Source organism: Mchenga conophoros, linkage group LG11 (genome assembly GCF_057382185.1).
Source record: "Mchenga conophoros isolate Kocher_MC1m ecotype Shallow Benthic linkage group LG11, M_conophoros_male_GT1.1, whole genome shotgun sequence".
NCBI lineage: Eukaryota > Metazoa > Chordata > Actinopteri > Cichliformes > Cichlidae > Mchenga > Mchenga conophoros.
This window is the reverse complement of record NC_140536.1, coordinates 30407890-30533203: the sequence shown is the minus strand read 5'-3', so window position 1 is coordinate 30533203 and position 125314 is coordinate 30407890. Positions and strand designations below refer to the sequence as shown.

Below are 125314 nucleotides of genomic sequence, written 5' to 3'. Positions count from 1 at the left end.
TGTACTACTTTTACTGACAATTAATAATAGTCTGCAAAACAGCTACTGCACTGCTGTTGGGTTAATCTGTGAAACATATACTCAGACAGCTAGTGAGTGTTTGATAGGTCAAAGAGTTGTAAAAGTGTATGAGGAAGTTTAAAATTTAGCATAATATAGCAGAAAAAAATACACTTAACCACAAGCAATTACTCTTATACAATGAAATATGCAAAATACAAATACAACACACTGCAATAAATACTAATCTAGTAAGACGTGTAACCTTTTAAAAGTAATCAAAAAATATTCATTTAGGTTCACCAAATGTCATGCACTCCTCTGTTGCTTCATCAGTGTATATTGAGGCATTTCTGTTATTTTGTCTATTCATTTCTCTGTGTGAGTATTGCCTCATCTGCAGCAACTCAGAGGGAGGAGTAATCGAAGATAGAGAGCAAGTATAAGCAGCAACAGATAGAGATCAATTTAGAATAACGTCTGTCAGCTAAAAGAAACATGAGTGGGGGTAAGATGATTTACTTTAAATATAAAATGTATTAGCATTGAATGCTGATATGAATTCCTGCTAAAGTTATTTAGATGAGCATGCATGCCTGTTATCATTTCTGATTACAACATAAATTAAGTTAAACAAATTCAAAATTTCAGCTTGCATAAAGTACTTGACATAATCTAGTAGCATATTGGAAGTAAGGGTTGCATAGTGGATATATATATATATATATATATATATATATATATATATATACACACACACACACACACACACACACACACACACACACACACACACACACTCACTACCGATCAAAAGTTGTAGAACACCCCAATTTTTCCAGTTATTTATTGCGGTTCAGTTCAGATCAAGCTTGAAGTGGTACATAGCTAAATGGTTGACTGCCATGGGTTAAAAAAAGGTAAGGTTACCTAAAACTGAGAAGTAATGTATATTTTAAAATTACACAAAAAGACCTGTTTCAGCAAACACAAAATGAGTTAACAATTTAAAGCTGTTCTGCAGGAATGGAGGTTGTCATGCCTTGAAAGCTGGTACTACTAATTCCTACAGGTGTTCCAACTTTTTTGGAGTACTTACAACCCCCTTTGTCTGCATAAAAGCAGTGTTGGAACACACTGTGGTACCATAACCTCGTGAACATCAGTTGAACAATATTGTACTGCAGAAAGTAGTGTGTTGCTACAAAAATTGTGGAAAAAAAGGCAATTAGCAACGGAAGAGTGACTGACCCTTGTAACACTTAAAAATGTAGGTCTTTCCTACAAAGAAATTGCAAAGAAAGTCTAGGTGTCAGTGAGTACTTTTTCTTTCACCATCAAAAGGCACTCAGAAACTGGGGAAACTCTGACAGGAAGAGGTTTGGCACAGAGAGTTAACAGCTTGCGTGATAAACAGCTCACACAGCAACAGCTTTAAGCACAGCTTAATATTAGTCTCAGTTTTAACTTTAAGGAGAATACTTCCAGCTGCAGATTTGACAGGATGAATTGCAGCAAGAAAGCCATTGCAAAGATGTCAGAATAAGACAAAGAGGCTTGGCCATGAAACACTACCACTGGACTACTGAATACTGGAAGAAGGTATTATGGACTGATGAATCAAAATTCGAAATCTTTATTCATCACGCAGGATCTTTGTACGCCGTCAAGAAGGCGAAGTGGTGGTTCCACAGTGTGTGGCATTAATGTCAAACATGGAGGAGGAAGTGTGAAGGTCTGGGTGTTTTGCTGGATTGAGGGTCAGTGACTTGTACAGAGTGAGAGGCACCCTGAACAAAAATGGCTACCACAACATTCTCCATCACCATGCAATACCCTCTGGTATGTGCCTAGTTGGTCAGGGGTTCATCCTACAGCAAGATAATGACCCAAAACATAAGTCCAAACTAACTACCTCAGGAAAAAAGAACAAGATGGTAAGCTTGGAAACATGGAGTCGCCAGCACAGTCTCCAGACCATCGAGCCGGTTTGGGATGAACTGGACAGAACAGTGAAAGCAAACTAACCTACAAGTGCCACATGTTTATGGGAAATTCTTTAACAGATATGGGAAGAACTTTCTGAAGAATATTTGATTTCTATTGTAGAAAGAATGCCACGGGTGTGTTCAGCTGTTATATTTGCCAAAGGTGGCTGCTTTGATGAGTCAAAGGTTTAGAAAACATTTTGGTCTATAAATTGATTCCATTATCTGTTTGTTTGTTTTTAACTCCAATTGCTTATTTGTACTATGCTTTCATTTCAGAATGCAATTAGAAATTAAAGTGCATAATTTTTAATAAAAAACTGAAAAAATTGGAGTGTTCTAAAACTTTTGAAGGTATCTATCTATCTATCTATATATATATATATATATATATATATCGCTATATATATAGCGATATATATACAGTGGGGCAAAAAAGTATTTAGTTAGCCACCGATTGTGCAAGTTGCCCCACCTAAAATGATGACAGAGGTCAGTAATTTGCACCAGAGGTACACTTCAACTGTGAGAGACAGAATGTGAAAAAAAAATCCATGAATCCACATGGTAGGATTTGTAAAGAATTTATTCGTAAATCAGGGTGGAAAATAAGTATTTGGTCAATAACAAAAATACAACTCAATACTTTGTAACATAACCTTTGTTGGCAACAACATAGGTCAAACGTTTACTATAGGTCTTTACCAGGTTTGCACACACAGTAGCTGGTATTTTGGCCCATTCCTCCATGCAGATCTTCTCGAGAGCAGTGATGTTTTGGGGCTGTCGCCGAGCAACACGGACTTTCAACTCCCGCCACAGATTTTCTATGGGGTTGAGGTCTGGAGACTGGCTAGGCCACTCCAGGACTTTCAAATGCTTCTTACGGAGCCACTCCTTTGTTACCCGGGCGGTGTGTTTTGGATCATTGTCATGTTGGAAGACCCAGCCTCGTTTCATCTTCAAAGTTCTCACTGATGGAAGGAGGTTTTGGCTCAAACTCTCACGATACATGGCCCCATTCATTCTGTCCTTAACACGGATCAGTCGTCCTGTCCCCTTGGCAGAAAAACAGCCCCATAGCATGATGTTTCCACCCCCATGCTTCACAGTAGGTATGGTGTTCTTGGGATGCAACTCAGTATTCTTCTTCCTCCAAACACGACGAGTTGAGTTTATACCAAAAAGTTCTACTTTGGTTTCATCTGACCACATGACATTCTCCCAATCCTCTGCTGTATCATCCATGTGCTCTCTGGCAAACTTCAGACGGGCCTGGACATGCACTGGCTTCAGCAGCGGAACACGTCTGGCACTGCGGGATTTGATTCCCTGCCGTTGTAGTGTGTTACTGATGGTGACCTTTGTTACTTTGGTCCCAGCTCTCTGCAGGTCATTCACCAGGTCCCCCCGTGTGGTTCTGGGATCTTTGCTCACCGTTCTCATGATCATTTTGACCCCACGGGATGAGATCTTGCGTGGAGCCCCAGATCGAGGGAGATTATCAGTGGTCTTGTATGTCTTCCATTTTCTGATGATTGCTCCCACAGTTGATTTTTTCACACCAAGCTGCTTGCCTATTGTAGATTCACTCTTCCCAGTCTGGTGCAGGTCTACAATACTTTTCCTGGTGTCCTTCGAAAGCTCTTTGGTCTTGGCCATGGCGGAGTTTGGAGTCTGACTGTTTGGGGCTGTGGACAGGTGTCTTTTATACAGATGATGAGTTCAAACAGGTGCCATTCATACAGGTAACGAGTGGGGGACAGAAAAGCTTCTTACAGAAGATGTTACAGGTCTGTGAGAGCCAGAGATTTTCCTTGTTTGAGGTGACCAAATACTTATTTTCCACCCTAATTTACGAATAAATTCTTTACAAATCCTACCATGTGAATTCATGGATTTTTTTTTCACATTCTGTCTCTCACAGTTGAAGTGTACCTCTGGTGCAAATTACTGACCTCTGTCATCATTTTAAGTGGGGGAACTTGCACAATCGGTGGCTGACTAAATACTTTTTTGCCCCACTGTATAGTGCACGTAATCAAATATTATTTTTTGTTCTTTTGCCCTATTTTTCTGTGTATGATGTATAATGTGTTAAATAATAATCTTTCTTAAAATACTTTCCTTCTTGTTTTCAGGTAACATCAGTTTCAATGCAACTCAGTCACCTGAACAAGATGCAGCTTCCAGACACATACAAACAGCCTCTATTGTCATCTACTGTATGATAGTTATAGCTGGAACTTTGGGCAATGCTCTGGTTATCTATGTGACGGGCTTCAAAATGAAGAAAACAGTTGACTCAGTTTGGTTTCTCAACCTGGCCATAGCTGACTTCCTCTTCACAGGCTTCCTGATTTTCTCGATCATTTCTCTCTCTCAGAGTCACCAGTGGCCTTTTGGACAATTCATGTGCAAGCTCAACAGTTTTTTGAGTTTAGTCAACATGTTTGCCAGTGTCTTCATTTTAACAGCCATGAGTTTGGATCGTTGTTTGTCCATCTGGGTGGTGGTGTGGGCACACAACAAGCGCACAGTCTGCAAAGCTCAGCTCATATGTGTTGGTATCTGGGTGATTGCTGCGGTCTGCAGCACTCCTTATGCAACTTTTCGCACTGTTGTGGAATACAATGGGGTATATTACTGTGGTTATTCTATGACACATGAACAGCAATGGAGTCTCCACATTTTTCGCTTTCTTATGGGCTTTGTGATCCCATTCCTGGTCATATTTGTGTCTTATGTGGCCATAGGCATACGTGCAATGCGCATGTCAAGAACAAGGAGACGCAGATCTCGCCGAATCATTTTCTCCATCATTTTTGCATTCTTCATCTGTTGGTTGCCCTTCCATGTTTGCAATTTTATAGAATTAAAGGCTGTGACTAACCCTAAAACCTTGCCCATTGTTAGAATCGTGGGTTCTCTGACTTTGAGTCTGGCTTTTCTGAACAGCTGCTTGAACCCCATCCTTTATGTTTTCATGTGTGAAGAATTCATGAAGAAGCTTCAGCAGTCTGTATGTTTTGTACTCGAAAGTGCTCTGGCAGAGGACCATTTATCGTTTATGTCCACTCGCTCTGTGTCATCAACCTTTTCAAGGATTTCCCAAAAGTCAGAAGCTGCTGCAACTTTGGAGAAGATCGACCCAGCTGCTTTTGAATCCTGCACAGAAAGCAAAGTAGTCATCACTGAGGAGACACCAAACCCCGAATAAAAACTTACCGTTGGCAATGTAAATTTGAATTAATTTTTTAATGTAAAATTTAATCTCAGGATGAATCAGATTGTAAATTTGTGCAAAAAAATCTAAAATGTTTTGTTGTTTTGTTTTTGTGACCCCTACTGTTTTCTTTAGATTTTTCTAACTATTCCAGGGGAAATCTCACTATGCTCCATGCAGTAGTAAGAAAACTAAACTAGCCATTATAATAGAAAACCTATGAAGCTTTGAATTGTGGTATTTAATTTGTTAAAAATGAATTATGTAATCCATACAGTCATATTAACATTTTTGATTGAAGAACAGCTTTATATTTGTGTATATGAGTTTCTAATGCTCTAGATTATTTCATGTTTTTTAATATCAGCATCCACTGAACGGGGTATTAATTATGCACATAATTAACCAGAATAATTGTCTCATTTCTTTAAAAATTCGTAATAAACCATACCTTACAGATTTTATATTGTTATCAATCTCAAAACCCACAGTAGCCATTTGTTGTCTTATCTCTGTGTTCTGTAGCAATTTAAAATTAAATGGTCCAAAGTCGTCTTCATCACAGTGTAGCAGAGGTGGGACCAAGTCACTGTTTTGCAAGTCTCAAGTAAGTCTCAAGTCTTTATCCTCAAGTCTCAAGTCAAGTCTCAAGTAATGTCAGGCAAGTCAGAGTCGAGTCTTAAGTCACTGGTGTAAAAGTCAGAGTAAAGTCACAAGTCTGAAACTTTGAATTTCAAGTCCTTTAGAGTCCTAAAAAAAACAAAAAAAGAATGTTGCAGTTATATGCTAAATGTAAATATTAGAACATGTAATTTTTAAATCTGTATTTTTCTCAACACATGACGAAATAGTGAACTTGGAAAATATACACAAATTGTGAAATTGCACCTCTATAAAATGCAGCTCAATTAAACTTAGCTCCAAGAATAATTTTCACCGACAGTTCTGAGATAAGCTGCATGTTAGTCTTGGATGCGCTTGTAGGACGGGCTTTAAAATCGGATGACAAAAATATCATACACATTAAAAAAAACTGTATCACCAATGTAGCCTGGACAACATTTGCTAGTTAGATGAAGTCAGCTATCTCATCGTAGCAAAAGAGAAGGACCACCTACTGTTCTTTATGCAACTTCAACTGTCGGAGAAAATTGGAAGTTGTTCCATCTCTGTCTGTGATTCTCTTCTTGCATGTTTTGCATATTGCATTTCGGTTTTTTGTTGACTACTTCATAGTTTATGTACCTGAAAAAAATAACTCCTTGCAGCATTTTTGAGGGTTTTTTTTTTTCCTTTTCTTTTTTTAAAAAATCTGGTTAATTTGATTGGCTGTGCTACAGCTCACGCACACATACGTACAGAGTGTGGTTTGAATAAATGATGCACACTTTCTATATAATATGCGTGTTAAATTTTATATTTGGGGTGAAATATCAAGTCTTTTCAAGTAAACCGGATCAAGTCCAATTCGAGTCCCAGGTCATTGGTGTAAAAGTCCAAGTCAAGTCACAAGTCTTAGAACATTTTTTCAAGTCAAGTCTAAAGTCATAAAATTAATGACTAGAGTCTGGCTCGAGTCCAAGTCATGTGACTCGAGTCCACACCTCTGCAGTGTAGCATGGGGCATTTCTTTGTTGTAACATAAAAGCACCACTGATCCACTGCTCTGACAGGAAGTTGCCCAACAGAGATAAGTTTTCAGATATAACTTTGTCATAGATATTTTTAACAATTTGAGAATGTTCTTCTTCACTCGCATATTTATACTGTGTTAAACCTCCATTATTATTGTCATTAATTATACTATAAATTTGTTTTGGACATTGATTCTGATTCTAATTTCTGTTAAGATATTGCCATTGCTCAAGGATATCTCCAAAAAGGAGTTTGTAGTATATAGCTTTCCCTTTCAATTAGCCCCACAGGGCCTTGTTCTTGTTTGTTTTCCTGCTCACACAAGCACTACACACATTTTTGATAAAAGAGATTTTCAATTCAAAGGTCAGGCACACTGTTCACCTTTTTGTTACCTCACGATTTGTTCCCCATATCAGTTTAACGCATAATTTATTGAGAACCACCTGATACATTGTGGGTTTTGACAGTGTCCACTTTCTGTCACGGCAGGCAGGAGTGAAGAACCCAAATGCAGACTCATACACGGAAGCGAAACTTAAAGTCAAAAAGCAGCTTTATTGCTGGCACTAGTAAACACAGAACTGAACTAAACAATACTACGAACAGAACACATAACACATATATGACGGGACGGCGCGACACTGAGCAGACTAAACTAGACACCATATACAGAGGGTAACAGGGGAAAGAGGTAGCAGCAGTTAATTACACATGACAAAAGCTAAACTGAATGTGATGACTGAATGGTAAATGGTAAATGGCCTGCATTTGTACAGCGCTTTTCTAGTCCCTAAGGACCCCAAAGTGCTTCACACTACATTCAGTCATTCACCCATTCACACACACATTCACACACTGGCAATGGCAAGCTACATTGTAGCCACAGCTGCCCTGGGGCGCACTGACAGAGGCGTAGATACAGACTGAAGACTACCAAAGAAAAACAGGAAGCACACAGAGACGCAGACAGACCTAACAGAGGAGGAATCGCAAAAGCAAACCAAGACTAGAAATACAGAATCAAAACCCAAGACACTAACAATGACACATAATAACAAAACCGAGGATAAATAATAATACAAAACCGAAAACACTGGGTCACCGACCCAGGATCGTGACACTTTCCACTAATCCAAATTCCCAGGACTTTCATTTCATCTTTAACCTCCATCCATATTATGGGTATCTTTACTGAGTAAGATGCTCTAACCTGGACATAACCTAGCTAAATAACATAGGGTGCTATTCTCATTACAAATAAGAATAGCACCTAACTTTACAAAATTAACATTTCTATTCTCCTAACAAAACGGTAATGAAAACCTGAAACTTTATATTCTGCCCTCACTCCTACACTGGATACAGTTATGCAGATAGATAAACTCCTCGACAACTGACAGGTGTATTGTCCCTTTTATTGACGCTGCCTTCAATTATCAACAGAGTGAAACTACAAACAGAAGAAATAAGCAATATTCAGTCTATATATTCACACGATAATGCAAATCAGTTGACTAAACTAGCTAACATTGGAAAGAAAGTCAATCTGAATACAGTACACCTTAGGGCTGCACGATTTTGCATAAAATGAGAATCACGATTTTTTGGCTTAGAATTGAGATCACGATTCTCTTTTCCAGTATAAATATTTATTGCACTTATTAACTGCACATCAACTTCGTAACAGTTGAGACTGAACATAAAAACAATAAATAAACATAAAAACAACAAATGTCTCACGTTTTGTTGTTGCTGCAAAATGTTGTACTGCTTGAAATTCCGTCTCCACCGTTGCTCGACACTGCGTGTATAGAGCAGGTAGTGCAACAATAGAAAAATAGTTGCGGGACGGCACTGTGTAGCGTTTGTCTAGGGTGTTGATCATTTTCCTAAATCCCTCGTTTTGCACAGTGTTGATGGGAGCCATATCTTTGGTCAGGTGATAAGTGATAGCCTCCGTAATTTCTTTGTGCCTGCGGGAGTTCAACAGGTATAGGGAAGCGCTGTATAAGGTTCCCGTTATTGATGTTTGGTTGGTTGACCGGGACGGATTTTCTCCTGTCACTTTCTCGTCATCCCTGACGTGCTCTCCGTTGTTTTTTCCCTGCTAATTTTAGCATCACACGGCACAGCTTCTGTATCACGTGGTATAAGGCTCTGCCCATGTCATTTGTTGAGCAGGAAGAGTGAGCGCTTGTTTTCATGCAGAGTACGTCCTGGATCAAAATGCGGTACAATCGTCGTCGTCGTCTTTTTTTTTTTTTTAATCGTTGTCATTTGGAAATGAGATCGCACATAAGTATGAATCGAGATCGCGATTTTCTAACGATTAATCGTGCAGCCCTAGTACACCTTTAACCATAAAAGTGCATAAATAATAGCAAATATAGTTGCATTAACTCTTGTTCAACTTAAATACTCACAAGCGATGCTTTCTGTAAAACAACGAAGAGGATGGATGCAGATGTTTATCCGAACAACATGCTGAGTCAGTCTTTTCTCAAAGTGTGCTGCATTACTAACGCTACAGCTAATAACAAACAAATCTTGGCATGAAAGAACTGTAGTGACTCTTGCTGGTGGGAAGAAGAACTACACCAGCACACTTTACATTTTATAACTATTTTACTGCACTATTTAATGTATGACCTTGTCTGGGGTACTTCTTCGTATGCTAAAGTAGGCTGTCCTAATTTGTGGTAAGTAAACATTAGCTTTTGTGTTCTCATTCTGAAAGGATACTTTTTCCTCTCGGTCACTGCATTAAGTCTCAAGTTGGGGCATGTGTTCTGTGTCTTTATTGTTCTCTTGTGTCTCTGTATCCTCTTCATGTTGGTTGCTCTAGTATCACTGTTCCACTCTCTGGATTGAACTCTGACGCCTCTGTCCACCATGGCTGTTTAAAATGTTCCCCCTGTTCTGTCGGAGGTCCTCTGATTCCTCTCTATTCATCCTCATCCTCTGAACTGTGCTCTTGTGTTCCTGTTGTTTTTCTGTTTTTGCTTTCTCAGTTCTGCATGTCAGTTGAATTTTTCCACTGGCAAGAAGTCACACGACTGCAGGAGGTTCCTGTGGACAACCCTGATATGCCCCTTGACATTCTCTGGCTTGATTTCATATACTGGGCTATCCTTATGTTTCCTGTGTGTCACCCAAAACACCTAGCCCTCCCAGAATGATCTCAATTTCCCTGGTCCTCTATCTTCTCACTGAAATTTCAGACCAGTAATCTGCACTATGGGTATAGCTCCGTACCAAGTGTTTTGCTGCCATAGAAAATTTTCCCTGATCAACTTTCCTTATAGGCTGTTGCTGAGGCCAGTTTGTAACCATTCTTCATGCAAGCCTTCCACTTCTCAGTATAGTCTTGATGGGAAGGGCTTTGGGCTTTAGCTGTGAGACCAAAAACCATCTGAATAGGGAGTCTGGTGTTTCGCCAAAACAAGAGGAAGTAAGCAGTAACTTGTAAGCACCAACAGTAAGCAACCTGGCCTCACTGCGCATACAGTTATAAGCATGGACCGCCTTTACCACAGATGCTTTCCAATCTGCTTTTGCTCCATCTGCAAGGTTGCAAAGCATGGCCAGCAGTATTCTACTAAATCTTTCTACCTGGCCATTTCCCCAGGGGTGGTATAGTGTGGTTCTGGATCTCTTAACTCAACTGTATTCTTACAGCTTGGCAAAGAGTTTGTTTACAAACTCTCTTTCCTGGTCCTGATGGAGCCGTATTGGAAACCAAAATTCAAGATGAAATCTCCAAATATTTTTTCTACAGCTGTTTTGGCACTTTTATTTCTGCAGGGGTTAGTCTGAGCAAATTACGTAAAGTGGTCCATTGCCACGAGGATATATTCATACCCTCCCTTACATTTCTCTAGATGCAATTAAAAAAAAGAAAATGAAGGTTTTCGATTGCCCTAGTCAAAGTCTGGACTTAGATACGATCGAGATTTTTCGGCTCAGTCAGTCATGCTCAGAAATACTTATAGTTCTTGGTGTCAAGGACTTCACAGCCAGTTATTACTTTTTTACACAGGACTAGGTTGGTTTATTTGGTTTATTTCCCCCTTAAAAATTAAAATCATAAAAAATGATTTCCTCACATTGTCTTTATGTAATATTAAAATTTATTTAACGATCTGAAATATGTGTGGCAAATGTGCAAATGTTAAGACATCAAAAATACTTTTTAACAGCACTGAAGATGATCAATCACAGATCCTACTTAAGGTGTGGGTGGGCAGTCATTCATCGCTGGAATGTTGATTTACATAGTTAGTGAAACCCTGGCTCTTAAAGTCAGTTGTCTTCTCAGGTGTCCTCCGAGTAATCTCCCAGTAATCTTCCGTGTGTGCAGGTTGCGGCTCCCCTCGTTGTCGCATCCTGGAGTGTAACGGTGTGTTCACACCGAACGCAATAGACGCGAACAGAGCGTCAGGTTTACATGTAAAGTCAATGGAAAAGCGCGATGACCCGCGATTGCGGCTAACGCGAAAATTCGGAAGCAGATTTGCGTCGCGAAAACGCCTGAAACGCGCGTCAGTCTACCGCGTTTGGAGCGTTTGACTCGCGAAAAAAAACATGCGCGTGAGTTTTTGTGTTGCATTTTGTGCATACGCGCGTTACACGTCTACCGCTCGAGTTGGAAAGATCTGAACTCCAGCGTCAAATCGCGCCGCGACAACCAATCAGGAGCCTGGTGACGTGGCTGTGACCTAGGTCAAAAGGGCAGATCCAGCCAAAGCCCTTCATTCTTCAATGGAAGGAAGGCTAATCAACGCCATAGCAAACAACCCGGAGCTGTACGACACCAGCTGCTTTCTGTACCGAGACAGGAATATAAAGGACCGAGCTTGGAGGAAGATATGTAAAGAGATCGGGCAACCTGGTAAGTTCATTCATTTCTCTTTTGAAAGTTTTCACTGACCCGGGGAAGCCGCAAAAAAGCTAGCAAGCCACCGCTATTTTCCCACTGACGTACAAATACCGTTCTGCTTTTATGCATGTTGTCATATAGGAATATATTTTGTTTATTAATAAACAGCACACAGTGGTCCCGCTGTTCATCCGTCACTGCTTCGCTTTTTCGCTGATTTTCTTTTTCTTTTCTTTTTTTTTGCAGCATTGCATTCTGCAGCCTGATTGACAAATCTCCTTCGTGTCGTGTCTCCTGCGCTTGCCAAATTTATCATGTTTGGTTTTGATAACCATCACGTCCAATAGAAAAAACAGCACAAAAATACCCATAACTATGACCCTCATTTGGAAATAGACATCCTGCACCGCGAGGGAAAAAGGCGCACGAAAGTGGCAGGCAGATGAAGACAAACCGCGGCATAATAATACTTTTACGTTTTGCAATCTACAAAGGTTTGCACTTTGAGAATCAATTGTGAGAACTGTGACCAATGTTCATGTGTGTGGGGAAAACAGTGTATAAAGTGCGTGGCGAGGGGCTAGTTATTCTGAGAACCCCTGCTGCAATAAATGAGGGACCACTGTACATACTTTCTCTGATTATATTCAACCTGTTAACATTTAATACTGTATTGATAGAGCCAACTGATTCTGCAGCAGAGCATCCCCTGTTGCTTCTCCTGGCTGCCCAGTCCCTGAGCTCCTGCTGCTGCACCCACAGGTATGTAGAGCAAGCACTGATACCTTTTTAGTCGGTGGGATTGCCTTGTGATCACCTTTACTAAATATCTACAACCAATCTGATTATATCCTGTTTTTGTTTTGTTTTTTTCAATGTTGAAATTAAAATCTAGTAGCAGCCTTCTCATTTCTTTGTGTTTTGTGCTGTTTTACAGGCCCACAGGGGAGGACGGCTCCGAGGCAGATGAGGGACGGGTCCCAGGACGGTCCATCGGCGGTGGAGCTGGCCATCCTGGTGTCCCTGAAGAGATCACACCAGTCTTCAATGGAGCATTTCCTCCTCAGCCTTGTTCCTGCTCTGGAGAGCAGCTGGTCCTTTTTATTCCTGTCTCTCTGTAAATTCTTATATTTTATATATTTATGTTTAATGTTTTTCTGTTTGAGAATTTTAATATTATTTCAAATAAATTTTTATAATGACTAATGTCTCAGTTCTACTACACAGAAAATGTTGGCACACGACTTGACACATGTAGAATTTATTTCATATTATATTAATGACAGAATATACCAATACAGTGGGATGCAAAAGTTTGGGCAACCTTGTTAATAGACATTATTTTCCTGTATAAATCGTTGATTGTTACAATAAAAAAAGTCAGTTAAATATATCATACAGGAGACACACAGTGATATTTGAAAAGTGAAAAGAAGGTTACTGGATTTACAGAAAGTGTGCAATAATTGTTTAAACAAAATCGAGCAGGTGCATAAATTTGGGCACCACAAAAAAAGAAATGAAATAAATATTTAGTGTATATCAATGTGTGTGTCTCCTATATGATATATGGGTGCCTTTGTCTGGACGTGCTTCCCATCCAGAGCTCCACAGCAGAGAGGAAAGTTCCAGCGCTCCTGGAATCCCTCTGTGATGGACCGCCAGTCTCCAGGTGAAGGCACAGCCATGAAGTCGTCCACTAGACAGTCCCAGATGGCCGTCGCTACCTGGGGGATGATCTGGCTCACCGTGGACACACCAACTCTGTAACTGAACGCTTGGTCGTGAAGGAGTCCCCGGTGACAAGGAACCTGGACAAAATTGTTCAAAATTAGTATTATGTGTACTGCAGTTACAAAATACATTATTCAAATTCCAAAATACTTTTGTGATGTCAGATTTAAATCACAAAACTTAAATCTTACATAAAACATTTTGTAATTACAAGGATAAAACAGTTGTGTTTTGTTTGTTTAACTTTAACATATCATAATTTGATTGGTAGCAACTTTTGCCACTACAGTGTGCCAATCACGCATAATTCCTAAACATGTCAATCAGGTAGGAATGAAGTTAGACATTAATAGAAATAAAGAGTTGTGTGTTGACATGTAACCCTTTCCTTGCTTAAATCATTAATATTTTTGAAAAATTAATCTGTGATAAGACATATCTTATCAAGATAGAACCATGTAACTAAAGATGAACCAAACTGTTCAGTTTTATATAACTCTGTTTTAATAAAGGATGGTGACCCCTGTTATAGTCTGACAGCTGCAGGGATTATATACAAATATTCAACTATCCCAGAATTAAACCAGGTCTAAATAAAAAAAGGAGTGAGTATCACTACAAAGATTAACCTACAGTGGTCCTAATACCAGTTTGATATCAGCAAACACCGAGAGCATACGTATGACACCACAGCCATGCTATCAATGCAAACACTGATAACAGCATAAATTGAATTAAATCAGGACTTGATGAGACCTTTCGAGTATCACTAGAAATATTATAAACAGTCGTCTCCGTACCACAGTTTGCTATCAGTAAACACCAACGGCATTCATTGATAGCATAGCACATCCATGTTAGCAGTCTATAAACGATAGTTTAGCATATTAGCACAGGTATCAATAAAGGATTACCGTATTAAACACTTTTACTAACCTCAGGCAGACGGACAGGCGCTCTGCAGGTGGGATTGAGCGCCTGTAGTTGGTGTCTAGGCGAGCGATTCTTGGACAAACGCGGGACAGCAGGTCCTCAAACTGGGCGAGGGGAAGACGGCGATATCGCTGAAGTCGGCCGTCATCCAGGCGCAGCTCCTGGAGCAAGTGTTGAAACTCACCAAACTGCTCACGCGTCTGGAGGACCTGATGGACCCAGGTACGGCGAGGACGTCCTTAACGCTGCTGCTCTGCTCTCCACAGTAAATAGAGAAGGGAGACTCTCTCTTCAAACGCTAGCTCAACAGCTGACAAAGATACCGGTCTGGCACAACTTCCTCCCACATCCCTCCCACATTTCCGGTTCACGCGCGTCAAAGTATGCAATTTTGAGGCGCGATGGATTTTTCTTGGACACGCGTTGAGGTGCGAATGTGCACGCGTCAAATTAGGGCCGTTTGGGGCGTTTTCGTTCGCGTCTATCGCGTTCGGGGTGAACACACCGTAAGAGAGCGTGTAAGAGAGGAAGGTGCTGGGGAATAGAATTGTGATGTCATTGTTACACTTCTGGGAGTTGCAGTAGGGATCAATGTTTGTCAATGTTGTCAGTTTATTGGAGATTATGTATCGGAATTTCAGGAGCAGGACCATGCCTCCAAACACGCTCCTTCCGGCTGTCATCTATATAGGTTCCCCCAGTTCTGCAAGCTGATCATTCTCGTTTACGTGCCCCACCCTCCCTCCCTCCTTGTTCTCTATTCTTTAACTTCTTCGCTTCTATTTAGTACATGGAGATCTGCCAGGCCCGGGAGACATCGCCAGTCCCCTTCGAGGCCTTCCCCAAACTGCAGCTTAATTCATGTCAAAGCCATTCACCTTTACCTACTAAAACGCTGTCAAACCTAAAATGAGGACGTGGGCCCAGCTAGTGAATTGTAGTTTCATAGTTAAGTGAAACATTTATTCTTTCAGGTTTAAAGTTGATAGTGAATTTGATGTTGTAAAGTATATTTCAAGTGTGCTGCAGAGGTTCACATGACGTTATGGACTTTGGTCACAAGGTGCCAGAATTCAGAAAGGTGAGGGTTAAGCCGGAAAGATTTTAATACATTACATTGCCAAAAGTATTCTCTGTAAACCCCTAACTCGAGTGACATCGCATTCTTCAAACTATAAGGTTTAATATGAAGCAGGTCCACCCTACAAATCTTCAGGGAAAGCTATCCACAAGGTTTAGGAGTGTGTTTATGGGAAGTTTTGGCCATTCTTCCAGAAGCAGATTTATTAGGATGAGAAATCCTGGCTCACACCAAACTTTACACTTGCTGCAATGCAATCAGACAAGTAGCATTTACCTGGGAACCACCAAACCCAGATTTGTCAGTGGAATTTCCAAATGGAGAGGTGTGATTGGTCACTCCAGAGAACAAGTTGTCATGGTCCTTGTGCCTCGCTGGTCGACTCTCCATTAGGCAACATAGTTGTTTCTGTTTTTTACTCTCTCCCTCCTTCCTCTCCCGCTCTCGCTCTCTGTCTTTCGCCGCAGCGATGCTCATTACGGGCTCCCGCTGCTGGCCCACACACCTGCTCTCATCACCACACCGGTCGCTGATCCCAGCTGATTGCTATTTAAGATGGCGGATCTGCGCTAGTCTTCGCTGAATCGTTGAGCTATCGGCGTCAGTCAAACCTGCAAATCTGAACCTGTGTATCTGTGCGTGTTGTGACTATCCTGCTAACCGGACCTTTTGTGTGTGTAGATCTTTTCTGGAACCTGATTATGGACTACGAGAGGAGTGGCAGTGGAGAAGGAGTTGGAGTTTTGTACAGAAGGTGTGGAGCACCTCTTCCCAACCTGTTTCCCCACAGACCCCTTTCCCCTGCACATTGTGTATATTCACTTGGTGTTGTGTTCACTGTAAATAAATGCACTATCTTTCACCTAAGGAAAACCTGGCCTGTGTGTGAGTCCCTTTAAGAAACCTTATCACAAGTCTTCACTGCTTTAGAATCTAGTGCCAGCCTACTTTACCGCACTGCATCTAATGCTGTCCATTGTGCTCGGTGATCTAAGGCCTGGAAGTAGCTGCTCAGCCATGGAAATTCCATGGAGCTCTCTATGTGCTGTTTTTGAGCTCATCTGGAGCCCATGTGAAGTTTCAACGTCTGCAGCAACTGATTCTGCAGAAAGTGACTTCTACACACCAATTGCCTCAGCATACACTGACCCCACTGTGTGATTTTCCGTTGCCTACAACTTTATGGCTGAGTTGCTGTTGTCCCTTAAACTTTATTATAATACCACAAACAGCTGACTCTGGAATGTTTAGTAATGAGGAAATTTCATGACTGAACTTGTTAGTAGTTTGTAGCATTCTAGTCTGGTACCACACTGGAATTCCCTGAGCTCCTGAAAGCTACACTTTCTTTCACAAATGTTTGCTGAAGCAGTCTGCATGGCTACCTGCTTGATTATATACACTGTTGACATGAAAGTGATCGAAACACCTAAATTCAATGATTTGGATGGGTGAGTGAATACTTTTAGAGAAATAGCATTGATGCATCTTGTCTGTTTCACTTCCACCTTTCTATGAAGCTGTTTGCATTTATCTTGGGTGAAGCTTGAGATGCATAGAGAATAATGATGTCATAATGCTGTGTAAAGTTCTTGGTAAATGTGTATTTGCTTAGGTGAACACTTTTAAGGAGTCACCCGTCCATATTTAACAAGATGATCTATGTTGTGTATTTATTTATTTATCTAATTATTGACCTGTTGGTGCTTTTGTCCTATACTTGCTTAATGCCTATAGGCCACCATCAAAGGCAGGCAGAGGCTTGGAGCCCAATGCCAGACTTTGACATTTAACAATAGTTATCTTAGCTAGTACCTTAGTATGTCTTGCTAGGCACACCAAAGTCTGTTGTTACTGAGTCAGGTGCACCAAACTGGGGGTCAGAGTGGGAAAAGCAGCAGTTGACTGCACTGCCTTGACTTGTTAGTACACATGACTGTTTAAGTTGATCAGTCAGAGACTTCGCACGTTCACACCTCTAATTTCACACCTCTAAAAGGTGTTTCCAGCAATGTTTCCAGGAAAACATTAATAAAATATATGTAACTACAAATAATTTCTCAGTGAAATATGATAACACTCTTAGTGAAATAAATACTGCTCTTCCAAGATTTGTTCAACCTTTCAGTTTAATCATGGAAATATTAAATAATATCCAGCAAATATATCACTCAGCCTTTCCTGCTGCATGAGCATATTCTGAGATGTTTCTCTTCTCTTTTGCATAAACTGAGAGGGAGGAGTAATGGCAGCAAATAAAAGCAGTAAAAGACAGAGACGAGTGTAGATTAAAGACCGACTCTCTCAGCTAAAAGGAACATGGGGTCTGGTGAGAAACTTTCGACATACATTAGCATTTCTTTTAAACTATGTCAGCTAAAAGATAATATGAACTTTTGATAAACTGAATAAAGTGATTTTTGTTTTAGGTAACATTAGTTCGGCTGCAAATCCATCACATGGACTGGAATCAGCTTTGAGACACATACAAACAGCCTCCATTCTCATCTACTGTGTGATATTTATAGTTGGAACTTTGGGCAATGCTCTGGTTATCTATGTGACGGGGTTAAAAATGAAGAAAACAGTCGAGACAGTTTGGTTTCTCAACCTGGCCATAGCTGACTTCCTCTTCACGGCCTTCCTGATTTTCTCGATCATTTCTCTCTCTCAGAGTCACCGATGGCCTTTTGGACAATTCATGTGCAAGCTCAACAACTTTGTCACTTTAGTCAACATGTTTGCCAGCATTTTTACTCTGACAGCTATGAGTGCTGATCGTTGTTTGTCCATCTGGGTGGTGGTGTGGGCACACAACAAGCGCACAGTCTGCAAAGCTCGGCTCATATGTGTTGGTATCTGGGTGACTGCTGCGATCTGCAGCACTCCTTATGCCACTTTTCGCACTGTTGTGGAATACAATGGGGCACATTCCTGTGGTTATTCTATGACACATGAACAGAAATGGAGTCTCCACATTTTTCGCTTTCTTATGGGCTTTGTGATCCCATTCCTGGTCATATTTGTGTCTTATGTGGCCATAGGCATACGTGCAATGCGCATGTCAAGAACAAGGAGACGCAGATCTCGCCGAATCATTTTCTCCATCATTTTTGCATTCTTCATCTGCTGGTTGCCCTTCCATGTTTGCAGTTTTATAGAAATAAAGGCTGTGACTAACCCAGACCTCAGGAACATTGTTAGAATCATGGGTCCTCTGACTGTGAGTCTGGCTTTTCTGAACAGCTGCCTGAACCCCATCCTTTATGTTTTCATGTGTGAAGAATTCATGAAGAAGCTTCGGCAGTCCGTATGTTTTGTACTTGAGAGTGCTCTGGCAGAGGACCACATGTCGTTCTTGTCCACTCGCTCCATGTCAACCTTTTCAAATACTGCCCAAAAGTCAGAAGCTGCTGCAACTTCAAAGAGGACTGACACGGCTGATTTGAAATCCTTCACAGAAAGCAAAGTGATCGTCACTCAGGAGACACCGAGCACTGAATAAGATTTCAACATCAGGTAATTTCAACTGAAAAAAAAAACTTTTTTAATTGTTCGTGTCAAATTGACTGACACAGTGCACTCATGCATAGATATTAAAAAGTGTGTGTTAAATTGTTACTTTGTTATAAATTGTTCTTACTGTTGCAGGGAGTATCTCGCTGTGCTCCCTCCAAGTGTAAGAAAGAAATGTTACGACTTTTCTGATTAGTCACAGTAACAGAAACCCTTTGTGGCTTTGCTTCAGCTTAAAGTTGTGATTATTGATTTACTGATTAAAACAACCAATGTTACATGAAATGTGTTTTTTAAGGGTTTTCAAGATTACATTTGGTAAGATTTCTATTTGTGTACATAACTTTTTCATCTTCGAGCTTGTTAAACCATGTTTATTAGTATCTGCATCTATTACACTGTCAGAGACTCAACATTTATTGGTCTCTATGTATTTTTAACCTGTGAATAAAAACATGCCGATTAAATGCTTTTGTCTGTCTTCATGACAAACCTGACATACACACTGCTTCACCGCTGATCTAACAGGATGTCACAGTGTTCTATATTTGACTTGGAACACACTATGTAAATAACTATGAAGTGCAGGAAATGAACCACAGATTCACTCAGCTAGTTCTAGGTATCTTGCTGCACGCATATACTGTACAGGCCTTTCTCACTCTGGGACTCAATATCAGAGCAGTAGTAATTACACTATTCACTCTAAATGTTCTTACTAAAAAAGTTGCTAAAAGTTTGCCTTTCATGAGGAAAGATATTGAACTGTAAAAGCCATAGTAAATATCAGTAATGTTTGGTTTTCACTAAGGATTTCCAGAGGTAAGCAAGGTTATTTGCCAAGTCAGCATCATCAAAACTTTCTATGATTTATATCCAGTAGATTCTGCAGAACTGTAAAATTATACAATATATTGCTATATATTATACTGATATATTTATCACTTTGCCTACACTACACTGCACTTAACATACATTTCTGAACTGGTCTTCATCATTCGTGTCCTTTCTTCTACTAGCTGCAATTCTAGCAGTATAAAAGGAAGTAAGAAGAAGGAGTGTAAAAACATTTTATATATGTTATAAATCACTCACATCAATCATACACACATTCCTGTGACAATGCAATGCACAGTTCTTCAGTGGTTTTAATGAGGTGTGGCTTTTGATGGATCTTTCAGTCCAGTCCTTGTGTAATTCAGCATTCCTCAGCTATTTTTCCCTGTTTCCCTACCTTAAAAGTGGCTTCTTGACAGCCACCTTGATGAGCCTTCATCATGAGCAGTAGCTGGATCAGCTGAAGGGCCAGATGCATGTCTAATGTTTTGTGTCAATTAAATGCTTGTTTTTTCTCCTAACTCTTAAGGACATGACTTTCAGATACTTTTTGTAGTACTGAAAGAGAGTACTACACTATTTGACTGCAAATAGTCTGTAGGCCTGCTACTTCTTTTCCGGTTCCTCATTTTTTAAGCACACAAAAATGCAATTTTATGAATGTCAAACTGTGTCATCATTGACATTTTTTCACAGAGCCAACAAAAGAAATGAAAACAAATTATGTTTTTGTGAGTCTGCTAATAACAAATTGCAAACTGAAAGGAACAATTTAAAATGAGTCCGTTGCTAAGTTGTCTGTTATGTGTTGACACAACACTCATTCATTCCTTGAGCTAGATGCATTTTTATACTTATCATATCTTACTTACTATCTTACTATCTTACTCATATGTCAGTGTTAAATGGCTTTAAAAAATCCTCTGAAAATGATCAGCTACAAGGACTGAACTGTAAGTGAATGAAAAAGCAGCTGATGTCAAAAGGAAAACCTTCAGGAAGGCTGAAGAACTATTGCTCAAGATCCCTTGATCAACTGCAAAACATTACAAGAAAGTCAGATTCCTTGGAAGAGAAATACAAGAAGCACTTCAAGAACACACCCTTCCACCAACGCAGTTCACTCTCTGGGCAGCATTTACTTTTAAGGAAATAGTGCTGTAATTTTTAAATATTTGTTTTTGTTTTGTTCTTTTTAAACATAGCCTACTTTACAAAGTTTGTAGCGGAGTAAAAGAAAAGAATAGAAGTTTGATCTTAATTGACCTTGACAAAAAAGTCAAAAGTCCAGTAAAACGTGAGATTTAGTACATTATCTCCATCTAAAACCAACAATTAGACTTTGTCCTCTGTCTGAGTCTGAGACCACTACACCAAGCACCAATTATCTAATCTTTACAAGTCCTGCTATGATCAAGGGGACATCCTGGGCTTTCTATTGTTACTATGGAGGCATGTGACACACGACACAGGAGCTCTAGTTTTACACTCCAACTTTATTCACCTCCAAACATGAACTGAGCATATTGTGCCCAAACACAGCAGAACCCTTCCTCCCAGCTTGGGTGTGAGTGGAACCCTCTAGTGGGTTGTCACACATGCCCCCTCCAAACACCCAAACAACAGTCCACTAGTCCAGGACCCGGGGCTTAATCGTCCAGAATGGCTGAAACAGGAAGTCCAAGAACTGGCTGTGGGTTCACCAGGCCGGGAAAGACAGGCCAAACCCTCCGCCGGCTACACAAGTGCCAGCGGGCACGGAGCAATCTAAGAAGGAGGGTCAGAGTCCAATGTTCCGGCAGCAGGTGGGCGGCCGCGGCGGGGGCCCAGGCCGGCACCACAGGAGCATCCTGCAGAACGTGTGCAGGCTGAACACTGAAACTACCTCCTGCCAGCCCCCAAAATCCAAAACAAAATAATTGGGACCTGGTGCAATAACCCGAAACAGGCCGTCATAAAGCAAACGCAAAGGGGGTTGATGGGCGTCATGCCAAACAAAAACAAAAGGAGAAGATTCCAACAAAAACATCTGGTATTGGTGCACGAGACCAGGGACAGAAAAGGGGGCTCCAGGGGGGCGGAGAGAGACAGCACCGAGACATCAAAACATGGGTGGGGGCTCTCAGGCAAAAATTCCCCGGGGACGCGGAGGGGTTGCCCAAGGACCAGTTCAGCGGGAGAAACCCCGAGGTCCTCCTTAACCGTGCTGTACAACCCCAACAAAACCCAAGGCAGACGGTCGACCCAGTTACCACTCGTTAAGGAAGCACGGAGTGCGACCTTGAGCGACCGGTGAAACCGCTCGCACATCCCGTTAGCCTGCAGGTGGTATACCATGCCATGGACCTTGACCCCCGGGCCGTCAGCCATGGCGGACCAAAGTTCCAACATGAACTGAGGGCCTCTGTCCGAGGTAATGTCAGCGGGGGGACCAAAACAAGAAACCCACATGGACACGAACGCTCTGGCCACCACCTCAGCTGTTGTGAAAGCCAGGGGAACCACCTCCGGCCACCTGGTGGTGCAATCCACCACAGTCAAAAGGTGTGTGAAACCCTGCGACTATGGGAGCAGTCCGACCAAATCGGAGTGCACATGTTCGAAACGCCTACCAGGAATGCGGAAAGGTTTCAGGGGCGCCTGAGTGTGCCTGTGGACCTTCGAGCATTGGCATGGAACGCATGTAGCAGCCCAACTCTTTACCGCTTTCCGCAGGCCCAGCCAAACAAACTTGTCACTGACCAGCTTGACCAAAGCGCGGACGCCCGGGTGAGAGAGAGCATGTATGGAGTCGAAAACACGACAGCGCCACAAAAGAGGAACAATGGGGTGCAGGCGACCTGTAGACACATCGCACAGCAAACGCGGACCACCATCCCACACTGGCATGTCTTCCAGCATGGGGACAGTCTGCGAGGACCGAAGGGCGAGGACGTCCCGGTCGGCACTCTGGTCTGCAACCATGGCGGCGTAGTCGACACCGACATACACTGGCGAGATCAGCGCGCGGGACAGGCAATCAGCGACCTGGTTGGATTTATCAGCCACGTGCCGAATGTCCATGGTAAACTCTGATATTGCCAAAAACTACCACTGCTGGCGCGCGCTTCAAGGATCAGAAACCTTGGACATGGCAAAAGTCAGAGGCTTATGGTCAACATATGCGGTAAAATTGTGGCCCTCGAGGAAAAATCGAAAATGTTGCGTCGCGAGATGCAGAGCCAGTAACTCTCTGTCAAAAACACTGTACTTGCGCTCCGTATCACGGAGCGTGCTACTGAAAAAGGCAAGGGGCTGCCAGATGCTGGAGACGCGTTGTTCCAACACGGCGCCCACTGCTACATCCGAAGCATCGGTGGTCAATGCGATCTCCGCTGACAGGAACGGGAACAAACTCAAAAACACATGCAAATTCCAAAACACAACGGAAGTGCTCCAGGACGCTAGGGGCAGTGTTGAGCTCGATTTGCAAAATAAACGGCAAGTTTGTCTGTATGGGACGGTCTAGTCTCCGTCGCACTTCCCAGGTTGCCTAGCAACCATGATACTAACCGCTGGAAACGTGTCATACAACTTGGTTTGACAGAAATGAGGGAGAAAATATTTTGTTCATTTGTTTGTTTGTTTGTTTCTACAAGAGCTTTGTGTGATTTGATAAGTATCTGAGGCTGAGACCACAGGACAGTAAAACATGATTTTTGGGCTTCATTTCTGTACTGAACAGTTATTTCAAGATTAGTTAGTAAATAAGAATTAGCTCATGTTGTTCATGAGACTAAAGTCATATCACTTTGGTAATGTAAATATAATATGGCCAATATTATAGTTATTATATTAATCATTATTAGCTATTACAGCAGTGAACATGAACTCTGTGTCAAATACTGAGCTTCAGTACAGATTCAAGTTGCAGTTATTTATATGTCTTATCACCTTAAATCTTCACTCAAAGACAAGTATCTTTGACAGTGCATATATAGGTGTATCATATATAAGAGACAAATGTTGTTCCTTCAGTATGTTGGCATTTCTAAATTTGGCTCAATGCTTACATATATGTGTAAAAAGCAAATGTACGAGCTGTGATAACTGTTTCTGATAGAATGAAGAGTAGACTGATGTATTAAATATCAGTCTACTATTGGGTGAGAAAATCAGACCATGTCATCACTGCTTTAAGTCATACAGAATAGATATCAGAGCCTTAAACAGGCTGGCTTCTGCTAAATGGGTCAAACTGGGCAGAAAGTATACAAACACATAACATCCTTATAGAATATGATGTAACACTATAGATCAACTTACCTCAGAATATATAAAGCATATAAACAATTACAGCAATATGATGCAACAAACACAGCAGTGCTACTAATCCAAAATACTCAAAGCTTCATAGAACTGAAACAAAGATTTATTTTTAGCTCCATTCTGCTGCTGATACATACTTTAGGTTTCTGAATATTAAACTTGTTGCTGCCTTTCATAGTGTGTAACTTGAAGGCCCTGAGTACTTTCTCCCACACTGAAAACACTGGAATGATAAAATGATTTGAACATTACCTAATAAGACTGATTCAGCACAGACAGTTAGTTATGTTAAACTTTTCTAGCAGTCCTTCACAAACAGGGAACAGTCTGTCTATTCTCTCCATCTGTCAGCTGCTGCTGGCTCTTCCTCCTCCTCTTCCTCACACACTGCTGAGTTTGTCCTGGTGGATCATCAGGGGTGCAAAGCCTCACAGATGATGTGCAGCAGTGGGTCCCTCAGTCTGTCCTCACTCTGGACATTTGCAGTTGTCACACATGGAAATCAAATGTGTGATAAGCTGCAGGATTCAAACACAAGTGTGACTTATAAACACATGTTCATACTTTTATTCCACAATCAGAGAGAAAGAAACAGAGAGCGAGTGCAGGACAGACAGACAGGTGAAAGTCTCAGGTGTACACACTGCTACAAAACAGCACAAAAGAAGGAGGATTTAGTGTTTGTGTTATTACGAAACAAGAGGAGTTCCCAGATGGTACAGTGAACACACGTGTGACTCCTGTGATTAAAGCATCTTTCTTTCAGCTTCACGAGTGAACCGTCAGCTCGTTCAAACACACGTTAAAGTCCGTTTGGCTCGACACCACCGAACAGAGGCAGCAATATAACATAGCTAACATTAACAGTGCAGTGGATCCTGCTTGTGCCGTGATATTCAGGACTGCAAACCGAGCAACATCACTGACTTTCAGCTTGTTGTGTTTGTGGATATATGACTGACTTTAATTATCCACAAAATCATCACAATCTCTGTAAGATTAAGGTCGACTATATATATTTTTTTTTAAAGTAAAGGCTTTAAAACCAAGTTAATTCTGAAAGTACAGACATTGCTAATGTCACATAACTTTCCCAACATGTGGCCAACAATAATGGTTTAATGTTCTTCATTAAAAAAATATTTGCGCATAAATAAGTGACATAATATTCAGTACTTACTTCTGAAAGTTTACTCTTCCTCCGCTCCGCTTCCACCGTTTTTTTTTTGGCAAAATTATCCACACTACCGCCGCGCTATGAAATCTGGGATATGTTGGGCCATGAAGGCTACACCGACCCATCCTTAAAATTCAGGGAAATTAAGGACGCATTTGAGGGCCGCATGTAGAGCAGCCTTTGAATTGGGAAAGCCTTCTCTTGTCGCTGTGACGTAATCGGCCTTAAAATGCGGCCTCTAAGGCTGCAAACCCCAAATCCGGTCATTGGTACTTCCTGGCTTGTGTAGTTACTAGGTAACAAAAGCTCAACACTGCCCCTAGCATCCTGGAGCACTTCCGTTGTGTTTTGGATTTTGCAAGTGTTTTGGAGTTTGTACGTGTTTTGGAGTTTGCATGTGTTTTTGAGTTTGCAAGTGTTTTGGATTTTGCAAGTGTTTTGGAGTTTGTACGTGTTTTTGAGTTTGCAAGTGTTTTGGATTTTGCAAGTGTTTTGGAGTTTGTACGTGTTTTTGAGTTTGCAAGTGTTTTGGATTTTGCAAGTGTTTTGGAGTTTGTACGTGTTTTGGATTTTGCATGTGTTTTTTAGTTTGCAAGTGTTTTGGAGTTTGCATGTGTTTTGGAATTTGCATGTGTTTTGGAGTTTGCAAGTGTTTTGGAGTTTGTACGTGCTTTGTCTCTAGGGGCCACCGTATAGGCCACAGTATAGCAACTTGAAATGCTCCCAAAAATGGCTCCACAGCATGTAAAAATATAATATAAGCTCTGGCGGACTTGGTTCTATGGTAGGTCTTAAAGGGTTAAAGCGTGGAAGTACTGACCTTATTTTGAGTTTGATTCCATAAAAAGTGACAAAAACATTAGCATCCGCTGTACACTGCATGGGAAGAAAACTTTGTACAGCAAAAAAAAAAAACTAAATTTCCAAGCCAGCACAGAGTACGCTACCACGGAATGGGAAATTCACAGAGAAACCCCCAAATCCTTCCAGTGACCGCTGTGGCAAACATCCGCCTGCGCCACTTCTGCTATACAGGTGAAAATAAAGCAACAGGACGGCTAAATCTTTAATTTTATTTATTTTCTACTGTGTTTTACTTGCATCTATTTGAAAATAGGTTTAAATGTTAAACAAATTTCTTCCAGTCAGAGAATGTTGCATATAATTTAATTTATGATTGATGCATAAAATTAAAAGATTAAAACTAATAAAACTAGTTTTATAAAGAGACTTTTTCATTTGATTACACTTTACAAATACTTTTGGCAATAAAGCGTATCAAAATCTTTGTGGCTTCACCATCAACTTTCTCAATTTTCAAGTCCATAGCTTCATGTGAGCCTCTACAGCACAGTTGTAAAATATTTTACAACATCAAATTCACAACCAACTTTAAACCAAACATCATGAGAGAATAAATATTTCACTTAACTAGGAAAGTACATTTTAAAACAAAGTTGTGTTTTTGCCACATGGATTCATATGCATCTTCTTTAATACAGGATTGCAGTGGATTCCACTCTGTTTCCCAATTAACCAGTACAAGGTTGTCACTGCAGTGTGTCATAAGACACTTATAGTATGTCCTATAACAATACAAGAAATGTTCCATAAACCTTCTCTCGTTTGTTTTCTTCAGTCCATCATGCCTGTGAATTTATGTCCAAATTGTAAATTTGCATAAAAAATTGTTTAGTTTTGTTCACACCTCATCGTCGGTGTGATTTGTTTTAACCGTAACCCTATTTTATATGGTTTTATTTGTTAAAGATTAACAAACTATGAGCATTAACTTGGACATTACACTTCACTTTTTCTAATGTGCCATTAGACAACCCCTCACTACCTTCAATAGACTGTTCTGCCTCTATTCAGTCCTGATCCATGCATGTCAGCATGTACTACCTGCAAAATGGGATTAACCAAATTATCACTTATAGCTAATCTACAAACACATGCAGAATATGCAGCACATTCATGAGTACTTCCATACAGAATCAATATTTTACTGGATGTTACTATTTGTACTGACAGTTAATAGTGGCAGCCTCACAGAGTGCTGGGGTTTGGTGCTTTGATAAACTGAGTGAAACTTTGATTATTGCACCTGATTACATGCTCTCAGAAATTAGGCAGCATATCAGTTTTTTAGACCCTTCACTTCAGTCAAGTCTCAGAAACTTAGGTGTTATATTTGACAGTTCAATGTCTCTTGAGAAACACTGTAAACAACTTGTCCGGAACTGTTTTTATCATCTAAGAAACATTTCTAAACTCAGGCTACTGGTGTCAAAGGCAGAACTTGGGATGATTATTCATGCTTTTATCTCTTCTCGTTTGGATTATTTTAACGGTCTTTTTACGTGTCTCAACAAATCAGCTCTGGATCGCCTTCAGTCTGTACAGAATGCAGCGGCAAGACTTTTAACTGCTACAAACACACATTACTCCAGTTTTGGCTTCTCTTCATTGGTTGCCTGTAAATTTTAGGGTTCATTTTAAAATTTTAGTTGTAACTTTTAGAGCTCTGCACGGTGAAGCTCCCCAGTATATCTCTGACCTGTTGAAACCTCATGCTTCATTCCGAGCACTTAGGTCTTCAAGTCAGAGGCTACTGGTGGTCCCACATACTAGGTTTAAAACACGTGGGGATCGGGCTTTTCAGGCACTGGCACCTAGGCTGTGGAACTCTCTGCCGTTGTCTTTACGCTGTCTAGACTCTACTGACTCCTTTAAAAAGCAGCTGAAGACATTTTTATACAAACGGGCTTTTAATTCATTTTAACTTGTATGTCTAATCTTATTTGTAAAGCACTTTGTGATTTTTATCTATGAAATGTGCTATATAAATAAATTTTACTTACTTTTTACAAGTGCAGGTTTGTGGTGTTTCACGTCCACCTGATAAGTAAGTGAGTAGGAAAGTGTCTCTAAGGAGGTGTGAAGCCTGGGTACTTTCCAGCAGAAGAAAAATGTATTCAACAATAAATAATTGCTAAGGGAAATACATAACCTAAGTGGAACTACAATAAAGACTACTCCTCTAACACAGGAGATAATGGGACACATTACTGTGTATATTCACACATGAACAAAAATGGAGTCTCCACATTTTTCGCTTTCTTATGGGCTTTGTGGTCCCATTCCTGGTCATATTTGTGTATTATGTGGCCATAGGCATACGTACAATGCACATATGGAGCGCCAGGACTGCCATAATGAATTAATTAAATACACCATTAAATAATTAATTAAATGTGGCAATAATTAATTAAAATTGGAATTAATTAATTAAATAAATAGTTATGACACATGTAATTAATTAATTATTGGCACATTCAATTAATGATTTATGTATTTCACATTTTAATTAATTATTGACACAATTAATTAATTATTGACACATTTAATTAATTATTGACACATTTAATTAATTATTTAATGATATATTTATTTATTTCATTTTGGCAGTCCTGGCGCCTGGCTCTCATCATGAAATAATTTTATCTGTCAGCCTCACCCATCAAACTCAGGGGGAGGGGTTAACGCTGCCCATGCAGCTTCTCTAACATTTGATTGGTTGCCGTGCAAAGTAAGTCAAAACAGGTCGATCCTAGATAATCGATTGCTTGTGTGGACTTGGGGCAGCCAGGTATCCCAGAATGCAGATCAAATCACAAGCAGCAATGGTGGTGGTGTAGTTTTAAAATACCCCGTTTTTCTGTCACCAGCTACACTTTTAACAGTGTTTTAGCCGCGAATGTCGCGACGTATGTCTGGTCAGGTTGTCAACATAGAACATGTTTGCAAAAGTGCTCAGATGTTTTCAGAGATTTCACTAGCTCTGCTAACAATTAGCATGCAGAGTGCACCGAGGGGGTTACGTTAACCGGTTTGTTTACATATTCCACTCTCCGTGTTCCACATGTTGCATTCGCAGATTCTCATTTTCACCGAACGATCGTCTCTTTCCGCCTGGTCTTGTGTCTCTGTGCTTCTGTAACATAAAGAACGAGCTGACATTTTTCTCACGAAACCAGCGATCAGCTCAACAGACCCTCAGTTTACCTGCATGCATCCTCCTCCTCATCTGTCAGCTGTTTAACACCTGCTGCTAATTCAAGAAACACGCCTACGTTACCTGGTGATAGTCACAGTTTAACTGGGCAGCCGGTGCTCGATATAAAGCAATGTCAGCGCATTTTTCTGCACAAGATAAGTAAATATAGTGTTTTCCCCGAGCGCAGAGCTGCTGGAGCTCGTTTCCTTACAGAGCACTTTATAGGCGAACCAGCTTCATCAGAAACCTCAGCTGAGTTTTAGCTCTCAGTGGTTAAACGCTGGACTTCATTCACTCAGGTTCTGTCTGTCGGGTCACGTTTACTTCGCTGTTTTATTTACAACTGAGCAAATCGGTTTGGCTGAGGTTAAAGTTACGTTTCATAACTGCATAGTTTTACTGAAGTTTAATGGTTCACTGGCACACGTGTTAGACTGAACTATCATCTAAATATCATCTGTTTTTTAATAGTTATTCAACTGTATTCTAAGCACCAGCTGTCTGTTAGAATGTGATTTTTTTCTCTCTCTGTTGGCAGAGGTATAAAAATGCGCAGGAAAATCTGATGTGCATGGCAAACTTCACTGACGATATTTAGGGAGGAATAAACACACATCAAACATAAATGAACCATTTGCCTGTCTCCATAATTGAGAGCATTTTCTCTTCTTATGTCAACACTCTCTCTCTCTTTTTTTTTTTTTTCTTTTTCGGTCATGTTATGTTTACCTGTCAAAGGCTTGTTACAAACTATGAAACACATCGTGCAGACTTCTGGATGTTAGAAGAAAACTAATACTGCTCATGAAGGAGACTAAAGGCAGGAAGGTGTCCTTTAAAACTAAACATGTTAATAGGACCTCCCCTATTTATATCATAGTTTATGATATAGCACGTGTATTTCAGTAATAGCCTGCTGATTTCAGTGTAGTGGTGAACAGTCACACAGCTCACATAGGGGTTATCTGTGATACTCCTTAACTATAATTTATCCAAGTTAACTTCAGTTAACCATTCAGACGGTTCTTTTGCAATGACAAACATAAACACCCATGCTGCCGGTAGGTTTCCTCAGTGCCAGCTGTTAACATTATAGCTGCTTATGCAGTAACCATGGTAACCACGGACTCTGAGCGGCTGGATCGACGGAGGTCAGACAAAAATTTTACATGTATGATCTTAAAACAGGACACAGCCACTATACGTGCTGGCCTCATATCAAATGTGAAGGCAGACTGAATCTATGTTTGACGTTTGTTTATATCTAATCTTCCTTTTCAAACATTTAAACAGCAGCGAGTCTGCAGCTGAGGGAATACAAACTCAAATTGTCGGAACAGGTTTGCTCGTTTCTTGGATTCATTTGGTGATTTATTAAATCTATAACTGTTATTCTAATCTGCTGCTGAGTCTCTTACACTTTTCTTTATGCTGTATATTTTCACGTCTCTGGAATAGTTGGAAGTTAGATAGTCAGCTGGGAAACTCTGTGTTAACTCATGGAGCTGAGGATATCGTGGATATGCTGACCTCGCTGCGTGGTGTACAGAGCGAGGTCAGCATGATTAATATTCACAATAAAAATATTAGCCGAACATTGAGAAGTCTGTATGTGTTTCATAGTGTCGAACAACCTTTGTACAGTTAAAGCCAGCAGTTACTACATGACGGAAACACCAACGTTATCTCTTTTATGCGTTTCTACACAGGTCACGCTGATTACTAAACAAAAACCCAAAGATCAGATGTTAAACAGATTTATTTGCTCTCTCTCCTCCTTAAACATGTTTTTAATGTTAGTTATAATTCAGAATTGGCGACTGAAACACGTAGGACACATAAGAACATCAGGAAATAAAACACCGATAAATATAACCTCAGTAAAAGAAGTCAGCGGGGGTTACTACAGCTGTGTACCGGGGCCTGCGCTTTGTCGGTGGGATTGCTTGCGAGGCGAGCGGGTCTATCCCATGAGTTCCAGGCGCCAGGACTGCCAAAATGAAATAAATAAATATATCATTAAATAATTAATTAAATGTGTCAATAATTAATTAAATGTGTCAATAATTAATTAAAATGTGAAATACATAAATAATTAATTGAATGTGCCAATAATTAATTAATTAAATGTGTCATAACTATTTATTTAATTAATTAATTTCAATTTTAATTAATTATTGCCACATTTAATTAATTATTTAATGGTGTATTTAATTAATTCATTATGGCAGTCCTGGCACTCCATATTTTTCACGTCCACCTGATAAGTAAGCGAGTAGGAAAGTGTCTCTAAGGAGGTGTGAAGCCTGGGTACTTTCCAGCAGAAGAAAAATGTATTCAACAATAAATAATTGCTAAGGGAAATACATAACCTAAGTGGAACTACAATAAAGACTACTCCTCTAACACAGGAGATAATGGGACACATTACTGTGTATATTCACACATGAACAAAAATGGAGTCTCCACATTTTTCGCTTTCTTATGGGCTTTGTGGTCCCATTCCTGGTCATATTTGTGTATTATGTGGCCATAGGCATACATTCAATGCACATGTCAAAAACAAGAAAACAAGGATCTCACCGAATCATTTCACTCCATCACTCCCATCATTTTTGCATTCTTCATCTGCTGGTTGCCCTTCCATTTTGCAGTTTTATAGAGATAAAACCCTTTGTGGTTTTGCTTCAGCTTAAAGTTGTGATTATTGATTTACTGATTAAAACAACCAATGTTACATGAAATGTGTTTTTTAAGGGTTTTCAAGATTACATTTGGTAAGATTTCTATTTATGTACATAACTTTTTCATCTTCGAGCTTGTTAAACCATGTTTATTAGTATCTGCATCTATTACACTGTCAGAGACTCAACATTTTTTGATCTCTATGTATTTTTAACCTGTGAATAAAAACATGCCGATCAAATGCTTTTGTCTGTCTTCATGACAAACCTGACGTACACACTGCTTCACCGCTGATCTAACAGGATGTCACAGTGTTCTATCCACAGGTTTCTGTAAGAGCGTACGTAGGCTGCCATGACAGACCACTACTTCCGTTGTCCGGTTTTATACTTCCGGTTACTCAAAGCGAGACCCAGCGTTCAGTCGTTGCTAACAACAAAATCAGTTACTTTGTGCGGTAATAAGTGGCTTTACCTGTTCGAAGATGAGCTCGGGTTCAACGTGTGCTGTCGTCGGCTGCCACAATAATTCAAGAAAACTGAAAAACGCATTAGAAACATTTTGCCTTGAGCATCAACAACTTAGAAAGGCCTGTCCGTGCCCACCGCCCTACGCACTGCACTCTATGCCGCGGAAGGAGGATCGGAAACTAGCGTGGCGGGCAGCTTTAAGACTCAAACACCCTCCAAAGAGAGTTTATGTTTGCTCCTTTCATTTTATCGATAAAAAGCCCACAGAGCTACACCCCGACCCGGAGCTTTATCTGGGCTATGACCGACCCCCACCGAAGAAAAGAAGAAAGCTCACTCGGACCACTTTGAGTGTGACAGCTTCCAGTAATACGAACAAAAACACAGAATCTGTACCCGGTAAGTGAAAGTGTAAATGTGGTTTGCCACCATTTCGCATTTTAATCACGCAATTCTTTACTTTTACTAAATAATAGCCTATGGTGAATGGCGTTAGTATCAGCACTAGCTGGTTATTAGTAGAGATGGACCGATCCGATATTACGTATCGGTATCGGTCCGATACTGACCTAAATTACTGGATCGGATATCGGAGAAAAATAAAAAATGTAATCCGATCCATTAAATATCACGAAAGCACCTCACAAAACTTGCAACACGCCGTAACTCACCTCAGAACGTTAGCACGTCGGAGCAGTATGCATCACGTGATAGAGCGGCTGTGGCATGCGGGACCTGTCGGTGGTCTGGATAGCATTTGGAGCTTCGCTAGCAACCCGGCATTTCATCTCCGACAAAGTTATCCCGAGAGAAGTAAAGCAAGTGTGTAAGTCCATCTCTGAATGTTTGTAAAGCATTCCTGCGTTAAGCTTAACAAGCGATATATGGAGCGACTGCCTCTCCTGCTGCTACTTCAATCATGAAACTGCTTAACGATCAGCTGATCGGCTTTTCTGTCGCGAGTCCATGTCTCTAGTTTGCTTTTGGCCCACTTTGCACCAGAAAGAGGAAACCAGCGGCTGAACAGCAGCAGCACGTTTAAGCTTGATAAGCTGTTGTTAGAATGTATTTAATATTACTTTCTACACCAGGATCTTTTTCTACGTAGCTGACAGCTGGTAACTGTGCAGGGGCGGATCTAGCAAAGTTTAGCCAGGGGGGCCGATAGGGCATTAACAGGGAAAAGGGGGCACAAAGACATACTTTTCTTTCTTATTCTCATTTAAAATGTCTAGCTTTTAATAAATAATTATCTGACACCCAAAGTTTTAATTTGATGCAAAATGAATAGAAGTCCATTACTGTATATAGTAACTATTAAGTCTAATATATATACCCTAGTAAGCTATAGTACTTTTTCCTTTGGGAAGGTACCATCTGTGCAGTCTGCAATTCTGTTGAAGAAAGATGTTGAATCTATTTAATATTTCTTGAAAAATAATTGATTTCTGTGCATTTTTTTTCACACTGCATCAAATTAAGGTTGATTACGTCGATTAAGCATCATGAGGTGGAGCGTGAGGGGTGGTTCCCTATTTTTTATTTATTTATTTTTGTTGTTGCTGGGAGTTGGAACCCTATTAGTTAGGTTGCTTAATATTTATGCTAAGTACTCTTTAAAATACCAGAATAGGGAGGATGGTGTAGGTTTAAGTTTATTAGATTGATCAGTATTGCTGAACTATGAAATTTTTTTTTTGCATACAGGTATAACAGAATAGCTTTAGTGTAGTTGTTGTTTTAAACTTGAGTATGAACTTATACAAAATGCAGCAAGATATTTAAAAAACAGTTTTATCGATTAAAAAACACTATATCGGATTCATATCGGTATCGGCAGATATCCAAATTTATGATATCGGTATCGGACATAAAAAAGTGGTATCGTGCCATCTCTAGTTATTAGCAGCAAAGTCTCAATTTTAACGAAAGTTTATAATAATAATAATAATGCCAAAAGATTAGCTCCAAGGGCTGTAAAAGTCTTAGGTTTGTGTTTATAAAGAACATGTTTTTTCAAGTCGAGAAAACTCAAGTAAAAACGTTAAAGGCAACCTTTGCAAAAATACCAACAGTTGTGACTTTTTTTAGAATGTAAAATAAAATCTAATCACAGTAATTGAATAAAATTGTGACAAATTTTTAGGGGACTTAGGAACATTTTATGTTGACATTTATGATTTTGCATTTGTGTGAAAAAATGTAGAATGAGCTAAGTGACACTTTACAGTTTCTCTTATGCTAACAGTTTGACTGTACATCTGATCATATTTTTGTCTTATTCAGACTCCACAGTGTTACGTTCAGTGGAATTAGACCAGGCCAGCATCTCCACACAACCCCCTGAGCCACATCTGCACTCAGTCCACACACAGTGGGAGGATCCTTCGCAACAAGACCATCAATACTGCAATAGGTCTCGCAGAAAAGATGTGCAGGATAAGATGACTCAGTGTGATGAAGTTGCATATTTCATTCTTCAAAATGATGCAGACGCTTTGCTGTACACTGGGATAGCCTTAGAAACATTTAACACACTTGTGTCGACACTGGAAGGATATGACAACAATGAATTTACAATGCCTGTCCGAGATCAAGTCCTCATGACACTTATGAAATTAAAGAGTAACCGTGTAATAGGTGACCTAAGCCGCCAGCTTCATATATCACAAAGCATGGCCAGCAAGATCATCACACACTGGTTAGACAAGCTGGAGGAAGTTCTCCGACCATTAATTCCATGGCTGCCAAAAGAAACTATTCAAGCAACTATGCCTGAAGCCTTCAAGAAGAACTTTCCAAATACTACATGCATTATAGACTGCAGTGAGACCCTTTTACAGAAACCCAGAAATCTGGGCTCAAGAGGGGAATCATACAGCCATTATTATTCACACAACACAGTCAAATATTTGGTTGCTGTTGCACCATGTGGACTAATCATGTTTGTGTCTGCGGCATATGGCGGCCGATGTAGTGACAAATTTATCACAATGGACTCTGGAATATTAACATATCTATAACCTGGTGATGAAGTCATGGCAGATAGAGGTTTTACAATTAAAGACTTACTCTTTGAGAGAAAAGTTAGATTAGTAATACCCGCTTTCACAAAAAAACGTAGACAGCTAACTGAGGAACAGGTAACATACACACGTCGGATTGCAAATGTAAGAATCCATGTTGAAAGAGCAATCAGACGCTTGAAAGTCTACAAAATACTTTCACAAATTGTTCCTATAAGCATGGCTCCTAAAGTAGACAAGATACTGAGAATATGTGCTGCTCTAGTGAACTTAAGAGAGGATCTCATTCGTGATACACAATAATTGTGTATGTTATGAACAATTGTGGACTCGGGGATATTAAGATGGTTACTCAGGACATAATGTAATTATGTAAATGTAGTGTAATGTAATTATTTTAAAATTTGATGTACATATATGTAGAGAGTAAATAATTCCAGGTCTCACGTTTTTATCTTGTGTTCTAGAAGAAAGGTTATGTGATACAGTGTGTGTGTGTGTGTGTGCGTATGCGTGTATGTATGTATATATATATAAATAAAACAATTGCAATCAATCAATTGAACAATTATTACTTTTTTATTCAACCACAATGTGATAAATTTCTTAAATGAAAAAAAAAAAGTTTTTCTCAAATCTACAATAATTAGTTGTGCATTCTTGACATTTTTTTGTGTTGGAAGATTACAGAAATACAGAACTATTCACAACATTTAATGTTGTCAGTTTGTCATTCATTTCCCACCATATGTTACAACTACGTACATTTTAGTTGTATTGAAATATTTAACAGATTTCATATTGAATGTCTCCTTTCATTCACAAGACAGAGACCAAACTCTGCAGACATGTTGGTGTCTGACTGTCCCATTTATAGTTGTAACATGTATTAAACCTTGCCCATTATCTTCAAGTATCTCTCATTTAACTGAAACCGTCCTGCTGCATACTCCTCTACAAGTCGAGGTAAGAAATATGAGAAGTAAAACCCTCTCAAGTGTTTTACTTGTTCCTTTACAAATGCTTCATCATATTGCACTGTAAATGAAACATGCTCAGTAGGTGTCCAGATCACAAGTGTGGCAGTCTTGAGCCCTGTGCAAAACATTGTAAGTTGCACTTGCATGTAATAGCCTCTGCTGCCAGTTTTCTGCAGCTGCAGTTCCTCATCTACCAGTTTGATATCGCTGCATTTCTGGGTAAGCTGCTCCGTGAGTGAAGGATAAGTCTGCACAGGACATTTTATTTCTAGAAGCACATCTGAGTCAATGACCCCGTCAGGACTCGCAGAGAGCCATGGCTCCTGGATGCTGATAACACTACCCATGTGAAGGATGTTCATAATAATAATAATGGATTGGATTTATATAGCACTTTTCAAGGCACCCAAAGCACTTTACAATACCACTATTCATTTACTCTCACATTCACACACTGGTGGAGGCAAGCTACAGTTGTAGCCACAGCTGCCCTGGGGCAGACTGACAGAAGCGAGGCTGCCATATCGCGCCATCGCCCCCTCTGGCCAACACCAGTAGGCAAGTAGGGTAAAGTGTCTTGCCCAGGGACACAACGACCAGGACAGAGAGCCCAGGGATCAAACCGGCGACCTTCCGGTTACAGATGCGATTCCCAACCCCCTGAGCCGACTGGCTCATACCCTGTTCTTTCAGCTGAAGACAAGCTCTAACTTCATTTTCTTTACCATAGTTTGTTTCATAATTAAGGGAAGGGTACATGTGCTCAGATAAAAATTTGTCATTTTTTGTGGTGGCACGTACTGGAACTTTTTTTAGCAGAGCTTGCTGTAAGTCTGATTTTCCTGCAGTTGTGCCACAAATCAGATGCACTTTGCTCTTTTGTTTCTTCTTGTAATTGTTCTGCTTGCTCTTCAGAAACTTGAATGTATGCCTGGTAGAATGCCCTGCATGGATTACAGCTTAGTTTGTAACTGTGTGCTTGGTGTGGCTGAAAAAATTGCTCATCAACTTTACTGTTGCGGTGAGGACCTGCAGATGGCGAGGCATTGTAACACTTTCCAATCAATGTATTCTTGAGGAGGAAAAGTGGCTTCACTGGTGCTTTGCTAACACTGTCAATAAAGTCTTGATGTGTAAGGTGATATGGTGTGTTAGGGAAAGATTGTGTCACTGCAGTCCGGGAGTTCACATCGTACTGCTGCTCTGCCCTGTGATGTCTGAAGTTTATCTGGCTTAGACGGTTAGGTTCAAGGTTCTTTGCTGTCCCTGCATTCCACCTGCGCTGCTCGTCTGTACACGCAAGCCCTGTCTTTCCACTGATCGCAGCATTCTGCACCTGTAACAAACATTAATATTTTTTTCTCACTGTCAATACTCAAGATTTAACATAATGAGGAAGTTTACACTAACAAAAGCAGTACACGGTCGGTGTCCTGCATGTTATAGATATGACCCTGGGTCAATACACCTGAATCATATCCAAAACAGATATAAACACTGGCAAAGTCACCCATATTATCCATTTCATATTAATAGTCAGTTACTTTTTGATGCAGAAATATACATCCACAGTCTAATTTTTTTCAAAGTAGTGTGTGTGTACAAATATACATATATATAAACAAACATGTATTATACTACCCTGTGTCACTTCTTATAACTATAGTTTTTCTTGTCTTGTAAATTTGACCTTAATGTTCAGTCTTTTATTTTTTTAATATTTTATCTTCATGTGATTGTACAGCATACAGCCCACACAAAGTTAACGAGTGGCTTTCACATGTAAACAGTGCTCCACGTAATACTTGGCTAGATGGCAGTAGCGTGACTCCTTAATCACAGCCTTTGACCAGTCCAGTGTTTCTGTTTCAGTGATTTAAACATTGTGATATCCAGATAAGTGATATACCTTCCACAGAATAGCAGCCGCATGACTACATGATCTCCCTAATCCGGCGATACAGGAACAGCCGACTGTCTCCACTACTCCACTTTCTCTTAGCATTACCCATGCTAAGTGTTTCGCTTGATTAATACTCTGGCTTGGCTCTACAGCTGCTTTAAGAAAAATAAAGTCGCCTTGTTTGTTGAGCAGTACTTTATCAATTTTGTTGCTGTGCAGGTAATTATACGCCTCGGTGCTCTTGTAATTACGTAATTCCTCGCCATCAACGCCTTCGGAAAATACAAGGTAATTAATAATGTCAATGTAGCTAACATCGGGCTATAGTTTCATGTCATCTACCCACTCCGTGAGAAGTGACGGGTGAGGCACTGCAACTGAACTGTCCTCGCTGCTTTTTAAAACATCTCTACTGTGTATCCACCTTCAATGTGTTGCCATTTACTCCAGGTAAAAGAAACTGCAGTGAGAGAAATCTTTATCAACAGTGAAGGTGTAACCCCGCAACTGTCAACAACAGCGCAAGCGGAAGTAAAAAAAAACGGCTTCCGCTATGAATTGGGGTAATGGCGCGAAATCAGAAATACTGTGGATATCTGACTTGGAACACACTAAGTAAATCAGACTACACACAAACTACAAAACATCTCTTTTAAAAGCAAATAGGAAAATAGATAACGGAAAAATCTCCTCAGCATATTGAAATGCAGCAAATGAACCACAGAGTCCCTCAGCTAGTTCTAGCTATCTTGCTGCAAACATATACTGTGCATGCCTTTCTAACTCTGGGACTTGTTGTTGTTTCAGTATCACAACAGCCAGCAGAGTACCTACTACACTATTCACCCTATAACTGAAAACTAAAAAGATTTAAATATTTTTTGCTAAAAGCATTTGCCTTTCATGAGGATGATATTAAGAACAGACATAGATAGAAGGACTAACTGCCTCACATGTCCATGCTTTAGGAATCCGAGAACAGAAAGAAAGCATCTTCCTACTGTCAGGGGATGATGTGGAGGAAGGACAGACATCAGAACATAAGATTTTAGGCATTATAATATCTGGAAGGCAAATTATTCAGACGAATTTACACACAAACACAGACATACACACACACACACACACACACACTCGTCTTGTTTGCTATCCTTGTGGGGATATCCCATTAAAATAATGCTTCCCCTAGCCGCTTACTCTAACCCTAACCATCAAAAATTAATACTAACCCTTACCCCAAACCTAACCAGAACCCAACTGTAACCCTGACACTAAAACCACATTTTGACTGTCAAAAATGCCTTCAACTTCATGAGGACATGGATTTTGGTCCCCACGAGGGCTCTTGGTCCCACCAGTATAATAAATTTCAGATTTTGGTCCCCATCAAGATAGTAAGAACCCGTACACACAAACACACACACCAGCTTAGAGTTTGATTTCATGTCAGAGCTCAAGTCAAGGCTGCCCACAACAACCAAACAGGTAGTATTGATGGGAATTCCGGCACTAAAAAGAGCTGGCTCTTTCCGCACCCAACCGGCTCTTCAGGTTGTTTTGTTGCTTTAATTTATTTATTATCAACAACAATATAAAATTATGCACAAAGGAAATTACTAATGTAAAAAAAAATGTGGTTTTATTTATACATGTTTATATATAAATATATACGGTGGCCTCCAGAGACAAAGCACGTACAAACGCCAAAACACGCACAAACTCCAAAAAGCACGTACAAGCTCCGAAGCATGTCCAAACTCCAAAACACATTGCTAGCGTTAACTGAACTTCCAAAACAGAGCTACCTAGATCACTTAAATTACACAATTGTTTGTGTATTTATACACAAGCACTCATATATATTCAGATAACTTTTAAAAAAAGAGTTCATTTACCTGTTACTCCCACACACCAAATCCGGTCGTTGGTACTTCCTGGCTTGTGTAGCCACTAGGTAGCAAAAGCTCAACACTGTCCCTAGCATCCTTGAGCACTTCTGTCGTGTTTTGGAGTTTCTACGTGTTTTGGAGGTTTCACATGCTTCGAAGTTTGTACGTGTTTTGGAGTTTGTACATGCTTTGTCTCTAGGGGCCACCGTAAATATACTTTTGTTTATTCACTCCACATAAAATGTAATAAATAAATCATATAATACAAAGACCAACTATTTACATTTCAACTTTTAAGTATTTAAATTTTCAGCGTTTTCTTTTTAAACAAATTTAAAGTGAAACAACACAAAACACTGCAAACCACAACACAATTAAATATAAATTAAAACGTGCAAAACAAAAAGAAGATGCACATTCTCTGTCATATGGGCCTGCATGAGTAAACTTTCTGAATCCTCTATCATCGGCAACTGAAAATAGTTGTGCATGATTACTATACCTTTCTAATGTGACGTTGTTGTCCCCAGCTCTCATTCTTTGTCTTTCCCTCCCGCTCTCTTCCTGTGCTACTGCGAGTGTAACTACCGCCCCTCCCCCCTCTGCCCATAGCAAGCACAAGGCTCGCATGCGGAGTGAAGCGGGAAAAAAGTGCACGAGAGAGGGTGAGAGAAAGAAAAAACATGTCGTTCACTTCAAAGAGTCGGCTCTAACAGCCGTTTTGTTCGCAATCGACACATCACTAACAGGTAGTCCTCTGATTACATGCAACAGAAAACAGGTTACCCGGTTTTACAAAATAATAAAAAATCTGCACGACCCAGAGGGAGATGGTTATTTCTGAAGGTACCATTAAAACTGGTAACATTTTTCAATGAGAACTTTCCTAATCAGAATGTAACAAGGCTGCAAATCATTGATCTCTATGTCATTTTAGTAACTCTCCTGTCTTGATATGATCGGCCCTACAATTCAGAACCAATTCAGATCAGGGGCTGCTAGGCTTGATCTCTTTTCTTTTATGTTCTCAGCAAGCCCGCGCTACCTTCAACTTAATGCATTTTTGACACTTATATACACCATCAGTGTAATTTTTTTTAAAACCATAAACATATGTTTTTGTTTGCTTAAGCCATCTTAAGCCTTAAGTTAACCATGAGCCTTAGCTTGCACAAAATGGCAGATGTAACAATGATACAAATTACTAAGCTGGTTTTTATTATGGTCTTTGGGTCCAGTGTTTTGAGTTTCATCTGATTTCATCATTTCCTCGTTTGTTTCTTTATATTTATATTCCCAGATTTCGGTTTCCTATCCATCCTGTATTGTCCCTATGAATTCTTGTCTCCCTTATGTTCCCGTGTCTGGTCTGTTGCCATTTTTGTGTTGTATATAATATCCCTTTGTATCAAGTTAGTTGTAATTTCTCTGTGGTTATCCCTTTGTTCTTGATATCCTCATTTTTCACTCCATGTTTAGTGTTTATAAACTTAAAATAGTATTCCTAGTTTCAGTGATTCTGGGTTATGTACTAGTTTAAGTTGTTTGTATTCTGTCCCTTGTTTTAGTCATCGAGCTTTGCCTCTGTTCCCCAGGTGTTTCTTTTCCCCTCATTATCTTGTGACTATGTATTGTCTGAGTCTCCCTCTGTTCATTGTTTGCTCCTAACAAAGAAAAAAACATGATTATATATTTCCCACCTCTTCATCCATGAGTACTTCCATACAGCATTGATATTTATCAGATGTTTCTGTTTGTATTGACATTTCATTGTAGCAGCCTCACCGTGTGCTGCTGACGAAGCCTCTAAAGAAAGTTAACTGGTAAGCAATTAGTGTTGATTTGTTGTTTTTCATGTATATCTTCTAAGTCAGAGACTGACAAAGAGTCTCTGAGAAGGTGTGGAAGTGGGCACTTTCCAGGAAAAGAAAATGTACATAGACACGAGGGGTGATTCTAGGATCAGAGTTTTGGGGGTGCTGAGCACCCAGAGAGCTGCCCAGCCAGGCAAGGTAAACTTTAGTCGTCATAATGAGACTTCTTCCCCGTCTCTGTCAGTCCCTGCATCCTTAAATGTCTCCAGTTGTCCCGAGTTCCCTCTGACTGTCTCCTTGGTGTATTTAAACCCCTGTTCCTCCCTGTCCTCATCGTCTGTTGTCTTCATCTCCATTATCAGTCATCATAATTGTACCCTCTCTGTGCAAGTCTGCAAATTTCTTTGTTAAATCATGAGATTCTTAAATTCATCAAGTCTCTCTGTGCCCGGGTCCTCGTCACAAAACATGACATCACTGTTTTGTACATTTTAACACAATTGAATCCCCACATTTGTGAAAGAAAAGCAAAACACTTTTTTGAAAAGTTTGTAACAAAACCATCAAATCTGATAAAGGTTATTTAAATGCTGCCAAAGAAGAATGGATTTGAATTTTAAAAAATACACATCCTAACATTAATTACTGCGGGAAAATAATGAATGATGCTCACAGTGAGTAAAAAGTAAACTTCAGTGCATTTTTTGGACAGATTCACTTTTAAAGTGTATGTATAATATAATACAGATACATAAAAATACACTCCAAAAATAGAAGAGTCCTTGAAATGTACAAAATATTATTACAAAATTAGAAAAATTGAGACACCTTGGCCTCTGGTACAATGTATACAATGTATGAAAAGATCTTTACTGCAGATACTACTATGGCTCTGCAGATTTGTTCTTTTCTTTTATCCTATGTCGCCTCACCTTGAGGTTGGTAAATCTGTCTATCACATTTTGGTGTTCTGTCTGCTCAAGCATTTCTCAACTGACATCACAGCCAGGTGCTGGAGTTTGCTTTGACCCATGGTCCTTCTCAGCCAGGTATGGAGCTGACTCAAGACACTAAAAGACCTTTCACAGCTACAGCTGCTAGCTGGGTTTGTTAGGGCAACCTGAATAACAGTTTTCAGTGTGGGGACGATCTGATTATCCAGAAGATTGTACAATGTTAACATATCTGGGATGGCACCAGCCTCATTCTTGAGCTTCAAAAAGTTTTTGGCAACCGTGACTTCCTCTGACTAAAGCTCAATATGGTAATGCAGTGCCAGGGCTGACAACCCAGTTTGTTTTGCAGATTCTGTACAGCAGCTTTAATATAGGGAGAACACAACTTCCAGATTGTACGAGTAAAATTAGTTTAACAGTTTCTGTTTTGCCTGTGTCCTGAATTCGAAAATGTTGAGCAACAGAACAAACCAACAGAGGCCCAGGAGAGTGCAATCAGACAAGGAGTTTATTAAACACACGCAGGAGGAGAAGTATACAGCACCACACCAGCAAAACGTCTCCTGCTAAGAATACACGTGGAAGTGTTTTATAACATCAGGGTTCACGCCCCTTCTCGCTTCGATTACAGATCAGATACATCGATTTGCAGTAAATGGTACATCTTAAATGGCTAAAAACAGACACCAAAGTTCCCTTTTCTATAACACCTTCCATACATGGCAATAAATTTCAAGCCTACATGGTCCCTGAGGGCTTGTCCTCTTCTTGACGGGTCTTCTGTCATCTGTTACCAAGTAGACTAAAATGCAGTCAGAAGCTAAATGAGTTTCAGGCCTTTGGCCTGGCAGGTTTTTGGATTATATGTGTTTGTAAGCGTGTATGTGTCTATCCTTCTATGCTCCAAGTCACCCACAATATATCGACTGAGACATCGCGCTTATCGAAGCTTGAAACCTTCAATAGACTGAGACTGAGCATCAACTCTGAATAAAGCACAGACATGCAATGTGTGTATAAACTGACTAGGGCTGCACCTGTAAGAAAAAGGTTAATAGCAGTAAGTTTCATAAACATCTTTAAGATAAGATAAGATAACCTTTATTAGTCCCACACGTGGGAAATTTGTTTTGTCACAGCAGGAAGTGGACAGTGCAAAAGTTATGAGGCAAAAATTAGAATACAATAAGAATAAATACAGTACACAACTGTACAGAATAGAATAAAATAAAATACTATATACAGTAGAATAAAATAAAATAAATATACAATAAGATAAAAATAGAATACAAATACAAATACTATATACAACTGAGTAAAAATACAACGATGACAGAAAGGTTTTAATGCAATATCAATGCTGTAAGGTATATTATTAATGCAATGTTAATAATGCAGGTTATATTGTTGCAGTAAAATAATTTCTGTATCTCCACACCTGTTAGTACTCCCTGTCTGTTTTCTTACCTTGTTCTTCCTGATCTTGTACTTTCTCCTCATGTTCTCCTCTTTCCTCTCTCCCTCTTTGGACTGACAATCATACACAAATAGATTGTGTTAGCGCCATTTATAGTTATTACATGTTTTATTTTGAAAAGCCTGAAAAGGATATGGTGCTTTTGTTGTGAAAGTTTTGTGAGAAATAAAGTAAGCGAATGGCGGAGCGACACGATGGTTTTACCGTCGTTGTTGCACAAACCGACGCGTAAAACAGCCTCTTGTCCATCCAGACTCTTATTTTAGATATAAGAGAAATAGAGAACTCCAAGAAGAAACAAAGATAGCCACTACATTAAGTAAAACCATCATGCTCCCGAGCAAGACGACTGCATCGCTATGAGATCGTGCAAAGTTTGATACAGCAAGTCAGTTAAGTGCACAGAGCTGTATGCATGAAGAATCTAAGAAAAGAAGAAATAAGCTTTCATGGATAAAGTTTTGGACTATGATATGCTGCTAAGCTACAAGTCGTGTAAAAACTGAACAATTGCGATTCTCAACTTCTTACAAATAAGTCAGTGACAGTGTTTTTGGTCTTAAGAAGATGACACTAACTACGAAAGCCTCAGCTTTGTGTCATAGACCATTTTGTTTCATGAACACTTGTTGAATAAGAAGTTGTGTAAAAGGGGCAGAGATGGCAGATAAAGACCCGCAAGGTTGCAGGCCCAGGGCACAGAGCTGCAGTAGCGGGACTGGCCACAAGAGGGCGCAAAAGTACACCGAAAGAGGTTTGGAAGAACAGCTCGGCAGGCACATAAACGCAAGAAGGTCCGAGCTGTCACAATTAACTTCAAAAATGAATAAAATTAGTGGACTGATGAAAGAGAATGAAAGCCTTGACATTGTTGATGAACATTTAAGTAACTTTTCAAAGCTGCATGAAGAATTCTTACGGGCAAATGATGATGTACTGTCACTGTTGCCAGAAGATGAAAGGAATGTGGACCAGATGCTCTGGTTCAATCCAAAAAAGGAGCAGTTCAGTGCGTTTATGACTGAAGTTGAGAAATGGATCATCGTAACAAGACATCAGCATCAAGACGACGTGAGCCCAGATGACAGCGTGTCAGTGACTGCTAGACTAATTGCAAAGAAATCAGGTACCAGCGTTGGAAGAAGCTCAGTCAGTAGCCGCTCATCAAGATCGTCCAGAGCTTCTTCGGTATCATCTGTACGGCAGAAAGAAGAAGCAGAGCGCGCTGCTCTGCTCGCACGAGCCGCATCCTTGAAACAGAGACAAGCCTTGGACATTGAAGAATGTAAGTTAAAAGCAAGAAGAGAACAGCTTGAGATCGAGACAGCTATTGCTGCTTCTACAGCCAAAATAAAAGTGTTAGAGGACTGTGAATATGACAGCTGTAAAAATGATGTGGAACAGTGTGAATCGGCTGTTAAGCACTTCAGCTTCCAAGAGCCAAAGGTACAAGGTGAACATGATGGGCATTCAAAGGTAAACAGTCACAGTGTAAAACAAGAAGATGACTTGCACCAAACTGATGCCAGTGTTATTCCAATGAATCTATGTGAAGTCATGTTGAAACAAAATGATATCACTGAGATGTTAGTCAAACAACATAGACTGTCACATTTGCCTCAAAGAGACATTCCCATTTTTAGTGGTGATCCACTTGAGTTCATACCATTTACAAGAGCCTTTGACCATACAATTCATGACAAAACTGACAGTGACAGTGACAGGTTATATTACCTTGAACAGTTCACCAGAGGTGAGCCCAGAGATTTGGTAAGAAGTTGTCAGCACATGAATCCTCAACAAGGCTACAGTGAGGCAAGGAAGTTGCTGTTTTGTCATTATGGTAATGAACTGAGAATTGCAACTGCCTACATGAACAGAGCATTCAATTGGCCACAAATCAAAACAGATGATGCAAAGGCTCTTCATAGCTATTCACTGTTTCTCACTGGTTGTAACAATGCAATGCAAGACATCAGTCAACTGCAAGAGATGGAGATCCCCACGAACCTCAGAGTTATTGTCTCTAAACTGCCATACAAAATGAGAGAAATGTGGAGAGTCTCTGCTTTTGACATTCAAGAAACAAGTGGAAGGAGAGCAAAGTTCTCAGATCTGGTTAGATTCATAAACAGACAAGCAAAAATAGCTGCAGATCCTTTGTATGGTGACATTAAGGATGCTGAAGACAAAGCAAAGTCATCTGCAAATGTGAGAATGACTAGATCATCCAGGCAAAGGGGAAGCACATTTGCTACAAGTGTAACACAAGCTGCAAATGAAAGGTCACCTGAAATTAATAAAAGTGCTTCTTGTCACACTAGCAATGCCTTCCAGAAACCATGCATATACTGTGAAAAACTCCATACACTGGCAGAATGTCAAAAGGTCAGAAACCAGCCTTACAAAGAAAGACTAGAGTTCCTTAAAGCAAAGGGTCTGTGCTTTGCATGTCTGACACAAGGTCATCTGAGTAAGGACTGTAAGAAAAGATTGTGTGAGTACTGCTCTAAGAGACATCCAAGTATGCTTCATTGGACAAAGGAGGAGGACAGTAAGGCAGACGATTGCATCCAGAGAAATGTCTCAGACATTCCCACAACAAGTGATGAAACACACACTTCAGGCAGAATTTGTGGAGCCACGGGGGCCGGAAAAGGCATTCATGTGTTATCGATCGTTCCTGTGTGGGTTAAGTTGAAGAAAGGCAATAAGTTGATTGAGACTTATGCATTCATGGACAATGGGAGCCAAGCCACGTTTTGTTCAGAAAAACTGATGAGACAACTGGGTGTAGAAGGTAAGAAGACAAAATTCATGCTTCGCACAATGGGACAAGAAAAGATGGTGACAAGTTACCACCTGTCAGGATTAGAAGTGTGTGGTTTAAATGAGAACACCTATATAGATCTTCCTGACATTTACACTCATGCAGACATTCCAGTGTCTAGAGAGAACATCCCTACACAGGATGACTTAAAAAGGTGGCCACATCTTCGGCAAATCAAGTTCCCACATTCAGACGCAGACATTGGACTTTTGATAGGATGTGATGTGCACAAGGCTATGGAACCATGGGAGATTATTCATAGTAACGATAACGGTCCATATGCTGTTCGAACAGTCCTGGGTTGGGTTATCAATGGCCCTCTCAAGAGAGATTCTTGCTCTACTCCTTCTGACAGAGAGCTGAGTGTTTCAGTAAATCGCATCTCTGTCACTAATGTTGAGAATCTTTTGATGCAACAGCTCAACTATGATTTTCCAGAGAAAGCTTCTGAGGAAAAACAGGAAATGTCACGAGAAGACATCATGTTTATGGATTCTGTCAATGGCACAGCTGAAAGGATTAATGGTCATTATAGCATAGGTCTTCCTTTGAGAAACAAAGCTGTCAAAATGCCAAACAACCGCAGTGCAGTAATGCAGAGGGCAGAGAATCTGAAAAGAAAATTAATCAGAAACACAGAGTTTCACAAGGAGTATCAGAGCTTCATGTCTGACTTGCTGAATAAAGGCTACGCAGTTCAGGTACCAAACACAAAGACTACCCCTGAAAATGAGAGAGTTTGGTACATACCACACCATGGGGTGTACCACCCTCAGAAAAGAAAACTCCGTGTAGTTTTTGACTGTGCAGCATCCTTTCAAGGGAAATCACTGAACGAAGAACTCTTGCAAGGGCCAGACCTAACGAACACACTGATTGGGGTACTAACAAGGTTTAGGTGGGATCACATTGCCTTGATGTCAGACATAGAAGCTATGTATCACCAGGTGCGAGTACCTCCAGAGGACAGTGATCTTTTGCGTTTTCTCTGGTGGCCAAATGGGAACTTGAATGAACCTCTGCAAGAATACAAAATGATGGTGCACTTGTTTGGGGCAACATCCTCCCCAAGCTGTGCAAACTATGCACTAAAAAAGGCAGCAGAAGATGCTAAAGAAAAAATGCCACTAGCAGCAGTTAATGCTGTTCTGAACAATTTTTATGTAGATGATTGTCTTCTGTCAGTTTCAGATGAAACAGAGGCATGTACTATGGTCAGGGACCTGACTGCATTGTGTGAGAGTGGAGGATTTCACTTAACAAAGTGGATGAGCAACAGCAGAGTTGTCCTTGCTTCCATTCCTGAAAAGGAAAGAGCAAAAGAGATGAAAGATTTGGATTTGAGACATAATGCACTACCAGATGAAAGAGTCCTAGGAGTGAACTGGTGCACAGAGACAGATGTATTCAAGATCAGGATAACTGAAAAATCTGTGCCAAAGACTAGGCGAGGCATCCTCTCATTTGTAAGTGCAATATATGACCCATTGGGCTTTTTGTCTCCTGTCATTCTGACAGCAAAAATCATCCTGCGAGAGCTATGTGGCAGGAAGATTTCATGGGATGAGGAAATCCCAGCTGAACTGGCTCAAAGGTCACAAGTTTGGCATTCAGAGCTTTCAAAACTTCATGGCTTTACCGTCAACAGGTGTTTGAAACCTGCTGGATTTGGAGTGGTCATATCTACACAATTGCACCACTTCGCTGATGCCAGTGAGAGAGGTTACGGAGTCGTTACTTACCTCCGTATCACAAACCAGAAAAGAGAAACTCACTGCTCATTCATTATGGGCAAGTCCAGAGTGTCTCCTCTGAAGCAGATAACAATTCCACGTCTGGAGTTGACAGCAGCTGCAGTTGCTGTAAAAATGGACAAGCTCATGAGAAAGGAGCTGCAAATGCCACAAGAAGAATCTGTGTTTTGGTCTGACAGTAGCACTGTTTTAAAGTACATTTCCAGCGAGAACATCAGATTTAAGACATTTGTAGCAAATAGAGTGTCACTTATTAGAGACAACACAAAACCAAGTCAGTGGATGTATGTAAACTCTGAATTAAACCCTGCTGACCACGCTTCAAGAGGAATGAACACAGAGACATTCATGAAGTGTTCAAACTGGATTGCTGGGCCAGAGTTTTTGACAAAAGATAAGAAAAACTGGCCAATTCCACCGGACATTAAAGAAATACCAAAAAATGATGTCGAAGTCAAAGAGGTGATGAGTGTGGATGTTACAAAATTACATGAAAATCCAGTGAACAAACTGATCTCTCACTATTCAGACTGGTACCGTCTAAAAAAGGCAGTTTCCTGGATACTTACGTTCAAGCAGCTGCTTGGCAGGTTAAGTGCGCATCGGAAGCTTCTCACGTCACAAGCAAGTGGCTGTGACAGCAGTAAAAGGAAATCTGAAAGGGTTGCAGGTCAAATGCAGCAGTTCAAAACATGTATTAAGGGATCTTCACTTACCACTGCAGATGTTGCAAAGGGAGAAACTGAGATTGTTAAGTTTTGTCAAAATCAAAGCTTCGCAGAAGAAATTGCAAGTCTTCAAAAAGGTGACAAGCTTAAAAGGAGCAGTCACATTGTGAAGCTGGATCCTTTTGTCCAGGATGGAGTTTTAAGGGTTGGCGGTAGGTTGCATGAGTCTGCACTACCAGCCGATGTTAAGCATCAAGTGATTCTCCCTAAAAGTCATCATGTTTCTACTTTGATTCTGAGACACATTCACCAAGAAACAGGCCATGGAGGAAGGAATTACATATTATCCAGGCTGAGAGAAAGATTCTGGATTCCACAGGCAGATTCAGCAATAAGAAAGATCCTGTCAAAGTGTGTAACATGTAGAAGGACATCTGCGAAACCTGGTGAACAAAGAATGGCAAACTTGCCACAAGATCGCCTGATTCCTGACAAACCTCCATTCACAAATGTGGGCGTAGACTATTTTGGACCTTTTGAGGTCAAGCATGGGCGCAGCAGAGTTAAGCGATATGGTGTATTGTTTACATGTCTTGCTGTTAGAGCAATACACATAGAAGTTGCCCACTCACTTGAGACTGATTCTTGCATAAATGCATTCAGGAGGTTTATTGCAAGACGAGGTCAAGTGTCTGTCATGAGATCAGACAATGGCACTAACCTTGTGGGTGCAGAAAGGGAAATGCGTGAAGCAATCAAGGGATGGAATCATTCAAAAATCTCAGAAATGCTCATGCAAAAGGGCATCACCTGGATATTTAACCCCCCAGCAGGGTCACATTTTGGAGGAATCTGGGAGAGACAAATTCGCTCAGTTAGAAGAATTCTTAACCAGATCCTAAAGCAGCAACCTCTGGATGATGAATGCTTGCGGACATTGCTATGTGAAGTTGAAGCAATTGTCAACGGCAGGCCAATAACAAGAGCGTCTAATGACCCCAATGATTTAGACGCACTTACACCTAATCATCTACTTCTTCTTAAAGGGCAGCCAGTACTGCCACCTGGATTGTTTCAAAGAGAGGACTTGTATGCAAAAAAAAAGGTGGAGACAGGTGCAGTACCTGTCAGACATTTTTTGGAAGCGTTGGACTAAAGAGTATTTGCCGCTTCTACAAGAAAGACAGAAGTGGTTAGTGACTAGGAGAAATCTGAGACCAGGAGATGTTGTTCTCATAGTTGATGACAGTGCACCAAGAAGTTCCTGGTTAATGGGAAAGGTTGAGAGAACAGTTCCAGACTCACATGGACTTGTCAGACGTGTGTTTGTCAAAACCAAAACTAGCGTTTTGGAGAGGCCTATCGACAAGTTATGTTTGTTGCTTGAAATGGAGGCAACAGTTTGAATATCAGCCTCATGTGTAACAGATATATGTTCAACACATATGACTTATGTTTCATATAATGTTTGGTTAAGCCAGTTAGATTATGAGTGTTGATATTAAATGACGCTTTATTGCGTTAATATGTAATTGTTATGCCTTAGCAGTAACAATTAGGGGCCGGAATGTTAGCGCCATTTATAGTTATTACATGTTTTATTTTGAAAAGCCTGAAAAGGATATGGTGCTTTTGTTGTGAAAGTTTTGTGAGAAATAAAGTAAGCGAATGGCGGAGCGACACGATGGTTTTACCGTCGTTGTTGCACAAACCGACGCGTAAAACAGCCTCTTGTCCATCCAGACTCTTATTTTAGATATAAGAGAAATAGAGAACTCCAAGAAGAAACAAAGATAGCCACTACAGATTGTATTCAATTAGATTTTAAAAAAAAATATCAAGATCACTAATAAAAAAGTCCTCTCTCACTGTACTTTCAACCAAAAGGCAAATAACCAAAGCACATGTACAACTAATAAAGGATATAAATATTGAAACACTGATCCAACATTATCCTTTATTGACGGATCATTTGATCTTACACTTTTACCTGAATGTTGCTCCTGTTTTTGAAAAAACTCCCTCATATCCAATATGAACCTGGCTGTCTCTCTGTACACACACACACACACACACACACACACAACAGGAGTTATAAGGTTAATGCGCATCCAGTCAGTTAGCTAGTTAGTACCTTGGGTTCAATATCGGCACATATGATAAAATAACCAGTTTCTCTCATTATATTTCAAACAAGACAGTGGTAACAGCAGCAGGCTACGGATAATGTTAAGTTTTAGATTTTAAATAGGCTGTATACATTTCAATGGGGCGATCGTGGCTCAAGAGTTGGGAGTTCGCCTTGTAATCGGAAGGTTGCCGGTTCGAGCCCCGGCTCGGACAGTCTCAGTCGTTGTGTCCTTGGGCAAGACACTTCACCCGTTGCCTACTGGTGGTGGTCAGAGGGCCCGGTGGCGCCAGTGTCCGGCAGCCTCGCCTCTGTCAGTGCGCCCCAGGGCTACAATGTAGCTTGCCATCACTAGTGTGTGAATGTGAATGGGTGGATGACTGGATATGTAAAGCGCTTTGGGGTCCTTAGGGACTAGTAAAGCGCTATATAAATACAGGCCATTTACCAAAAGGACGGTCAAATATCACTGAATTTACTACAGAGTAGGATGGATTGTAGGGTAGCAAACATAGTCGGGAAACACGTTTTCAACACAGCAGGTTACCTGGTGTAATGTTTTTCAGCTAAAAACAAACATGGTCTGACTCCTACCTAAGTATATAAAGAGTAACTGAAGGTTAAATGCAGCTAATATGTCCTGTTTTAAGCCAGGCATAAGTGCCTGGCTTAAAACTATACTTTTGTTGTTAAAATGTTCCATCTCAATTAAGTACTGTATGCTTTTTATATTTTTAGTAGTGTGTCACACAAACAGCAAATATTGTCAAAAAAAGTAAGAAATCTTTGGGGGTGCTGAAGCTGAAGCACCCCCAAAAATGGGCTAAAATTGCCCCCGATAAACACAAATAATATTCTTTATTTTTACTACTTTCTACATTGTAAATACATACTGAAGGCTTCAAATATATGAGGCAAGATATATGAAATTATGTAGCAAAGAAAAAACAGATAAAGAGCTCTAAATATGTTTTATATTTTAGATTCCTCAAAGCAGCCTCCCTTTGCTTTGTTGACAGCGCTGCAAACCCTTGACTTTCTCTCAATGAGCTTCATGATGTAGTCACCTGAAATGGTTTTCACTTCACAGGTGTATCTTGTCAGGTTTCATTTGTGGAATCTTTCGCCTTCTTAATGCAGTCGGGACCATCAGTTGTGAGAATAAAGAAAAGCAAGTAAATGAGAAGGTGTGTCCAAACTTTTGACTGGTAGTGTATAACATGTTTATTATTCCCAGCATCCATTTCACAGCCGAAGACTGAACATTTATTGATCTTTATGCATTTTTAAAGCTGTGAATAAAAACATGCCACATTTGTCCGTCTGCATTACACACCTGACTTACACCCTGTTGATCCAACAGAATATCACAACGCTATATACTATAGACTTGTTCCATTTGCACAATGGAACACACTATGTAAATCTGACTACATCACATCACTTTGAAATTAAAAGCAAAAAGGAAAATAACTCCTTGAAAAATGTCCCTCACCACATTAACTCCTTAGCATTATTTGTAGGTTATTAAAGTATGGAGAGCAGGAAATGAGTCCCTCAGCTGGTTCTAGTTATCTTGCTTCTTGCTTCATATGCAGTAAGAAACATGGGTTTAAATAGCTCTAAATAACATTATCATCATATTTGCCTTCAGATCAATCTACTGATCTTAAGGTAGAGGTCAAGGATCAAATGTCATGTGATATATTGATAGATTTTCATTTCATCTCAGACAGTACTGTCACAAAGCTCCCTGCTTGTCAGTTATGTGCATGTAGCCTTTACATTACTGCCATCTTGTGGCTGACAGCTGCACTTTCAATCTGCAGCTCTTTTTTTTAAGGCCGTGCCACAATGGCTGGAGCTGGGTGAGCGGAGAGGACAGCAGCTTCTGGTAGTTTGTGCATGCACATTGTGGATAAACAGCTGACCCTTGATGGTAACTGACAGGCAAGCTGGCTCTGCTTTCACTGCTCTGACACCAGCTGGAAATTGTGCTTCGTGTGGAAATACAGTTAGCATTAATAAGTAAAAAAAAATGTAATTCATGTACCATTTAACAGATGAGTTTTCTCTTGCTAACCACGATTGCCAACATTTTAGATGTAGAGAAGATGGAGCGTGAAAAAGTTTCTAAAGCTTCTACTACATTAACAAGGAAAGGGGTGATGATGAAGAAGAGGGATCGACAGCTTGGAGCATGTTCAGTCTGTTAAAACAGACACAGAGAAGACTCAGCAGAAGTTTCAGATTAGCCTGTTGAGCCTTTTATCATTTTGTTAAAATCATTTTTAATATGCTTTTTGAAAAATCATGATGTAGGTCTGTGTTTATGAGCTCATTAACCTTTTTTTCCAGAGGTAAGTGACCTTAAACAGAAAGGCCACTACAAGCATATGATTTATAAAGTATGCTTGATGTCAATCACAATATAAAGTATTTTTTACTTTTGATATTTTATGCACAGTTTTCCAGTACAACAGTTATTACTGCTTCTTGTTTTTTGGTTGGGTTTTTGTTGTTGTTTTTTTGAGGAATAGTTTGAAAAATGTATCCATCCCATTGTCAGTTTCAGCTAATACTAAATAATTTTTGGTAATATAGTTGATGTTTATTTAACTATAGAAGTCATAATATTTTACAAGTATTCAGCTAGGAATAAGTGCAGAATGGCGAAGATGTCCATGTAGAGTGCAGACAGGCAGCGTAAATGTTTTGTTTCTGCATATATAGACAATGTACACCACACTTGTAAGAGTCATAGTTTCTAAGTTAAAGCACTTTTTTTGGTCAGTTTTTAACCAATAAATCATTAAACTGACGTTGAAGATCTTGGTGGCTGTAAGCCAATTTCAGTGGATTACATACTGACAGAATGATGGCATGCACGCAGCACAGATTTGGCAGGTCCCGGTTCAGGTAGCCCAATTTAGTCTCACATTCAATGTGATGTTACTAAAGACAAAAACTACAATAACTCCTGGACCTGGGATATAGAGTATGTTTGGGGAGTGTGATTGTGTGTACAGTGTCTGTTTCTGTCTGTCTCCACGTCGGGTGAGTGCTGAATGTTTGCTTATGTGTAGGGGGTGGGAATGCACGTTTGTGCCTGTGTGTGCCTGTTTGTCTGTGTCTATATGTCAGGTCAGGTCTTAGACTCCACCTCTCTGGGAACATCTCCAGCTCTTCGAGGTATGGAGACCTATCTCCCCTCACCACACTCCCTGCCGGTGGCTGATGCCCTCAGACGTCGGTGGTTCTTGGTGTCTGGGGCTGGGAGCTCATGTATGTACCGGCTCACTCCTGTTGGCGGCTTGGCGGGGCCTGGTGCCTGTGGCCCGGCTGGGCCCCTTCTGGGGGTGGGGCACCCTCAGGCCTCTGGGCCTGGGGCTCGGTCCTCTCTGGCACAGCTGGCTGCCAGGCTGCCATGCTTGCTTCTTTTTTCCCCATTTGTATTTCAAATGCCTAAACACTGTTTTTTTTTTTACCAAACACATTTCCAGTTTTCCAGTTTCCAGTTTTTTGTGTGTTTCCACACTGGCTGCCAGCAGAGCCCACGGACATGTCACTGCAACCCCTTCTGGCCTCTGCTCTGTGGCTGCTGGGTGACCCCTCGTCTGGGGCTTTCCTCAGCTCTTCCCAGGAGGGTGGCACAGTTGCCCCTTTGGTGGTCCTCCTTGGGTCCTCATACTCTGGGTCCTCTGGATGTCTGGAGTTTTGATCTCCTCCATACCTGCTTCATGCCCTGGGGGACGGGGCTATGGCTCCCCACACTCCCTAGCAGATCGTTACATGGAGAAACCTTTTGAATACAAGCGTGCTGATCCACACAGGTGTACACACAGGTGTTCACAGACACAAACTACACCTTTCTTGGCAAAGCACATTGTGCGCTCTCTATCTTGCGTGGTGCACAATAACATTTAATATTTAGTATCTATTGTTAAAAACAGGGCATAATGACTGGATTTCTTGCTGTAGTGTCGAAAAGGACACTAGTTTGTTTTACAATCACTTATATCATAGTGATACACATGTAAGGACATGGCAGGCCTCTAGTACAAGTGTCAAATGCAGTGTATTAGCACCAGGAGCTAAAGAAAAATCTTGATAAATTATGCACTTTTCAGGAAACTAGGATATCAGGAAACTATAGAATAGATTAGAATAGAATAAACCTTTATTATCCCATGAATGAGAAATTTGGGTGTTACACAGCTCTTATAGCAAGAGGAATATAGACATAAAGTGGTCCTATAAACATAAGCAACCGAAGTTCTTATGCCTAAATAAAATTGTACAGAGATATGTATAAAATTTATATTCATAAAGTTATATTCATATTTACCAGTTACTTTACACAGCAATCTTACTTCACCACCATCTGCAGCTTTACCCAAAGCAAACACAAGCTCTTATAGCAAACATGAAGTTAACATAGAGTGGTGTGCACATGTCAAAATCTTGGCAGAGTACCCACTCTCTTTTACAGTGCTGCCACCTTGTGAGCAAAGTCTAAAACTTCAGGTGAACTTCTACAGTACACTTGAAATGTACATTAAAACATCAAATTCAGTTCAGATCAAGTACATTTTCAGGGTAAACAACAATACAACACAAAGCTCTGTTTATCAGTAATGTCATTACCACAAATTATATACATTTATGTATCAGAGTACAGGACTGGTTTATGTGTGGTTTATCCCCAACTCCCATTCAGGCCATCTTTGATCCCTACTGCAACTCCCAGAAGTGTAACAGTGTCATCATACTTCTAAAGCTGTCCTCCTCAGCACACGTATACTGTGCTTCATCTGTTTGTCTACTCTTATCCAACAGCAGCATCCACTGAACCAAATGTGTGGTCACTGGCTGGAGCTGGACTGAACAAACCTGTGACTTTATTTCCAAAGTTAAATTTGCATAAATATTTGCACAGTTTTGCCTACACAAATGTAAAAAAACAACAACCCCAAAACCAAAAAAACCAACACTTCTACATAACCAGAATATCTCCCAGAGAAAAATGGGAGGGGGGGCATCATTTTCCATTAGACTCATTAATTGTGCGTCCTAGCAAGCCCTCGCTATGTAAAACAAACTGATGCACCCCTGCTCAGTCCTGATCCATCATCAGTGTGTCCTACCTGCAACACTGGATTAACCACACTATTGCTTATAACGTGCAATGTGCAAACAAATACAAAATCTCCAACACATGCATGCAAGAAGGAATACTGTGCTTTATGGCACAGCTAAGGAGGAGCCTAACAAAAACACGTGGTTACATATTTACCATCTCTCAATGTATGTTATATGTATGATAAACAGCACACTAAAAACACTATAAACAGCTGTCTTGGTTTGTTGTTTTTCATATCCAGTGTCTGTGAGGATTTTTGAAAGTGGGCAAAGTGTACCACACTGTGCTGAAGCTTTGGGTTATAATTATTGATTTCTTGACTACAACAATCAATGTGACAAATAATGTGATTTAAAAAAAAAAAACTTTTAGGTTTTTAGCTGATAATTTTTTTTATTTGCAAATGTAACTTTTCATCCTCAAGCTTTTTAAACCATGTTTATTAGTACTGGAATCCACTACACTGCCTTTATACAGATTTTAACCTGTGAATAAAACATGCTGATTAAGTGCCCCTTGGGCTCACTGCAAGACCCCTCCCATGCAGCTGAGCCTGATGCTTTTCCCAGCAATTGGTAGGTCACCAGGTAATTTTGCCTAGCCCTAAAAAAAATTATAATTGTCTTTGAGTTTCTATCCTAGGGCTGCCTCAAGGGGGGGTCCGGGTTTCCCATTTCAAGTGACGTTACACAACTCCAATTTTCCATTTCATCATTTTAGTATGGTCACTGCTGGGACCAATTTGCAATTGGAACTCATACCAAAGCCTGTTGCCCAAGGGAAATACAGCTCCTGTGGCTTACAACTAATGTGCAAACGAATCTGTAGCATCTGTACTACATCACAGTTAACGGGGATCCTAACATTGAAACAAAAATGCACAATTACCTTTGGGTTACTTTTGTCAAATGTGTTCATCTGAAGAACGCATTCTTCAGAACAACATGCATTCTGGTAATGCTGTACTTTAAAGTTTGTTAGCTCTGAAGTACCTGCCATCAGGCAAGGCAGTAAAATGCTGCCCTTGAGGATCTGCCTGGGGCTACAGACAGCTGTCAGGTCCTGGGGGACTGTCATTGCTGTGCTTTAAAGTTTGTCAGCCCTCAAGGACCTGTCAGTGGTCTGGTGCCCCAAGCATTTGCCTGCCTCGCCTGATGGTGAGCAGTGTGTCTGATGGCAGCCTCTAGCCCACACATCAAATATAGGCTATTAACATCAACAGCTCAAAGAGAAGAGTAATCAAGACATGCATCATCTTGTTATAATATGGAATGGTAACTTTAAATTGTGTACATGAGCAAATTTCAGCAAATTACATACACATTTAGTAACTACTACACAGCAACCATCCTCATTCTCCATTAATCTCTAGTTTGACACAAAGCAAACACAAAGCAAGCACAAACCCAACCTACAACAAAGGTAAAACTAAAACAATACCTGTCAACATCTTCGTGGAGTAATCACTGCCTTTTACAATTTTGCCACCTTCTGGTCAAAGTCCATAATTTCAGGTGAACCCCTACAGCACTCTGGAAATGTACCTCACAACAATCAATTCACTGCCAACCTTAAAGCAAACAGAATAAATCTTTCACATTACTCAGAAATTAAACTATAAAATTATGTGTTTGCCCTCTGGATGCTTATGCATCTTCTTTATTGCAGGATGGCAGTTGATACAGACTATTGTAAGTCACTTATAGTGTCCCATAACAATACACCTTCTTTGTTTTCTTCAGTCCACTGTGGGATCCTGGAAGAATATGATCACCCCTACAATGAAGAGTCAATTCAGATAAAGTATATTTTCAGGTTTAGCAACAACACCAGACGAATTAAAGCTCTCTGAAAATGCGAGCCCTTGTCTGAATGTATTTACTACCCACCAGCTACCTGTCCATCTTCTTTATTGCAGAATGGGAGTATTTTATGTACGGTTTATTACCACATCTTTATTCAGGCCATGACTGTGTGTCACTTGTTTGCCTGCTGTCGTCTATCAGTATTTTCTCTGGTATTTCCTCATCAGTGGATGAGGCTAGACTAAACTGCAGGTACATTTACATGAACATTTGCACAGATTTGCTTACACAAATGAAATGCTAAAAATAATCATAATAAAATAAATAAATGTAAAAAAAACATAATATGCCATCAGACTCTTCCCACTTCATTCTTGGTCCTGTGATGGAATTTTCTGTTAATAAAGTCTGCAACATGATCAGCTGTGGCCCAGCTTTTTGAATTATTGCATGCAGGAGAGCTGACACAAATCAAACATCACAGTTCTACAGTCACGACAGCTCTGTCTTTGGGACATTGCAGCTCGTCTTTTATACCTTCACACACACAACTCCTGTACCTTAGAGTTTCTTTCCCACCCGCGTTGCTGCTGGGCAGAGAGCCACTCCCAGTATCTTTCTCTAAGAAGCACCTGGCGCTGGCCTCCCTGGGAATTTTCATATAGTCAGCAGATAACATAGTTGAGCATGCTACACCATGTCATATTGACCTTCAAATAAAGGCTATGCAAAACTCTATGGTGAATTTCAAACCACCTAAATCCGAATGTTAGAATAAACTAGAATTTTTCTTCATCACAGTCCCAGCAAGCCAATCCATGCTGATCCATAAGTGAGTCCTACCTGCAAAACTGGATAAACGAAACTATTGCTTATCACTAATGTGCAAACACATGTAAAATCTGCAGCAAATGCATGCAAGAAGGATTACTCTACTTTAGAGCACAGCTAATAGGGATCCTATAAAAGACAAAAACACATGATTACAAGTTTCACACCTTCCACAGAGCATTGATATTTCACCTGATGCTTCTATCTGTTTTGATATCTTGTGTTGAAATCCTCAAAGAGTTACTAAATGAAAATGTAACATAGACACAATGCACTGCAATAAATGCTACTCTTTTAAGGTTTGTCCAACCTTTTTAGTGTAATTAGAAAAATGGGTAGAGGTGTGGTGGAGAAACATAAAGGTGTTTCTGTTCTCTGGTGCATAATCTGAGGGGGAGGAGTAACAAGAGCAAATAAAAGCAGCAAAAGATCAAGTTCAACATTGAATAAACACAGACTCTCTCAGCTAAAAGGAACATGGGGAATGGTGAGATCGTTTAAACACATATTAGCATTTCTTTTAAATGTCATCAGGTGAAAGGTGATATGATTTCACGAACTTTTTTGTTTTGTTTTTAGGTAACATCAGTTCAGCTGCATATCAATCCTCTGGGCTGGAGGCAGCTTCCAGACACATACAAACAGCCTCTATTGTCATCTACTGTGTGATATTTATAGTTGGCACTCTGGGCAATGGTTTGGTTATCTACGTGACAGGCTTCAAAATGCAGAAAACAGTGGAGACAGTTTGGTTTCTCAACCTGGCCATAGCTGACTTTCTCTTCACAGCCTTCCTGATTTTCTCGATCATTTCTCTCTCTCAGAGTCACCGATGGCCTTTTGGACAATTCATGTGCAAGCTCAACACCTTTGTGAGTGTAGTCAACATGTTTGCCAGTATCTTTACTCTGATGGTGATGAGTTTGGATCGTTATTTGTCCATCTGGATGGTGGTGTGGGCCCACAACAAGCGCACAGTCTGCAAAGCTCAGCTCATATGTGTTGGTATCTGGGTGATTGCTGCGGTCTGCAGCACTCCTTATGCCACTTTTCGCACTGTTTCAGAAAGCAATGGGAGTCATTATTGTCACTATAATTTTACAAGCAAGGAATCAACATGGAGTCTATATACTTTTCGCTTTCTTATGGGCTTTGTGATTCCATTCCTGGTAATACTTGTGACTTATGTAGCCATAGGCATCCGTGCAATGCGCATTCCGAGAATAAGGCGACAGAGATCCTGTCGAATCATTTTCGCCATCATTTTTACATTCTTCATCTGCTGGTTACCCTTCCACGTTTTCAACTTCATAGAACCAGCTTCAACTAACCCAGATCTCAGGAACATTGTTAGAATCATAGGTCCTCTGACTGTGAGTCTGGCTTTTCTGAACAGCTGCCTGAACCCCATCCTCTATGTTTTCATGTGTGAAGAATTCATGAAGAAGCTTCCGCAGTCCATATGTTTTGTACTTGAGAGTGCTCTGGCAGAGGACCACATATCATTTATGTCCACTCACTCCATGTCATTAACTTTGTTAAAGACTTTCCAAAAGTCAGACGCTGCAGCAACTTCAAATAGGACGGACACGGCTGATTTGAAATCCTTCACAGAAAGCAAAGTGATCACAGAGGAGACACCGAACACTGAATAAGATTTCAACATCAGCCAATGTAAACTGAAATACATTATTTCATATCAAACTGAGTTAAATCGTGCACTCATGCACAGAACTGTGTTAATACGTTACTTCATGTTAAAGCACAGATTTACTTTTAACTGCTCTTACTATTGCAGGGAGTACTCTCACTGTACTCTCTTCAAGTGTAAGAAAGAAAAGTTACTACTTCTCTGATCAATCTTAGTACCAGAAAAACTATGTGAAAGTGCTGCAGCTTTGGGTTGTAATTATTAATTTATTGATTAAAAAACCAATGTGACTTTTATGTGAATTTTTTTAGACTTTCAAGATTACATTTAATAAGTTTTCTATTTGTGTACATAACTTTTTCATGTTTGCGCTTATTAGGCCATGTTTATTAGTATCAGCATCCATTTCCAGTGTTGGGAAGGTTACTTTTAAAAATTTATTAAACTATTGATTACAGAATACATCCCCCAGAATGTAATTTGTAACGTATTCTGTTAAGTTACTCAATGAGAGTATAACGCATCCTGAATATTTTGTATTGTTTAATACATTATCATGCTTTTTACAACTACATGAATGTACTATTGATGTGTGATTTATTAATATTACTGAAGGCTACTCGTCATACCAATACCAACTAGATTTTTAAATAATATAATATAATATGAGTAACAGATTAATTTATATAATTAATTAATATAAAATGAGCAACAGTAGGGTGGGCGTAGAAAACTATTTCTGTATCAGTAATATGTTTTCTTTTTGTCTGCTTTCAGAACTGCACGTGCTTATTTGCAGCTACCAGGTTGTTAAAGTTATCCATCAAGTCTAACAGTCTGCAGTCTATTATGAACTAACCTCAGCTAAAGCCAACTAATAATGTTAGCTCAGTGCCGAGTAGCCTTCAGTAATAGTAATAAATCACACAGCAATACTACATCGAAGATACTGAGGTGGCTCATAACCAGGTGGCTACCACAACTAAAACAAGGTAGTTGCAGTAAACTAATGTTGTTTTTGTTTTTTTAAAGAACTTGCTTCCAGATGTGTCTTTAAGTTGGAGTCTTTTGACCCTGAGAGCAGCTTGGTTGCTGGCAAACACAGTTTGCATTGAACAGTCAGATTTCGCCCATCCCTTTCTTCCTTAAATGTGACATTGTGTCGGAATTTCCAAGTAGAGAATGCATTCCTGCCCGTGCACTGCTGGCTTTGTTGTGCTGGCTCCGGGTCAATTGTGTTACGGACTCCGGCAACATTAACAGGACGCTTACATTAGAGCATCTTATTGCGTGTTTGTTTGGGTTTCTAACAAAGCGTGGAATTACCAAAATTAAAGAGGGGATAGGCTAACATATGAAACAAGAAAAGACCGCTGTGTAATCAATTTATTTCAACAAAGTAACTGTATTCTAATTATAATCTTATAATCTTTTTAAACGGTAACTGTAGCAGAATACAGTTACTCATATTTTTTTATTTAAATATGTAACATTGGTACATGTATTCTGTTACTTCCCAACACTTTCCATTAAACTGTAATAATAGATTTATTAACACTTATTGCACTTTTTTAACACTGTAAATAAAAAGATACTCGTCAGTTTCATTACCACTCTAAGACTAAAAGATAAAAAACATTGAAATGTTTTTGCTAAAAAAAAGAGTTTTAAAGAGCATTTGCCTAACAAGAGAATCAATACTGAACTGTAACACACAGAGGCAGGGTACACCGTTGGTATATGGCCAGTCTTTCACAGGGCTAACACAAACCATTTGCACTCACATTCACACCTATGGGCAATTTAGAGCCACCAATTAACATAACCCTACTAATTGCATGTATTTTTACTGTGGGATGAACTTCATCGCTCTCTTGATTGCTTCCTTTAGCATGGGATACACTGGACCATCCTTTAAGAAAGGAGAAGAATGTGTACAATATAATCCACAAGATAAACTAAGCTTGACAAATGTGTGCAGTGATGTGTGTGTAACTTTTGAAGACTCCCAAGCACATGATCCAGTCCACACACAAATATAAATAAATATATAATCCGTGTAGAACACCTGGTAGAACAGAACTTAGCGTGGAAGAAGTAGTTGATAAAGATGGAAAAAAAAATTTAAAGTGAAAAGGTATCAGTAAAAATGCAAACAAGAAAACAAAATTAAAAGTAGATGAAGAAAAATGTGTCCGATTATGCGAAGTTAGCTGTTCGGGATGCACCAACAACAGTAGTACTAGAAGCCCTCACTGTCTTTTCATCAATCTAATTGAAATTGGAAAATTTTCATTTTAATCTATCAGAATCAGAGTACTTTATTAATCCCAGAGGAATCACTGGTCACAGTTGCTCCAAGTCAGTAAGAACAGTAACTAAAGTAAATTAAATAACACACTATATTACAAAGTTACAAAATACAATCATGATGGGCTGCCTAGACCAAAAATGCCCCAGCCCCGAATAGACCAATGTGCACATTCTAACTACTGTATTTCACAATGCTGCCACCTTGTGACCAAAGTCACAAGTGATCTCAAGAACCGACAATGCACAGAGCCTTTAACATCCCGAGAGGAATCTCAATCCAAACCTTGCACCTTGCCACTGGGGAGCTTCTCAGCAACCTCGGCCCTCTTCATAGAGGATATCTTGATTGGGAATTGGAGTTCCTTAAAGTTATCTTTCCACAGTCTTTGTCAGCAACTGTCCTTACTGACCATACATGACCTGAATAAAGCCCTTTTTTTTCTTGTGGTATTAACCCAACAGTTTGTCAGAATCTCCTTGAGAGGTAAGCTGAAAGTCCTCCTGACCTACTCACACAAGTTTTTACTTCTGTTAATTCAGAAACCACAGCCCTTTTGGCCCTTCACTACCCATCTGCTGCTTCAGAAGATCCAAGGGTCAACCAGGCCTAGAAATCCTCCTTTACCCTGACCAGTGTAAACCACTAGTACCTAGCAGTACATCTCATCCTTAGGTTGCCACCACAACAGGCACCAATAACTTTATAAATACAACCTCTGCTTGCTGGCTCTGCAATAGAGGTCTTAAACATGGAGTGAAAAACCCTATGGACTGGGGCATCTGCCAGACACTCCTAAATTTTCCCATTTAGGTTTTCCAGGTCTGCCCAGACAGCCTTCACCATCATGTAATCCAGTTCACCATTGCTAGTCACATTACCCAAGTATCCACAAGACAAGGCCTCAGATGACAGAACTATAAAGTCAATCATTGACCTTTGGCCTAAAGGGGCACTGACACCAAGCACACTTATAAGCAACCTTGTGCTTGAACCTGGTTAACTGGTTAACCTGCTTAACACATAATAATAAAGCACCACACTGATTCAGAACAAACACGCTATTCTTCCCATTCACCCCTCTCAGGTGTCCCTGTAATTGTGCTTGTGAGTGCCAAAGTCTTGCAAAAGAACTGTAGCTGGCAAGATATTCTGAACTAAGATATTCTGAACTATAGATGTGATATTATTTGTCCTTAAAAGTAAAAATAAAAAATAATGAATTGGCAGGTGTAAATAGGCTATTTGCAGAAGATGAACAGTCATGTCTTTAAAAAACTGGTGGAAAACATCGAGCAGGACACAGGACACCTGACACAGGACCTGAGAGATGTATTGGACCCTTCAGTTGATCCATCTACTGTTCACTGAAACTTCATCAGAAATGGTCTCAGTGTAGGGGTAGCTGTCAGAAGCCGTCCTTAAGGAAGGGAAGTAGGGATAAAAGGCAGAGGTATGCCAAATTAGACAAGAACTAGACTGAAAAGCAACAACAGTGACAACAGGTCTTACGAAGTAAAGAATCCAAATTTGAACATTTTATGTTCAAATGGTCGTCAATATTCATGGACGGGGGCCTAGAGTCTCACAACAGTGTTTCTAGCCACTCAACATAGAAAACACAGTGGAGGCCCCGCCATGGCTTGGTGCTGCATTACCACCAGTAGCCGTGACGATCTTGTCAAAACTGAAACATGAACGCAGAAATGTGCTATGAAATTTTGATCCGCCTTGCAATATCACCTGGAAAGCATGCAATTCTCATAGCGTTATTTTTCAGCATGATAAAAGTATCAGTAAAAGCATACCTGGATAGAAAAAAAACTGTTGGCATTGGAACTGGCCTCACCAGAACTCAGATCTCAGCAATATTGAAGCAATGTGGGATCATCTTGACAGTGAACAGATGAAAAAGACAACTAACATCCCAAGTAGAGATTTGAATGTTCTTCAAATGACAAGAAAGCTTGCCTAAGAGAGTCCGAAATATAAAGTTTATGAAAAGTGGCTCAAGAATTTTGCACACTTGTGTATTTTACTCTATACAAAATGACATGCAAATTTTAAGACATAAGCAGGTTTTGGTACTTCATCAATGACTATTATAAGTGTGACGTGAATACAAATGAAAGAATGAGTCATGATATATACCTCATTACCTGCAGGATGCGCGTTAACACATGCCAAGATTAAAGAAGTAAAACTAAAAGTGGAAGAGATTTATATTAAAGCACTTTAATACACATTTCATTAATCTTGAGATTTTACAAGTCATTGTGTCTGGAAAGTACTACTGATGAAACAGTTAGATGTATACACTAGATTTTTACAAATTAATAAAAAAAAAAATGTACACGCTTTTCTATGAGTCAGACTGTGTAGAAACAGGTGTATTCAAGCACTGACTGCTTCTTTCCAACAAAGTCCTCTCTGTACTGGAGAGCTACAGAGTAGCCAGTCAGTGATCATAGAGCTCCTTCATTTCCTTAAGGACCTTTATGCTCTCACTGTATCTTAATTGATTCTTGTTGGAGCACTCCTTCCATCTATGGAAAAAAAGAAAAGAAAAAAGAAATAGTTCAATTGTGCACCTTTTACCTTTTCCTTGAAATAAACTGAAATTATATTATTTTCCTTCTTAAAAGATTCATAAAAACTTTCATACATGATGCTTGCTACATAACAAAATCTGATTTTGAACATTTCTAACTGAAAATTCATACATACACAGTTTTCATCCAGCAATAACAATATTAGAAGGAGGAGGAATGGTAGTTCAGAGGTGGGCTAAATGTTCAATTTTTATGAGCCAGCCTTTTGAAGTAATTTTAATACAACTGCTCAACTGTGATCGCTCCTTTTGTCCAGCTGTTTCCAAATGAAACAGGCACATACTAAATTTTACTGTTTAGTCTCCCTTCTTAATTCAATAAAGTTATTAAACAGCAGGTGGCACTCATGGAGGATCAAACTTTGCAAAGCTATATTTTGGGTCCCATGACAAAGACTACTTCATACCCACAAGACAACAGCTCGTCAATCACCAAAGACACTGAACAGAGTAAACACTGGCAGATGAACTTTAAGTCTGAGCATTATTGAAGGTCATATTTTTACATTTCAATATCCATGGCTCAGTCTATTGTAAAACCTGTGCCCTTGTTTTATCTTTTCTTTCTTTCTTTTGACTTTCTAGAGTCACTGAACATGCTGACTGGCTGGCTTTGCACAAGCTGTGAAATCAAACTGTGAAAGGTGCAATGACTAACTTCACAAATCCACCTGTTTGAGCCCAAATATGATCAGATAACATATAGGTGTCTTTCAGGAATACTTCAAATCCTTTATATTAAAAAAATGCATAGAATAACTACACTGTCTGTTATTGACAAATGTTGTTTTTGTGAGGCAGTTTTACTTCACAGGCACATTGGTTGTACCACAGTACCACACACAGCTCTATGCTGAGCTGACACCTTGACATAACAAGGAAAAAATAGTTTTTTGTTTAAAAAAAAAATGCTATTTATGTTTATGTTTAGACGATTAAATATTAATTTATTATTTTAAACATGTATTACATAATCTATTAATCTTATAATTTGGATTTCCACAGTTAGTCAAAACAGCTCAGAGCCTCATTTATTCATTTCTTTGTTAGCTCTATTCAGCCTGTTGCTGTCCTCTTGTGGTAAATCACACTGTAAAAACTTTTCATTATCCATTAAAAGATTTGACGTTTGCCTTCACTCATTTGTACCTGGTCATTAGTGTTACACCCCTTTCTCCCTAAAGAGTTGGTGAAATTAATAACATCTGAATAAGTACGTCCAGAGGTGAAGCCTTGAACAAAGTTAGTTGTTTACAGTGTGTGACTAAATCATTTCAAACCAAGAACATATTATTTTTTGTCATAAATGACTTTTCAAGAAAAACATACTTTTGCCTTATCTTTTTCCAACGTTCCATGTGGTCACATATGAGAGAACCTGACACAGCAACATCTGTCAACTGTGAAAAGAGAGGTAGTTAAAATTCATGGTTTTGTCTTACTACCTGAAGACCTTCATGTATGAACAGATCTGTAAAATTAAACAAATCACAATGCAATAATAACTTTGGTGAAAGGCATATTATACAAGAACCTTGGTAACAGTTGGTTTTTCAGTAGGCGGGATCCTGAGATTGATGGGTTCACCAGAGGAGTTGACTGGACAGGCGGTCGGAGGAGGAAGTCGGTACACATTCTGACCTTTACCGTTGATTGTGTCTGTAACCTAGGGCAAAAAAAAAAAAGATTACTGCTAAACCCTTATTTCCAATAACAATACTTATTGATGCCATAACATGCCATTTTGTTTTTGGGGAGGCATTGACTAAAACAAAAGTACGAGTACACAATCAGATTCAATCAGGTTTCAAATACATTTTATGCACCATTTCGTCTCACAAACAACCTCACTCAAAAATATTGTCACTGTAGGGATCATCCATTAAAAACAGTTTCATTATGTCTTATTCAGATAACGTTGATTAAAACATGTGTAACAAGTCAGTTACATTTGCACTAGGGAAAACAAAAGGAGACAATAGTTTGGCACACAGCGTACTGCAGTTACTTTGAAAACAATTAATTTAATTACATTAGACCTTGTGAAATATTAATAATAATCAAATTATGAGACTGCAAAAGAGATAAGACCCTTTAATAGTAGATGTGGCATGACCTGTGCTAACCGCTAACTAGAGCGAAGGACCCCAAATTTGTGTTGCACTGGTTACTGCGCCCTGATTGTGTGTCATCTTTTGTGGCCGCTCTACATACACTAGATGCGTCTGCTCCTTTTCATTTCAAAACATGTATGTCTCTGACTTGTCTCTGACATATCGTCAGAACAAGCTTTGTAACTCTCCTACTAGTGAAGAGTGTGTCGTTTCCTCAACACTGCTTTCCTCTTAGGCTCCCAGAGTCGTTGAAATTAATTACTTACTCAAAGGCTCTATAGATCACTATATATGCACATAAACCTGTGCCAAAAAATTCACAGAACTCAGATACGCACAGAATGTTTCCCTTCATTATTTGGTTAAACTTAGAGCAGCTGTAGCCATCGTTTCTATTGGTCACGTGAAGGTAAGTCACAACACGCAGTGGTCAAAGTCCAACTTGTTTGAACTTTGATCGCTGCATGCATGAGTACCCCTCGCTGGCACGCTTGGGCTGTGCTTTGCTCAGAGCTTTGGTTGGCACAGCGGTACAACGTTAATGTGTGGCGCAAGCAATAGAAATGAATGGGGTTAAGAGCGCAGAGCTGCGCGTGCCACATCCTATGAGAAAGGGCCCTTACACTCTACCCTGCAAAGTTCCACATTAGCAAAATTTAAAAGACCTCATTTTAAGTTACCATAGATGTAAGAGATAAGTTTAAATTTAAATCAATGTGCCCCTGTGTTTTTTTGTGCATTTGTTGGTTGCACATTTGAATAAAACCTCCAGCATCTTGTCCATTTATGACCCCACCTCTTCCTCTACCATGCCCTGTGGGGAGCTGGGGGAAGCAGCTGGTTCTCGAACAGAAGGATTATTCCTCATCCATGCACGGCAGATAGGATACAGTGGGGTGGCGGTGTTGAACTGAGCCAGATCTACACTGCGGTCAAACAACTTAATAACGTAAGCATCTAGTAAAGGCAGAACAAGAGAGAAATTAATTAAAGGTAAGAAAATGGTCACAAGTGCAACAGACAAGATGGTTACACAGTAACCAAGGTACATCAAAGAAAAATTCCAATCATTTTTCATTCATTTACTTTGCTTATGCTGATTGCTTTCTGGAATGCTCTCATCCATCTCTTTTCGCTTCTTTCTCCGGTGCTGTGGAAATCGAGCCGACGGTCTGCAAAAGAAATGTTTTTTTAAGAAATATATTTTTGGAGCTTAAAAGAGATTCAAAGTAATTTCTCATACAATTTACGTAAAATTATATTTTCATTTCCAGACAGACAGATAAAAAAAAAGTCTAAATATACCCTGTTTTGAATGCCCTGGTATTTCTTTGTGAAGCACTTTGTGATCTTTGTTTTGGAAGGTGCTATATAAATAAAATTTTACTTACTAAATAGAAAAAAGTTACTGACAAGTCGAGTTTAATTAAAACATAAACACTTGCCTTTTTCCAGCCGATGTTGGCGATAAATCCCTAGAGACAACAGGTGGAATATGCATAAATTGCAATTAAAAAATAAATGTTTAAATAAAATCATTGAATCAGCACACCCAATTGTAAAATATTATATTAGCAGATCATTAAAAACTAAATAAAACCAAAATCACTGGTCCATACTTGTTCAAAGAGTCTGCTGACAATTTTCCTGGGTCACCTTCATTTTGTTCTCTGCTGAAAACATCTTTATATTAGTTTTGTTATTAAGAATAAATCGATTCTGTAATAATTATATGCTAAACAATTAATTTTGCTAACCTTTCATTTTCACTCTTCTCTACCAGTCCCTTTAAGACCGCTTCTAATTTGCTGCGTGCACCAGCCCCGTCTAAGTCTGCAAAAGTAATAATGAAATAATTAATGACAACAACAATACTCACTTTAGGTGACACTCGCCACCTGTATTACTTAGCTTTTAAGAATCCTGTATAATCCTGTATAATCCGAACCACTCAAGCTTACAAGCGAATGTACTCCAAAACAATCACAAGAATTTATACCACACAAAAATTTGGAAAATCTGAAACGGAAAAGGAAAGGAAATATTGACAGCTGCTGGTACCTGGCCTTTCCGTCTTGATCTTGACGTGTTGCATTGTGTCCGCCTTTCTATAAACACCCCGTGGGAACTGACGGACTTTTAAAACCACACTTTTGCTGTTTCGATTATTTAGATTTACAATAAATTATGTTTGATTCCTTGCTAACGGCGCCGTTAGCCAAGCTAGCTGTGTAGTACCGTTTACAAACAGTTAGCTGCATTAGCCGTAACCACTGGTTAACAGTTAAGCTATATAACGTTATTTACGTTTAGCTATTAAAACCATTAAGCAAATAACGGTTATCCCTATCGACTTCCATATAGTTAATAGAAAGATACAGCACAATTGTCGTTTATGATTTACACCAAGGTTTGTGGAGTAATGGCCAAACTACTGTTGCTAACTTAGCTTATTTTTGACAAACGCATACCCTTACTAGACTTTCCTCTTCCGCGCGCTGCCAATTTCCTATTAGCTGATTGGTGCCTGTGCAAACCGGGCCGCCTATATGATTGGTCAAATGTTATATCAATCATTTTTAATTCGTTCCCTATTGGCTGTATGTCGTGTAGTAAATAACGTTCGGGATACACAACAAAAGCTCTCTTCCACTTTCATCGAGAATGTGGTGGGTTTGTAAAATAAACGCGAAGTTACTATGTTTTTAGTCAGAACGTGAAATTTGAATGATAAATAGATGTTCATAGAGCCTAACGGAGAAGCGTAATTTATATTCTTAAAGGGAATTTCTGGCATTTGAAGTAACTTTGTGTGTAGACAAGTAAACTCGGAAGAGTTCAGTAATGGGGGCATCGTCTTTTTGTTAGCTAAGTAACCCACTCAGATTAACACCTCAGTCCAGATATGATTTGGGGTGCCCGAGGTAAACCAAGCCCACGTTGAAACTGTGTGTGCTTTCTTGTGGTCGTTGATGTCTCATCGGTCACCTCCAAAGGTTGCTATGAATTCCAGGTGAGGATCTAATGACACATTTTGTAGCACCCTAAACAGAAGAAGTTATAGTTGGTAATATGTGTTCTTCTTACAGTGGACCTGTGCTCACAAAGCAGAATCCCTTCCCACCAGCACCGAAAGTGAGGACGGCACACTACCACCCATCCAGCAACCAACCCCTTTCAAAGAAAGAGAAAAAAACTGTATGTTTTATTTTCAAAAACAGTTAATATACTGCAAGAAAAACAGATTCTCATTGTGATATCTATCTATCTATCTATCTATCTATCTATCTATCTATCTATCTATCTATCTATCTATCCTTTTTGTTCTTCTTGCAGACACTAAGTCCTGTACGTTTAAACCAGCAATCCAGAACAAAGTTACATAATCTAAACCAAGAGAGCCAGCAGCTGTCTAAGAAGCATGACCGTTTTTCCTCCATTGATGGACAACCTGTTCTTAAAGAGTCCCAGGCCTCCACTGTCTTTGAATTCTCTCCTGATAGAAATACTGCCTTATCTGACATGGACGAACCCAAAAAATCTGGAAAAAGGGGGAATTCCAGTGTTTCCCAAGTTCAAGGATGCCAGGAGGATTCTTTGCTGGCAAAGTATGTTTTAATGCCTTCTGTAATTTTCTTAAACAGAACTAAAAAATAGTTTCACAGTGACAATTTTTCATGATTAGATGACAATGTCATAGTGACCCAGATTATTTTTATTTCATTTTGCATGTGACTTCTTTTAACTAAATCTGACCTTTGCTTTGTCAGATATGTAGAGCGTTTTCGCCATGGTCAGCCACAGAGTCGAGAGGAGCGCCATCAGGTGGCCTCTGCCAGTGGAGAAGAGCAGGCACCTTTTTGGTGGATGTCACATTCATCTCTCAGCAGTTCAACACCAACTAAAACAACAGACAAAGGTGCACTATATTTACAGTCATTGGTGTATTTTATTCCCCGTTACCAGCTGCTTAATTCTATCGAATCCTTCTGTGTACTGTATTTCTCTGAAAAGATGTTATCCAACTTCTGAAAGAGGACCAGGATGCTGCTCTTTATGATCCATCTGCACGGCGTGACCATAACAGATCCCCTTCTCCCTACAGAGGATCCAATAGTGTGAGTTGTATTTATAAGCTAAGAAGAAATAAGCCATAATGTATCAATTTTTGTAGCAAATCTGCTTCTGTTTCTTGGAAGAAAAAAAAACAGATCCATAAGATGGGGGGAAAGGCACCACCAATTATTCAGTTTTTATTGTTTGTGTATGCTGTCACAGTGGATTATAGGGTTTACATTGTCCCTTGATTTACACCACACATGTCCAAAGTGCCTGGGATTCTGATTGTCTGCAGAAGCAACACTTTATTTCGACTAAGTTTGCATATAAACATTTCCATTTCAGCACCACACTCCATTTGGAAGTCTATGTGTTTATTAAATGCCTGGGAAGTCGCCGTTTATGCAACCAGATTTTACACGTTGTTCAGCCTGCTAAGAACAAATGCATTACCCTTTTAATTAAAATCCTGCAAACGTGTTTATTTATTTGGGAGGATTTATTTACACGGTATTGCAAGTCTTTATATGAAAAAACATGTTTTTTGTTTCCCAGCTTTTGTCCGACACATCACAGGGTGAATTTGATGACAGGGAGATCCTGCACCTTCAAGAAAAGGCCAGCAGACTTCTTCTGAGGGGGTATAAAAACTGTTGAGCAATATTAAAGATAAATGGCTTCAGTTGTAGTAACTTTTTTTTTTCTAACAGTGAATGTTCTGTGAGTGATGGATCTGTCCCTGTCAGCTCAGAGGGGCTGGGATGCTCAGATTTCTCCTCTCCCATCAGTATAGATGAGCCAGTGAAGCAACCTTTGATTCCCAGTTTATTCAAAAATACTACTGGTAGGGGAAGAGTGTGGACTAGAATACCTTTTGTTATTTATAGACAGATTCTATTTTGCGTGCTGCTGTGTTTTAAACTGTGTGTTAACATTTACAGCAAAGGCCAGCTCAGACTCAGCTCATGGTGTGTCCTTCCAAAAATCTGTCATGCCTTCTTTGGTGCCTCCTACCCGTCCAGAGGAAGACATATTGTTCCAGTGGCGTTTAAGGAGGAAAATGGAACAAGCCAGAGAGAGGCCCCTGTCTGTGCAAGCCTCCAGTCCTCATGCATTTGGTTGGCAGTCCATGAGGTTAAGCTATCCCTCCATCAGTGAACAAGCTTACAAGGTTGGAATCAAACTGTTTGTTACATTATCCATATTCTTTGCACAAATTTACAGAATAACATTAATTTGCTCTTCAGGAACAGCAGGGTACCCAACCCCCTCAATTCTCACAAAGAGATACTCATTCACACATCACTGATGCCCAGCCAGAAACCACTGAGGCCCAGAGGTTCTGTCCCCCAGCTCCAGGCCCTTCGCTATTCCCCACCATCAATGTTTCTGGTTCAGTCCCTCAGCTGCAGAGCATTGCCCATGTTCCTTCCCACATGCATTTTCTCTGTGACGTCTTGCCATGTCCCATCCAGTCATCTCATGCCAAAGTGCACCAGAGCATTTCACAAAGGTTAGACGAGTCACAAACCAAAGTTCTTCACAAAAAGACCCAAGTCCCCGAAAGCCTTGGAGAATTAACTCTTTGTGAACGCGTGTCACTCACTCTACCTGCGCCATCTGAGAGAGAGTGGCCTGATCACCAAAAAATGTCTGAGAAGAACAAGAAAAAGAAAATGGGGATGAAGCAATCAGAGGTAAATGGGAAGGAGGAAGCAGCACTCGCTAGACAGCAAAAGAAATCAGCAAGGTGAATTATTGAAATATGGGCACTGTTTAAAAGTCTTAGTGATAAAAAAATATGTGTTTGATACCGTTAACATTTTGTGGGATTTATTCTTCACAAACAGGAATTCATTACATCAAAAGCTTCCCAAAAAGGTCACGTCATGTAAAGAGCAGCAGCAACCAGAGAGAAGACAGGAGCTTCCCAGTGAAAGCTGTGCTGGTGATCATGAACCACCAGCATCTCCTATCCGCAATGCATTAGGACAGGTAAACATGCAAATGTTCAGTGTTATTTCTTTATTTGAAGCCACAGAGGCTGTGTGCATATTTGGTCTTTTCTGGTTTTTCTCTTCTCCCACATTTGTGACATCTCTGCAGTATATTTGATAAAGTGAAAGAAAGCTGTCTGTTTGTTCTCAGACTTTGGCAATTTATGATTGTTTACAAATCTTAATTAATCATTTGTAAAGGCCACTGACAGATCTGGTCTTTAGAAGACTGTATATGAAGTATTTAAATAAAATACACACAAGTTTTTATTGAATATAATTACAGGTCTACCTTCACTATGCATGTCCGCACATCTTTTTTAGATGCCACACTAGTCATAAGGTTCAATGTGATCAAGGTAATTAATATGCATTAACTGGGGTGTTTTTCATTTGACCTTAACAGGTAGTTTCAGAGGTACTGTTTCCTACGGTGGATTCCTCTTCTCCAAAAAAGATTCCTGTTTCATCTGATTCTCCTTCCTGCACCGTCTCTGCACCTTCACCACCGCCAATTCCTCCAAGCAATGCCCTGAACTCTATGGAGGTCATTTCACAGCTGCTGCAAGAGGCCGAAGGTAAGCTTATGGTGGCAAAAGGCACCAATCTTTAGCCCGTAAACAGCTGCGGTGATTACATAAATAGATGCTTTTTCCCATATTTTAACTTTTTAGTTCAAAAACCCTACAACAGTTTTTTTTGTTGGTGTTGTTTTTTTTTTGTGTGTGTTATGGGAATTAACATAGAAAAAAACCTGTTATCTCATTCCTTTTTTAAGGATAAGCTTATAATATTGTAGTATCTGTCCTCTCACTCAGATTAAACTTTTTGTTTTAGATTCAGATGAAAAAGAGTTTGGAGATGATCCTCTGTTACAAGTTCTTCGCAAACAGAGAAAATGGGTGAAGGAGCAGATCAGGTAAAACTGAATTAGATTATCACCATTACTGTAATGATTAGAATCCTTTCCTGTTTATATTTCTAGCATTAATTTTTTCTTATAATCTATTGGAATCAATTGACAGTCATGTAAATAGAGTCGATTGCCAGAAAAAGAATGATTTTTTTTTTTATGTTGTTGTTGTTGTTGTTTTGTTTGTTTGTTTTTTGTTAGTGAGGTGGACTCCATCTTAAATGAATTTGTGGAAGAGCAACAAGTTACTTGAAGAACATCAAGAGACAGTTTGTGTAGTCACATTTATTTATTTTTTATTTTATAAAGAAATAAAGTTAATTTATATTTTTGAGGACATTTTTCTACAATAAAGGTTGGAGATGTGTCTCGGTGGATTATTATTCACAACACTGTGCATGTACAAAAGTTGCACACAAAAAGCAGGAGTTGGAAATGCTAACAGAGAATATTTACAAAGTAGAGTGGTTACTTGAAACATTATGTAACATTGAGTATTAGCAGAGCAGTATATACAAACCTTGGAGTGCAGGGAACATTAGAACTGTGCCAGGAACAGAGCAGATGTGTGCTTTGGCACATACCAAGTTCTGCTGCGAGTGCAGGAGCTTGAAGTTATTGCCATTTTTGTCAGTGTGACCATAAAGGCTTCCGCTGATTTATTTTTGTGTACGGTAAGGATGGCAGAGGTTTTAGTGTCGTCTGTTAATGCAATTTAAGTAAGAGGTGTGTAGCTCTGAGTGTGCAGCATAGGTGCAGATATGATAAGGATCCCATCTGGAGAGACCGCTGACTCCAAAGCCATGGTGTCCACTCCCTTTGGAATGCGGTAGCGACGGTTAAACTGCCGTGTTGTAAATCCAGGACCGTCCTTCTAACACAAAAGAGATGAGAAGTGAGATGTGTAGCACAAAAATGGAGAAAAAATATCCATGTACCTCAGCATACCAACCTTTCTCTCTTCATGCTTTCCTTGCACTTCTACAAAGTCTCCTATGACTTTGACGATCAGGTCCTCTGGGTTGAAATGTTTCACATCAACTTGAACTGTAAATCCGCTGTCATCACAGGTTACCTAACAACAGGAGTCAACACTTCTGCATGATTAAACAAGACATAAAGTTCCTTACAGCAGCCTGCACTCAGTAGATATCCTTAACCATATTTCAGTGTGGGGAAACTGAAAACAGCTTTTCAATAAGACGTGGATCTGACTGAAAGCTCAGAAAAATGTAAAGGACTCCTTTTTTTCCCTTTTACTTTAAGCCAGGGGTTGTCAAACATGTCCAGGGGCCAGAATTGGCCTGACAAAGACTCCAGTCTGATCCACTGAACTTCTTTTGAAAATGTGGAGGGGACACTTTTTTTGTGTACTTTTACCTGTATTTTTGGTGGTTTAACAGCTTTTACTCCTGATAAATACCTCCCCCGTGGCCATTATTTCTCCACTAAAGTATTAAAAATAGATAAATCTATGAATAAGGAAAAAGTGTTACTATTACAGGACAGTCTGTGCAATGAGCAACCAGGACTCTTTCTGTAATTTTACACATTAAATTTTTACAATTTAAGAGCCTTGATGACAGATGTCTTACATTTACTACAGCAGGATTTCTTTATCAGATGTATTGTTTAAATTCTTTTTTTTTCTTATACTAAGATAAATCAGGGATATCTGCTGGTTAAACCTCTTTACATTGACAGAAAGGGGAGTTTCAAAGGTTTTACACCACAGCCTGACCTTAAGTGGGTATGTGGTTCACAGTGTAAAATGAGTTAAAATGAGAACCATGGACAATTTATACTAACATATGTTAGTATAAAATGTAAATAAATTAAGTGACCTACCTCTGCAGAGCTGGCATTATCAGTCTCTGGAATGATTAATTTTGGGGACCAATTATATTGTCCATAAGTCCCGTTGAGCCGTGGAATAAGAGGTGGTAAAACCTTCTCCCAGGGGATACCACCAGCTGGCATAGTGGGTGGCAGGATGAAGTCCATTTCTAGTAGGCACAAAGTTTGAAAAATCAAGAGCTGACTAAACAGCAGTTAAGCCTACAGCACCCGAGGCTACAAGACATAAAGCACTGAGCAGTTACCTTTGCTTAAATTCTCTGGAGTGGAAAGAAGAGCTCTAGTTACAGCGCTTGTGTTCTCTGTGCTTCTCTCCTCTCTCGGCTCCTGGATGAGACTGACTTGTTGCGTGCCGCGTGTTTTATAGTGGAGTTGCATAATAAGTTGGGAATTCATCCTGGGACACCTTGCTTCTGTTATGTTCTGGACTGCGTACCCTTGGGTGTTCCGGCATGGTCACAGATAAACGTGTAGGCCTATTATTTTGAGAGTGACACAGCTGTTGCAGGCTTATTGTTAATTAACGTTGTTATTGGCCATTATCAAAGTTACAGCATGCAGCCTTTTTACACGGTCAGTGGCACCAATGCGGACTATTCATGTGTAATTATCAAAGCTGTTAAGAGCTGTATGCCTAAGGTTGGTTGTCAAGGAAGGTTTGTCCAAAAATAAATTCAAAAGACGACGTTAACCCTTGTTGGTTGACACCAGACGGACAGTGACAGCAGGGGCGTGCTAAACACATGCTACAGCACGTGTACTACCAGTAAACCACTGTCCTTCCCCATAGTTATGAGGTTTTTTAGACCTTTAGCAATATAATGTAGACATCATAAAATACATTTAGATTGCATATTACTCGAGTTTTGGCTTATTTTTATTGACTGCCAGTAAAATTTTAGATTTCACTTTAAAATTTTCGTTTTAACTTAACTTTTAGCTCTACATAGTCAGTTCCCCGGTATATCTCTGACCTGTTGAAAGCTCGTTCTTCTTCCCAAACACTTAGGTCTTCAGGTCAGAGGTTGCTGTAGGTCACATGTACTAGTTTCAAAATTCGTGGTGATCGGGCTTTGCAGGCAGTGGCACAGAGGTTGTGGGATTCTCTTCCACCATCTGTACAGACTCCACTGACTCTTTTAAAAAGCAGCTGAAGACGTTTCTATACAGACAATCTTTTAATGAACTTGTTGCTTTATGTTTTTATTTTATTGTTTTATATTATTATTTTATTTTTATTTCTGGTTTTTTAATGTGAAACAATTTTTACCTGTGAAAAGTGCTGAATAAATACATTTTACCTACTTACTAGTTCTTTTCAACCACTTCAGTCCTAATACATCAGATTTAATGAGTCAGTTTTATAAATGGACTGCCTGCTTTACTTAGTCTACCCTCTGTGTTAATGCTTTTTGTTTTTAGTTCAGTGAAGCCAACTGTCATATATGGTTGCCGCGTTTCCCCCTGTTAGCAGTGTCATTTAAGCTTGGACTGTGACTAAAATTGGCTCTCAATGTTATGACTCATAAAGGATGACAGGGAAGTGGAGACATTTGGAGGGCTTAACTTATTGGATTTCACAACAGGCGCCAGTGGTCGTCTGGGCTTTGGGAGATTTGGCATATGTGACAATGAGAGGTATATACATTCTATAAGGAGACAAAACAGTTCACTGATCACATATGACAAAAAAACTAAACAACTATACAGGTTTGTGCATTCAGTGGTATAACAATATTCTAACAACTTCCAAATTCAACTGAGTAAGATTGTAACTTGGCAGCATTGTGGATACTTTTTATTTATTCACACAGAAGTAAAAATAGTGCACAATCATACCATACCACAATAAACAGTTCAAAGACAAAAAAAACAAAAACATTAGTGAGTTGTTCATTATCTTATCATTACAAAATTTCCATGATCAGAAACATTGCCTATTTCAAAAGATGAATTACCCTTCTCTAAAGCCAAATAACTTACTCAAATGTCTTGGTGAGCACAGAAATGGTTTTGGGTCCTACATTGTTTATCTCTTGAAGATAGGTAACATTTACTCTTCCATTTAGTTGGATTTAGTTGACCAAAAACCAGGAAAACAACTGCCAAAAATCATTCACTGTTGTTCAGGGAGAAAATTTTTTTGGCCCATTACAGTGGATCATTAGTTTTACTGAGAAGACTAATCAGTTGAAATGAGGGGGGGGGGGGGGGGAAACAACCTCAAGGGATACCTAGGGGAATGGTAAAGGAGAGGTAATCTCCCACCTCCCCCCACTCTGCTCTGAAGTGCTGGTATATGGTGATCCACGTGGTGAGCACTGCTACCCATAACAGTAACCCTAGTGCCGAACGCTTCACATCTAGACAGACAGACAGAAAAACAAGCAATAAAATTAGTTACTGTCCAACAGTGGTCAAAACAACACAGTACAGTATCAAGTTGGCTGCTTAAAGCATTGCTTTAAAAACAAACAATACGTACATGGTTATAGGGCAGTGTTTTGTTTTGTTTTTAAAAGTGGGTAAAACCTTTCTCAAGTTCTTATCAGAAAATTAGAATTTAAGCCCAAATTATTCTATACAAGGCCACATTATCATAAGAATTATATTTGTATAAATATAGCAAAAGTACTTACTATATTATTAAAAACTAATTTATTTTTAAAATCCTTTTTTCCCCTTTTAGGTAAGAGATCATGTATATTGATGAATACAACTTCTGTAAAAAAACAAAAAAAAAACAACCAGATCTAAAAAGTTACTTGGTCAACTTTTCCTACAAAAACAAACTATTTCATTTTCTCAAGCTTATGAAAAGTGCAGTATTACCCAAAACTCTTTAAATAGGATGAAGACACACTTGGTAATGTGCAAGCATGTAAAATGAACATGGAATTCACACTGACAACCTTTGTCAATATCATATGTCATGACTGAATGTTTATTGAGGAAACAAATTGAATCCTACAAGAGTGACATCCAAAGAACAGCTACTGACAAAAAACTACAAGACTGAATACAGAGTGCAAAACTGAATACTAAATACATTTTTAAAAGGTTCTGAAACTCACATGCTTTTATCTGTAGCTGTTCAGTGTAGGCTGGCTTTAAGAAGGCCTCCCGAAAAAACCAAACAACATTGACAAGCCACAGGAAGGGGAGAAACGCAAAGCCACCTGGAGAAATAAATAAAAATATTTGACAGAACTAATCATTTACTAACCACTGAAATATTTTTAGGCGCATTAGTTCAAAATTTCGCCTTAACTTAAAAAAAAAAAAAGACTCACAGCCAGTGTAACTAACCTAGAATATACAAAACAGGAATAGGAAGTACAACTGTATAAAAAAGGAACATGAGGATTAATATTAATACTCTCACCTAGATAATATTTTCGGCAAAGGCTGAGCTTCTCCTCATTGGGCAGTCGCTCCAGGTTCATAGTGATATTGTACGTTCCTGCACACAGAAAGAAAACAAAACAGATTACAGTGCTGGACTAGCTCTGTCCAGCATCCAAAAAGAATATATATATATATATTTTTTTTTTTTTTACAAATAAAGGAATGCTTGTTATACAGACATTTAAAACACGCTCTTCCGCTGATTCTGAGACGATAATAAATCCGCTTTTTACTGCTTGACCGCTGAGCTAGTTCCTCAGATGACTGAAAAATTCACCTCATGCTAAAGTTAGCAATCATTAGCTTAGCAACGTAACAAAAAGGCGTTACAAAATCGCTTGCTGTAAGTTTCCAGACTAACTCTCCAGATTGGGTAAATGTCGTTATAGAGTGTATCCAAAATTATGACTATCGTACATTAAGGTAATAATGTAATATCTTACCTTATCGTTTCACAGCCAAAAGTTAAAGAAAAACAAAACAATCAACACTTCCTCCTCCTTCTTCACAAGCGCTAGCTTCTTCTTCTTCGAAGGCTAACGCCAAGACTGAGGTGTTTCAGCGCCACCTACTAGGCTGTGCATCAGATTGCAGATTCTGCAATCACAGAATTTGAGACTGCTCCCATCCCACAAAGAACCTGTAGACGGTCACTGGTAGTTATTATTATTATTATTATTATTATTATTATTATTATTATTATTTCTCTACATTTTATTTACTAGTCCCGTGTCCCTTTAAAAAAAATCAACAACTCAGAGTACTGCAGTGCCACTATTAGTACCCCTTGCAGTAAACTGAGAAATGAACAGGTGCTCAATTCAGAGTATCTGTTCCAGTGTATCCTTTTCTTGACATTTTCCAATTTGCCCTGCATTATGTTTTCTTTATTCTGAGCACTGTTGGTGCTTTTGCTCCCATTTTAAAAAGTGCCACCTCTACACTGTCCTGTTGTGACTAGTTTAGCCCCAGTGTCTGCCATTTCAGAAAAATAACACTGACAATCCTTTTCTTCAAAATATAAGTATAAAATTGAAATAGAAAAAGAGAGAAAGTATAAGATATTAAGAAGAGAAAATAGATACTCAAATACAAATTTATCGTAGAAACAAAATTGGGCTGATGTCAAAATAAGTAAAAAATGATCAATTAATGCAATTCATTTTACAGCCTTCTTATCATTTGCAAGTTTTAACAACTTACTTAAGAGTTTAATTTCATTCAGCTCTCTGTTCAAAAATTCAAATTCAAATTTTATTTGTCACGTACACAGTCATACACAGTACAATATGTAGTGAAATGCTTGGACAACTGCTCGTGACCTAAAGAAAACAAAAAAGGAAAGGCTATGAATAAGATAGGAAATAAATATGAAAAATTAAAAAGGGTAAATTTAACTAGGAAGGAATAAAATATAAATTAAGGTTAAAAATGAAATAACTGTACAACACAAATTAGAATGAAGGGTAAATTTAACTGGGAAGAATAAGATAAAATATATAAATTAAGTTGAAAATAAAATAATTGTACAACAAAATACACAATATAGAACTATATAAGAATGTATGAAGAAATCTAAATATAAATAAATATATACACAATAACAGCAGCTGTACAAGTATTAACCGGAAATGAAGAATATAGTGACCAGTGTTGTGCAAAAACAAAGTCCAGAAAGTCCAGTGTGTGTGTAAGAACCATATGTGTGGGTCAGTACTGTGTGGTGGTGTGATTGTGATTGCACTGTTTGTGCATGGGTTGGATGTAAAATACCTACTTTTGGAAATAGTAATACAAAATAAAAAACAAAAAAATATAGCCCTGATAACGGAACTAACCAACTTTTACCCTTTTTTTAAAACGCTGATGTTACCTGAATATTTGCATAATATATATTATTATATTATTATATTATATTTCTTACCCTGATCAACCAGGTCCTCTTATATATGGCATGATCTGCAACTCCGTTAATTAATCCCTAATTAACAATAAATAAACTAAGTGAATGAAGGTTTAAACACCTTCATCGTTAGCCTTTCATTATCGCAATAAGGATTCATACTGCCACCTAGTGTTTGACTATGTGTATAGTCAAGAATGCTGGTAGATGTAACGCATTTAATTATCAAAACATTCATTCAGTTATGCAGCCTTAAAGCAGTTCTCCTTCAATTAAATTTCATTTCAGTGCTACCTCTGTCAATACTGTTAAATGGAGCGATTAAAAAAAGACGGTCACTGCTCTAATAAATGAACACGAAACTCACAATATTGTGCTAAGTTGCCATCTCTGCTTTGAAGATGATCTTGAACGCTGTTAGGTTCCATTTAATTATCCCAATTGTCTTCAAACGCAAAAAGACACAACATTTGACCATTTTTTGAGATTTAATTATTTTTTATGTTTTAATAGTATATACAGCTAAGCAACCTTTAAATTTTAAACCATAGCCAGTTGTGTCAAATAACAATTTGACGTACAACCGCACATGTACACGTCACTTTCCCCTCGCTAAGTGGGAAAATGAACTCAATTTCCCGTGCAGCACTGCGGCTCCCCCCTCCCATCTCGCGCCTTCCCTCTTGTCTCTCCTCGAGCTGCTAGCCGTCGGTGTGTGTTGTTGTTGAAGCAATGATGGCGGCAGCGGGATGCGGATCAGCAACCGCGGCTGCCGTAGGAGGCCAAGGTGGAACCGCTACGGCCAGAGGTCGTTTTCCCGGTCGGCCTTGGTCATCACGCAGTCGTTTGCGCTCTGAGAAGCGTTGGCAACTCGGGCGATCGGGCTTAGAAGCTGATGATGTGACTAACGGAGGGCCAAGGCCCGCAAACCTGGTTCTATCGTTAAACGAAGACCAGTCTCACTTGCGCTTGCTTGGAATACAGGAAAGCCACAAGATCCTTGGCCAGGCTGGATACAGCTCTAGTGGGAGTGAAGAGGTGAGGTCCCACACCCACCCAGGAGTTAGTATCTTTATTTCATCTTCTCACATTTTGTGTGATCGTTAATGCACCAGAAAGAGAGCAAGGCACAACAGTGTGACTGCTTAGTACCATGGAGAAATGTCAACATCCTTCAGGCTAGCGTTAACTTTAGCTTCAGCTTCAAGCTTGCTAAGCTAAAACTGTATGCTAAGTGTTAGCACAGTGGAGCTCTCCATTACATTTAATGAACAGTCGTAACACAAAATAAGCACTTCAGCAAAAGCAGCAAAGCTGTTCAAGTCACCGCAGCACTGTTGCTTAATTTGCTCCTAGAAATTTTAAACATTTAAAGGGTCATAGCATGCATAACTGCAAGAGTTTTAATTGTTAAAAAACACATTATGCGGGAACGCGAGTTTGTGATCAGGAGTCTCAGTTATTTCATGTATGGCCCACTCGTTATAGGGCCAGAGTAGCAGCTAGCTAGCTAATAGTGAACACAAAGAAGGGGAAGGATAGCGCCTTCGTATCCCGCACAGTGGCTAACTGCTAACACGCTGCATAGACTCGGGCAGAGTAGTTACTTTAAATAAAACCGCACATACGTCGGAGCTTATTTGTACCACATAGATAACTTTCACAAATTAGGTTGAATGCTTTATGGAGGGCTGGGTTTGCTAACCGCTAGCTAATGTCACCAAACACGTCAGGTTTAAATGGTGGTGCAGAAGTATGCCAAAGTCAAATGCAACCTTGTTGGAATCGAAAGCGTTCAAACTCACCTCATAAAGTTTAAGTAAAATGCCAGCTCGTAAGAGTGGCGCTGTTTTATGAGTTAAGATCCCAGTTGTGGGTATGGGGATGTACAGTACAAAGAGAATAGTAATTATAGCAAGATTTACCAGCAGTTTTTTTTTCGTAGCTGCTCATTTGACATTCATATTAAACCTGTTGTTAAATCGTGTTGCATTAGGTAGTAAACGGTCTATATTATGTAATAACATTATAGGAAGTTTTCCTACTCAGCCACATGTTTTTTTTTCTTTTTTGTTGTTGCTGTTACTAATGCACAACGTATTTATGATATCTGTATAACAACCCATGATGAATGACAGTAGTTGGTTTCAACCTTTACTTAGAAAGAGCAAAACAGTCATGTACTATTGATGAGTTTCATTTTAAAAAGTCAGACTTGTTTGCTATATTGTTAGAAAAGCCCTTGTTCAGATATGCTATGATCCACATAGCATGTGTTACGTGTTAAAAGCATGTGCATGCAAAGGATTTTTTTTTCTGCACTCGGACCTAAAACTTTAGTTATTGTTTATCCTGATGGTTTAACAGTTTCCAGCAAAGTGCAAAGTGGCTTCAAGTGTTAATTGCGGTTTTATTTTTCAAGGGGGATGATTTCAAAGGATTTGAAGCTGAGACAAAAGGTTCCAAGGGACCCATATTGTCTCAACAAAATTCTTCCAAAGGTAAAGACCAAGCTGTTATTTAATCTCATGAAATATTTGGTGTTATTTGTAAATAACCCACAAGTTAGGAAATGAATTAAGCACGAAATGCAATATAATATATTTTTTCTATATAGTTTTGTCAGATGATTTTGTGTTCATTTAATACCTTTGTTTTGCAGGTGATGCTGCCAACACAAAATCGAAACGTCAAAGTGAGAAGCTACCGCTTAAAACGCCAGCAGTGAAGGCAGCTGCACCACCTGACCCGATAAAAGATGTAAAGTCTTCGGAGCAAATGCACGACGTGTCCCTCGAAGCAAAACCAGCAAAAGATTGCAAGAAAGGTTCGAAAGGAAAAAGCACCCTGGATCGACAGCCCGCCAAGAGCAGAGCTTCATCAGCAGCACCGAGGATTACTATAAAGTTGGTGGCCAAAAAGAAAATCAAAACTGTAAAGGAGCCTCAGAAAAAATCTGCAAAGAAGTTGAAGATGAAAGGAGATCAGGATGAGCCTAAAACCAAGGACATTGAGGGTGACCAGATTTTAAGTGCTCATGTCAAATTAAAAGCTGAACCACAAGAGGATGAGCATGGCACAGAAGATAAAGGAGGGGGGACGGTACCTGTGAGAAGGCGTGGGAGATCTGCTTTAAAAACAACAGAGCCTGTATGCCAGACTAGCGCCAAAGTTGTGGTTAGTGACCAAAAATCAAAGGAGAAAGAATCTGTTGATCAACCTGATTCTGTAAAAGAGAGCGGGACTGTAGAGCCAAAATCACATGCAAAGAAATTAAAGCATAAGGAAACTGCTGCTGGCCAGGGTCCTGAAGTTAATCAACTAGTGACTCGTAGGAGCAATAGAGTCACAAACCCACTCTCTAAAAGAGCCACGGTGAGTGCACCTGCAGCGGAAAGTTTGAGTACAAGTGATGCTGTTGTAGCAGCGTCCAAGTCAGAAGCTTCGCGGACAGCAGAGGCCAAACCATTAGCGGGAAGTAACAGACGAAGGCAAAGCAGGAGGCTGAATAAAAACGATACAGTGCCAGAAAACCAAGGTCTGTCATTGTCAGAGACTGATAACTCAGCTGTGCAACCCAGTGACAGTTTGCCTTTGAAAAATGAGGACACGAGGGTCCCAAGCTTAAAGTTAATAAAGATCAGAAACCCTAAATACAATGCGCAGTCCGCGGGGAAGAATACGTCTCGAAAGAAAAAACGAAGAAAATTTATCTGGACTTTGACGTTAGTAAAGGGAGGAAGTCAGACGCCATGCGCTGAAAACACTTTCACAGTAACACCTAATGCTGTAAGTGAGGTTGATCAGCCCGCTCTTTGTGATACCAGTGTCAGTGAAAATTTAAAGGGAATTGATGATGAATCCAAACTTGATGACACAGTTCCACAGGAGAGTGAAAACACTGAGAAAAATGAGAGTAATCAGAAAGATTCCCAAAACAACGCCGAGGAGCCGTTGGAGGAAAAGACCTCTTTACAAGTTGAAGTTGCAGTGGAACACACGGCTGAAGCATCTCCACAAGAAATCACTAAAACGGACTGTGGGAAAGTTGTCCCCCCTCTTCAAATTAAAAAGGTCTCCTCTCCTGGCAAACATAAAAGTTCAAAGCCTTCTTTTTTAATTCAGCAGGTCAGCCCTGTGGCTGAAAAGATGTTGGAAAGAGAGGAGAAAGAGGATGTTTTAATAGATCAGAATGAAACTAATGAGGATAAATCAGCATGTCTGGATGTTGATGTCACACCAACAAGAAGGCTTAGGAGGAGAACATCAAGCCTTGATTCGTCACCAACAAAGTCTGTCAGTCAGAAGCCGGTGAACACTCCAAAACGAAAGCTTAGAGCAAGTGTACAGGATGAAGATGCCCCACAGGTTCATGTTGAAGATTCTTCTCAGGTTTCAACTGAAGATTCCAGTTCACAAGTTCTTCCCGAAAACCCTTGTCTTGATTTGACTGAGGAGCCATCGCAAACGACCTTTGTAAACTCCTCTGAAATTGTTGACAAGGATACCTCAAATATTGCTGAAGACCCCTCACAGTTGCCAGGTGACGCTTCCCCACCAAAGGTGGAGAATGAGGTAGAACCACAGATTAATGAGGCCGAACCACAGTTTAGTGAGGCCAAACCATTGCCTGTGCCTTCCAAGCCTAGAAGATGTAGGAATAACAAACTAGGGAAAAAGAAGTCCCTTCCCAGGAAGAAGGCTGTCGTTTCCACTGAAACTGCTGTCAACACAGAGCCTGTTACAGTTGACACTACTAACACGGAGCCTGTTCAAGAGGAAGACACTCAGCCTTTAGTAACAGAGGTAAGCCAGCCGGAAACAAAAGATTGCCCTCCGCCAGAGACCAAACAGGACCCTGTGTCAGTGGAGGAAGAGCAGATACAGCCATCAGTAAAGGAAGAAATGGACATTCAGTCAATTGAAAGTCAGCAATCTTTGTCACTGGAATGTCAAACGAGTGATCTAAATGCATCAATGGCATCTCAGAAAAAAGGAAAAAAGAAACGTAAAAACTTGATTGGTCAGCGCCAGAAACACAGACACAGGAGCAAAGATGGAAAATTTGCCCCACTCAAATTACCTGAAAGTGAACAAACTGAAGAGGGAGATGGTGACAGTTCTACCCCACTGGCAGCTAACGCACCATCCCCAAGCTTCAAACTTATTGGGGTACATAAAAAGTACAAAAAGAAGCAGTCAAGTCTTCAGTTTATTGGCTCTAAGAGACCAAAACCTAAAGTCATTTCCAAGCTGATAGATACAGGACTTGACAAAGATAGTTTGAAGCAGGAGGAAACAGACACATTAGTTGATGGGGGGCAGGCAGATGTTGCAGAGGCTCAACGCAGTAAGTCAAAGTTCATAAAAAACATTAAGCACTTCATAATGCCTGTGGTAAGTGCCAGATCCTCTCGGGTGATCAAGACCCCGCAGAGGTTTATGGATGATGCAGGAATGTCTGTACTGCCTCGGAGAAACTCCCCAAAAAAGGGTTTACAACTGGGCTTGCAAATACGTCCAGGAAAGAGGCGAGATGATGGGGCAGACAGAGCAATATCTCCAATCCTGCCTATTGACGAGGAGGACATATTGAGTGAAGCTCAACTGGATGTCGATCTGTTTTCAGCTCAGGACCTCGATGAAAGTATTGATCTCGCCGATAGCCTGTTTTCTGAGAGAAAAAGTGTCAAAAATGATAAGAACAGGTCTCTTCTAAAGAACTCAAGTTTTAAGTGTCATCTTCCAGAAAAGGCAGGCAAGGAAGTGAATACACTGGACAAAACTCCAGAAAACAAAGGCGAGGATCTGTTTTCACTGACACCAGTTGATAAGCCTACAGAACTATCTACTGACCTCCTTGATGTTCAGAAAAAGAAAAGCTGCCCTAAGTTCACTAAGCAAACGACTCACCTCAAGATATATCAGAGGCTGAAGAAGCCACAACTGGGACTTAAAAGCAAAAACCCAACAGAGCCCGATGGTGCGAGCAAACCACTCCAGCCTCCTGTTGATTTAGCAGAAGGACTTGATGATGAAGCCATGAGCATTAGTCTTAGGCAACGGGATACAAGCTTAGAGAAAGACAAGTCCAAGCTTAAGATCGAAGACCTAGATACGCCTGGAGTAGTGAGAAAAGTTTCTGTCTGTGTTAGGACTACTAACCCAAAGTCACTCACATTGCAACATGGCCAAGTGGAAGATATAGCTGCAAAAGACACTGCCCAGCCTCACTCAGGTAACACCATACTAATGTTAAGCAACTTTCGATTCATCACTTACACAATCGTGCAAACAAGACTATACCATAGACCTGAAAATGGCTTGTATTGCTTCCACAGGAGAGTTGCAGTCAGTACAGAACTCAGGCAGATGTGGGGGCATTTCTCTTGGGTCTGTGGAGAAGGGAGTACCACAAAGAGCACGACTCACTGGTGCAAATAAAAGAATGTTCAATCTCCTCAGGAAAGCCAAGGTTCAGCTTATTAAAATTGACCAGCAGAAACAGCTTAAGTCGTCTGGGGTAAGGTCACCGTCACCACAAGCGTGTTTTCAATTCATTGTATACATTGACTGTTTGTTAGTAGCTTAACCTGGCTTAATAACATGTCATAGAGGAAGAACACATCATATAAACACAGTTGTTTTGAGTGATACATTATGGATCAGTGTTTTTTTTTTTTTTTATCTTTTCAAATTAACCTTGCAGCTGTTATCTGGCCCGGTTGGAGCCAGGTCTCAAGATATGACCTCTAAAAGACAAAGGAGGAAGCAGAGGGTGCAGCTTCATTCTGACGTTCCAGTCAAGACAGAACCGCCTCAAGTACAAGTAAGAAATCAATAGGCTCGAGGGGAGCGAGCATTGATCTCACTAAAAATCTTGTTTCTGTCTGTGGTTGTACCAAGCGGATAAAAAAAACCCTTTTGTTGAGCTGAAATTGAACAATAATATAAACAGGGAAGCTCATCCCGTGTAAACTAAAGCCTCATGACACTTTTATTTCCTTCCTCAGCCGCAAGTCATCTCCCCACTGTGCCAGGAGTTCCGTAGAGCAGGAGGTCCACGTATCAAGCACGTGTGCCGTGCTGCATCCGTGGTCCTCGGGCAGCCACGTGCCATGGTACCAGATGATATTCCCAGACTTAGTGCCTTGCCACTGCATGAAAGATCTGGCATTTCCCCATCAGCGGTCACTAAAGGTAGATATGACCAATGACATTACACTGCTTGTCTGAACAGTTCCTATAAACAAATTTGTTTCCTAACTCAAACATAAGTAACACTATCTAACTTCCAGCAATCAGTTGTACAACTGATTAGTTTTTATTTGATATTCACTGTAACCAGACTTTCCTTGATCATTTATATATTTAGTGCCTCATCATTGCATCTTTACTATTTTTATCTATACCGCTGCTGTTTGATGTAGCTGAGAATGCATTTGGGAAAGAGAACAAGAGCTGCTGTTCAGATAATCGTGCATTATTTTCCCATTCTTATTGCATTTTTGTTCTTGCAGATGTTGGTTCTCCATCTGAATCTGACAGTCCTGGGCTGTCAGATCCAAAGGTCACCAAGGTCAAGAAACCATCAAATTTTGTAAAGCGGAAAGGACTTGGACCGTTTGGGTACCGATCTAGAAGGTGTGGCGTATGCAAAGGCTGCAACCACGAAGATGATTGTGGCAAGTGCATTAACTGCCTGGACAAACCCAAGTTTGGTGGTCCCAATACCAAGCGGCAGTGTTGTGTGTAAGTTATGTTTGGTAGTTTTTGTGGCACATAGGACAATGTGGTGAATTCTGATTTATTCTAAAAATTTGTATTTATTTTATTTTAATTACAAGGTATAAGAGATGTGACCAAATTGAGGAGAGGAAAGCACGCAGATTAAGTGGGAGAACGGCACCTAAAGGTAATTTTTCCCCTTCTGTGCACACTTCATGTTGTAGTAGTTCTTACATATCAGTGTCACCACTGTTTTCTTTTAGGTTCCTCTAAGCGAAGGCGATCCTCTCTCAGTGGGGGTCATTCAAGTAACGACGAAGGGAATGACTCACCGTCTGGTCTCCAGAGTGACGGCCACAGTCCATCATTGAGAAAGCAGCCGAAGCGTGTTGTTAAACCCCGTGTCTATTTTGACCTGGTGGATTACGACTCAGATCTAGATGATAAAGCTCTCTCGAGCTCTGCCTCACCAGCAAGGAGAAGAGGTGTCGGACCCCGTTTCAGTCAAGGTAAATTAATACTCAGCGACTGCTTGACACAGTCTAGTTGCTTGTTTTGTTTTTTAAGAATAGCAAGTAGCTGTGTAGTCATTTAAGTTTGGATATTGTGTACTATTGTGATTACAAAGCCTGTAATAAAGTAAATTGTTTTTTCCATGATGTTCTCAAGACTTTGTGTCGCTGGAAGGATTCTTGGGAGACATATCAGATGATGAGGTCAGGCATCGAAAGTCCAGTTCTCACCGTGTGCCGTCAGCTCGACGTAAACCTGAGAAGGTGGGTAATTCTGGATTTAATTGGTGCTTAAACTGTACTTAACTTATATAATGGAAATTTGTGGCAATTGTATAGAAGTATATTGATGTTTGGCCAACAAGGACAAAAAAATGTCCAGCTCTGGCACGCTGTGCTTAACATCACACTCGTTACTGTTACTGATCAAACAAACCAGACGTTTCTGCACAAACTGTCTCAGGATTTTCTTACATTCCCTTTCTTTTGCTAATTTAATGCAGTGAATTTTAGCAATCAGCAGTTTAATTAACTATTATGCATGTCTGTAGGTTGCGGTGGTCTCTCAGGGTCTCCAGTCTCAGGGTCCTTTGGAGCAGACTCCTCCCAGTGTCCTGGCTGCATTGGCCCATGGATTTGAGCAGCGAACTGTCGAATCTTCTAAACCTACTCACAAAATCAGGGTTGATTTTAAGGTAGGGTTTTTTTGTTTGTTTTGTCTTTGTTTCATATATTCCTAAATTCCAGAGTTGTATTCCCTGTCGGAAAGTAATAACTAGAGTTATGTATTTGGAGACATACTTGGTTTCTTATTTGCCTTCCTCAAATATTATTTACTCCACAGAAGATGTACACACAGCTAACACCTGTAATAATTTAAAATGCATTTCATGTTTTCACGTTAGTATAATGTTTTGCCCAGCAGGGGTCGGTGTTAATCTAAGTTCCCACATGTGCAGCGTTCCATACATCATTCATTAGAGTTTTGTTCCTTCTGATCTGTCGAATTATTTTTTTAATCTATGAATGAAAGTTTTACATGTGTGAAAATGCAAATTACAACTTGCATTAAATTTAATACACAAAGTTAATCCACAGTTCAATCAACAACATAGTGTAAATATCTATATGGGCATTGATTAATGGAAAGAGTAGGGTAATGGTAACTACTGTGAAAATCTTTAATTTTTTAAAATTTATTTATCTTTTTCAATTTTTGTCTCATTTTCAGGAGGACTGTGCTTTGGAGAATGTCTGGAATATGAGTGGATTAAGTATACTGACCTCTGCGCCTCCCATGCCACCCTATGTCTGCTTCCTTTGTGCCAGTAAAGGGCAACATGAGGTAACTGATAATTTCTACTCAATTTTAATTTAAATATTCAGTCTCCTGCTTACCACCTTGTATTTTCAACAAGTTTAGATAAACATTAAACACTACATGATTCAGATATCAAAGTGTCCTTTTTTGTTATTTACATGTTCTTTTTTTTTTCCTCTGACCCTCATTTTACAGATGCTGTATTGCCAAGTGTGCTGTGAACCTTTCCACAAATTTTGCCTTGAGCCAGCGGAGCGCCCCTCAGAGGAGAACAAAGAAAACTGGTGCTGCAGACGCTGCAAGTTTTGCCATGTGTGCGGAAGGAAAAACAGGCTCTCAAAGGTTAAAACATTTTATTTGTCTTGTTTAGCTTTCTTATTGGTATGTACTTAATCTGTTTGCTTCCATGTCTTCCTCAGCCTTTATTAGAGTGTGAACGATGCCAGAACTGCTATCATGCCTCCTGTTTGGGACCAAACTACCCAAAACAAAACAAGAAGAGGAAAGCCTGGGTAGGTTACTCAAAAAAAACACAATTTTAGGGATATTTACTACAACCTGCCGATTTCTCATAGTAATATTTTGTGCAGGTGTGTATGACATGCACTAGGTGCAAAAGTTGTGGCGTCACACCAGGGAAGAGTTGGGACACTGAGTGGAACCATGACAAAGGACTATGTCCAGATTGTTCAAAACTCTATGACCAGGGTGAGGCGACAGTTTAACCTTAACAATAAGTTTATCATTTGGTGAATTTTCAGCTTCTTTAACTTGTCTGAATGTCTCTTTTTTTAGGTAACTACTGTCCAATCTGCTTCAAGTGTTATGAGGACAATGACTATGATAGTCAAATGATGCAGTGTGGCACCTGCAACCATTGGGTTCATGCCAAGTGTGAGGATCTAACAGGTGATTTTTATTATTGACTCTGTAAACATTGATGGTATACAGTTTTGAAGCTTCTTAATACTGGAACAGCATTATCAAACTTAAATGTTATCTGCTACTGTCAGCTGAGCATGAATATTTTTCTTAGATTGCATTTGTGAATTTTGATTATGAGTGGATTTCTCTGCCTCCATCCAAAATATCTCTCCTGTAAAATAATTTCAGATGAGCTGTATGAGATCCTGTCCAGCCTGCCAGAGAGTGTAGTGTATTCATGTCGACCATGTAGTGTGACCCAACCCAGTGCCTGGAGAGAGCTTCTCTACATTGAGCTCAGGGCTGGGGTGGAGAAGGTGCTAGCATGCTTGCTTTCATCCACCCTCACCCAGCACCTTGTTACCTGCTCACAGGTAGGAGACTTTGCTTCTATTTTTATTAGTGATGCAATGATTGACTTGCCAGGGACTGGAATCGGATGATTTTCGGTGTTCTCAACACCAACCGGTGACCAGCCTGATATATGTGCCGTTATGAGCTGGTCCATTTCATGCATGCACAACATGCACAAGTACTCATGCACCCACTCACAGCCATATGTTAACATGTTGTGAGTAAAGTTTGGTAAAGTAACCTGCAAGGGAAAGCACTACGAAAACTTTTGCCGAAAACTTAATCAGATGCTTAACTCAAACTTATCCAGCTGAACATGGACATTTTTACAGAAGCTAACAAAAGAAAAGTGGTAAAGATAACTAAAGCTTAAAGAAGCCTTGGCATGAGCAAAAGATCAAAGCAGTTACAGGAAAACTTATGGAGACAAGTGAAAAAGAAAAAAGAATCAATGTCCTGTTATCTGTTGAAGTTCTACACATACTGGAAAATGATGCAAGTCCCTGACTCGTTTTTGTTTGTTTTTTTGTTATATGAATCTGCTGCACTTGCTTTTGTTTGCTAAAGGTAAGGTGAAATATGTCAGTTAAAGGTGGGTGCACAGAAACACGTTTTCATGTATGTGTTCCTCTTTACAGCAGTAGAGCACTTTATTTTCAGTTGTTAAAGTGAGAGAAGTTCCTGTAACTTACTGCATATTGGGATAAATTGTGAAGTTTAATAAGTTGGTTTTTTTTTTATTATGAACATAAAATACATGATTCTTGTTTGTATATGCTGTCAATTGTAGTTCTTAGAAAAAAAATCATAACCAGGAAAAATCGGTATAGGCTGGTCACATATTGCAGTCGGTTCATCTCTAATTTTTATGACTCAAATGTTGGTTTTTATGCTACATATCATTGAATATAGCTAACAAAATATTTCCGTTTACTGTATTATTATTATTTTATTTTAGTAAACCACTCAAATTGCATGATGTTTAATTTTCCTCGACTTCTGTTGTAGTGTGAAAGATCGGTCGACCCTGACAGTGGCATAGAAGGAAAGCCAGCCTGTGACCTCCGAGCTGTAGGAAAGAAGTTTGACAAAGGCCTTTATACTACACTGGTGAGTACACGGCCCCTTATTTAATGTCACATAATCAGCTCAAGTAGATTAACTGGTATAAAACATTGTGCTTCCATTTAAACATTAGGTCTGTACCATCATAGTAAAAATGATGATCATGATCGTTCAGTTTTTATTGCAAATTGTAAACCGAACATTGCTTTCACATTTTCATATATGTACGAAAATATAAGTGAAAGTTAAATCGGTCTTCCTTATTCTCCTTATGTTTTTCACTCCTTTCTTTATACCTGTATGATGTATGCAAATAAAACAGTGCAAGTTTTGCCACTTTTGATAAAGAATTGCTCGAGCTCGACCTGTGTTTGTCTAATATGTTGACCATTTTCATGAAGCCTTCGTTGACGGACGTGGGTTACTGACCTGGTAGCCTGGCTGCCCCTGGGTGGGTCTGGGACGGGCGTGGGGTTCTGGGGGTGCTCCATCTCTGGGCTGGGCCCCTGGCTGGGCCTTGGGGGCTTGGGTCCTGGTTGGTGTGTTGCCGGGGTTGTGGGTGTATGGGGGCCCAGCCCTGGCGCAGGGTGCCGCCAGTGCATCGAGCCACCTGGGGGGCTCTTCAACTGTTCGGGGAGGCTGTTACATCTTGCAGGGGGTCTCCTCTCTTCAGGAACTCACTCTGCAGGAGAGGGAGATACAGGAGAGGTGGAGGAAGATCTCAGCCTGGGTGTCTATTGTCTTGTGTAATCTGGAAGATGAGTGGATGATGGGGTGGGTGCCGGTTTCTCTGTGGTGGGGTCGGGTGGGCTGTCCCGGTCTCTTTGGGGCCAGGCGGCGCTGCCGAACTGGGCCCCGGTCCTAATGGGCCTGGGCCCCCTTTCCCTGGCAGGTTGCAGAGTATGGGGGTGCCTACTGGGGTCAGCGGGGGAGCTGGCCCCAGGGAGGGGTCATTTGCCCCTCCCTTCTTTGCCTCCCCATCTCCAGCTGCCTCCCTCTTCCCGCTCCACCACAATCACCCAAACGTGCAGGGCCTTGCTACCCCCATCCCCCGTCCCCTTCTGGCTGCCTGTGCCTCAATTTTATCTCACAACTTAGACATTCACATTACTCACACCCATTACACATACATATAGGATCTTGGGGGTGGGCACGATACACGGAATCCAAATTACCATCAGGGTGTACACCTCACCCCTGGCGTCGTTGCCCACCTCTCAATTTTAAATACACGTAGACATTGAGGGCTAGCAGGAGGGGCTATGTGCTTACCTGCTGCTCTCTGGCAGGTAGCTCCATGCCCTCCTGGGTTTTAAATGCACCTTAGAACACACATGCATCAACACTACATTATGAGCGGGCGGAGGGAGGTTCGGAGTCTTCACACACGCCCGTTCTCTGCAGCCTGCTGGAGCGGGGGGGGGGGCTAGGAGGAGGAGTTGGCCGTCCGACTGGGGTCTGGAATGTGGGGCCTCCCTGCTGCTGCCGAGTCGGGGCGGTCTGCTTCTCTCCACCCCAGGGAAAAGGGTAACACCTGGGTCTGGGTGCAGTTTCCCCCTCCAGGGGCAAGGGTACCTTGACCTGGGGTATAGAGTACGCTTGGGAAGTGTGATCGTGTGTACAGTGTCTCTTTGTGTCTGTCTCCACGTTGGGTGAGTGTTGAGTAATTGCATGCGAGAGCATGAGGGTGGGAATGGATGTTTGTATCTGTGTGTGCCTGTTTGTCTGTGTCTATATGTCAGGTTGGGTATCAGACGCCACCTCTCTGGGGACATCTCAGGCCCTCCAAGGTATGGAGGCTTATCTCCCCCTACCACCACTTTCCCTGCCAGTGGCAGACGCCCTCAGACATCGGTGCGTTGGTGGGTCTTTGTGTCCGGGGGTGGGCGTCCAGGTACACACCGGCTCACTCCTTGGTGGCTGCTTGTCGGGGTCTGGAGCCTGGGGCTCGCTCGGGCCCCTTCAGGGGTGGGGTGCCCTCGGCCTGGGGCTCGGTCACTCTGGCACAGCTGGCTGAGCTCACGGGCACGTCACTGCAACCCCCCCTGGCTTCTGCTCCGCAGGGCTCTCCTCAGCTCTTTCTGGGACAGTGGCGCGGCTGCCCCTCTGTTGGTCTTCCTTGGTCTCTTGTGTTTTGAGGGCCTCTGGATGTCTGGAGTTTTGATCTCATGCCCTGCCTCATGCCCTTGAGGAAGGGGCTGTGGTTCCCCCACACCCTCTAGCAGATCATTACATGAAGGAACCTTTTAATACAAGCGCGTTCATGCTGACAGTTGTACACACGGGTGCTCACACACACACAAACGACACACGCTGTGCGCTGTCGATCTTGCGTGCTGCACAATAATGTTTAATATTTAGTATTTACTGTTATATTCCCATATATCATCGTGATGTTGTTTATTATGTTGCTCTTTTTTTTTCTTCTGCTTGTTTTCTTTTTTCTTTCTCAACATGTGATCCAGGTGATTGATATATGTATTTTTTTTCTGCTTATTTTGTTGGTTTTTGTTTTTTGCCCTTTATCCCCGTCCCTCTTCCCCGCTGTTTTTCTTTCCCTCTTTCTTTCTCCCCTTTCTTTACCCCAGTCAAATCTGTCCCGTATTTAGCAAGTAAAAATAAAATAAAATAAACAATAAAAGGTGAATCAAATAGACCATTACGGCAAGGCTGGGATGGTCAATTTGGTAAAGTAAATCTGTTGGGCATCTTTCTTCACCTTTAGACAATAATTCTGATGGCAAAAGAGCCAAACGGGACAGGCAAAAAAAAAAAAAAAAGAAACGCTTCATTTGCTTTTGCATTTTAATTAGCAAAACATGCATTTTAAATATTGCTCAATTTAATTGTGTAATGCCAAAATTGTCGTCTAGATTCAAATTCAATGAATGTACAGCCCTATTATGTGATATAGAATGGTACAGTGGTCCCTCACTATAACGCAGTTCACCTTTCGGTCTCGCTGTTTGGCAGATTTTTTTGGTGCAATTTTGCATGCCTTTTTTTTGTGTTTGTTTGTTTTTTACAGCGCATTGTGTTCTGCGTTCTGATTGGCTGTAGACTATTGTCAATCAATATCGTGCCCTGTGTCATCCTGTAATGTCGATGAAACGTTTTGCACCATCAAAGGAAACCGCAGGTGCCTTTGGTTTTATTCTGTAATACTGGACTTTTTTTTCTACAAAGGATTGAACTTTGAGGGTGTTTAAACAAGAGAGATAAGTGTAAAATGTTCAAGCCTGTCAGAGAAAAGTGTATAAAGTGTGTAGTCACGGCATTTAAAGCCATAAAACATCTATAATAATTGTAAAACATAAAGTTGACTACTTTGTGGATTTCACATATCGGTTATGGTTATTTTTAGAACGTAACTACCGCGATAAACGAGGGACTACTGTAGTTACATTCTTTTGTTGGAAATGCAGCTGCCCTATCAGCACAAGATTGAACATCTCAAGGACACCAAAATATTTTTTCTTTCTTTTTTTTAATAGAAAATGTTCCATGAGGATGTGGTCCAGGTGGTGCGAAAGAGGCTAGAGCAAGAAGAAGATCTTCCAGAGGAGCGGAGACCTACTGCCTTGGCACGATCCTACTACTTAAAGGTGCTGTATGGCTGAAAACACAAAGTCTCCTGAAGTTATGCATGATTGGCTTTAAGCATGATTTATCTTTTTGTTTGTTTGTTTTCAGTTTTATAACATTTATAATTATTGAGTGATTTTTCTCTTTTAGCTGCTCGAGGAGGTATTTAATTGGTTCAACAGCCAAGACCCAAAGGTGTGGGACCCTTGTACCAAAGACTTGCCAGTGTGAGTATTACATTTTTAACATTTTATAAGTTTAAGAAATACTCCAAAGTCATGTCTCCTTACAGTAAAATACAAAACAAAAAACAAACAGTTTAGATTTACTATATTAGAAGTACAGACTTCACTGTTGATTAGATATTATTAATCCCTCGGATGGGTTCCTCCGGGAAATTCAGTTTCCGGTAGCACTGCACCAACAGAAGTTGCAGAATATGAGCAGAAATATACCATATATACACATATATAAATACAGAGACCTATATAAATACAGAGTATATAATAGGGATAAATAGGAATAGGAATACCAGGGAATTGCACATTTCAACTATTGTGAATAGGAATGTAGGAATATCCTACAACCACTGAGGGTTTTTTTTAACCAAAACTGAAATCTTTGATTTTTTTTTTTTAATCAATATGTCCACCTTTCTTTGATGGCATACTTTGTCAGCATCTTCACTGCTAGTGTTGCACAGCAGAAAGACAATCTGTCTTTGGTCAGAAAATATGTCTCTACTCGGGCGGTGCTCTTGGCTAGAGATGGTGCATTTTTCTTTCTTTCTTCATAAAATGATCCAAACGTCTTCTGTTAGATTCATGTCAAGTGATTGGATCATAGTCTTTCAGTTCTTTTACATGTATGTCCAACCCTGTGAAATGTCTGGTGTTCATTTAATAACTGTCTGGAAATCACAGCTCTGCTAAATTTGTTTCAATGACAATAGGTTTTCTAACTTCATCGCTAGAGTATTTGCTTTAGTTTCTAATTTTGAGGCTTTATTATTAGTTTAAGCCTGCAGTTATTGAGATACAAGACATTATATAGAACTGTAAATATTTTAAGTGTTAAATATTTTTATCAAGTAGGTAAATTTATGTGGGTTTCTTCACTTCTGATGCATGCTGTATAATGAAAAGGGAAAGCACCATTCTGTTTTTGTGCTGCTTCAATTTTTGAACTTCTGAACTCTCTCTTCAGGGGGATGTTGTCCCAGGCTGTTCATCCTCCTACAACAGAGCATGTTTATGCTCAGTGGCAGGAGAGAGAGGATCTTTCATCTAGAACTCCACTGGGACTCCTGCAGGAAGACAATGGACAAAGCTTGGATATAAAGGAAGAAGAGGCTCTTTCTCCAATGTCTAGGGAATCTTCAAGCCTGAACCATTTTAAAAGCAGCAGACTCAAATTCAAAGGTGACGGATTTAGTTTATGAGAAAATGTTCTTTTTTTTCTGTTTTTTCTCTTCCACTAAATATTTACTTTTGTGTGTTTACTTAGGAAAAAGAGGTCGGCTTTCAAAAGCTGATCTAGACACTGGATGGTCTAAAGATGATGAGAGACAGTGCTCTTTGTGTCAAAAATATGGAGACCTCAAATCGAATGTAAATAATTCCCAAAACATTAAAATTGAGTGGTTCACAGAAGAATGCAAACACAATTCACTTATTTTTGTAAATTCTCCATTCTCTTTGATTAATTTCATGTTGGATTGTGTTGTTTCCTTTCTCAGGAAGCAGGCAGGTTACTGTATTTGGGCCAGAATGAATGGGCTCATGTCAACTGCTGCCTGTGGTCTGCAGAAGTTTTTGAAGAGGACAATGGCTCTCTGCTGCATGTACACAGCGCTGTCACAAGGGGACGTTTGATGGTTAGTTGTTATCACCCTGATAAACTGAAAATTGCTTAAAATCTGTAGAGTTGAACCAGATCAGTCTTTTTATTGTAATTACGTTAACCCAAACTTTATTCTTCACTCTTCACTGTCATTAACCCCAATCGTCTTCAGCGATGTGAACGTTGCAATCAGTCGGGTGCCACTGTGGGCTGCTGTCTGACATCTTGTCAAAGCAACTACCACTTCATGTGCGCCCGCTCCCGTCAGTGTGTCTTCCAGGATGATAAAAAGGTCTACTGCTATAAACACCGACATCTCATCAGTGGCAGGGTAAATTCTCCTCTCCCACCTCGCCTCTTTCAGGATTTAAACAAGTTTGAAGTACATTTTAAAAAAAAGAAAAAAGAATATTTTTATTTAAACCCTAATTTTAGTTATGTACCTTTGTTTTACAGATGATAACTGGTCAGGAATTTGAAGTAAACCGCAGAGTGTATGTTGATTTTGAGGGGATCAGTCTCCGCAGAAAGTTCTTGACTGGGTTGGAGCCAGACCTTATCAACGTGATGATCGGTAAGCTGTTTTGTTTTAGTTGGTTGCTTGTTTGGGCCCTTAAAGGTGTTCATTAGAATCTGCTTTTGTTAAACTCAGAATTGGTCTCCACATTGTTACGGCACAGGTTCCCTACAGATTGAAAATCTAGGTGTGCTGACAGAACTTTCAGCGAACAAAGGAAAATTGTTTCCTGTTGGTTTTCAGTGAGTTGTATATTCTGCTTTTAACATTAATTATACTTGATAACACTTGATTATATAAAGAAATTATATTTGCAACATTGAATGAATTTCCCTCTTCCATAATAAGGTGTTCTCGGTGGTATTGGAGTACGGTTAACCCATTGCGGCGGTGCAAATACACATGTACAGTCCGAGAGGTCCGGCCAATTGTCCCAGAGAAGCCAGTTGAGGAGATGCCGAACCAGGGAGATAATCACACCATTGCTCACAGCCCCCGTCCAATACCTGGTGTGTTGATTTGTTTGTTTGTTTTGGGGGTTTTCTTTACTTCTGAAAACTAGATTGCCTTAACAAGTGATTCGCTGTATTCATAAATCATTTCTATCACTCTTCAGTATCAAAAACTCAAGACACTTATATATCAGAGTGCCACCCCACAATGGAGGAAACCTCGATTCCAGGTATCCACCCAAAGTCAGATCACGGTGCAAGGCCAAAGATTCCCCAACCCAGGAGACCAGCTGGAGGAATGTCAAGACCTCTGCCTTCCCCAGGTATGATAGAAATTGTAACCTGTTCTTATTTAGAAACATAATAAATAAGCCATCACAGAATGTAAATATAACTGATTATTTCTGTTTTCCTCTTAGGAGTAGCCCAGCCCCACCACATACTGACCATTAGTGATCTAGAAGAGACTCGAGGAGTTCGTCGCCACGGCCCACACTCACAGACAACAGGTCTGCGCAGTCACAGGTCCCCCCCTCCTCTGGGTCCTGTAACTGGACCAGTCACTCTCCGCACTGGAAAAAATTCCCTCCCTACCTCCCCCTTGTTCCCACTTGGTGCAACAGACAGCCTGATAAATTCTACGTCATCCCGCCCAGTTGGAAGTAGAGGTTCTTCCTCTGTACGATCCTCTGGGAATACAGCCCACTGTAACTCGTTATTCTTTCCCCAGTCTCCCTGGCAGGAAGGTGCTGGAAATTTTCCCTCTCAAAGTCTACCCTTCTCTTCACCTGTACAACATTTACCCAGAAGTCGACTGTCGTTTGATCTAAGCCAGTCGGACTCAGTCGAGGTGCCACACAACTTCTTAGCTTCACCAGAGCCAGAGGATGTCTCTCCAGCAAATGGTACATCACCCCAGGAGGACTTGGACCAACAGAAAGATGAAGAAGAGTTTCCCTACAGTTCATTCCACAAGGACCCCAACTTGAGTCTGGGCCAAGAGATGCGGACAGAACTTGAAATTGAAGAAACCCTCTTAAATGAGGGGGTGGCAATGAATTGTGGGGAGCAAATAGTGGTGGAAGGTGATGATCAAGAGGAATTTTGGGGAGCAGCCCAAGAAGTACAGAAGAAGAAGACCCTTGTTGCCAGTTTGCCACGGTCTGCAGCCTCAGCCAGGGATGACCTGGGTAACACATCCTCAGATGAAGATATGGAGCACTATTTTGACTTCTCTCGCACAATAGTCAGCTGCCCGGGATCAAAAGATCACTCGAAGTCTCCATCCTCGCCTTCCTCTCGACCTATGGCTCAACTGGATGGGGTAGATGACGGCACAGAGAGTGATGCAAGTATAGCAACCAGTGATGATGCTCAAAAAGTTAACAGTCAAACTCAGATACAAGCCAAAAAACTAAATGATAAAAATCTTCCTGACTTTGAAACCGCTAGCAGCACACAACCTTCCAAAGAATCATCTGATGATAAGCGAACAGATTCTTCTCCAGTCACGATTTCAGAAGCCACAAAAGATCCCGCTGATGGTTCAACCCAAGATGCACCTAAATCTTTTGATACCAGTCAAACCTCTGAAACCCCTTTACTAAACCAAGAGCCCATGCTTTCTTCTCCAGTTGATAACATTCTGCCTAACCTAACTACAAATGTGCCTGAAATCCCATATTCAGAGGGGTTATTGCCAGGTTCCAGTTCAGGGTTGTCCTCTGAAACACCTCTTCTTCTTGAGAGATGTGACACTAACCCACAGTTCACCGAAATGCTTCCCGTGCTGCAAGACACACCACTTGAGACCCCCGAACCTTGTAAAGCCCTGAACTCATCACCTGACTGCAGCAGGTTTATATCACCAGCTGAGGGGGCTAGTGTGTTGATGAATGACTTATCATCTACTGCAACAGAGGCCCCAGTAGCAGGTTCTGCTGATAACAGTCAATGCTCTCTGTTGAGTCTTCTTCAGCCTTCCCCTTTAATGTCAACAGATGTACCAAACCCCTCTCAAGGACTAGTAGACCCTCTCCAGATGTATTCTTTGCCTACTTTCAGTCAGCCTCCCTTAACAAGTATTACATTGCAACCAGTGACCGCTGTACAAGAGTCAACAACTTTACCGTCCCTGGAACCTGCTAAACTGACAACTCTTAGTCCCGTTGGAGATATGACACAGACACTACTAAATGTCGTGCCTCAGAATGATCCAAGCTTATCAGCTACTGTTTCTCTACCGGTGTATGCCACACAAACACAGCCACTAGGCTCTACAGCTGTCAGCATTGTTTCCTCCTCTGCAGCAATATCGCCTCTGTCTGGACTGTCAACACACTGTTCAGCTGCTCCCACACAGGTACAAACCACCTCAGCTCCGATGATCCTAAATGGTTACAGTTCTTCTGTCCAGAAGGAAGCTACAGCTGGGCATACAATCTCCATCAATTTCGCTACACCCAGGCCAACTATCGAACCTCAGCAACCAGTGGTACCCCAGGCATTACCGGGTCATGCCATTCTTACTGTGAAGGAGGTGGGAGGTCCAAATGTAGACCCTACACCACATGTACTACTGGTGAACCGCCTTGGGCAGATCTTTGTGAAAAACCCTGAAAGCAACACTTTCCAGCTGCCTACTCCCAACTCCCCATCCTACAACTGTGTCACTCAGATTGCTAGCCTTTTGCAGAGCAACGCACTGTCAGCCACACTAGCTGCAGCTGGTAATATGACTGCACCACCATCTGTGGCCAATGTGACGACAGTACCTCCTCCACTAGTCACGCCTGCAGTTCAGAATCCATCTGCTGTCACACAGCTGCTCACACACAAAAACAATGACACAATGGTAATGTCCAATGTGAAGAAATCAAGAAAAACTTCAAAAACACCAAAAGATGAAACTGCTCCAGATTCAAGAAAACCAAAGAAGAAGAAGGACTCCAGCGCGTCAAAGAAATCTAAGTCCTCCACGGCCTCAGGGCAGCCTGCTCTGCCATCTGAGAATCCTCCCATGAGTCCTGCTGAAAGTGCCCAAGCAATTATTAATCAAGCAATGGCGAGTAACTACACCCCCAAGTGGAGTGGGCTTCGAACAATGAGCCCTTCCTCACTAGTTTTGCCACCCGGCCTGTTAATTGAACCAGATCCTCCAGAGTCACCCCGCTCTCCATCACCACAACCTAAACCAGTTCCCCCACCCCGCCCTCGCACCCATGTCCGCATGAAAAGAGTGTCTTCACTTTCAGACCGCATCGTCACAAAGAAATCTAAGGTTGACTTCCTGCAACCAGAGCCCGTCATCGAGGATGAGGAGCGTCGCAAACCAGCTTTTCCAAGCATCTCCAGCAGGGCCTCAGGAGTCCGAATCAAGACCCCCACAGTGAAAGGAGTACTGAACTTGGACGAGTTAAAAGAGGAGCATCTAAGTGATTCTGATAGCTCAGGGTAAGTTTTTACCTATCTGAATTCATTTTTTTAGCTGCCCTGCTGGTTATTGTGTCAGTGATCATTTAGGCTGACAAAAGAAAGAAAAATTCACGTAGTCAAGCAATTGGTGGCTATTGGCTATTGGTGGTATATGTTTCCATTACTCAACGAATTGATGTCTTTTCGATTTTTAAATACAGTCCACTTCAAAGAAGTTGGAACGTTGTGTAAAATGTAAATAAAGCATTTCAGTGACTTTTAAATTATTTCAGTCCATTGCTTAACTGAAAAAAAGTACAAAGGAGTCATGAAATGTTCATTGTTTTACACAGGCTCATTCTGAATTCTTTGCCACCAGCATGTTTGAAATATCTGGGACAGCAGTGAGTTTATCACTGTGCCGCGTCACCTGTTCTTTGAAGTAGCGTTTGGAAACTGAGACCACATTGCTGTAGTTTTGAAAGTGAAATGTTTTCACAATCTTGCTTGATACCGTATTTCAGCAGCCCAAAGACAAAACCTACAAATCCTGTATACCTTATGCAGTATTTTATTCAGCTTTAAAGGGTGCCTTCGTAGATGTGCAATTTACCCACGCAGTTAGTACTAATGAGGCCTTGTACTATCTCAAATTATGGCTTTCATGGAGTTTGTGGATAATAGGTCTGATGATTGTTCTTCTCTCTCATAGAAAAACAATGATTTTGCGTCAGAGAGCCTGAGAAACAAATATTTATGTATATGAAGTCATTTTTAAAAACAAAATAATTGTTTCCACTTGCTTTTCCCAGATCAGAGCCTTGGAGTTTCATGTCTGTGAGTGAACAAGGCAAACAGCAGGCCTGGGAACCAGTGGGACACAGCACACTGACTGACTGGAAGAAATATTCTGGTATTCTTGAGTTAAAACTGTGTAATTTCAAGAGTTTAAAAATACCAGCCACATTTAATATATCACTGATTAATGAATGGTACCTTTTCGCTTCTGCGTCCTTTAAATGTGTTGAATTGTTTAAGAACAATGTGAAAAAGGAGCTCTACGGATTGTGTTTTGTTAGGCGCTGCTTCTGCCTCAGATGACGAACCACCTCCATCTGATGATGAGGGATGTCCAACGAATAGAGACCAGCCACACTTACGATTCGAGATAACCAGCGATGACGGCTTTAGTGTAGAGGCAGACACCATTGAAGGTAAGGCCAGTGTTACATTTTAAAAAATTAGCATCGTAATGTTCTCGTTTTTTATGCTCATTGCTTTGTGCTAATCCCATCTAATTGTCAACTCTTCCTTCAGTGGCTTGGAAAGCAGTCACAGATGGGGTGCAGGAGGCTCGAGCAATTGCAAGGTTGAGGCCACTGACGTTTCAGTGGCTCAGCGGTCCCCGTATGCTGGGTCTGGTCCATGACGCATTAGTGTTCTTGCTGGAGCAGCTTGAAGGAGCTCACCGTTGCCAGCGCCATAGTTTCCGTTTCTTCAAACAGTTCAGCCAGGAGGATGATCTGCCCGTCAACCCCAGTGGCTGTGCCCGTTCGGAGCTTTACCTTAGGTATGTTTGCCCTTTAGCCTTTTTTCCGTTAGTACCTGCTTGTGACTTGAGGCAGTACAACTCGGCTTGACTCATTTTCCATTACAGTTGAGCAGCACCAATGTGCGTGGGGTTGTTATAGCAACACGCCCGGCCCTCCTGTGGCGTCATTTGTATGCAACACAAACGCTACAACAAAGATGGATGTCAAGGCGATGCAATTCCTGCTGCTCAGCCTGTGGCTTTTAATTAGACCACCATGGTGTTGTTTCTGTGCCATTTCCCTCATCGCCGGGTTTCAAAAATGGCGGTTTTGATTTTTGGAAGAAGAATCCAAACTCAGGGTACCAGTACTATCAATTAGGTGGGTGACAGTACCAGGTACTGGTACTGTCACTTCAATTGACAGTACTGGTACTGTCACCTCATGTAAAGCCACCCAGAGTAGGTACTAATGGAAAAGGGTTGTTGGATTCATCCTGGAGAGAGTGAGTCAGAAAGATATAACTCTTCTAGAACTAACAGCAGTTTATTTGCTCCAACAGGAAGTCTACATTTGATATGTTCAACTTCCTGGCTTCTCAGCACAGACAGCTTCCTGACATTGGGCCTTACGACGATGAGGAAGACGAGGTTCTTTTGAAGTCCACGAGGTCAGGCTTTAGTTTATATTTCCTGGATTGTAATGCCATATTAGGACTTTCAAACCGCTTTTCTCTGAAATATGTTGTGCAGCTTCATATTGTAACTGCACACCACTTTTTTTTCAAAACTAAAATATACTTTTTCATAAATATATTGACTATTGTCATTTTTTTTAGTATGTTGCAAAACAGTGGTGTTGAAGTTTTGGGTCAATTAATTTCTGCTCCCTTTATCAGACGAGCCACCAGTTTGGAGTTGCCCATGGCCATGCGCTTCAGACATCTGAAAAAGACTTCCAAGGAGGCAGTAGGAGTGTACAGGCGAGTTACATTTGCAATTCATCATTGCTACATGAAATAGTAAAATGCATTGCTATACGATGCTTAAAATACTCAGTTGACAACATCATAGTTTTAAGGCTTTTAAAGTTCATAGCCTTGGCTGCAAAAGCCACAAATATTTAAAAAAAACCTCAGAATTGGTTTCACTTCTTAATCTTAATGCCAGCATCATGGCATTTAAGTTCCTGTTGCATGTAATGAACTCAGAGCTCTAACTGTGTCATCTTCCATCTCTTTAAAACCAACACAGGATATGACTTGTCTCTCTTTGGAATCTTTTATCATTTTCACACTTTGGTTTGATTCCGAAGAATTGCCTATTTATAAGATTAACAGAGAAAACCAAAGCATTCCCTGTCAAGAGCAGCGTGAGCAGGAGGATTCAAAACTGAAAAAAGCATCCTTCAGTGATGTTCAATGAATATTCAGCATTGAAGTCCAGTTTGTTTTATTTTGTTCCAGTATGGATGACTCTTTAAAACATTTTCTGTTCAGTTTACCTGTCTAAGTTTAATATGTATGACTATTTTTTACAGTGTAGTATAGAATTGTATCTGTGATCATGTTAATGGAAAAACAAGTTGGAGAAAACATTTTAGCCTTTAGCTCTACCAGAGGTTTCTGTATATTAAAAAGGAGTTTCTCTTTCCCCCTGTCACCAAGTGGGGTTTCCTCTCTATTATTGTAGGGTCTTTTCCTTACAATATAAAGCTCTTACCATCCTGTGGTGATGAGAACCACATGACTTAAATGGCATTAGCTTTCATAAAACAAGGGTGATACATAGATAGTCATTTGAATGCAAGTAACAGCTCTTTGGCAGTAATGTGTCATTATTGCTAGCCAGACAACAGAGTCACACAAAACCATTATTCCACACAATGAATCATAGCTAGCATACATGCACAACAATTCTGCTTTTGCTAACAGCTGTTCAAACATCTGTTTCATGTTAATCCTAGTGAGGCTGAAGAAAAAGCAGCTGTTGGGAAATGAAACAGTGCCTTGGCCAGACATTACGGAGACAGCCTGTTCAACGAGAGCTTTTTTAAAAAACTACAAAAACATTCCCACTCTTTGTTTATACTTTGGCCGCATTTAACACGTTTTGCAAGTACTTCTGCAAGACATTGGCTGCACTGTGACCTCACTCAATTTCTAAGAAAGAAGGTCTTGTTAAACAGAAAACTTTTTTTTCACTGCACAATACAGCTTTGTCACTCTGCAATGTCACTGCTACCCAGGAAGCACAAAAGGAGAAGTGGTGGGGGTGGGGGCAATCCTGAGAAAAGTGTCAAAATCTAGTGACAAAGAGCATGTAGGGTAGAGCAGGGCGATATGACCAAAAATATTTATCACGATATACATTAGAAAATTTGCGATAACAATAACATATCCTCAGCATAACCATGTATAATATCCACAGAGGTTATACACACACAATACGGTAATATTATGTTAAAGCACAGTACGCATCACTCCACGAGGCTCCTGACTATGATAGCCGTAATGCTCCGACAATCCATCAAGCGGTGCGGATTCGTAGCTCAGCAAAGTCGTACTAAAACATTTGATAGATTTTCGAGCGCCGTGTAGCACATAAAATCGTTTCGAGGTCAGTAAACACAACCAGAATTCATACATAAGGCACACGGGGTTATAAGGGGCACTGTTGATTTTTAGAAAGATCAAAGGATTGATTTTAAGTGTACCGTATTTTCCAAAAATATGGGATTTTTTTGGGAATCAAACGAAGTGTGGAAATGATAAGATTCCAAAGAGAGACAAGTCATATCCTGTGTTGGTTTTAAAGAGACACACGATGAAACAATGAGATGTCTGAGTTCATCACATGCAACAGGAACTTGCCTCCGGTGCATCCACTGGAGTTTGAATTTGTGTGAATGTTAGATAGAAAGTACTTAAGTAGACAAAGCATAGAGAAAAGTGCTTGTAAGAATGTATGTGAATTGGTGAATGAGGCACATAATGTGCTTTGAGTGCTTGAGTAGCAAAAGCTATATAAGAGCTGGTCCATTTACCATTTATATTAAAATAAGACAAAAAAAAACCCCAATAAAATGAAAAAACATCAAAGTGGCTGAATTTGGGTATATATTTTGGGTATAGCCCTAGCTCCTGTATTTACCATGTTAGTGCTTGTGTGCCAACATTCATGCAAAGGTAAAAGACTGTAAACTAAAAAAGGGGACACATTAAAGTTTGGCCTGTATCAGCAATATAATATACAAATGTGTTATTGTATAGATTTTTTTAAATATCTTCCTATTGCTTTACAATCAGTTTTCATCTTGATAACACTTCCTGTAGGTCTGCTATCCACGGCCGTGGTCTTTTCTGCAAGAGGAACATTGAAGCAGGAGAGATGGTTATCGAATACGCGGGCATCGTCATTCGCTCCGTGCTCACTGATAAAAGGGAGAAGTACTATGATGGGAAGGTTTGTGCATCTTCATCATTGTCATTCTAGTTTTGGTCAGGTATTTCATAGCAACTGGCGGTTCATGCTGAGAGATTTCATGAAAAACACCAACAGGTTTCATTTCTGCTCCCTGCAGGGTATCGGTTGTTACATGTTCCGCATCGATGACTTCGACGTAGTGGATGCGACTATGCATGGCAACGCGGCGAGGTTTATCAACCACTCATGTGAACCTAACTGCTACTCTCGAGTGATCAACGTGGAAGGTCGGAAGCACATCGTCATCTTCGCTCTTAGGAAAATCTACAGGGGGGAGGAGCTCACCTACGACTACAAGTTCCCCATCGAAGACGCCAGCAACAAACTCAACTGTAACTGTGGGGCCCGGAGATGTCGTCGTTTCCTCAACTAAGAAATCTCTTGGATACAAAAAGGGGGAGGATCCTGTTTACTAGTAAGCCTTAAATTGTGGTGACACTGGATTGGGGCTTGAGGAGGCTGCGGTCAGTCTGCCCAGCAGGGGGATTAAGCCACTATGAGACTGGCCAGAAACATGGCTAGTGAGAAGTGAGGACATTTTTTGGTTTTTTTGGTTTTTGGGGGGGGGGGGTCAAGCGGAAGAGGATGAGAACCAGCACAAAAAACAAACTTTGCAGAGTTTCTTGCCTCACAGTGTACTAAAAGGTATGGCTCCCCGAATAATGTAATTGCAGCTGTAATTAAATCAGAGGAAGTAGTTTTGGGTGCTCGTGACAACTGGAGATTTCAAAGTGTGGAGAGTTTCTGGATTTGAGCAGATAACCTCAGATCAAGCCTTATCTGTCACATTACATTACAGCTCCATCCCTGTAGTTGTGAAGTCAGTTCTCAAGCCATACATCACCCAGACCTTTATTTGTACGATTCAGTACTTCTTATGTTAACGCTTTCCCTTTTTTTTTTCCTTTTTCTGTCTTTTTTGTGAATAACAGAAAATCAAAACAAAAACATGGTGCTAAGCTTTTTAAAAGCTTTGTCTTTAGTTGGACTAAGATGTCTTGCGAATCAGGAATTGTTTAGCTCTTTCTTTACCCTGCTGAGATCTTAAATTTATGCACTCTTATAAGTCCTCCTGTTGTTATCTTTAAAATCTCACATTCAAAACCTGCTATTCGTCACCCACTTTCTTCCTGTCTTGAGTGTAAAATTAGTGTCTGGTTTCAGCGCAGAAAAACGGTGTCATAGAAACGTCCTCTTGGTATTTTTTTTTTCTTTCTTTCTTTGGTTGTTTTTTTTTTTCATGTAAAGTGTATGTAGCAAAACACTACCCAAGCCAAAATTGAAGATTTCCTTCCTTTTTCTTTCTTTCTTTCTTTTTTTAAAAATATATATATTTTAATACTCTCATGGCAGATGCTCATCGTTACCTATTGCAATAAGACTTTGCTGCCCTGCAGTTGCACATAATTACCCATCAAACATCCAAATTATCTTCATCTTCGTGAAATCTTCTGCAGTTTCTCTTGATCAGGGAGGGCACTGGTGTAAGGCACTGCTACTGAGCATGTACATTGAGCTCCTGCACCGCGATGGTCGAGAAGACAGTGTAGGTGCGTGACTTTTCTAGGTATTGCTGCCTTTAAAATAATGATTGTTGTAGGTGGATGTTCAGTGGTGTCATTGGTGAGGCTAATTGAATTCACACACTGTTCAAATTGGTAGTTATATTTATTCATGTTTTGATTTCTATTTTAAATGGTTAAAGGTTGTGCTTTGTATAAATTGGTGGCGGTCTAGTGAACCCCCCCTTCCCCTTTCCCCTTTCCCATATGTATGCTTTGTTTACACATCATGTCTTTTGTTTCACTAACTTACTTGAATTTTTTTTCTCTCTTTGGGGCAGTTGTGGTGTGCGATTAAGCCTTTATGACAGATTGTTCTAAAGCAGGTATTTTTAAAGAATCTTTATTTTATTTTACTTTTATTTTTTTTTTATGTAGATTACTGATGGTCTTAGAACCAGCCACAGGAGTAAAGTGAGCACTGTTTGCCTACTCAAGCCCATAATTATGTTTTCCAAAATTATGTCATGTTTTGTCTTTTATCACCCACCCACCCCTCCCCCCACCTTGCATGTCCAATCACTGGGATGGAGCCCAGGTTAACTTGTGTCAATCACCTAGCTGATAACAAGAGCAGAGTCACTCCCAACTCCTTGCAAGGATTCTACCTCAGCTGTTTAGACAGATGTTTGGGAATACTGATGCAAAAAGAGAGGATGATGATTTAAAAAAAATAGCTTGGTTTTAATATCCAGGTGTGTGTGTGTGTGTGTGTGTGTGTGTGTGTGTGTGTGTGTGTGTATTTGGAAATGTTTGTCATTTCTATGTATGTGTGCGTGCGTGCGTGCCATGAAGGATGCAAGGCACTAGTCAAAACCTGAAGTTATCATGACCATCTCGCCCAGAATCTGTTAAGAAAGCTGTATGTTCTATATACACATATATATAAATATACATATAAATATATATATAGTAGGGTTATTTTAACGTAAGTGTAAAAGACATCAAAATGAGAAAATATGTGCTCTTTAAATTTACGTCTTTGTTACCATGTACAAATAAACCCTGAGTTTGTAAATATTTGTATACATATTTCTAAACCTGTTTAATTTTTCTATGCACTTTTTTTATTTATAATGTTATTTGCTTAATAAAGATGTTAAGATGTTTGATGAAATGACTGAGTGAATGATTTTATTTGCATAGGTCAATAGTATTATAAAGGCAACAACAATTGGAAACAGATTAACATTTAAAAAAAACATTACTCAGCCTTTTTGGGAGTCGGGCTAAACAGTCGCTACACTTCAGTCTTATTTGTTTTAAGTTTTGCAAGAGCAGCTATGGCGTCATTACGCTCCATTTGTTTGAGCAGTTTAGCCAGGTCCCCTACAGTCCAGTCGGGGTTCTTGCAGGTCACCCCCTCCAGCACAGCTTTTAGGGGGCTTTTGCTGTCCTTCATAGAGTAGGTGTAAGTAATCCAGGTGGAGGGGAAGGCGCAGTGCGACGCCAGATGTTTTGTGCTCTTTCTTACATGGCTCTCTGGATCCAGCAAAATCACCAGCTCTTCCAAAACATCCAAGTTGTCCAGCACGGTCTGTAGAGGTGCAGACAGGATGTCTGCACCTGCATTTTGAAAGGGGAAAAAGAGCATCAATGAATGATGTCAGTAGGTTAATGAAACAGACTTTCATTCGTCAACAGGAACACAAAATGGCAGTTTCCGCCCACTTTTATCCCTCACTAGACAGTGGTTTGGATAGGCGTTGTATATTTTGAGATAACATTAAGTTCGACTCACAAAGTATGTCCTCTACGTCACTGCCATTAGATGAACCTGTCAGGGGGGCGAATCCGTCATTTATATATGAGGGTTGCCTGCAAAAAGCCTTTGCTGTTTACATAAGGCAGAGGAGAGAGAGCGTCAGAATCATATTCACCAGCTTGAAGCTAGAGGGTATTTTAAAGTTATTTTAAAATAACCCTACTATATTGGTTGTAAAATTACATTCTGTAACATTTTATGGCAACTTCTCTTTATAAACCCAGTGGTCAGCTTTTATGTCGTTTCTTAAGTTCCCAAGACCTTGATGTGTGCACATCTGTTTATCTTCGATCGTCTAGTTTCGGTATACATACCTCTTTTCCGTTTAAGACCAAACACATAAGCAGACAAGGCAACGAGCACAATGGAAATTAAAATGGCTAATGGTACTGCCCCTGCAGACACAGGAAAAAGTCAAGGTTACATTTAAATGTAACTGTCAAGAAAGGTGTCTCAGGTGTACAGTGAAGTGCACGCGTAACTTACAGGCTGCCCTTGACACATTGTGAGAACGTGATGGTGGTGAGGTTGGTGTCAAGTTAGGTCCTTGATATGCCAGAGTCTGGAATGAAAACAGAATGGATGTTTTGGCTGTTGCTGATGAGGAAGAAACTCCTTCTTAACCAGCTCTCCACAAATATCTTCTGTTGCTTCTTTCTGTTGTGTTTCATATTTTTAGTACCACTACTGCCACAGACAGGCAACCCCTATATATTTATTTATTACTGGTAAAATTTACAATTTACACTAAATGCAAAAAGCCTACTCACTGTGACAGGGAAATCTGTTGTCGGGATTCTGCAGAAAAACAGAAAAGGGGTGGGGAGGAATGAAAGTCTGTAGATAAAACAGCGAGAGTTTTAAGAGGAAAGCGCTCTTATTGTGCCTGCTTATTAAGCCGTAAAAGAGATAGTGAAACACACACACACACACTTTGATGAAAATCCCCTGCGGTTCAGAGAGACCATCACATCCCCTCAGCTGTTTACCTGTTTCTCACAGTGATGTGCTTGTTGTCTTACCTTTGCGTAACAGGCACCTTGCCGCAAACGGTGTCAGCTGTTGTGTTGCAAGGTCTCTCAGTCTGAAACGGACACAGGCTACAGAGTGTGCAGTGGAAGCTGCTGCCATTGTTAAAAGTGTTTGTCTTGCACGGTTTTGTTGGTGCCTCGTGTCGCCCTCCGTCATCATCAAACCCACAGTTGGGGGTAATTTCATGACCTACATGAATAATAATATAATATAATATAATATAATATAATATAATATAATATAATATAATATTTGACCTACCTGGCTTTATAGGGGTTTTCGCACACGGGATGCATGTTTGTTGCGCCTTATCCCAGATGGTTGTTAGATCGTGGCATTTTACTGAGTGTCCAGTGTTACTCATCGTTACTGAACTGAGCTTTAGAGCAAAGATTCTGTCTCTATAACAGCCCCATAGCACCACCCCTTCTTCTACATAAGTGCGGTTAGAGTTCCGTAGTACATGTCATCGTTTCTTCTTTCTCGCTGACCCAAATGTTCTGATATGCTTTTGTTTGTTTGTTTGTTCTTTTAATGAAAGCTGGTCAAATGTTAGACCAGTTTAATATGCAAGCAAGGGACAAATCATACAAACTATTTCGGAGCGAAATCGAAATATTTAAACTCACTCCGTTATTGGGCTATAAAGTGACGGTGTAGAGCAAGCCTATTCAAATGGCGGCCCGCGGGCCAAATGCGGCCCAGAAGCAACCTGCGAGTGGCCCTGCCCGTGGTCCTGGCAGAAACACAGAGAAAACGCAAAAAATTAATTCATTAATTAATTTTAAAAAAATTAAAAATTCCTACAGCGTAGTGTAGACTGTGAATGCAACACTCCTAGTAGCCTAGCAATATTTAACCCACAATGCACCGTGATGTAAACATATTAAACAATCATCGTAATATATGATGCAACAACAGCATGTCTTTCTCACTCCAAAAGCGCAAAATTGACAATGAAAACTGTCGGTTTAACCCTGCCTGGACTGACAAATACTTATTCATTTTACCGAGTTTAATAATCTTACAACCGGAGTTGTACGACCATGGTGAGGGTCCTGTACAGCCCAAGAGAGAGCTGCAGCATCTTCCCTTCGTGTTTGCTTCTTGGCGAAGAAGAAAAGGCCTTTCACAGATTCTGAAACAGTGAAATACTGCATGCTGGCCGTGGTGGATGCGGTGAAAAGTGAGTGTGACATCTGCTATTAAAAACGTACCCCTGTAGGACAGTTCAAATATTCGTAGAGTTGAAGCTCTGGCGTCAGACGAGTTTGAAATGCTGTTAGATGACCTGAAGAAAACTGATGTAATGTCTATAGCAGGAGATCACAGACAGAACTGATAATGCACAGTTGTGCGTATATGTCCGTTTTTTGGATGGGAAATTGCTCGGCTTAGAGGGACACACAGCTGGCGAAATAATGTTTGAGAAGATTTAAGCTCTTTTTGAGGAAAATGGTCTGGATATGAAGCGTGTCTGTATACTTGTGACGGATGGGGCTCCATCCATGGCAGGAAAAGCGAGTGGTCAGCGAAATATTTATTTTAATTTGAAAAGGAATTATCAAAATGTTTTTTGTTATTATTATTATTATTATTTCAAATGTGCAAAAAATAGTTTAGTTATAGCTCCCTTTTTTTCAACGGACCTTTTGGTGTGCATTTGTGAGAGGTCACCAGATTTACAGGGGAAAAGGAATAAAAAAAATACTTGTTTTTCAATACAGTTGTGTGGGTTTGAAATTGATCATGATCTGCTGCTTACTGGCTTCAAAAAAAAAAAAAAAAAAAAAATCTGGCCCAGATAAATTCCTCGGTTTGAAAATCTGGCCCAACTAACTTCGTAGTTGAATAGCCATGGTGTAGAGTTTAAAATGCCCTTACCCTTTACTGAGGCAAAGTAAAGGTAGGGGAGTTGTTTTCTTAGGGGGTCGCCTGTCTGCGTGTTTGCTTTGGAACCGATATCACGGATGCGCCTCCCTTCCTCCCTTTGTGAGACAAAGCAGGTGGTGTACTAATCTGACTGGAGTACCCTGGCCAGGGATGAGTCAGTGGGGAGAGAAAAAAAAACATTTTAAGGAATTTTTTATACAAGGTCAGATGACTTTCACAACTGCTGACAGCCAAATGACTACCTTTGTGTGTTGCAATGGTAAGTGACTTGTCACGGACTTGTGTGAGCAGTGGCGGTCCTAGCCTGTTTGGCGCCCCGGCCGAACACTCCCTCTGGCGCCCCCCCACACACACAAAACATATTAAGGATTGTACATTAACATAAAACTGTTGTCAGAACCATACTGAATTTCACCAGAGACACAAACACACATATGAAGAGAGTATGCATTGTATGCAAACGGCTACCAAACACCCATCATAATTCGTCATACAATGAGAACAGGACAAATCAACAATTGACACTGACTAATTAATATTAAAATCTGTAACATAATGTATTGTTTGGAGTTTAGTCTGTTACTGTTACTGTTTTTTACCATTTCTCTTTGGAGCAACTGTAACCCACATTATTTCCTTAGGGATTAATGAAGTATTCTGATTCTTTCAGGATACCTGCCATTATCCAATGACACATCTGCTTACCTGCATCTTTTGCTCGTTTCTCCTCCTCTTCTTTTCTCTTTTTTCTAAACTGAGCACCTGGCTTTGAACTTTTCTTGTCCATCTTCCATTGATTTTAATTTTGCACTCCAGTATGAACACAAATCCCCCAACTCGAGGATCACCACAACATAACCTAATAGACCTACACCTAGTTCACAGATTCACTTTCTCTAGGGTGCATTTCTGGGATTTCACACAAGCCAGGATTCAGATCATGAATACATAATGGGCTTGGATTTACATCATTATGAATGAAATGTGCTCTATCTGGAAGCAGCCGGCCTCCCTCCCCTGTCGACAGGTTGTGTGTGAGATCATCAAACTGTAAATTATAAATTTTAAATTGTTATTGATCCCTTTACCCCGAGTCCTAAAGTGTGTATTTATTTTCTTACTCTTCTTATATTTGTTGTTTGTTTACTTGCACTGCTGTAACTGGAGCCTCGTCGTCTCGTCTCTCTATATACTGGACTGTATGTAGCGGAGATGACAATAAAGTTTACTTTGACTTCAGCAGCGCGCAGGGGCACCGAGGGCTCTCGCGCTCACTTTTCGCGTATAGAATTTCGAAAAAACATCGGTGCAAATTATAAGTCTGTCTCATAAGGTCTCGTGTTTTCGTGTTTGTTGGTTTGTTTTTATTTTGTTTTATTTTTTGAGTTGGTTATTAGATGCTGCTCCAGCCAGCCACAGAATCCCCCGCCGCCCTGGTAACTTAATATATATAATATATATATAACTTAATATATATATATTAAGTTATATATAAAGGAGGTCACATAGGCCTATAGGCCTATGTGACCTCCGGCACATTTCCAAACTTTCTGTCGCGTTAGTCATTTTTAGATTTTTAGCCTTTTTAGGATTATTTGAACTAGACAGTAGCTGAGTCCACTCTACCCTACTCTGCAGAAGGCTGAGACAGCATGATTAGGCTTAGTCCAGCTTATCTAGCTAATGCTTTCTGTTTGAGTGTGTTTTGCTCGTCAGTGTTCCTTTTTTTTCTTTAGAAACATTGCTTTAAAGGGAAATGCTTTGAATCTGGCCACCACAGAGTGACTCAGAGAATAGCTCATTCTGGAAGTAAGCACTGGATTAATTTACTCTGTGAGTCATCCAGAAATACCTCGGAATTTTATTGCCAGTCACGATGGTGCTAGCAAGAATAATAGTGTTAACTCTATTATTGCATGTTTAAAAGTTCAAACCCTGTTGAAAATCTGGTCTTTTGTTTTAGTATTTACAATCAATGGGAAGACTTTGCACTCGATCACAATTATCTGCTGCAAGTGTTTTTTGCTTTTGGATTTCTTTGATGTGATCTACTGGAAGAAAAGACTATAATCTGAAGAGGACATGCTGTCCTGGCTCCAAGTTAACATAAATTAGTAGGGTAGCCATGGGACCTCCCACAACCACCCAGAATGAGACGAGGGGACGGCGAACATCTATGCCCTGTCAATGGAAATCTGTCATGGTTGTCCATTCCACACCTTCGGGGGACGAGGTTAGGTGCAAGAGTTATTCAATAAATTTAAGACAGTGAGTTTTGTTTTCCAAACTTTTTCCCCCCCAAATGTCTTTGTAAAGTCAAACCTGAAAGTTTTGTGATAAAAAAAATCTTACAAGTTGGTCACACACAGTCTTTTCCAGTCTGCCCTTGTGTGATAATATTATGAATGTGACATTTTTCCGAGCACTTACTCCCAGAACAAAATAGTCTTTGACCAATCAACCGTATTCTTATTTTGACTAAGTCCTGATGTGGCCTTTCCAATGATGTCTCATGTGTTTGGGTGGTCTCTTTTAGCCCCAGTGAGGCAGGGAATCACAAAAGTTAGTTAAACTGAAAGTTTTTTCTCAGTTCTCAGGAGACCATATTTACATTATCCCTGTACTTGTGGGCTGTATTACGAAGTACTGATTTAATAGGGTGATTCATATTTTGATTTCCAAAAAAAAGGACACTTGGCCCAGTCATGAAGAACTTTAATAATACTGTTTGCTTAAAGAAAACGTTAACATATTTAAACAATGCCTTCTCTGTGCGGTTAATGAATGGTGAAATAAAAAATGTCATGTAAGCTTTTAGTCAACAAAAGTCACTAAAAGCTAAGTCAACAAGTTCAAAAAAATGTTTGCTCCCCCAAGATTTACCATGTAGCTGCTTTTCCTCCTGTGTTTTTCCCACCATTCAGCCATGACCTAATTTAGCCTCAGTGAAGCTGGAGTCTATCCCAGTGAACTGAAATGACCTTCATGAATTTGCAAGCACACTAAAAATGCACTTTTCTTTCCCCTTCCAGCCAGATACAGACATGATGCTTCCTCTCCCAGATATCATGCTAGGGACTTTTTCTGACCTTAAAACAGCAAGGCAACGCCACAAAAGCACAACAGACTTTCCTCACCAAAGCAACATTTCTTTGCTTCCCTCTTATACTCATTGTCTTATAGATAGAGAACAAGACCTCTTGCGTCGTTGCTCACTCGGGGAGACCAAGAGTCTTTCACGCTACCCTCGCCATGCCCTCAGCGTGCCTGAAATCGGCTGCATTAGTCCCCTTCATGTCATTACCCACAGTCCGCTCCACAGCACGTCGCTCTCACCGGCAAAAAGCAACATATCCAGCCCTGCTAGAGAGATGGAGAAGCTTGCAAAGGCCAGGAGTAAACTTCTAGAGAGTGAAAGTAACCAAACCCCTACCATCACTCCAGAAACAAGAGAACAACTTCGCTATGTCGCCAAAGATGGAAAGTGCCGAGTCAACCTTTGTCATATTTCAGAAAGGGGCCGTTTCCTGTCTGATATCTTTACTTCTTTTGTGGACCTCCAGTACAGATGGTTCTTATTTGTCTTCATGATGTGCTACATTGTCACCTGGTTTTTCTTTGCTGTGCTCTACTTCTTGAATGCTTTCTTTAGAGGTGACCTAGAAAAGGAGAAGCCACTCACCACCCCTGAAGAAAACCTCATAGACCACGCACCCTGCTATTTGGGTGTAGATGATTTTATCTCTGCTCTTCTTTTCTCAGTGGAGACACAGCGCACCATTGGTTATGTATCAATGGTGTCTCCCAGCACAGTGTCTCCCAGCTGCCACGAGGGCGTGGTGCTGGTCATGACGCAATGCATTGTTGGGTCCATGATAGATGCTCTCATGGTAGGCTGCATGTTTGTTAAAATATCCCGACCCAAGAAGCAAGCGGAGACACTTCTTTTTAGTCGCACTTGTGTCATTGCTAACCGGGATGACCAGCTCTGCTTGATGTTCCGCCTGGGAGACCTCAGAGAAAGTCACATGGTGGACGCAAAGGTTCGTGCAAAGTTAATCAAGTCCCGGCAAACAGCAGAGGGAGAGTTCTTGCCTCTCGAGCAGACAGAGATTAACCTTGGTTATGAAACTGGCTCAGACGACTTTTCCTGGTGGAGCCTCAAGTCATTCGGCACAATATTGACTGCGACAGTCCGCTGTGGGAGCTGGGTCCAGAGCAACTCAGAAGACAGCAGTTTGAGATCATCGTTATTTTAGAAGGAATTGTTGAGGCCACAGGTGAGTAATTGACATTCAAAAAGAAACTACTCGTACCTCCAAAAGTCTCATTTTAATATAAAACAACTGCAAAAAACTTTACTTTGACTTTGTTTTTGAGAATAAGATGGGGTTTTTTTTGCAAGAATGTCATAGGAGGTGAGAGAAAGCATGTTCAGTGAGAGGAAGCATGGGATTTCCACATAAAAGCTGTGCAAGTACAGAGAAATGATTAAAACTCCATCCAGAGCAACCCTCTCAATCTGAGGCTGCAGTGCTAACCATTTACCCCTGCACTGCCAGTTAGTAGCCTCATTAATAATAGTTTTCAAGAATTAGGAAACTGGGATGCAATATTCTCTCAGTCATTGATTTTTTCCCTTCACTGTAGGGCTACAGAAGAAGGATTTTTTTTTGTGGACCAGACATTTAATGATTGCCAAAAAAACCACACCTGAAAAAATCTCACCCACCACTTTCTCTGGAAGAGGGCTTGGTAAAATTCTGTAATACTTGAACTTGGCTATAACTAAGGTTTATGCTCATTATTTACAGCTGTTGACTACACCCAACCCCATGGTTCTCATGCAGTCATTACAGTTCAGTTTTACCCTGCTCTTTTGCTGTGTATTCACATACTGTGTGCACTCTTTGACACACAGAAACCTTGGATACCCCTACGATTTTGCAGACACAGCCTAGAATGTTGCTGCAGAAACTTCAGGGGCCCATGTGAGGGTTATTTGCGATAGTGTTCGTTTCCTCCTCCTCTGGAAGTTAAACACTTGCAGATGTTTCTTATTCTTTGTTTACTGTTTCTCCACAAAAATGTCCTTGGTGCTGGCTGCACAGTTGTTATTGAATGTGGATAATCAGGTCAAATAGATAAATGTTATAATGTTTAAAGAACTCTTCATTTGGGTCATGGTTTGCTGTGTATAAATAGTTAAGAGTTAGTAAGTATTAAGAAGGTTTATTTATAGGTTAAAAGGTTTTTAAAAAGCAATTTCCACTGAAACAGCAACAACAAGCTTTCCCTTATTTAATTCCCAGCCTTCTGAGCTGTAAAAGCACACCGAGGTTGAGTGTCACAAAAGATAACAGACTTTGATGAAGCATCTGATGAGTAAACTGTGCAATTCCCTAAAACTATGATTGTTTATCAAGAGCAAGTCTGTCTGCCAAGTTCTAAATCTTGGAATATTTATATTTATGAGAAGGCCAACAAGTCATTCAGTTTCCTGGGTAAATGATGGGAAAACTGTCTTTCCACAATGCAGTCAGAATGTAAGTATTTAACAGCTTATTTGGCATCTTTTTGGTATGGAAAGCAGGAAAACAAACCTTGCAGAAGGTTTTTTATAGAAAAAAAAAATCACATATCTACATCTGAGTTTCCTTTCCCATGTAGTGCTCAAGCTCAACTGCATCATTCTGAAACTATTAGAGTGGTGACAATATCTGGTATTGTCACCACAGATGTTTTTTAGGCTTTTTAAAAAACAAAAAAAGTTTTATTTCTATTGGTTTTTTTGAAACCCTTTTTTTTCTTCTTAATTTTAGACTTTCCGTTGTGGAAAAAAGTGAAAAATAACACACCAAAAACCCAAACTTCTGATACTGCTTTTTTTTGACGTGGTTCCTAAAGATTCTAGATAGTTTTCTTGCAGCAAATTATGACCTTGTGGTTTGTTTCATACATTCTTCAGCAACTGTGAAAAATAAAGTGCCCGCTCTTTTTATATACTAGTCCATAATAAAAATCAATCAATTAAGACGAATAACAACAGACACATATCACATGGTATCATGCTGTGTCATTGTTTATTTAACAAAAACTGAAGCAAAATCTAGAAGCAGTGTGTGAAAAATTGAAGCTAGGACTGCAGGTACGTGTTTAAACACAGCTCTTGCAGAGCTCAAGCACAACATTTCAAACATGTTAAGGTCCAGACAAAATAAGTTGCATAGTGAAGGGCCACTGCAATACTGTGGGTTTTTTTTTTTCTATTCTGTTTCAGATTTGGCTGCTGGGCTTAACACCCTGATCTTCTTGCATTACCTAATATGGGTAAAGCTTTAGCTGTCAGACAGCTGGTACTATATTTTTCACCCACTACTTCTGCATTTTGGCTCATTTTTTGTCACATAAATAATGACACACTGCAATAAATCATCATATTTTCCTTTATTCTGGAAGGAATAGACCATTTTTCTAATTATAATGTGTCAAACCTTAGACTTGAAAGAAAGTGTGCTTTCTTTTTCACATGACTGTACAGTAGGTATTCAAACCTTTCAGTGATGCTATCTTTACAAGATAGCATCAAGTTCAAATAGAAACTGTTCTTCCGGCTAAAGTGTTTCCAATCTCAGTTTAAAAGAAAATATAATTTCTTATGGTGAAACTCTTTAGGAACAACAAACAAACTAAATAATTTGTACATAGATATTTCTAGTAAAATCAAAACCTTCCTTTTCCCCCCAATACTTTTGCTGTTGGAAATTGTTAATGTCAATGTCAAAATAAAGCTCAAGAATTAAAAAAAAATTATTGCAAAAAAAAAAAAAAAAAAAAAAAATCAGTATCACTCATCTAAATTTGGCCAGTTGATACTTTTAATGACAAGTTCCTACTTTCTTATTTTGGTAAGTTCGAATGGATTCAAACACACCAGAGACATCTTGTGGCAAATGATGCGTACTTCAGTTTAAGACGGTGATTTCACTTCACTTCAAAACTAACAGGCACTTCCATGTCATTATTTTAAACACAGGGATGATGTGCCAAGCCAAAACATCCTATATTGAAACAGAGATTGAGTGGGGCGCTCGCTTTGAACCATGCATGACGCTGGAGAAGGGCTCATTCAGAGTGGACCTGCGTCGGTTCCACACCACCTACAAGGTACCACTACCTAACTGCAGTGCCAGCCAGGCACACCAGCTAATGGCTCTGGCTGAATGCAAAGTCCAAAACCACAGAACCAGCCAAAACTGGGAAAGCTGGGCAGAGGGAATAACCGAAGAAGACAAAGACAAGCAACCATCCCATGGAGGATTCACTATTGCTAACATTCAGGAGGAGAGAGCATCAGAAGGCAATGAAAGTGAAGAGGGTACCGAAAAAAGCACGCCATAAGACATTTTAACTTTTTTAAAGCTGAATTGGTCATAAACACTTTCTCAGTATGAAGCTTTTTTTCTTTTTTTTAAAAGATGATACCAGCATTTCACTGTAGAAGAAGGGCAGGTGTAAATATACATAATAAATATTTTGAATTGACTATTTGCTAAACTTTATCCCAAAGTATTGTTGGCACACAGGTCCAGCTTTAAACTATAGCAATACACATAGAATTTTACAGCATAAATGCTTGCAGATTTACTATTCTTAGTAAAGTTGAAGTACCAGCAGATTCTTGATTTTAGTTGTTACCAAAATGTCTTTTTTCCTCGTCTATGGCATGTCCAAAACAAACCTGCGTTTAATCTCATGCAACTAAATAAATAGCAGCACTGTATTTCAGCATTGCAATGTTGTGTTAATCACTCCCTGTGGTTTCGGAGGAAAGGGCAAGAGCAGACCAATGTTCCCTCTAATTTTTCATGTGTCTGAGAGAACACACAAACTCCCTCAGCGGTCCCTTGGACCACTGTGAGCAAAATTAGACGTGTGCACTGTGCAAGTTACATGGTTTATTAAAATTACAGCATTTACATTTATGTTAGACTACTTTTAATTAACTGCTTATGAAAATTTAAAAAAAAAAATCTTGTTCATGACCTTGTTATTGGAAGTAAAAATAACTTGAACTCCAATTTTTTTTAATTTTTAATAAAGCTCTGACTTGTATTATGAGTCTGTGGTCTGGGAGAGAGTCCTGTAACTCTCTGTCTGCAAAATACAGTATATAATGAGCAATGCTGGGCAATTAATTATATAGTTACTTCATCAAAAAAGTAACTGAGTAATTCAAACAAAGGTTTTTGCAGCTGTGTACCTAAAAATGCAGCCAAGGCGTTTTTTAAATAAACATTTCAAACTATTTACAGAACAATCAGATGTTCTGCATCAAATTGACCCTGTGCACGAGAAAATGCTAACTTCCTGGTTTGAGACCGGATGTGGGGTTATACATTTCCGGTAGCTTTACTTTGCGGTCAATCGCTACTGCGAAGATATACTCCAAAATCATGTCCAAAACTCGAAAACGGAAAGATCCACCGAAAACGGTGGGAACACTCACTACTGTTGTGTCATAAAAAATCTAATGATCAATTTTGACGTTTAAAGAGTTTAGATCGATCAGTTGTTTACATCACTCAACACAAGCAGAACTGCATTACTGCATGCAGAAGACACCTCGTCCACATTCAGAAGCACATCTCTGTATAGTGACTGGTCTTATGATTTAAACAGGCAAATGTTCAGCATTCAAACTACAGGTGAAGAATAGTCAAACCAGATGTTTCCTGTTATGTCGATATCAGCTAGTCAAGTACACACCCACACAGCATGTTAACAAACCGTGAAAAAAAGCCACACAAAAAATTAATGACTGCTGGTAACGGTTTCTATACATTAGTATGTACGAAGCGTACGTTGTGACTTACCTTAAAAATTACAGTGGTCCCTCGCTATAACGCGGTTCACCTTTCACCTCGCTGTTTCGCAGATTTTTTAGTGCAAGTTTGCATGTTTTTTTTGTTTTTCTTACGTCACATTGTGTCCTGCGTCCTGATCGCTGCAGACGATCTCCTCCGTGACGTCTCTCCTGTACAGTACAGAATCGCTGCATCGATCGCTAGCAGTGTGACTCTGAAGTGCAGTACTGTATGTCCACGATGTCCACGAAACGTTTTGCACCGTCAAAAAATAAAATTGGCTACTTGATTTCACCTATCGCTGGTTATTTCTAGAACATAACACCCGCGATAAACGAGGGACAGCTGAGAAATATAACATTTGAATCCATTTTCTCTTTTGCCCTGAGGCGCGGGGAAAAAATATTGACAAGTCGATGAACATCATTTACAGATATATTGGGTAAATGCCCAAGACATCTATAGAAATGTAAATCGCCGCTTGATGCATTCATTTGCTTAACTTGTTTTGGACCGTAAACAGGGCGCGAATAGGACACCGGAAACAAAGCTCCCCACAGGAGTTTCCGCACCGGAAGTAGCATATGCTAACGTGCACATAGTCAATTTGATGCCACACAAATTATTTGTGCCACTCCAAAAAATAATTTCTGTCCACTATGAGATAAAGGAGAACAACAGCCTGATACCTGCAGGCCTGACAACAGGAGATGTATCACTCCTGTAACACCTGTAACATTTAGTCACCTCATTGTTCTGACGCACACAACAAAACTATTGACTACACTACACACTAACTACACAAGATTTGCGCTAAATGTCGCAAATCTCTCACATCTCAAAACACCGCTGTCACTCCTAAAACTTCCCTCTTCCTAAACAACTAAATGGCATGTTGCCATAT

General features: G+C 40.1%; 10 protein-coding genes across 17 annotated transcripts; 6 read left to right on the top strand and 4 right to left on the bottom strand.

Annotated features, from left to right (window-relative positions):
* The first annotated feature begins 468 nt into the window (after positions 1–468).
* On the top strand, positions 469–5657 carry LOC146564557 (chemerin-like receptor 1). The gene is made up of 2 exons (XM_085290385.1): positions 469–508; positions 4130–5657. Exons 1-2 carry the CDS (start codon positions 499–501, stop codon positions 5206–5208), a joined length of 1089 nt encoding a protein of 362 aa, XP_085146511.1. The 5' UTR covers positions 469–498; the 3' UTR covers positions 5209–5657.
* A 12061-nt stretch (positions 5658–17718) lies between these two features.
* Positions 17719–19448, top strand: LOC146564556 (chemerin-like receptor 1). Its single transcript, XM_085290383.1, has 2 exons — positions 17719–17808; positions 17909–19448. Exons 1-2 carry the CDS (start codon positions 17799–17801, stop codon positions 18982–18984), a joined length of 1086 nt encoding a protein of 361 aa, XP_085146509.1. The 5' UTR covers positions 17719–17798; the 3' UTR covers positions 18985–19448.
* A 40892-nt stretch (positions 19449–60340) lies between these two features.
* Positions 60341–61623, top strand: LOC146564555 (C3a anaphylatoxin chemotactic receptor-like). Its single transcript, XM_085290382.1, has one exon. The coding sequence runs from the start codon at positions 60462–60464 to the stop codon at positions 61389–61391; it is 930 nt and encodes a 309-aa protein (XP_085146508.1). The 5' UTR covers positions 60341–60461; the 3' UTR covers positions 61392–61623.
* A 4294-nt stretch (positions 61624–65917) lies between these two features.
* lin37 (lin-37 DREAM MuvB core complex component) lies at positions 65918–71015 on the bottom strand. Of its 4 annotated transcripts, none has more exons than XM_085292437.1 (9): positions 70895–71015; positions 70181–70256; positions 70043–70096; positions 69869–69898; positions 69510–69595; positions 69220–69380; positions 67844–67975; positions 67639–67709; positions 65918–66244 (listed from the first exon to the last, which is right to left on the bottom strand). In XM_085292437.1, the coding sequence occupies exons 1-9, from the start codon at positions 70998–71000 to the stop codon at positions 66157–66159; spliced, it is 804 nt and encodes a 267-aa protein (XP_085148563.1). In that variant the 5' UTR covers positions 71001–71015; the 3' UTR covers positions 65918–66156. The 4 variants fall into 4 exon arrangements, with proteins under 4 accessions (XP_085148563.1, XP_085148564.1, XP_085148565.1 ...); XM_085292438.1 differs by having other exon boundaries at positions 70043–70093; XM_085292439.1 differs by lacking the exon at positions 70895–71015 and adding an exon at positions 70485–70625.
* proser3 (proline and serine rich 3) lies at positions 70894–75759 on the top strand. 2 transcript variants are annotated; one of them, XM_085292436.1, is made up of 14 exons: positions 70894–71092; positions 71420–71436; positions 71513–71621; positions 71760–72031; positions 72194–72342; positions 72438–72541; positions 73038–73123; positions 73193–73326; positions 73424–73653; positions 73730–74232; positions 74333–74477; positions 74886–75057; positions 75317–75398; positions 75594–75759. In XM_085292436.1, exons 1-14 carry the CDS (start codon positions 70973–70975, stop codon positions 75643–75645), a joined length of 2175 nt encoding a protein of 724 aa, XP_085148562.1. In that variant the 5' UTR covers positions 70894–70972; the 3' UTR covers positions 75646–75759. The 2 variants fall into 2 exon arrangements, with proteins under 2 accessions (XP_085148562.1, XP_085148561.1); XM_085292435.1 differs by lacking the exon at positions 70894–71092 and having other exon boundaries at positions 71101–71436.
* A 64-nt stretch (positions 75760–75823) lies between these two features.
* hspb6 (heat shock protein family B (small) member 6) lies at positions 75824–78890 on the bottom strand. Of its 2 annotated transcripts, none has more exons than XM_085292441.1 (4): positions 77495–78890; positions 77241–77398; positions 76345–76467; positions 75824–76266 (listed from the first exon to the last, which is right to left on the bottom strand). In XM_085292441.1, the coding sequence occupies exons 1-4, from the start codon at positions 77643–77645 to the stop codon at positions 76108–76110; spliced, it is 591 nt and encodes a 196-aa protein (XP_085148567.1). In that variant the 5' UTR covers positions 77646–78890; the 3' UTR covers positions 75824–76107. The 2 variants fall into 2 exon arrangements, with proteins under 2 accessions (XP_085148567.1, XP_085148568.1); XM_085292442.1 differs by having other exon boundaries at positions 75824–76263.
* Positions 78891–79034: 144 nt separating this feature from the next.
* Positions 79035–81238, bottom strand: psenen (presenilin enhancer, gamma-secretase subunit). Of its 2 annotated transcripts, XM_085292444.1 has the most exons (5): positions 81101–81238; positions 80635–80712; positions 80324–80428; positions 79467–79612; positions 79035–79387 (listed from the first exon to the last, which is right to left on the bottom strand). In XM_085292444.1, the coding sequence occupies exons 2-4, from the start codon at positions 80693–80695 to the stop codon at positions 79473–79475; spliced, it is 306 nt and encodes a 101-aa protein (XP_085148570.1). In that variant the 5' UTR covers positions 80696–80712; positions 81101–81238; the 3' UTR covers positions 79035–79387; positions 79467–79472. The 2 variants fall into 2 exon arrangements, with proteins under 2 accessions (XP_085148570.1, XP_085148569.1); XM_085292443.1 differs by having other exon boundaries at positions 79035–79612.
* A 1993-nt stretch (positions 81239–83231) lies between these two features.
* On the top strand, positions 83232–111970 carry kmt2bb (lysine (K)-specific methyltransferase 2Bb). 2 transcript variants are annotated; one of them, XM_085292431.1, is made up of 36 exons: positions 83232–83598; positions 84983–85061; positions 85223–88798; positions 88902–89083; positions 89270–89389; positions 89574–89760; positions 90081–90312; positions 90408–90475; positions 90552–90797; positions 90958–91064; positions 91352–91495; positions 92032–92145; positions 92317–92463; positions 92541–92633; positions 92712–92829; positions 92917–93030; positions 93235–93419; positions 94408–94509; positions 97959–98069; positions 98200–98276; positions 99256–99470; positions 99556–99659; positions 99788–99925; positions 100064–100222; positions 100348–100465; positions 100572–100650; positions 100757–100917; positions 101025–101183; positions 101280–104313; positions 105087–105187; positions 105354–105488; positions 105592–105844; positions 106369–106476; positions 106705–106788; positions 109141–109270; positions 109389–111970. In XM_085292431.1, the coding sequence occupies exons 1-36, from the start codon at positions 83293–83295 to the stop codon at positions 109662–109664; spliced, it is 11562 nt and encodes a 3853-aa protein (XP_085148557.1). In that variant the 5' UTR covers positions 83232–83292; the 3' UTR covers positions 109665–111970. The 2 variants fall into 2 exon arrangements, with proteins under 2 accessions (XP_085148557.1, XP_085148556.1); XM_085292430.1 differs by having other exon boundaries at positions 83232–83622.
* Positions 111961–114325, bottom strand: igflr1 (IGF-like family receptor 1). The gene is made up of 7 exons (XM_085292433.1): positions 113912–114325; positions 113641–113839; positions 113389–113416; positions 113105–113180; positions 112933–113013; positions 112595–112687; positions 111961–112419 (listed from the first exon to the last, which is right to left on the bottom strand). The coding sequence occupies exons 1-7, from the start codon at positions 114012–114014 to the stop codon at positions 112094–112096; spliced, it is 906 nt and encodes a 301-aa protein (XP_085148559.1). The 5' UTR covers positions 114015–114325; the 3' UTR covers positions 111961–112093.
* A 205-nt stretch (positions 114326–114530) lies between these two features.
* Positions 114531–125057, top strand: kcnj20 (potassium inwardly rectifying channel subfamily J member 20). The gene is given in 4 exon segments (XM_085292434.1): positions 114531–117815; positions 118576–119683; positions 119686–119823; positions 122580–125057. Coding segments are annotated over 4 exon segments (1758 nt in total). The 5' UTR covers positions 114531–117668; the 3' UTR covers positions 122945–125057.
* The last annotated feature ends 257 nt before the right edge of the window (positions 125058–125314 follow it).

Bases quoted from the DNA above. Each gene is read 5' to 3' on its own strand.
- psenen (XM_085292443.1), bottom strand. From the start codon at position 80,695: ATGAACCTGGAGCGACTGCCCAATGAGGAGAAGCTCAGCCTTTGCCGA. The intron at 80,429-80,634 runs GTGAGAGTATTA...TTATTTCTCCAG, and splicing joins TTGCCGAAAATATTATCTAG to GTGGCTTTGCGTTTCTCCCC. The intron at 79,613-80,323 runs GTGAGTTTCAGA...CTGTCTGTCTAG, and splicing joins ACAGCTACAGATAAAAGCAT to ATGTGAAGCGTTCGGCACTA.
- lin37 (XM_085292437.1), bottom strand. From the start codon at position 71,000: ATGATTGATATAACATTTGACCAATCATATAGGCGGCCCGGTTTGCAC. The intron at 70,257-70,894 runs GTATGCGTTTGT...TTACTTTTGCAG, and splicing joins AAGAGGAAAGTCTAGTAAGG to ACTTAGACGGGGCTGGTGCA. The intron at 69,899-70,042 runs GTATGGACCAGT...TGTTGTCTCTAG, and splicing joins TCAGCAGACTCTTTGAACAA to GGATTTATCGCCAACATCGG.
- proser3 (XM_085292436.1), top strand. From the start codon at position 70,973: ATGATTGGTCAAATGTTATATCAATCATTTTTAATTCGTTCCCTATTG. The intron at 72,032-72,193 runs GTATGTTTTAAT...TTGCTTTGTCAG, and splicing joins GAGGATTCTTTGCTGGCAAA to ATATGTAGAGCGTTTTCGCC. The intron at 73,124-73,192 runs GTATAAAAACTG...TTTTTCTAACAG, and splicing joins AGCAGACTTCTTCTGAGGGG to TGAATGTTCTGTGAGTGATG.
- kmt2bb (XM_085292430.1), top strand. From the start codon at position 83,293: ATGATGGCGGCAGCGGGATGCGGATCAGCAACCGCGGCTGCCGTAGGA. The intron at 105,188-105,353 runs GTATTCTTGAGT...GTGTTTTGTTAG, and splicing joins TGACTGGAAGAAATATTCTG to GCGCTGCTTCTGCCTCAGAT. The intron at 105,845-106,368 runs GTATGTTTGCCC...TTGCTCCAACAG, and splicing joins CGTTCGGAGCTTTACCTTAG to GAAGTCTACATTTGATATGT.
- igflr1 (XM_085292433.1), bottom strand. From the start codon at position 114,014: ATGAGTAACACTGGACACTCAGTAAAATGCCACGATCTAACAACCATC. The intron at 113,181-113,388 runs GTGAGTAGGCTT...TTTTCATTCCAG, and splicing joins CAACAGATTTCCCTGTCACA to ACTCTGGCATATCAAGGACC. The intron at 113,014-113,104 runs GTAAGTTACGCG...CTGTGTCTGCAG, and splicing joins CAATGTGTCAAGGGCAGCCT to GGGCAGTACCATTAGCCATT.
- LOC146564555 (XM_085290382.1), top strand. From the start codon at position 60,462: ATGCAGAAAACAGTGGAGACAGTTTGGTTTCTCAACCTGGCCATAGCT.
- hspb6 (XM_085292441.1), bottom strand. From the start codon at position 77,645: ATGAATTCCCAACTTATTATGCAACTCCACTATAAAACACGCGGCACG. The intron at 77,399-77,494 runs GTAACTGCTCAG...TGTGCCTACTAG, and splicing joins TCCAGAGAATTTAAGCAAAG to AAATGGACTTCATCCTGCCA. The intron at 76,468-77,240 runs GTAGGTCACTTA...TCCTGTTGTTAG, and splicing joins ATAATGCCAGCTCTGCAGAG to GTAACCTGTGATGACAGCGG.